At 44.3% G+C, this 144,179-nt stretch overlaps 2 protein-coding genes and 1 non-coding gene across 14 annotated transcripts; all 3 read right to left on the bottom strand.

Annotated features, from left to right (window-relative positions):
- Positions 1-2,412: 2,412 nt before the first annotated feature.
- On the bottom strand, positions 2,413-45,474 carry RHBDL3 (rhomboid like 3). Of its 3 annotated transcripts, XM_060133761.1 has the most exons (9): positions 45,355-45,474; positions 43,823-43,846; positions 29,838-29,996; positions 25,558-25,782; positions 22,229-22,377; positions 19,869-19,981; positions 14,260-14,360; positions 5,655-5,715; positions 2,413-2,684 (listed from the first exon to the last, which is right to left on the bottom strand). In XM_060133761.1, exons 1-9 carry the CDS (start codon positions 45,463-45,465, stop codon positions 2,413-2,415), a joined length of 1,215 nt encoding a protein of 404 aa, XP_059989744.1. In that variant the 5' UTR covers positions 45,466-45,474. The 3 variants fall into 3 exon arrangements, 2 of the variants coding, with proteins under 2 accessions (XP_059989744.1, XP_059989745.1); XM_060133762.1 differs by lacking the exon at positions 43,823-43,846 and having other exon boundaries at positions 45,355-45,465; XR_009537507.1 differs by lacking the exons at positions 2,413-2,684; positions 5,655-5,715; positions 14,260-14,360; ... (2 more) ...; positions 25,558-25,782; positions 29,838-29,996 and adding an exon at positions 42,251-43,441 and having other exon boundaries at positions 45,355-45,467.
- A 17,282-nt stretch (positions 45,475-62,756) lies between these two features.
- Positions 62,757-62,829, bottom strand: TRNAE-UUC (transfer RNA glutamic acid (anticodon UUC)). The gene has a single exon. It is a non-coding gene; the product is annotated as a tRNA-Glu (tRNA).
- An 11,176-nt stretch (positions 62,830-74,005) lies between these two features.
- RHOT1 (ras homolog family member T1) lies at positions 74,006-135,919 on the bottom strand. 10 transcript variants are annotated; one of them, XM_060134784.1, is made up of 22 exons: positions 135,658-135,919; positions 124,727-124,785; positions 122,265-122,346; positions 119,988-120,031; positions 119,636-119,689; positions 119,428-119,480; positions 113,552-113,660; positions 113,152-113,253; positions 102,039-102,137; positions 101,418-101,526; positions 100,717-100,837; positions 98,461-98,545; positions 97,943-98,088; positions 96,801-96,901; positions 94,991-95,121; positions 94,231-94,314; positions 92,530-92,649; positions 91,342-91,544; positions 90,190-90,285; positions 88,437-88,559; positions 79,928-80,071; positions 77,388-78,479 (listed from the first exon to the last, which is right to left on the bottom strand). In XM_060134784.1, the coding sequence occupies exons 1-22, from the start codon at positions 135,731-135,733 to the stop codon at positions 78,362-78,364; spliced, it is 2,259 nt and encodes a 752-aa protein (XP_059990767.1). In that variant the 5' UTR covers positions 135,734-135,919; the 3' UTR covers positions 77,388-78,361. The 10 variants fall into 10 exon arrangements, 9 of the variants coding, with proteins under 9 accessions (XP_059990767.1, XP_059990770.1, XP_059990769.1 ...); XM_060134787.1 differs by having other exon boundaries at positions 124,727-124,781; XM_060134789.1 differs by lacking the exon at positions 79,928-80,071 and adding an exon at positions 80,292-80,358 and having other exon boundaries at positions 78,365-78,479; positions 135,658-135,918.
- Positions 135,920-144,179: the final 8,260 nt, after the last annotated feature.

Genomic DNA, 144,179 nt, shown 5'->3' with positions numbered 1-144,179 from the left:
GGCTTCCATCTGAAACTCTGAAGGAACTGGGTACTTCTCTGAGGGCTTTCTAGACTCTTCTGGTTCACAGTCTTCTTGCCCCTCTCCAGGCCGCACCAGACAAACAAGAAGGCCCCTCTCTGCCCCCTCCACCCACATCCCAGAGCTCTCACATGCCAGGGTCTGGAGGGGAAGCCCCTGCCTTGCAGCAGGGCACCAGCAGCTTCTGTCCCTCCAGGAAAGGACAGCGCCACTCAGGGTTAGCAGTGGCGGCAGCCCAGGGCTGAGGCCCCCCCCCCATCCTCACCCGAGCCTCTTGGCCCCCATTCCAGCTCAGAGTCTCCTAAGAAGCAGACTCTTCCAGCTACACCTGTCTCTCAGGAGGGCAGAGAGTGGCTGGCAGGGCACAGACTGGCACAGCTCAACCACACCCAGGCTCATCCCCCACCCTGGGGCTGGCAGTCCTCAGCACAGCGTTGGCACAAGTGCAGCAGGACCTCGGGAGCCAGACGCGGGGACCAGAACCATCTATTGTTGGGCAAAGCCAGGGAAGGGCTTGGCATGGCTTGGGGGTGTCCCTGGCTAGGAAGACCCTGACCATTTACGTGCGATCACAGTGGCCCAAGACCCCCAAATGCTTGGCCTGGCTGACTCTGGACCTTGGTATACTTAAGGGCTCTGACAGGCATGTGGCTGCCCCATTCCTGCACGAACGCAGCCTCCTGGGCTGTCAGTGGCTCTGAGTTCCCAGAGCGGCATAAAGGGAATGGCGTAGTTTGTCAAACGCCATCCTCCCCACACCCTCCCCTCAGGGTGGGCACAAGCTTCTATCAGGGGTCGTTGCCTCAGCCTTGTTTTGCCACTTGTGTAATGGGTGGGGGGATGGATTTGATCATCTCCGTATTCCCTCCCAGCTCTGAGCATCTGAGTCTACGGGCTGCCCTCACCTCTGACACTCACCCAAGCACCCTACAGTTCTTCTCCAGGAGTAGTTTTCCATCTGAATTGAGTTCCTTTTATGTAGCCTCCTGTGCCCTCACCTCAAAAGGGCACTTGGCCTCAACATTCCTGCTCCAGCCTCTCCTGCGCCCCCAGGGCTCCTAAGGGAGATACAACAGAACCTTTTCAGATAGGGAGTCTATTCTAGATGGGAATTGGAGCAGAACTTGGCAAAGGCGAGGAAAACCTGAGCATTCTGAGGGTTCCTGGAAAGGCCCGAGGTCTCCCTCCACCACGGCAAGTCACCCACGGTCAGTGATTCTCAGAGAGGCTCCCGGGAGCCTCTCTGAGAAAGGCAAGAAAGCCCAGTAGCCTCTCTGAGGAAAGCAAGAAAGAAGGGGGCAAGCTTTTTCCCATCTCTCAGCACCCTCCTTCCTCTCATGCAAACTCCCGCCCCATCCCCCTCTGCCCCTCACAGCCTCCTCTGCTGCCTCCAACTGGCCTCACTTTGTCTTTCCCATCCCACGTGCATCCGCCCACCAGACCACACACACACACACACACACACACACACACACACACACACGCACACGCGCACACACACACACACACACACACACTCGCGCATGCACACACATATCAGAACACTGGCTCTATAAACAAAGGACAGGCACATTGGGGGGTCAGGGCAGGGGAAGGGGAGGAAAAGGCCCTGAACATAAGGGTACGGATGCTGGGACACTGGTGTGAGATGTCAGCGCCCAGGAGACACCCAAAGTTGATACCCTTCCTCGGGGGGGAACTTGGAACAAAGTTTATTCCCTCCCACTTGGGTTCCTCTCGCTGGGTACCTGCAGGGCAAAGGTGGGGCCTGGAGTTACAGAATCGGCCTCCTCTGCCCACCCCAGGCACTAGAGGCCACATCCCAGCACCCACTGACATGCATGGGAGGGCACCCTGGGCCCCCCAGACCAAAGTCGACATGTCCTCCACCACCAGCTCCCTTCCACTCTAGAGCTCCAGACCCAACAGCTATGGAGGGAACACTTCCTGGCCCACAGTGACCTCTGGGCTGGACAAGGGCCTGCCTGGCTACTACAGACTCGGGCCCTCCTTACGCGCTTAGGTGTCTCAGGGTGGCGATGAGTGAGAAGGCTGGTGCCCAGTCTATGACAAGGGAGGGGACCCCTGTACACATGGGACACGCCCAGCCCGAGGGGACGGCCACTCTCATCTCACCCCAGGCCTTCACCCTGGCCCGAGGTTTTCAGAACAATCTAGAAAAACTACAGAAGCCACATCCAAACCCTCCAACAGGTGCCTTTCAGAAAAATGCCTCCACTCTGTTCAAATCGCAACACAAATATTACAGCGGCCCAGCGTCTCTTGTCCTCGCCTCCCTGGCCTCACTGAGCTGGTGATGAGAAAAAGAACACGGCTGCTCCTTGCCCGACTGCTTCTCCCTCCCCTCCCCGACCAAGGTCCTCCAGGCCCTTAGGGGGGCGGCGGCAGCTTTAAGTCCAGCAGGGTGTAGGCAAAGATGTTCCAGAAGACAGCGAACAGCACAAAGACGGTGTACATGGCCACAAAAATCCACCACAGCGACTGGTCCTGCAGCCTCTGCTCGTAGTTCCTCAGGATCACCACGCCCAGGGTGATGCCTACAGCCACGCCACCCAGGTGCGCCACGAAGCTCGGGTGAGGGCACGGGGGATAGGCTGATGGGTGGAATCGCAGCCACACGGCCCGCCCAAACTCCATACTCACTGCAAGGGGAGGAAGCACAGAGAAGTCACAGGAGGGCCACGGGGCGGGGGCTGAGCAGGAAGCCTTGCAGTCCATCCATTCATCCAGCCGTCCACCCACTAATGCATTTACTACCCATCAGGCCCAGCACTGTTTGCTCTGTGCACTGGAAATATAATCGTGAAGATAACACACAAACCTCTGTCCTCCTAGAGCTTACAGGGTCTGGAGATGGACCAGCATATAGTTACGTATGTAAGATAATTTCAGTAAAAGAAATTCTATGGGGAAAAAAATAGGTGAGTTAAAATCAAGGCCACATTTAAGGAGGGGGATTCTTTAGTTTGGGGAATCAGGACAGATCTTCCTAAAGGACTGACATCTGAATATCAAGAGAAGACCCGAAGAAGAGCATTCCAGGCAGAGGGGACAGCTCTGTGCAGAAGCCCAAAGGCCCTTGCACCCCTGCAGGTGTGAGTCCTGCAGGTTCAGTTTCCCCATCTGTATAAAGTCTCAGCCTCTAGGTACCAGGCTGCACGGCCGGGACATTAATAACAACCTCAATACGTGCTAGCCCTTTACATTTTATAAAGTGTCTTCATGTACTAGTTCAAAACCCTTAAAGAACCCTCAGCACCAGTGCTTTTGTACTTGGAAGGAAGGGATGAAGGGAAAGAAGGGCAAAGAAGGAATGGAAATAAACAGTCCCAACAAAGTGCTGGAATTTAACCTTAACGGATTCTAAAACGCCCCCATCCCGCTCTCCTATCCATCGTTCTTGCACGAACTTCTTGGGTTGGCCAGTCCAAAGGGGATGTACTCTCTTGAAAGGATAAGTGCTGGGAAATTGTGCCATTTCATTACCTACCACCCAAAAAACACCAAGTGTGGGGATTCTTATCCCCATTTGACAGACTAAAGCCTTTGAGGGGAATTTTCTACTTATTCGTTACCCGTTAATTAACCAGGGCACCTCTCTCCACACTAACCGTCCCAGAGATGCCAGCACCTCGAGGGATGATCCTTCCCCCAGGGGAATTGCCCAGCCTCCTGGCCTGGACCCTGCAACTCCAGGGGTGGCCAATAGATGGCGGAAAAGGAGCGGCGAGGGACGCCCACAGTGCCCTCCCACACGCCTCCCCAGGCCCTGGGGCATCTTCCTCCCTTTGCTTCACAGGCCCTGCGGTCCGCAAACGAGGTTTGAATGGCATTGGTTCCAGCTCCAAAACCACATTTCAGTTTTTATGCTGCTTGGAGTTGGATTCTTCTAAACAGCAAGACATCATTCTGTTCCTTTCCTTGCAAACAGACAAACTCAGTTTGAGCAAACTGGAGGCTATGCTCCCCAACTGCTCCCAGCCCACTGCCCCCCCACGGCCCACCATGGCCCCGGCTCAAAGATTCTGTGAGTTTTAGGGCTGCAAGTTCCTCTCTGGGATTAGAGATCCTCCAACCCCATCCAGGAAACGGAGACCAGAGGGCCCTGAACGCCAGGGGTACAAGGGATGTACAAGTGGATTTAAGTGGAGCCCACCCAGGCCCCTGCTCCTTTGTTCTGGCTCAGTCTTCCTCCTCCCCACACAGCAGGTAGCTGACCCAGGCACAGACAGACAGTCCAGGAGCTCCTGCCCAGCCTGGCTAAAGTGTGGGGCATTAGAGATGACACAGGCTGGCTCTGAACACTGGCTCTACCACCTCTAGGGCGGGTGACCCCAGGCAAGGAACTGCACGCTCTGAGCCTGTAAATTAAGCCTGACAATAACCCACTCTTCATAGCCATGTTCTGGGGACTGAATGAGAGTCTGTGTGTCCCTCTTCTCTCCTCTGTTCAGACTCATCTTTTCCCATCTCACAATGAGCCTCTTGGCCTCTGGTCTCATCCCCCTCACTCAACATCCTCTTCATCCTGCAGCCTGATGAGTGACTGCAAACTCAAAACTGTCAGTATCTCTCTTGTTTAAAGGCCTCCAGTGGCCTCCCAGTACATTCAAAATGAAGCCCAATTTTTCTCTTTGCATTTAAATCCCTCCATGATCTGACTCCAATGACCTCTTACATAATCACACACAGTCCTGAACCTCCTGGGGCAGTTTTGTTAACTGACTTGCCAGCCATGACCCTTCACCCACCCGTGTCTTTGTTCCTGCTGCACCTGAAGTATCCTCTTGCATCCTGTCTATCTGGCAAACACCTGCCTGTCTTTCACACTCAAAATGCAGGTAGACTGACTTCTCCCAACTAAGGCCCCCATGGCACCTGTTCACGGGGGTTCATGGATTAGCTACAGTTCATGAACCTGCTGAACTGCGAGTTTTAGAGTGTGTGTATGTGTGTGTGTGTGTGTGTGTGTGTGTGTGTGTGTGTGTGCACGCGCGCGCGTGCATCCAGGCACTTTTCTGGAAAGGAATCCTGAGCTTCCAAGGAGATCTCAAAGGATCAGCTCCATGACCCAAAAGGTTAAGAAGTGATTTTTCTCACCAGGAAAAAATATTTTTTTCCATTTCTTTAATTCTTTATCTGTATGAGATGACGGATGTTCGCTAAACTGACGGTACTAATCATTTCATGATGCATGTAAGTCAAATCATCGTGCTGTACACCTGAAACTTACACAGCGCTGTATGTCAATTATATCTCAATAAAGCTGGAAGGAAAAACATTTTTTTAAATAAAAATACTAAAACCAGAAATTTTTTTGAAATAAAAGCCAAAAAAGGTTATTCTTCTTGATCTGACCATTGAGCTGGACACTAATCCTGCATGCCCTTTCCCGTTTGCAGATTATACATCAGTGAAAAGTTGAAGAAAGGTTAGGTAGCAGCATCGTAGGCCAGACCCTCTCGTAACATCCCCACTGTGTTGCACATTGTGGACACGTCTCCCTTTTCTTTTTGACCACAAGTCCCAGAAGGGCAGGGGCCGTGCCGTCTCTACATCCCCCAGGTCCAGTACAGGGCTCCCCTCCCCCAGCCTGCCCCGTCAGAACTTACTACAGATCAAGGCCACAGCCATCCGAAGCAGCTTGAATTGACACTTCATGCCTGACCAGTTCTAGGGAAAAAGGAGAGAGAGTTCCATTAGTTCCAGATCAGACCACTCCTCTGCAGAGGTAACCCGCTTAGGAAAATCTGACATTTAAAAAAATCATCTTCATTAAATCCTGAATGAGCCGGTTGTGGTTTTGTCCCAGATCACACCAGCATGGCTTTGAGATTTCAGGCAATGGTAAGTTTATTAGTGTCATAAAAGCTCTCAAGCTGCACGAACAGAGGAAGAGAATCTAGATCCTGGGAGATGACAGTCCTTGTTTCCCTCACACAGATGTCTTGACGGTTGCCTCAACTGCTGGGTCCCACGGTTGCAAGGGGATGCAGGACAGCAAAGCAAGCCAAGTTAAAGCAGAGCCATCAGGATGATAAAAGAACTCAAAATCCTCCATCTGAGGAACGAATGAGGAGACGACTCAGGGGTCAAGTTCATTGCCGTCAAGTATGAAGTGAGTCAATGCAGAAAAGGGCATATTCAGTGTAACCTGTAAGCGGAAGACTCAATGGATGAAAACTTCAGAGATTTTTTTTTTAAGCTCAGGATAAGCTTTCATTTCTAATAAGCTGAGCTGTCCAAACAAACATGAAGTGATCCATGGGATGGTGAGTTTCCCATCATCGAGGGGTTCAACGGGGGCTTCGCATCCCTCAGAGGGGATGCTCAAGAGAATCAGGCATTGGAAATGGGGTGGGCCAGACGGCCTTCAGACAAATCCCTCTTTCCCCTGAGAATCTCTGAAACTCTGAACCTCCAAAGCAGATAATCAGAGTACAGTTACTCACTTTACAAAAGGACTGCTCAATTTACAAAAGACTGCGCCGCAGGGCTCCTTTGAGGGGCACTCCTGCAGCACTTTCAAAGCTCGATTCCATTTACCCAGAAGCAGAAACGAGCCTGGAATCTTCCTGGAACACATCAGTCCTAGGGTAGGAGGCAAGTGGGGACAGCGAGGGCTTCTGTTCCCTCCCACCCACCTCCCCTGCTTCTGCTGCCTGGCCCAGGCCCAGCTCAGGGGCACGTCTTGAACTCCTTTGACATAGGGGGACCCATGCGTGAAACCTGACAGAGGCCCTGAACACTGGCATGTACAATAATGTCTATGGAAGCTTCACTGGACCAAGCAGGATGCCGGGAAGCCGCCAAAAGACAGAGAAATCCTGCTGCATGCGGCTTCTTGCCCTTTGCCTCCCTGTTATTCCCTATTATTCCTCAATGACCTGAACCTCACAAAAGGCGAGGTGAGTGACACACGGCCCCTCTTTAGGTGGGGGAGTCGAATCTCTGCTTGCTGACATGTTCTGTGCTAAAGAAGCAGACGGCAGGACAACGCTGTCACCTGCTGGCATCTGCCCCCAGGGGACCCTCGCTGGGAGACAGGCAACAAAACGGGAGTTGGTGCCCTCCACCGGATCTGGCCACCTAACCCAAGCTAGCTCATTTGGCCAAAGGTCGGTGGCCCCTCAGCTCCTCTCCAAGATGAAGCCCAAGGATGGGAGGTCCTTGGGAGTCACCTGATGGGCCATCTCCACCCAAAGGGACACCCCTGCCAAGAAGCTGACAAAATGGCCCTCCAGCCCCTGTGACCGGGAACTCACCACCTCCTGAAGCAGCCCCGTGAAGGGGCTCCACTCACTGAAAAGTTCTTCCTGTTATTGTCCAGGCAGGCTTTGTCTCCCTGTGAGGTCCACCCATGGGTTGTCATTCTCCCTTAAATGTGACACCCATGTTCACAGCAGTGTTATTCACAACAGCCAAAAACGTGGAAGCCAGCCAAGTGTCCATGGATGGATGAATATAGAAACAGAAGGCGGTGTATCCACACAATGGAATAGTACTCAGCCTTCAAAAGGAAGGAAATTAAGACACATGCTACAACTTGAATGAAACTTGAAGACATTACGCTAAGTGAAATAAGCCACTCACGAAAAGACAAATAGTGTTTGATTCCACTTGTACGAGGTACAGGCTACAGAGGTAGTCAAATTCATGGAGACAGAAAGTAGAATAGGGGTTTCCAGGAGCCGGGGGAGGGAGGAATGGAAGTGGTTAAATGGGTACAGAGTTTTTGTTTTGCAAAATAGAAAGAGTTCTGTGGACAGATGGCGATTCCTATGGATATGGACACTTCTAAGATCCCTTTCCTCATAAAAACCCTCTGAAGGGGCTTCCCTGGTGGCGCAGTGGTTGAGAGTCCGCCTGCCGATGCAGGGGACACGGGTTCGTGCCCCGGTCCGGGAAGATCCCACATGCCGCGGAGCGGCTGGGCCCGTGAGCCATGGCCGCTGAGCCTGCACGTCCGGAGCCTGTGCTCCGCGATGGGAGAGGCCACAACGGTGAGAGGCCCACGTACCAAAAAAAAACAAAAAAAACAAAAAAAAACTCTCTGACTTTTTTACCTGAAGTCTTTTTCACTGTGTTCTGAGTGACAGTATCGGGCAGAGTTCAGTCTAGAGTGTACTGGCCGCTCTCTCCTTCAGCTGAGGTCCAGGTCCCTCTGGGCCCTATCTGGGATCTGTCTAAAAAAGCACTGTCTGCATTTTGGGTCTGGCAAGACCACTGGTGTGGGGGCTCAGAATTCCTTCTTTCTAGTGTCCTCATTTGTAAATCTGAGATAACAACAGTACCTAACTCATTACCCACCTCATGGTTTGTTGCGAAGGTGAAATGAATTAATATGTGTAAAGAAGAACACTGTCTGGCACGTGGTAAGAGTCATCTAAGTGCCTGATAGGATCTGGACCTGGGGCAAAGATGGTGAGTTTGCCCTGCAGAGCGGCTTCAAAACTTCTGCTAAGTCAGACAGAGAAAGACAAATACTGTATGATATCACCTACATGTGGAATCTAAAAAAATTCAACAAACTAGTGAATATAACACAGAGGACAAATGAGTGGTTACCAGTGAGGGGGGAGGGGAAATATAGGGATGGGGGAGTGGAAGGTACAAACTATTAGGGGGTAAGACAGGCTCAAGGATGTATTGTGTAATATAGCCGATATTTTGTTATAACTGTAAATGGAAAGTAACCTTTAAAAATTGTATAAAAATAAAAAAAATTTTTTAAAAGAAGCTTCAGACTCTCAATGACCTTGGAGGAGGCCGGGGAGCTCCAGTTTTGCAACATGGCTCCCAGGACCAGCTTCATCTACCATACCTGCCGAGCCCTGGAAGGCTCTGAAGTTTGCCAAGCTGATCTAGTCATCCCACCTCTGATCTGCACTTGAGGGTCCAGGAGGGCAAGTGCAAGGTCACAGTGAGTTAATGTCGAGCTTGACAGGGTTCCCAGTCCAGGGCTCTGTCCGCCCACACTTCCAAGGCAGGGTCACATTCTGTCTGTCCATGCTGGCTGTCCCCAGAGCTGAGCAAACATCAGTAAATGAGCAGCCTCCCAGCAGCTGAGGGGTTAAACTAGAAAGTCACTCCTTTCCACCAGCTGCCTCATCCCCCCCCCCCCCCCCCCCCCCCGCCTCCCCATTATTCCCTCCAATAAAATAAGCACAGTGAAACAACAGGAGAGAAGGAAAAAAATCTCACACAGAGCCAGCGCTGCTGCTGCTATAAATGTTGAAAAGCCTGCAGGCCCCTGGGGAATATAAACTTTTTTCAGGTCCTTTAATTTCATTCTCTACCAGAGCCTCACAGGGTGAGACGGTAACTCACCAACGACAAACAAGGCAGTAACCAGTCCCCTAGGCATCTTGCTCACCCAGTCAGTCAAGAGCTCAGAGGCTGAAACCCAGGAGAGGTTCTGTTCCCAGACGGCTTTACATAACCCCAGTGGAAACAATTTCTTGTCAAATCACTTCAAGAAAACCCAACACAGGAAACAAGGAAAGCGTGACACAGATAAAAAAGAAAGCACGACACAGATAAAATTACATTTTATTAAGTAAAAATCCTACAGAAGGAGTTTTACTTAATAAAATGAACCTTATAACAGAAATCTTCTGTGACTTTTCGACAACAACCTTTCCTTGTGCTTTGACAGTATGGTTCCATTTGCAAAAATTTAGATCTCAAATGTTTTAGAAAAACATCTATCATATGGGGCAAAGTTAAAGAAAATATCTTGTATATTTAAAAATGAGGGCTACCCTGGTGGCGCAGTGGTTAAGAATCCGCCTGCCAATGCAGGGGACACGGGTTTGAGCCCCGGTCTGGGAAGATCCTACATGCCACAGAGCAACTAAGCCCGCGCGCTGCAACTACTGAGCCTGCACTTTAGAGTCTGCGAGCCACAACTACTGAGCCCGTATGCCACAACTACTGAAGCCCACGAGCCTAGAGCCCGTGCTCCACAACAAGAGAAGCCACCACGATGAGAAGCCTGCGCACCACAACGAAGAGTAGCCCCCGCTCGCCGCAGCTAGAGAAAGCCCACGTGCAGCAACAAAGACCCAATGCAGCCAAAAATAAATAATAAAATAAAATAAATAAATTTTTAAAAATTAAAAATAGATAAAAATGAAACTCTGTCCTATGGGCCCCAGCAAAAGGCAATTAATAAATTATTCAATTATGTGTGCCTTTATACTGCTAGAATTTAAAATAAGAAGTCTTGATTACAGGTCTTTAATGCCATCCAGATCATTTGGTGAAATATTTTTTAGATTTATTCCCTTGATGTAAACAAGCGTTTTGAAACTCAGAGTGTCTTTTATGAAAAATAAGACATACTTTAATTTAAGGCAGAATCTCTCACTTAAACAGAGTCCTGAGAACAGAAGTGTTCAACATTTTTCTGTTATGTATCTGAAGCATAAAGGACACATTTTCAGATTATTCTCTGTACAGATATCAGGTGGAATTTATAAAGATAAAGAATTATATGTATAAAAATATATAGGGCTGGGCTTCCCTCGTGGCGCAGGGGTTGAGAGTCCACCTGCCGATGCAGGGGACACGGGTTCGTGCCCCGGTCTGGGAAGATCCCACATGCCGCAGAGTGGCTGGGCCCGTGAACGATGGCCACTAAGTCTGCGCGTCTGGAGCCTGTGCTCCGCAACAGGAGAGACCACAACAGTGAGAGGCCTGCATACCGCCAAAAAAAAATATATATATATATATATAAATACACACATATACATACAGGGTCTCCCAGCTGTCTGGTGATTTGTCACATGAAAAACATTTTCACATCCAATTTTTTCATGTCTTTCTCACAACTACCTTGTGAAGAAGGGATTACAGATGACAGAACAGGGTCCCTGAGAAGTTACGGGACTCACAGCTATCAAAATGGTGATACCAGTCCTCAAATCCAGATTTCCTGGATGTCAAGTGCATGTTCTTTTTCCTTTTTGTTCTAATGAGGTGCTTTATTGGGACACACAGACAAGTCTTCATTTTGGAATTAAAAATCAATAGTCTAGGGCTTCCCTGGTGGCGCAGTGGCTGAGAGTCCGCCTGCAGATGCAGGGGACGCGGGTTCGTGCCCCAGTCTGGGAAGATCCCACATGCCGCGGAGCGGCTGGGCCTGTGAGCCATGGCCGCTGAGCCTGCGTGTCCGGAGCCTGTGCTCCATAGTGGGGGAGGCCGCGGCAGTGAGAGGCCAGCGTACCGCAAAAAAAAAAAAAAAAAAAAACAATAGTCTAAACATATACACACTACTATATATAAAACAGATAATGAACAAGGACCTACTGTATAGCACAGGGAACTCTACTCAATATTTTGTAATAACCTATATGGGAAAAGAAACTTAAAAAGAATAGATATATGTGTATGTATAACTAAGTCACTTTGCTATATACTCTTTTTTTTGTTTTGGCCGAGTGGAATGTGGGATCTTCGTTTCCCGAGCAGGGATCGAACCCCTGGCCCCTGCAGTGGAAGTGCAGAGTCTTAACCACTGGACAGCCAGGGAAGTCCCTGCTGTACTCCTGAAACTAATACAACACTGTAAATCAACTATACTCCAATATAAAATAAAAATTAAAAAAAAAAAGAACTCTCCCCCTACATTTGCTAACATTCTGGGAAAAAACAAATCGATAGTCTATCTATTAGGCTGAACCACATGAAATTGCCGATGCTTCAATGCTTCTGACCCACAGAAATGACAATTTCACATGGTGTGTCCTAATGTGTCTCTGAATTGCTGGGCACTGAGCTAGCTTGGGTAAAGGCAGCCTCTTGATGAAAGGAAACTGACCTAAGGAGGAAGTGAGTGTTTTTCACTGTCCAATAAGCACCACACAACTTTCTAAGGGAAAGGCTACCTTATGTCACACTCCAGGGGACCCCAAAGCTCCCCGTTGGTCAGGGAAAGCCACGTCCTTCTGTAAGACCGCTGGGCTCTTGGGTGGGACAGCTCATCTGCACAGCCACAGGCTACTTGCAGAAAGAAACGTAAACTGGAAGAAAACTGCTCTCACATCCCCCTCCTCAACCCCATGCCCCAGCCCTTGGTCCGGGTCCTAGAGGTGGTCTGCCCTCACCACAGGAACTTCTGGGGCATTGGGGCTGCTTCCCAGGCGGTGGGAAGGGGTGGAAAAGGTCATCGTTATGAAGTCCTGTTTGCCTCTTCTTTCTTAGTTGTGCTGGCTCATCCCCTTCATACACAGATGCACCTCGGGGGGAAGGGGAAGGGGAGGGTGGCCTTTCCTCCCCCTGCAGAAAGGAATTGGGGCAGGGGGAGGGGGGAGTGGCAGAAGCAGAATTCAGAGGAAAAGCTGTATCTGGGGAAAGCTGTGGCACTGATACAGAATGACCCATTTAAAGAGCCATGTGAGGCGTCCCTGGGCTCCCAGGTGTTTAGCGGACCAAGCCAAGCACGCCGTGTGTAAACATACTGTCACACACCCACCCGCCCCTGCTGTAGCTCTCTCTCTCTCTCAGTGTACAAAGGGGACTTTGGTGCAAAGAAAGGGGACGGTGCTGAGGAGCGGGCTAGGTGACAGTGGCCATAATAATGAAGAAATGGGGGTGGGACTTCCCTGGAGGTCCAGTGGTTAAGACTCGTGTTTCCAAGACCTCCATAAACTGCTGTCGCTGAGCATTCACACATCTGCCACGTGGGTGACGACAGTGATGGAGGAGAGAGGTGAGAGCAAGAAGACCCCAAAGAGAAGCTACTCCTTTCCTGACAGTCCCTCCTGCCCTCCCTCCGGCCCTTCTCTCCCTCCTTCCCCCCAATTTAGTGGGCACCCTCTGCCATGTGTCCAGCCCTATTCCAGGCACTGGGGAAAAGATGAGTAAGATCTGGGCTCTGCCTGGAGGCTCCTGGGCAAGTGGGGGCATCAGACAGGGTGAGCCAAGCACTGCCAGTGACTCCTCTTTCAGCTTCCAAACTTCAGACTGCTTCTAAAACAAGGAAGCCGTCTTGACCTCCTCTGAGACTACCAGGTGGCTTCCAATTGCTTGCCTTGAAGATCCTGTCTCTATTCTGAGTCTACCCCGGCCTCTTCTGTGGGGAGTCAGGAATTAAGTTCACACTTATACTGAGTGGTTACTTTCACTTTATGTCATTGATCCCATCTCATCCCATTTCACAGATGTAGACACTGAGGCACAAAGCAGTAAAGTCATTTGCCCAAGGTCACTCTTTAGGAAGTGGGTAGCTGGGATTCAGATCTAGGAGGAATAACAGCTCCTGCTCTTACCTAGTTACACTAGATTGCTTTTCGCAAAAAGGCAAGGAAGAGCATGAGAAATGGAATGACGGCGTCCAGTCGCTTTGAAGGGCTGGTGGAGGAGAGCAACACTAGAATGACTGCCAGGAGATGTGGGTTCATGTCCCCATTTTGCCACAGATTTGATTGTGGCTTTGGACAAATCACTTAACCTCTCAGAGCCTTCTTTCCTGTTTGGGACTTTTGATGAGATCATCTCTAAGATCCCTTTACTTTTTTTTAAAATTTTTGGCTGCGTTGGGTCTTTGTTGCTGCAAGCGGGCTTTCTCTAGTTGTGGTGAGTGGGGGTTACTCTTCATTGCGGTGCGCGGGCTTCTCACTGCTGTGGCTTCTCTTGTTGTGGAGCATGGGCTCTCGGTGCACGGGCTTCAGTAGTTGTGGCATGCAGGCTCAGTAGTTGTGGCTCACGGGCTCTAGAGCGCAGGCTCAGTAGTTGTGGCACACGGGCTTAGTTGCTCTGAGGCATGTGGGATCTTCCCGGACCCGGGCTCAAACCCGTGTCCCCTGCATTGGCAGGCGGATTCTTAACTACTGCACCACCAGGGAAGTCCCTAAGATCCCCTTACTTTTAACAGCCAATGACAAACAACAAGTTACAATTACAACGCATGCTAGTGGTCAAGGATTTAAACTTTTTAAAGTCACTGAGTAGCAAACAGTTAGAATAGGAAGATGGGCAAAGCCATGGCTGGAGAAAATATGAATCATATATGGAAGGGTCCCACTGGAAGTATCCCGGCAGAGGGCGAGGAGTGTCCTTAAACTCAGCTACTGGCCAAGGCCACCTGGTGCTTGCCAAGCCCGGGCTGGAGCGTGAAGGAGGATCTAAAACCCAGCTCCAACAGATTAATGCCAGGCCCAGTGACAGCAGAGGGGAGGCCAAGAGAGGGCTGCTGGGACAGGGGGTGCTCACCATCACGATGTTGGCCAGATGGGCAGAGACAAGCGCATACACCCCTCCAGAGGAGCCCACCACTGGTGCGGTCATGTCGGCCACAGACACCGCCAAGGACCCTGGTACAGAGAGAGATGGAGAACTCAAGGATGCTGGAGTCGGCTCCCCACCCCAGTCCCAGGCCCTCGGATGCTGCAGCCTCGGGGCTGAGACCCCAGAGCAAGAGGCTCGCTCTCTTCCTCCCTTGATCGCATGTCACCTCGGAGCTTCCTAGAAGATTCATTTATGGCTGAAAGAACCATTTGGTTCAAACTTCTCCTTTTACAGCTGGGAAGCAAAGTCTCAAGGAGAGAAGTGACTTGCCCAAAGTAGAACTCTGCCACCCAGATCATCTTGCCTGGCAATCCAGCCTCCCCTTGTGCTATCTCGGGGTTCTGAGCAACGACAAAAATAGTAGCAGTAGTTCTTGCAGAAACAGCCACCGCTTATGGGGCACTGTGTGTCAGACACCGGCCAAGCATTTTACAGACATCCTTCCCTTTGACCCTCAAGCCCACCCTCTGAGGCAGGCACTAGTAGCCTCACTGCAGAGATGAGGCTGAGCCCAGAGTCACCTGGTAGGAAGGGCTGGAGCCAGGATATGAGTCCAGGTCTGCCTGACACATGTGTGCTCTCAGCCTCTCTAGCAGCCACTCCCCAAAATGGGTCAGAGGTCAACCTCCACCCTCTACCCTCGCTCTCCTCAACAGCATCCAAAAACCTGCCTAGCATCACCTCCAACCAAGTGAAATGACAACAGGCCAACAGGATCTCCAGAGCGGGGCTTCTCTGGAGGAAAAACGTCCTTGAGAAGTCCCGGGGAAGAGAGAAAGATGATGTCATACCCTCTGGGGGAAAGGAATGGTAGAGACTCTTGGTCTGGGGGATGATAAACTTTCATCCTGGGAGGGAAGCTGGGCAGAGAAGAAGATGGGAAATGTGTTGTTCTGGTCTCATTTAAGTGTGATCAATGCTTTGGCTTTCAGGGAAGGACACAGGAGACTAAAAATAACTGGGAGTTAGAACCCAGGGCTCAGAGGATGAGAGGTGGCTGGCCTGGGTGAGTGTGCAGAAATCACCACTGGAAAATGCCCGCAGGCTCAGGAGCCAATTAGCTGCTGCCTGGGTGGAGAGAAGAGGGACAGGCAGAAGGCCAAATTCTGCAGGCCCTACAGGGGTGGAGGGTTCACTACTTAGCAGGAGGCAAGGCCCGGCCTGGGAACCAGAGTGCCTGACACCCTGGGCATGGAGAGGCCCCTGCAACGTCATGTGCCTTCTCCCTGGCTTGCCGTCACCCCCAGACCACTCTCAAGGCTTCTTGTCTCACTGAGATCCTTGGAGGAAGAGATCCCCACAACAGATTCTTAGTCTCAAGGGGAATGTCATCTCTCAGGAAAATACAAACCGTCATGAACTAAGGACACCCAAGTCCTTCTCCCCTCCCAGGGCAACCATAAATCTTTCTTCTCCCCTTTCATGCTTTCCCTCTGGCTTTAATTAGGTATTGATCTATTGTCAGATAACTTTCTTTTTTTTTTTAACTGCCTAGCCATGGGGTCAGCCCTATATAACAGGAAAAAGAAAAAGAAAAAAATCCCAGGGTGGCCAACGGGCAGGCAGCAGGATCTGCATGACAAAGGATTCCCACGCTCTCACCCTCCCTGGCGGCAGGGCTGGCCGCAAAGGCTGCACTGCAGGGCTGCACAGGGCTGGCTGCCCATTAATTACCGTCTGGACAGAGGAAGCCCCAGCCTCCTCGGGGCTGGCCTCTCTCCTCCACGTGAGTCCCCACAAACCGGGCCAGATTCTGCTCCCTCGGCCTCCCTGGTGGGATCCACCAGGACAGGGAGGCGGCAGGGAAGCCCCCAGGGTCCAGCTTCCGTGCAGTGACCTTTCCCTCACCCTAAGGATGGATGAGAGTCCTGACCCCAGGACCAGAGGTCAGTCTGGATTGTGGCAGGATTATGGGATGGGGGCGTGACTGGTTACTTGTGTGACCCTGGGCACAGCTCCTGAATTCTTTGGGCTTCACTCTTCACATCTGTGAAATGAGGTTAGTCTAAGGCTTTCTAACTTTTGAACAGTGAGACACTGTTTTCAAAGAAACCTGACTCACACCCCTACCCCATGGTGCAGAGAGCTGCTCTGGCTGAATGGGGATGGGACCTGGGGAGTAAAGTTTGCCACCCACTGGAGGGCATCTCAAGGGTTCCTTCCAGATCAGAAATACAATAATCCAAGTCTTGGCCTAAGATCCAGGTTCTGAGGTTCGGATCCTGGTTCTAGAATCTGGAAGGTGACAATCTGGATCCACCTGCCCTCCATTTGTGGTAGAAAGACTTTCCTTGGGCTTCCCTGGTGGTGCAGTGGTTGAGAGTCCACCTGCCGATGCAGGGGACGCAGGTTCGTGCCCCGGTCTGGGAAGATCCCACATGCCGCGGAGCGGCTGGGCCCGTGAGCCATGGCTGCTGAGCCTGCGCGTCCGGAGCCTGTGCTCCACAACGGGAGAGGCCACAACAGTGAGAGGCCCGCGTACCGCAAAAAAAAAAAAAAGAAAGACTTTCCTTAAGTGACTGCAGATTAGACCTGGACTATAGGGGCTAAGAGAGGTCAAGTATAAATGTATGTATGCATATCAATAAAGTAAGACAGGTCATCCCAGGACAGAAAGCCAGGGCCAGGCAGGATTCCCGATGAACGGAATGGATCACAGTTCAATAAAGGCCAGTGTGAACTCCTGGAGGTCATGGGGGCAGAGGACGGGGAGAGAAAGGCGAGCCAGAGTGACACGCCACACCTGTACACAGCAGCAAACCAAAGGATCAGTGCTAGTCAGGGCTATGAATTTTCCCCCAAAACCCTGGGTCCATGCCAGCACGGGGATGAATTGGTGACTTTGCCATAATGCACAGCTGCGATAATTTTAGCCTGGAAAATTTAAAGCAGGTGTTCTCCAGCATCTCCCTTAGCCGTTAAAAAAAACCCAAACAAATCCAAATAAAAATTGGCAGAACAGCTACCTTTAAGCAGTACAACTTTATTTATGTATGTACTCTTTCACTTAGCTTACAAATATTTGTTGCTTACCATGTACCAAACCCTGTGCTAGGCTCTGGGGATGCATCCATCGCTTCTGATCTATATAATCTATCATAGAGCTGGGCAGAGCAGCGAAGAGACTGGATCTTAAAGTATTTAAACTCAGCCCTGTAATCATTAGCCAGAAGTGAGATGCATGTTGGCTTCAAGCATTGGCTAGAAGCACCGGGCGGAGGAAGGGTTTCCACTCCAGTTCTAGGGCTTCTTGGCTGTGCAAATAGAGTCATTTTACCTCTTTGAACTGCCTATAAAATGGGGGTGTCAGCACCTACCTCATAGGAATGGTGTGATGAGAAGAGCAGATAACATACGTGTGAACCATTTATCACGTACCTGGACTACTAGACACGCTCAGCAGAGGTTAGTTATTATTGTTACAAAATGCGATGGCCTTGGATTTGGAATATTTTCATTGGACAGGAATTAGAGAGCAGGGGTCAATGTCTATTAAGACCTCCCTTGGTTTCTGACAAATTATGTGCATAAAGGATAAGGCCTGCCTTTTAATTCTCGTAACACTACGATAGTGTTAGAGCACAGCCTTTGAGGTCAGATAGCCTGGATTAGAGCCCAGCTCCACCACTTATGACTGTATCTTCTTAGGCAAGTCACTTAGCGTCCCTAAGTCTCGGTTTCTGTATCTGTAACAGATGGAGAGTTAACAGTTCCCGCCTCATGGAGTTGTGGGGATTAAAAACAGCCTGCACAGGACAGGCACCTGATAAGTATTGGCTATCCGGTCAGGGTCTGGCTGTCTGAACAGGACCCCTTCTCTGAGGAGGGATGCACACAGAGCAGAGAGGGAGGAAGGGGTACAGGCAGGTCAATCAACTCAGTCCTGGAGATCAGCGATTTGATATGCGGTGACCAGAATGCCCTCTGCTCTGAATCAATGACTCAGATAGAACAGCACATGTAATTTGCTTTGCAATACAGCCCCACACCCTCAGGTTTAGTTGGAAAGCCCCCGTCTGCCTTTACACCATCTCCTTCTGCACTGGCATCACTGGGAAGTGATACCTGCACTGTCTTCCCGCTGGGTGTCATCTGGTTTGGGCGAGGCCTGAGTCATCTTGAATCTATGTCTGTCTTCTAGGTTACTGGCACTCCCATCTAATTAACTACCAACTGCAAGTGTTACGAGCATCTCTCCCGTTCCTCGCCATTAACCATCCGGGTCTCTGAGTATGTCGGCACGGAAAATGTGGCTCTAAATCCCCAGATGTCGACCCTCAGGGGTGTGTCAGTGGCTAAGTAAGTCTAGCACACAGAGATGTTCATCAGACCTTTTTTCAAGGATGCAGAAGGTGCTGGATTCTGGGAGAAGCTGGTGTGAGTGCTGTCCAAGGTGGCCAAGTTTTTAACCTCAGCACAGGAGTGAAGGAGACAGCGCTGGGCCAATCTCCCAGGCTGAGGGTTCACGAACTAGCAGACCAGCCTCTCATGGGATGGGGGTGTGTGGTGGGACCCTTCCCTCTTTGATTCCTGAAGTCATTCCACTTACTTCCAGGGTCCCTGCCTGACCACTGTTTACAAAGCTGACGCTGCCCTGCTCTCCTGATGACAACTTCAATGCCACTCAGAAAGGATTAAGATCTTACTTAAACGCACACACAAAGCTCCCCTGGGTACAGCTGTCAGGGGGGAAGAGCTGAGGCGGCAAACCTTGTAAAGAGAAAAGCCAGCGATAAAGGTGGAAACATCACGAGGGAGATCCCTCTGTTCAGAAGCCCAGTTGGTGCAGACTTTTCCTGCAGAAATCTGCTCTGCTCTCCCCACCTCATCCCAGTGCACCTCCCCTGCCACTGGGGAGGGGGATAGGGGGCTGGCCACTACCCTCAAGCCCACAATGATCACTATCATCACCTGCCATGTGTGCTGAGCCAGCCAGGGCCCCAGACTCCTCCAGCCGGCACGAGTGCCCACTACCTCCTAGGCCAGACTCTCTCCGGCCAGCCGTGGGTCAATCAAGGGCCAGCCCGGGCAGAGGCAAGATCCCCCTTAGGGTACAGGTGCTGGCCTGGCCAGGGGAGGTACCTGGCTCCACCCACTCCTTGGATGTCCCCACAGGGATCTCACCTCCCTTGAACGGTTTATTTCATCCTTCACCTCACTCCGCCCTCTTCATGCCTGGCAGGCAGATCTCATCAGTTCCCTCTTAAAGCTTAACAGGGCCAAGAGAAGGTAAGGCATGTCCCCAAGTTCACACAGCTGCAACACAGGAGTGTGAAGACTGAAACTCCGGTCAGTCTGCCTGTTCCAAATCCTGTGCTCTCCCCTCCTTTGTCATCACATGCCTCCCTCTCTGGGTGGCAGTTCCCTTTCCAGTATCCCCAGGGAAGTGGGGAGATTTGCCTGGAGGCCAAGCCTAGTAGTCAGGAGCCTGGATGGTGAGGGTCCTCTGGAAGTTGGGGCTTGCTTGACCTCATGGGGTCTCCTAGCTGCCCTGGGGAGGTTCACCCCTGGGGACACGGGGCCCACCTGCCTACCTGCCACGACACCAGCCACATAGACAAGCGCAATGCGGGTTGCTCCGTGCACCATCTCCAGGGGTACCCCCACCAGGAGCTGCAGCACCACGTTGAGTCCCAGGTGTTCTATCCTGTACAGAGAGATCACATTCATTCATCCATTCATCTAGCATGCCACGATGCTGGGGATCCAGTAGTGAGCAAGACCCTATAGCTGGGAGACCTGGTGGTCTAGTGGTTAGGACTCAGTGCTTTCACTGCTGTAGCCCGGGTTCAATCCCTGGTTGGGGAACTGTGATCCCACAAGCTGCGCTGTATGGCCAAAATTAAATTAAAAAAAAAAAAAAAGACCCTATAGCTGCCTTTGAGGAGCTCACAGTCTAGGGGGTGGAGGGGAAGGAATTACAATGCAGACAGACCATTTTAGAGTGTTCCTTCCACCCTCCCTGCCAGCTGGGACAGGAACACAGGTACAGGGCTGGGGGGTGACTGGCAGTGTCTGCACTTGCCAATGAGGGGCTAACAACGGTCAAGATCCAGCAACTCTAGGGAGGGTGGGAGGGAGGGAGATGCAAGAGGGAAGAGATATGGGAACATATGTATATGTATAAGTGATTCACTTTGTTATAAAGCAGAAACTAACACACCATTGTAAAGCAATTATACTCCAATAAAGATGTAAAAAAAAAAAAAAGATCCAGCAACTCCATCAGTTGACACAAGAGAAGCTGAGGCTGTGTGACTTAAAGTCACACAGCTGGTTAGTGGTCAGGCTGGGACCACGGCCCTGGTCTCTGATGTGCGGGACCTGGTCCATTATCCAGGCTACTCAGTCGCTCTGGCTCGCTACTGTATTTGTAAGACCTACTGATATTTAAAGAGAAAGATGTTTTCCAAACAAGTGCAAGCATGAAAGATATCGTTAGAGCTTAGTATATCAAAGTTATCCTCCAGTCCCTGTGGTGTCCAGATCTTGGCTCACGAGGAGACTGAAGCATAAAGGGCCTCCCCAACCCTGCTCCTCAGCCTGTGAAGCTGAAGCTGGGACACAGCAGGCAAGGCATCCATCTGCTCAGGCTCAGAGTGGAGACATCCATCAACAACCATCTAGAAGTCTCCTCACGCCAAAGCACCCTTCCCAGCACGTGCAGCCAGTTAGGGGGTGGCTCTTGTGCCCCCTTTAGCGGCTCAGCAGGAAGGGAGGCTCACAGTGGAGCTTCCTCTTGGCCACTGTGGGTCTTTCTGCCGAGGAAAGAGCCATGGGGGCCGGGATAATCCTCTCCCCATTGGCAATCCCAGGGACAGGCACCCACAGGGCTTTTCCATCACTTCTCTAGGAGAGTCTGTAGAAGACACCGCAGAGGTCTGGTGTCTGGGGACTCTGATTTCCCAACTCCATGCTTCTACTGTGTAAAAACAGTCTCCAGCCAAGACCATGCTCTTCAAGGGACTTGGACCTGGGTGGTCGCCTGGTCCTTATCATGGGGTAGGACGTACCACTGAGAACTGATTGCACTCCAGGCCCCAAAAAAGGCCACACGGCTCTACAAACAGAAACTTTAAGTATTGCCAGAGTTCCTCAAGAAGACTCATGCCACCATATTGCGAGACCTCCTTTCAATAAATCTGTCCTTTATTTCACTTATGGGGCACTCACATACGTGGTTTATGGACAATGAACCTGGTGGCGGACCACATTTCCCTCTTTGCTTTGGCCGCTAGGAAGTTCAGAATAAATTTATAACCCACTTACAGCAAGTACATAGCATCACATGCTGTGTATATGCTAAAAAGCTCTCTGCTGGCTTTTTAGCATTTTCCTCTCTCTATTTTCCCTTTCCCATACACTTTTTTTTTAAATAAATTTATTTACTTTATTTATTTATTTTTTGGCTGCCTTGGGTCTCCGTTGCTGTGCACAAGCTTTCTCTAGTTGCAGCGAGTGGGGGCTGCTCTTCATTGCGGTGCACATGCTTCTCATTGCGGTGGCTTCTCTGGTTGAGGAGCACAGGCTCTAGGCACGCAGGATTCAGTAGTTGTGGCACACGGGCTCAGGAGTTGCAGCTCGCAGGCTCTAGAGAGCAGGCTCAGTAGTGGTGGCGCACAGGCTTAGTTGCTCCGCGGCATGTGGGATCTTCCCAGACTAGGGCTCAAACCTGTGTCCCCTGAATCGGCAGGCGGACTCCCAACCACTGCGCCACCAGGGAAGCCCCTCCCATACACTCTTAATAATTTACTCATACAGTTCGGTATTAGATAAGTTTCAAGAAGCCACCTCAAATCCTGTGTCCAGGCAGATAAAAATAAAAAATATATTTCAATCCAGGCTCTCTGGACCAGTTATTTTCCCACAGGGACTCTAGATAGAGTGTACTCACCCCGCATGCATGAAGATGTAGGTCAGGTAACGCCAAGCCTGTGCTCGGAGCTGTGGATGGTAAACCAGTGAGTTCTTCAGGTATCGTGGATGGGTCACCTGCAGCACAAATTGGTCCAGCGACACCCCATTATAGAGGAAAAAGGCAACCTGGATGAGAGCACAGAATGAAGAGAGCCTGTTACTAGGTGTGAAACTGCCCAGGAACCCCGCTTGTGCTGACCTTTGGAATCCCTACGGAAGGAGGGACATCCCTACGACCAGAGCCAAGCTAGCTCTGCACCATCTCTTACCCCACTTCTGTTCGATTATTTTGTTAAATGTTCACAAAATGGTCTCTGCCCACATTTCCTCGGTGTTAAGCAGGAAGGGTTTGTAGGATTTTAAACTTTAATTCAGATAATAACTCACGTACCCACTTGGGGGCTGAGGCAATTCCACATAAGTTGATTAAAAAAAAAAAAACCTGTGGTAAAATACACATAAGGTAAAATTTACCATCTTAACCATTTTAAGTGTACCGTTCAGTGGTATTAAATACATTCATAATGTGCAACCACCACCAACATCCATCTACAGTATTCTTTTCATCTCGTAAAACTGAAAGAAACTCTGTACCCGTTAAACATTAATTCCCATTCCCTGCCTCCCAGCCCCTGGCAATCACCATTCTGCTTTCTGTTTCTATGAATTTGACTACTCCAGGGACTGCATATAAGTGGAATCATACAGTATTTGTCTTTTGTGATTGGTTTATTTCACTCAGCATAACGTCATCAAGGTATAGCCCTGTCGTAACACATGTCAGAATCTCCTTCCTAATAATCCTCTGTATGTATCTACCACATTTTGTTTATCCATTCATCTGTCAACGGACACTTGGGTTGCTTCCACCTTTCAGCTATTGTGAACAATGCTGCTATGAACATGGGTGTACAAATATCTCTTTGAATGCCTGTTTTCAATTCTTTTGGGTATACACCCAGAAGTGGAATTGCTGGACCATGTAATTCTGTTTAATTTTTTTGAGGAACTGCCATACTGTTTCCCACAGTGGCTGTACCATTTTCCATTCCCACCAACAGTACACAAGTGTTTCAATTTCTTTGAATTCTCACCAACACCTCACATAATTGTTCTTTTTTTTTTTTGGCTGCACTGTGTGTCATACGGAACTTCCCCGTCCAGGGATTGAACCTGTGCCCCCTGCAGTGGAAGCGTGGAGTCTTAACCACTGGACCGCCGGGTAAGTCCCACATAAGTTAATTTTAAAGATGACTGATGTGTACTTGTTTAAGCCCTAAGAGAGTATTTATTTGAACTATTTTTTCCTGGAACTCTTTTTCTTTCTTTAAATATTATTTATTTATTTGGTTGCGCTGGGTCTTAGTTGCAGCAGGTGGGCTCCTTAGTTGCGGCTTGCCAGCTCCTTAGCTGTGGCATGTGAACTCTTAGTTGCGGCATGTATGTGGGATCTAGTTCCCTGACGAGGGATAAAACCCAGACCCCCTTCACTGGGAGCACGCCACCAGGGAAGTCCCCTGGAACTCTTTCTAGAATGCAAAATTCACGTCCCTTAATTTTAAGGATGTCTCAGGTATTGATCTGGGCTATAGGAGTGATGTCTTCTCCAGTAACTGATAGGGGTTTTGTTCCTATACTAAATGGTCCCAAATTCTTGTGTTTCTTTACGACTCACGTTTGCTTTTACATTTTCTTTTGTCCTCTCCCGCAATGCCTGGGTGTCAGCATGGTGTTGACCAGGTACTACAACAAGGTTCTTACTTCCTATTGTTGGTTGGTAGGGGGCCCCTTCTAGTAGCTTCCCACCATGTTCACTCTGTTATGGACTCAGAAAACCAGGTTACTAGAACTGTATGTAAAACAAAAAACTTGGGCTTTAGTATAAGGTCTGTGAAACAGTTATTTCATCATTTTCCAGTTTCTTCTGGATTGGTGGCTCGAGATTACACAGCTGAGGTTTCTGAAAATCTGAAACCAATCTGGACACAAGATCTGACTCCTCTGGATGACCTTGGGCAAATTATTTTAATTTACTGGTCCTCAGTTTCCCCATCTGGAAATGGGGATACTAATTCTTACACTTCCACGTGATCGTGAGGTTTAAAAACGATAAAGTACGTGAGGAGCAGGCATGCACTGGGGGAAGGCAGCTGTAATTAGTGTGTGGTTAAGCCCTCCTGGGCTGAGCCTGGGAATGGCTCAGGCCTCCCAGCAGCTGGACTCCCGGGGCTCTCCGGGAGCCATTCTGCCCACCTAACAACATGGGTACAGGTGGCCTGGGAGCAAATACAGCTTCCAAGTCAGCTTGTTATTATTGGTTCTCAAATAGAAGTTAATAAGTAGACCAACACAGTAAGTGCTTGGAAAACAAGTCCAAGAATATCTCAGAAAAATCACAACTTCCACATGTACTTGGATGAAGCCAGAACAACACAGGAGCTCTAGCCTGCAGTCCAAATATTATGACTTAGAAAAAAAGAAGAGGGACGCCATGAAGCTTAATGATCCTGCAGTTTGATTCAGCAGGAACTTTACAAGAACATATGCAGGGGCGGTAAGTAGGCCCCTGGTTCTGGAAGAGAAACGATGGAGATTGTTAAACGCCCAAGGGAAGCCAAGCATTGATTAGTTCAAGAGCTGGGGTTGGGAGGCCCGCTGGTTCTTGGGCTGAGGAGCAGAACGCATTCAGAGTTCCTCATACAGGAGCGCTGATGCAGAAGGCGGTACTCTGGATTCTGCTGCATAAGCATGAGACTTTTAGAATAACAATAGGTATGGATGATTTCCTAAGGGGAGAATGTTCTTGCAAAATACATGAAGCCCACATCTACCTGTTCATATAGGCTCCCTCCCATATGTATTTGTGCAATGCTTTTGTGTTCAGAAAGCACCACCTGCCGTTCTCTGGCTCTAAATAGGGGAGTCCTGTGGGAAAAGGAGGGCAGGTCTGGTTATTCCTACTTTACAGGTGTCCCAGGGGAGCACATGACTCGTCCACGTTACTCACTCCAGGAGGAACTAAAAGAAGGTGTCTTCATGAGTTAGCCTGGCTAAATCCCCCGAATCAATGAACTACTGACATTGTTTTTGCTGCTGTTGGTTTTGGTGGAGGTGGTCACGTGGGGATTTTGCTGCAGGGCATATTGCTTAAAGTAATGATCTCTGTAATCTCTCTACGGTCTGGGGGTTATAACAACACTTGCGTGCCCTGTAACAGGGCCTGACTTGCAGTGACTTGCCCTTCCCCTCGTGATCTCAGATATCCTCTTGACCCTCCGGCAGCCCCTTCCCCACCCTCGTCCTTGCCTCCAGCAGCGTTACTGTGATCATGAACCAGGGCGGTGGGCAGCAGGTGTAGCTGTCGTAGTACCACTTCCGGTCAATCTCCCGGGGCAGGGTCTCGTATGCCACGTGGCGGATCAGTCGCTGGGAGAAGTTCAGCCCCTTCTCCTCCAGCAGGGCCTTGCTGCAGAGCCTGCGGTTGCCCTGCAAGATGGCCTGGCGGAAGCTGTTGGACCGCTTGTTGCTCATCTACACAGGAAACAGGGCAGGGGAGGGGGGTCAGAACCGGAGTCTCAGGGGAGCCCCATCCCGTTTTCCCAGCCAGCACATTCCTTAGACCAACCAGGCCTGATTCTACCTTCCTCTTTCTTCTGTAATAATAGTTAACAAGAAGTTAAATGTAATAGTTAACAAGAAGCAATATTCACTGAGCTCTTATGTGTCAGGGGCTGTTCTAAGCACATCACAGCTTGGCTCATTGATGCAACTAGTCTGCCTGCTAGATAAAGACCATGAACATCCCCATTCCACCAGACAGGAGACCAAAGCATAGAGAGTTTTAGGAATCCATCAAGTTCAAACCCAGTAGGGCTCCAGAGCCTGTATTCATATCCCTTCCACCCACTTGTCCATTATCCATCACAATTTCCTGAGCAACTACTAAGCATCAGGTGTTGCCAGACATGGGGATACAGTGGTGCTCAAGACAGATAAGTAACCAGCAATAAGTAACGGTTCAGAGTGAAGGCTGCTGCGGGAGCACACAGGAAAGAGTCCAACCCGGTCCCAAGGTAGTCAGGGAGGGCTTCCTGAAGGAGGTGGCATGGGTGAGAACTGAAGGATAAGTAGGGGTCAGCATCCTTGGTCCCCGGAACCAGAACCCAAAGCTGTGCTTGTGGAAGATCATCAGCCCTGAGTGCCTCCAAGGGAACTGTGATGCTCAGGGAGCCCCAGGACTGGCCCCTCCCCAGGCAGAGTCCTGGCTGCCTCACCCAGCGGTCAGCCTGACCCCCAGAGATCAGAGGCGGTCCAACTGACTTCCAGCCTCCCAAGGCTTCTGTTATCTCCCACCCACCCTCCACGACCACACTCTAGACCCTTCCTACGGGGAGATGTCCTAAAGACACAGCTCTCCCAACCCCAGAGCTCACAGTGCCACCCAGGGGCTGCTCTGTGGTTGCTGGGTGGGGATTATCTATATATTCCTGGGACTGTGGGCCCGGCAGGGACATCAGGTTAAAACTGAAGGCAGGAGTCCAGACAGGGCTGGGGAGGTGAGCCAGCCCAACCAAGGCACATGGGTTTGAAGCCCTGTCAGGGGGCAGGGAGCTGGGGAGGATCTGGGTTCAGACCAGGCCAGGTGGAACAAGCCTCCATCTGCAGTGCCCCGTCCCCTCTCCTGGGTTCGGCACATACCTGAAAAACCTGGCTTAAGCCTCCCTCATCCAGCAGGCCTTCCTGGATGAACCCCTTCCAACGATGCCCTATTCCCATCCCCCCACGCCTGCAAAGCTTGGGTCTGGTTCTTAGTGGCTTGGCGGTTCTGTAAATGCGGATGGGACTTGGGGCTCCATGATCACTACAAGCCCAAGATAAGACCATGTCATCAAATTAGTTTGTAGCCGTCCTCTCCCCCAATCCCTGGATGTGTACATGCACATGTGCGTGTACCACACATATACTCACAAACAATACATCTGCAAGACCCGTGGTGGGAAGGAGCTCAGCATAAACACAGGAGAAGCAGTGTGTACACACATACACACTCACCATTCAGCTGTGCCCCGATGTGCCTAGAACTGTGCCGGGCACAGCAGCAGCCATGGTCTCTGGCCTCACGGAGCATACAGGAGAGACAGATGCATAAATGGCAGCAAAAGAGGATGTCATCTTCATTATTTGGTGTGTAGTATTATCCCCACGTTATAAAGACGGGGATGAGAGCTTGGAGAGCGTAAGTAATTTCCTCAGGGACCCGCAGTTATTAAATCACAGAGTCAGGATTCAAATCCAGATCTGCCTGACTCTGGAGCCCATGCCGGCTCATGTGCAGCTTTTTTTTTTTTTTTTTTTTTTTTTTTTTGCGGTACGTGGGCTTCTCACTGTTGTGGCCTCTCCCGTTGCGGAGCACAGGCTCCGGACGCGCAGGCTCAGTGGCCAGGGCTCACGGGCCCAGCCGCTCCGCGGCCTGTGGGATCTTCCCGGACCGGGGCACGAACCTGTGTCCCCTGCGTCGGCAGGCGGACTCTCAACACTGCGCCACCAGGGAAGCCCTCATGTGGAGCTTTTGTGCCAATTAGATAAGGGAGCCTCTCCTTCCAGGTGGATGCACCCATTCCAGGCCTTGCTGAACAAAGCCCAGGCCAGATTTCAGCCCCCATTCCTCTCTCTGCCCGGCATCCTTGTGCAGTCCACAACCTGCACACCCATACATGACAACCCTGGCCACTCAGCTGTAATGCAATGTGGTCTGTGCTATAAGACAGGCCTGTGCAAAGCACTGCGGGGGCTCTGGGTAAGGTTGGTTCATTCTGCCTGGGTTGGGGTGGGAAAGGGCTCACAAAGGATGCAGAGGAGTTAACCTGGTGGAAGAACATTAGAGGCAACAAAAACTTTCAAACACTTCTTCTTATTTAATCCTTGCCACAACCCTGAAGAGGGTCTCCTTTGGCTTCATTTTACAAATGGGAAAACCGGGGCTCAGTTTTGCCACTGAGTGGCAAGGGCAGAGCCTGTCGCAGGACCCAGGCCCACCTGACTCCAGCCCCTGAGCTCTCTGCCCTGCCCAGAGCTTCCCCCCTGGTGAACCCCTTCTTAGTCTTGGCCTCCAGGGCAGCCCTGCTCACAAGAATCCGGGCTATGGCTGGCTGCTCCAGCTCAGAATTCAAATAGAGAAATCTCGATGGTAACAAGTGATCTGCTGTTGCGAATTCACACGGACGAACCCCCAGCTGGAGAGAAGCAGCTCCCCTGGCCCAGCCATGCCCTCACTCTGCCCTGGGCTGAGCAGGGCATGCAGCAAACACGCTGGTGCTGGGGCTGTGGACGAGCCGATGCAGGCTCAACTCCGTGGGCTGGTCTTTGCTCGCACTGCTGGGTTCCCAGTCACGGGGCTCACCTCCACGGCCCATCCCATGAATCCCAACTGTCCCCAACTCCCCTGCTTACCTGAGCTCTGCACCCCCACCCTCTGGGAGATCTGCTCCCTGGGTCCACTCTGAACAGCAGGTTTCTTCACCACTAAAAGCCCTACAGCTGCTCCCTGCAATCACGCTAACCTCTGGGCAAAGGCAGGTCCTTAATCAAGAGGCAATTAAAACAATGCCAAAGCCCACGCATACACATCAGAGAGCAAACCTGGCACGATGGCAGGTCCTGGCTCCTCCATCACTGATGCTTTTGAATTCCAAGAGCCTGGGGACTTCACACCAGTCATTTCATGGGTGACAAGAAGAGGGGCGACTGTTTCCATTTCACCAACAGGGAAACCAAGTGGGGCCTTCCGGCCTCGTGTTCACGCTGCTAGTTCATGCAGCTTCTACCCATCCACCCCACAGAGGGATGCTTCCTGCTTAACCCCACTGAACCCCACTCCAATCCCGCCACAGTAGCCCTCGGGACAGCACAGCAGTAACCCCAGTGAGGAGGAAGTCCTGACTCCAAGACACCAGACCACTGGGCAGGACTCACGGGCCTCCCGTCTCCAGCCCCTCCGACAACCCAGGACAGCTGCCGGCAGGTCTGATGAGCTCCGGCCTTCACCCATGCGCCCCACTGCTCCCGAAAGGTCTGCCCTGATCCTCCCAACATCCACTCCCCAGCTCCTCTCCTGCCAACGATAACCTCCCACCTCCCACTCCAAATCCTTCCTTTCTGTGGAAATGACCCCACTCCCAGCTCCACGGGTGGGCACTGATTGGTTTGATTCAATCAGCACAACCCACTGGCCCAATCTAGGCCAACTGGAGGAAGGAAATCCCAGGCCTCAGTGGGAGCTACCGAGTCCCTCTCCTCCCCTGCTGGTGAGGCCTGAGGGCGTGAGGGCTGGAACAGCTGCAGCCACTTTGCTGCCATGATGGTAGCGTCTGGAATTGCCTGGGGCTTTTTTGAGTAGTGCTGACACTGCAGAAAGCAGAACTGACAGATAAAGAGAAATTGGGTCCTTGGTGATTTCCTTTCACCTGCTGAAGCCTGCACTTTTTCAGTGCTGCAGACCAACAGATCCCATTAATTATCCAAAAGGATCCTCTAAGCCACACCCCCAAACAGGCCTCTCCCGGTGGCGAGGGGCCCAGAGCGCTCACCAGGTTGACAAAATCCTGGTAGCCGATCTGCCCGTCGGCATGGCTGTCGGCGAGAGCCAGCAGCACCTCCCTCTTGTGCGGGTCCAGCTTGGAGCTTTGGCTCTCCAGGAGGCTCCGGAACTTACATGTGCTGATGTAGCCCGTGTTCCCAGGGTCAAACTGAGGGAGAAGCACACACAGCAGCGGGGTCAGAAGGGCTCCGTCTCCCTCTCCACACTGCCCCGGGTGCCCCATCACCGTCACCACTCACAGCTCCTGTCTCCAGCCCTCTGCTGACAGAGGGCTAGGCGGCATCTGGGATGTTTCCAAGGCCCCCAGGGGAAACATCCAAATAGGGCGGACAACCACTTACAACCCTAGAAGGCCCTGGAGACCTTTGAGATCGCCCAGCGCAGCCCTGTGGTGTGTGGAGAAGGGAAACGGAGGTTCAGAGAGGTTATTACTCTCTGCCCTTACTCCTGACCCTGGACAAGGGGAAAGAGGGAATGAAAAGGCGATGAGTAGAGGAACATGAGGAAATCTGGGGCCTGGGGCAGAGGGACTGAGCGGGGAAGGCACGAGGCCCCGGGCAGCGGGGAGCACAGCCTGGACAGCGCTTCCGCATCTGCCTGCCAGCCCCTCTCCCACGCCTGCACCCACGTACACCCCACAACCTGCACACGGGGCTCCCCAAAGACACTGTGCTCTGAGTGTTTGGTTGTTTTTCCTTATTTTTGGGCCATGCCACACAGTATGTGGGATCTTAGTTCCCAGACCAGGGATCGAACCCGCGTTCCCTGCATTGGAAGCGCGGAGTCTTAACCACTGGACCACCAGGGAAGTCCCTGGTTGGATTTTTGACGCTGCCCTTTTCCCTCTGCCGCTTTGCACACGTGGGCACCTCTGCCTAAGACTCCCTCTCTCCCCTTGTCTCCCTGGGAGACTCCGACTCACCCTTCCGACTCCTCAGATGTCCCGCGTCCAGGGAGCCTTCCCCCAACACATGATCTGCATCCCCTGCATGTCAGACAGCCCTCTGGCCTCCACCCTCCACTGGCCTCCATTTTCAACTCCTTGCAGGTTGGTGCACAACTTTCCCCAGGGCTTATAGCACAGAGCCGGGCAGAGTCGGCACTCAGTGAAGATTTGTTGGGTGAACAAGTGGATGTTTGGGTGAAAAGACAGGTACCCGTTTTCCAAGGAAAGGCTCACAGGTTCAGTTAGAAAAGGGGCTTATTCATCTCTCCCAGAGAAGCACGTAAGCTTTCTGTCACCCTTCCATCGCCTCTCCTTCCCTGCAGAGCCCAGTGTCCCCACTCAGTACACACTAACGAGCTGCCAGTTTGCCCAGGGAAGTCCTGTTCACAAACCTCGTCCCCACATGAATTCACTGCACACGGAGGTGCTGCTGAGATTTTAAAAGGCAGACAGACGTCCGCGTGTGCATGACAAGGGGGCCCGAAGACCGAACCCACCTTTCCCTCTTTTCTGGATAAGGTCAGTGAAGACTATTTTCGGAAGGCTGATGCTGTGTGCAGCCTGTCTAAGACAATCCAGGAGAAAGAGCCAAGAGTCACAAGTCATGACTCCTTCAATTCTCCCCAGAACTCAACGAGAGAGGACCTCTCTAATGAGGCCTATTTAAACATCTGCCTGTGTACCCAATCCTCCACCCAAAATACCAGATTTCAGGGATGACACCTCTTCGGTTCCCACCATCGAGTACTTTAGGAAACTCACCTACCCTCCGTTCCAGGAAGACCTTTACGAGTAAAAACGCCTAATATTTGCTGAGTGTTTTCATGGGGCCAAACATCACACCAAGCACTTCATGTAAATATATGATTTCTTTGATCTCCTACCGCGACCTTATGAGCGGGTCCTATGATTAGATCTCCATGTCACAGATGAGGAAGTAGAGACACGGGAAAACAAGCACAGAGAGGTTAAGTGACATGTCTGCAAGTGGCAGAGCCAGGATTCCAGACCCGGGCAGCCCGGCACCGCCTCTAACCACTGGCTGCCGCTGACCGTCAGCCTCTAGGGCCTCTGCTCTGCGGCTCAGAAGCCAAATGTCAAGGGTCAAAGAGGTGAGTGCAGGCCCGGGGGTGGAGGGGCTCCAGGAGCCTCACGGACCCACTCTACACAGATTTTTTAAGCAGGAAAGAGCTCAAACAGCAACAGTTCTGATCTCCTTATAGCTCAGACAGGAAATGACGCCTGGAGTGGCAAAGTGGAGACAGCAGCTAGGGAGGGTCTCCTTCTCTGCCTGGGACCCCTCCCATCCCCACAGCCTGGCCCCTGCCTGGGCCCACGTGGCCCTCGTACTGGGTGGGCTGACGTGGGGGATGAGAAGCAGCCCCGGGCCCTGGGAAGATCCATCCCCTCCCTAACCCTCCCCTGGTGAGCACGGCAGGGGGCAGTGGGCTGCTCACAGCAGGGAGCCTCTGCTGCCCAGCCCGGGGGGAGGAAGCCAATCCCCGCCCCGGGGGCTCATCCGCGGCTGGGGTGGGGGACAGTGGGGTGGAGGCGCTGGGATCAGGCAAGGGCCCCTCTCCCTCATTCCAGCTCCAGACAAAGGACCACCTGCTCCCCTGCTCCCCCTCCCCCTCCAGGGCTCCCTGCTGTCGTCCTAGTGACAGGGGCTGCCCTGTGGCTCCTCCCCCTACCCCCCACCAGGGCCTGCCAGGCCTGCCCCTAGCACATTACAGGCTCCAGACCGCAGAGAAGGAGCTGGAAGCCGGCCGAGCCTCCCTTCTCTGCCAAAACTCTACCTTTCGTGCCAGGGCCAGACAGCCCAGACAATGGGGGGGGGGGTCATCGCTACGCTAATAATGAGGCCTCAGGGATGAAGGAGGGGGACTGGGGGAAAGGGTGGGAGAGGGAGGGAGGGGCCAGCTGCCTGGGCTCCACAGATGTACACGGGACACCTTCCAACCACAACCCCAAACACCTGGGAAGATGAGGGCAAGAGCCCTAGCTGACAGGGGGCAGGGGGCACGGGGGCGGGGCGGGGCGGGGGGGGTAGTGCAGAGAGAGGGAGCGAGGGGGAGACAAAAAGAAACACACAGAGAGGATTCGTGCAGAGGCGGAGAGAGGTGGGTACCACTGCCCTGACGGAGCTTCTGAAGGAGGCTGCGAGCAGCAAGGCAAAATCCCACTCTGGTCTCAGCCACTTACCAGTTTGTGTAATTGAGGGTAAACATCTCGAGCCATAACTGCGTCAGCCTCATTCATCAGGCAGGGGCGAGCGTGCCCTCGGGGTGCGGTGGGTTGAAGCAAACGCAGGGCTGTGCTCTCCAGGGCCCAGGGCCGCCCGGACTCAGTGTCCGGCTCCACTTGCCTCCTTCAAAGCGAGGAGGGAGCAGCCCTGCCATGGAGGCTGGGCCGACCCTCCTGGACACCATTCCCGCCTTTGGGCCTCCTCAAGGGCAGCTCTGGGGACAGGATCATACAAGCACCGTGGTTTGGAGCTTTGGGGGTAACAAACCCTACAAATGCAATTTCCTTGTCAATAATGTACTGAAGGCCCGGAAGCTCCCCGTCCTGGGTGCTCCATGACCCAGATTCACCCACTTTGGACTGAAGGGGGGCTCTTGGAATGAGGTCTAGGCTGGGTGGGTTGGAGACAACCTGACCGGGGTTAGTCTGGGGGTGGCGGGGCAGCGGGAGGAATGGGGCTGTGAACAGCCGCAGGCAGAGGCCCCTTGGAGAGCCAGGAGCATCCTTGCAGCTGCCTCCCCAGTGCTGTGCAAGGCCAGGTGTGTGTGTGCATGTGTGTGCGTGTGTGCGTGCGTGCGTGCGTGTGTGTGTGAAGGGGGAGCCCACATTCAGCCTGCGTGGAGGCTGCGGACACAGAAGAGGAGGAAAACACAAAGTGACGAGTGACCTTTCCACAGCTCCCGCCCACCTGCCTTGGCCTTGAAAAGAGCTTCAAGACTCCAGGGGCGCTTAATCCCACCAGCACCCAGCCCTCTGGCCCCTTAATCCTCTAGGTCGCCAGTTCTCCCCACCCCCGGCGCCCCACACACGCTCTGCCATATATATCCCATCTCCCGCCCTGGGCCCCCTCCTGGCTCACTTATGACCTTGGATGCAAAAAGGACCCACCGGATTCTCTCTGTACTGTTGCCACCCAGGGCTCTTCCCCTCCTCTGGGGCAAGGAGTTGGGGGAGAGTTCTGGAAGGAACCCCGGCCCCAGCTGCTGTGCCATCTTGGGCAGATCATCAACCACACTGCCTCACTTTCCCCATCCACCATGTAGTAGGAACTCTCCCTTCCTGGGGCGATGTAAGGTGGTCCGTCCCCAGCCCTGCATACCTAAGCATATGATATGCAAATGGGGGCTGGGGAAAGAGACATCTACAGCCCACACAGCCCATGGGAGCAGCTGATCTTCAATTCTGCATCCTTGCTCGGCCAAAGGGCTGACGGGAAATTTGGAATCAGGATGAGGCAGCTCACATTTGGGGGGGGAGGGGGGGAGGTCTGTGCTGTAGGAAGGACCTGGTGACACTGGAAAGAAGGACAGCAGGTCAGGAAATTGTAAGTCATGATCCAGGAGAGCTGAACGGAACCTGTGGTTTTCAAACTGCTCTGCAGAGTTCTAGGGGCTGGGGGACTTCCGAAGCCCAGCGAGGTGGGGCGGGGGTTGCCAAGCGGCCCCGTTCTGAGTTGTTTTCTGTGTTAGCCTTCTGCATACTGCCTGGTTGAACAGCAACGACGGTGGCTGTGTATGCAGAATACCTGCCAGGTATCAGGTGCTACCTCACTGAAACCTCAGGTCACCCCCCTACGTCCTGGTTTGTCTGGGACAGTCCTGGCTTCTTACACCTACTGTCTGAGCATGACTTTTTTTTTTTTTTTTTTTTTGGCCGTGCCTGCGCAGCTTGAGGGATCTCAGATCCCTGACCACGGATCAAACCCAAGACCCCTGCAATGGAAGCACGGAGTCCTAACCACTGGACCGCCGGGGAAGTCCCTGGGCATCATTATTAACAATGTCCCTTTCACCCTCAAAATCCTCCCAATTTGGATAATAAATTATGTGGTCCCCCCATTTAAACCTCACAACAACCCTACGAGGTAGGTGCTATTTTACATGGGAGAAAAACGAGGCACCATGAGCAGAGTTGCCCAAGTTTGAAGAGCTGGTCATTGGTGCAGGTGGACTCACATCCAGGGGGACGGGCCCAGAGCCTGCACTCTCCCATCATTAGGATGCTGTGGCTAAAAAGGGTTCGAGAGACCCCAGTTCAGTCCTCCCATTCGTTCATTTAACAAATACTTGCTAAGGATCGACTACGTGTCTGGCATCACACTAGCTCTATGGACAGGGAAGCAGGTGCAGAGAGCAAAAGAAACTAGTTCAAGGTCACAGAGCAAGTTAGTGGTCAAGATGGAAATAGCTCAGGGTTCCTCCACAGTGGTTGGCTGGTCCAGCATTGCTCTTCCTTGTTTTTCTCTGTCCTGTTCCGTTGTATGAAATATACCTGGCTCAGGGTTTCCCAGTGTGTTTCGTGGAACACCTGGCCCAAGACGGTGCATGAAATAAGGGTGCTGTGGTTGCAGAAGTCTGGGAAGCCCTTTTGGAAGGGCGTGATGTATAAAACCATACTACAGGTTCTTCAAGATCTCACAGTGGAGAATCCTGTCTGATTCTGTTCAGCCCAGCATTTCCCAAACTTACTGGGTCTTCGATCATAAGATTTTTTCACAGTAACACTCCATGGGACACAATCTGGGGAAAATGCATGAATCCATAGCAGCGTTCCTTTTCCCTTTTGTGAAACCAGGCCCCTTTGTCAGTGGTTCCGAACCAGCCTTTCGCCTCCCCCTCATGAGTGGCACAGGCCCTCGAGGCAGCTGACACTTTGTCCGGAGTCCTCCAGCCAAGTTAGAAGCCTGCCGGATCCAGGCCCCAGCCAGAGGGTTGAGGAGGGTGCCAGGCCCTGGGAGTGGCCGAGGAGGAAGGGACTGGCCTAATGGGCTGAGCTGAGCTTCCAGGGAACCAAGCCCGCAGGGTCTGGGATCTGCCTGCTCAGCACCCAGGACAGCAGCGCCACTTCTCCCCTCCCTGCTGCAGGCCCAGGAGCCCAGCCAAGGCTTCAGAATCCACCCAGCGGCAGCAAAGCAGAAGAGAAAGAAGAAAGGAACACGTCTATTTTATAGCTCTTATGTTACGTGTGATCTGCACCAACTCATTTCCAGGACAATTACATGTCTGCTCCCTTCTCTCTCCCAGGGGGATCTCTCCCTCTCCTTCATCTCGAGAGGTCCATGTCCTCAGTGAGGGGTGTGGGAGCCCAGAGGTAGCACCTGGGGAGCCATCCTTGTGCAGACCTCTCACGCCCGGAAGGTGGGGACCTGGAGTCTAAGGAAGCCTCCCATCTCAGGCCCCACTGTCCCCGCTCTGTCCACTGAGACAGAATAATCCCTGGGAAAGGACCACATGGTATGCGTGCCAGGGCAGAGGAGGGTGCAGGCAACTGCCCCTCCCCACTTAGGGGGTTACCATGGCTCATCTGCTGGCTCCCTGCATCATCACCCGGCTTCTGAGCAGAGCGGAATTAACGAGGCTGCCCAGGGGTTTCCAGCTCAGCAGAGCAGTCCCCATCCAACAGCCACAGCCCACCAGGGAACTCAGGCCCATTCAGGGATATTTACAGCCCCATAAATTAGGCCCAGGCCTGCAGCTGCTGAGGTCAGGAGGCGAGGTTAGGGGAGTAGCAGCTTTCTCTAGCGCTTCTGCCTTGCAAATGAAGATGCTAATTCGCCCCACAGAGAAAACCACCTCACACCATCCCCTGACTTTCCCCCCAGACCTGAAATACTCATTGGCACAAATATTTGATTGCTCTTATTCTCGCATCAACCCTAGAGTATAAGTGTGATTCGTCCCATTTAACAGATATGGAAACTGAGGCACACAGAGACGAACGACTTGTCCAGAGGCACTTCAGTGAGTAGAACAGGGTACCATCGGGCCTGCTTTCAGCTGAAGCTAGGAGTGGATTTATAAAGACCTCAAGCCTCCCTGGGAAGAAGAGAGACCAGCTCCTAAAAGCCAGGTTCTGACCCCTCCTGCTCTCCAGTCTCCCCACATGGAGGCACGAGGGGCTCTGGTGCTCCCCTGGGACTTGGCCAGGCATCTGACAGCTGGGGAAGCTTCAGCAATTCGATGATTCCCAGTTACATTATTTCTGTTCTTCCAGCTGCCACCCCAGGGTTCTGGGGGAGGGAGCTCATCCCTCTCAAGGGGTTTCTCCCAGAAGCTCCAAGTCAGGCTCCTGAACATCCCCCCCATAAGTCAAAGAGCTGAACCCCAGGATCTGAGATTGGCAGGCTGATTAGGAAGCTAGAACACCCTCCCATCAGCAGAGAAGCGGAGGACATCCTGGCCTGAATCCAGGCTGAGCCGCTGGACAATTGGCAAATTTCCAGAAAACTACCCAGCTCTCTCTCTCTCTCTCAACACCTGGGCCGTGAGAAGAAGAGCTCTCAGACTTTCCCCGGAAGGCAGAAAGCTGGGGTCAAGTGGGGGCCGCCTCTTTCCTCCAGGCCTGCCCATCTCCACCCTGAGAGCGAGCCTCCTGGAAGACCCTGCTTCTCCCGCTTCAAACCACAGAAGGCCTTGGAGGCACACAGACTCTGAGGGGGCAGCTGGGGGTTGTGACTCAGAGGCAGGCCCCTTGGGTCCCAGGAGCAGACGTAACACCTGTGCTGCCTCGCCCAGGTCCAATCATCAAGGACAACTGGGGACTGAAGCCGAGTCATGGCCATAAAGGTAGGAGTCCCAGGGGAGCTGCAGGCAGGGAGAGGTGGGAGGGTTCGAGCAGGGAGGGGTCTTAATCTGCCCCATCCCACCCCCTTCAGCCTAAACTCATTTCCTCTTGCTGCTTCTCCTGGAATCCACCAAGGGATCCCTCTGGTTCCCCAGAAAAGAGAGAGATCCAGGGAGAAGGAGGGGAGTGGGTTGTCCACAACTCGAGATACACATCAGCTCACTTCCATAATAGAGAACAGCGCCCTGGGCCCAATCTCACAGTCTATCACCAGGAACTGCCAAATCTGAACACTGGGCAGAGCAGGCCCGCCCTGGGGTCTGGCCACGTGGTGCCCGATGCCTCATTCTCACCCTCACCCTCTGCCATGCAGGCAGCCAGTGAGCGGAGGGAAAATGCTTGGGCGTCTACATTCCCCCAGGCAGCCTCTATCCAAACACTTCTCTCCTTTCTTTGGAAAGTTCAGGGGGAACGTGGTTTTCCAGCTCCTGCCCTGAAGAAGTCAGTTTGATATGGTGGAAGGAACCCCAGACTGGGGGATCTGGACACTTTGATTCAAGACCTAGAACTATTACGTGGCCAGAGGTTATTTTGAAAACAGTGTTAATTTCTTTAAATTCCAGTAACGCGGTAACCACCTCCATATTTATCAGGGGTTCACCACACACTGTGCCACGTGCTATACACACACCATCTCATCAGGCCTCACCACAGCCCTGAGGGCAGGCAGCTTACTGATGAGAAAACCAAGGCTTGGAGAGGTCACCCGGCTTGCCCCCTGTCACATAGAGAGGAGGAAAACTGGGACCCGAGGCAGACTCCGTGTCCTCGCCCCTGCCTGAGTCACTCAGGATGCCAAGAAAGCAGACGGAAGCCTGCGAGGCCCGGGTGCAGGAACACCAGTCGGAGAGGGAAAGAAAGCAGAGCCGGGCTCTAGTTGCAGCTCCGACATTACTGCACCAAGTGACCTCAGAAGGTCTCGGACCTCTGTTTCCTCATCTGCAAAGTGAGCAGATCGGACAAGATGCTTCCACCGACCTTCTACTAATCCACAGTCCTTGAGGTGGCGGCAGCCCCAGAAGGGCTGACACAGGCGAGGTGGCCGCACAGTCAGGGCCTGCCCCTGGAGAAGACATCAGAACCCAAGACAACATGTGCAGGGACGTAGCTGGACTTGTTCACTCCAGCATGTGCGTGCCTGTTCCGTGTCAGGCAGGCAGGAAGGCAGCGAGCAACCTCAGCTCCCTTGGCCCCGCTGCTCAACCGCTATCAAATGCCTTTCTGGGAGTGGTCAGGGATAAAAGGGTTAATTCAGCGTGACTGCTGGGGTCACTGGGCCAGGAGCAGGGTAGGGAAGCTGGCTTTGCGGTAGAAGGAAGTCCACAGACTTTAGGGGCCTGGATGCCACCTGATAAGGGGTTGGAGATGCAGAGCCTGAGTAAGGGAATCCCTCTCTGCTGGTTCATCCTGTGTCCTGGGGGCTGACTCTGGGGCAGGTGCTTTCTGTGCCGCTCTTCACTAATCCATGCAGCAGTCTCATCTGAACCTCTTTCCACCTCCCAGAACCCTCTTAAGCCAGCCTGCAGGGCTGCAAATGAGGCAGGCTTCAGGGTCAGGCTAAGGGAAGACCCTCAGGCTGGAGGCAAGGAGGCTGGACAGGGGAGACACTTGGGAAAAGCAAGCAGAAAAATCCTCCGGGCGCAAGAGTCGCTCTCTCTCCAGGAGCCAGGATTGGGAAGGAGCTGGTTTAGAGGTTTCGGCTTTTCCTATAGGGGCCTGGATCTCAGAAGCAGCCCTGTGCTTCTTCCAGCAAATTCTGGTTCCTGGTCAAAAGACAGCTGTCAAATGTCCACTGGGGGTTAAGACTCTGCGCTTGCACTGCAGGAGGCACAGGTTCGATCCCTGGTCGGGGAACTAAGGTCCCACATGCCACTCGGCGTGGCCAAAAAAAAAAAGTCCACTGGGTATCAGACATCACTAAGAGAGTTTCCACTTCCATTTAACTCCCACAGTCATCCCTGGAGTTAAAGATAACCCTTCCCATTTTAGAGATGAAGAAATTGAGGCTCGGAGAGCTCATGTTGCTTGACCCCAATCACAAAATCTGTAAGGCTTGAACCCAGCACTCTCTGACCCCACTTTCAGGGTTCTCCCCAGCAGCCCACGCAAGCAGCTCTGTGTTGTGTTCGTAGCATGTTTATAATTTTGGAGGGATAGTCAAGACTTGTCTGCTTCCCTTCTGGGAGATTAGCCAAGTTAGGGTCCCTTCTTGAGGTCTGGAAAATGCATGCTCCTAGTCGGGAGGGAAAAAGGGAGACAGGATCAAGTTCCTCTCAATTCTCCCTTTTCCCTCTTGCTTGTTTGAGCTTGGAAAGCAATTGTGCTCTGTTGACTTAACAGAACTCGGCTCCAAACCCTTTTGCTCATTAAACATTTGGAGATCTTGAAGGCATTTGTAAGGGTGAACCTGGAAATGGTTTTCCAACCCTGGAAACCTTTTATGGGTTAACGGGCTCCAGCCCCATACCTGCCATGGACCTGCTATTTGACCTTGGGTCCTTGAGGGCATCTCCCTGGAGTTCAGGGAGGGACTGGGAGTGAAACTATCAGAGCATAACCTGAAAAAGAGGAGCTTGTAGGAAACCTATGGGAGCAATAACTAAAGGGGACATTACCTGGGCACAATTGTCAATATCAGGGGAGAAGATCAGAAATCAAAAATAAACCTAACCACATATACAAATTTACTAAATGATACAATTTCTCAATATATAAAGGAAGGCTTTCTTGGGACTTCCCGGGCAGTCCAGTGGTTAAGACGCTGTGCCCTCACTGCAGGGGGCATGCATTCAATCCCTGGTTGGGGAACGAAGATCCTGCATGCCTCGTGGAGCAGCCAAAAAGAAAAAAAAAATTAACTAAGTAAATAAGTAAGTAAATAAATAAATTAAGCCTTTCTTAATAAGTGATGCTGGTGTAACTGGATAGGAATAGGATCTGGATGGAATAAAGAGTCAGACAATTTTTTTTTTTTAAATCAGAGAAAAAACAGTAGGAAACAGAAGCACATATTTATGCGATCTGAAGAGGGAAGAAAAGTGTCTCGGCTCCAAAGCAACATAAGGAATCATGAAGAAAAGGCCCAACAGATTCAGCTGTAGAAAAATAAGACATTTTTACCATGACATTACACTATAATGACGGGTTAATATTTATGGTAACTTTAAAATCTAGTATTTAGGGAAACCACCCAAGGATATGAAAAGACAGTTTCCTTAAGGAGAAGTTCAAACAGGAAACAAACACCTGGAACATCTGGGGGTCAACGTGATGATCTTCAGGTTTCCTGTCTGTTGTAATTTCTGGGACCTGTGAGGAAACACTGGGGAGGGGGTGACGTTGGGTGGCGTGTTACACCCCTGCTTGAGCAGACCAGACAAATGTCCAGGATGCCGGGGGTGGGCGGCGGCCAGGTAAACATCCAAGGGACTGGGGTCACCTATTTTCTGCACCTCCAACTCCCCAAAAGGCATTCTGGCCATTGAGTTGAGGGGTGACCACATAGGACCAAAAGGTCAAGGTCATGGCTTCGAGCCCTTGGATCCAATTAGGGTCATGTTGGGTCAAAGCTACTCTACATGCTGAAGAACCAGACAGCACAGAGGCACCGGTCTAATTCCATTCCTAACACCTGGAAAAAGGTCCCAGCTGATCCTGGTTTGAAACCAGGTGACCACTGGCATCCCCCCCTTGACCCAAGATGGGAAGGAGGACTGACTGGGGCCAGCCTCCCAATCCAGTGACCTCGGGAAGGTGAATTCCAGGACCATATTAGTTTACAGGGATTCTGACGGATGTCATGTGAATCCTACCCCATTCAGCAGAGTTTGGCCCATCAGGGCTATTTCTGTAAGAAATTGTGGGAAGGCTGCCTGCAACCACCAGCCAAACATTCTTTCCTGAGTGCACCAAGTTCACCATCACCAAATCCTTCCTTTAAGTAGGCCCAGAGGAAGAGTCAGAAAGGATAAGACCCCTCAGCTTTCCAAATAACCCGGCGTCCTTCTGAAGCTGTACATCCATTTATGAAGTTTCACACCGGCTTTGCATTCAGCCCTATCAGGGGAATGGTCCAGGTGGGCTGCACAAAGGAGGGGGAACAGACGCAGAGGGACTGGATATCTGCCAGAGGTCAGGCCCCCGCTCAGGAGCAGTTCTTCTCAAACACTAAAGCACCCATAGGAAGGAAAACAACAGAAACAGGCTGCTAAAGCCCCGTGAGGGCTGGGGAGCGGACCTAAGGCAGAACTGATCGTGAGAGAAAAAACTGTCCAGAGTTAAGTTTGGGGAGTTTCTTTCTGAGAATTAATTTTGTCTGTCCAGAATGGTTTCTGAGTGGGCCTTCCCAGAAGCAGGTGGATGCTCTCTGTGACACCCAGGATCTCCCTACAGTGGGACAAATGGGATTTCATAGACCACGCGCTGATATTAGGTGCTATACATTCTCTCTGCTCCCTCAAGTTCCAGATTCTTTCTCCTAAAAGTTTTCCTCCATTCGCCCAAATAGTTCATTTTACAATGTAAACACACACACACGCAGGGATTGGCAAAGGAAATTAATCAAAATGAGAAAGACACAGACAGAGGGAAAAAAAGAATGATACACTTTGTTCTAGGTTTGGATTCTAAATCTGGCAGGAGGTGTGAAGGGCTGGCAGCTTGCTGGTCGTGGCATCTGTGGCAGCAGGCAGCTCCCTCCTGCCTCAGGGCGTCAGGCCAGAAGTGTCTGTACTCTTAAGAGCCAGAGGGAGAGATGGTGTACCCCAGAGGGACAGGAGCGGCGGGATGCTCCCCAAGCCACAGCCAGGCCTTGTGTTGAGGTGGATGACAGCCCCCAATCCCCACCCCAGGCCCACCATGCCTTTCAAGCTGAATTCCGTGTTGTCAGTCCCACTTGGCCGTCTGTCTGCATTTAGCTGACTCCTCAAACTGAACTGGTCTGAAACCAAAGTTGTCAATTTTACAAACCCCCCTGCCCCCAGCCTGACTTTTCCTTCTCCTCCTAGGTGCAGAACCTCAAAGTTATACATGTGGTTCACCTCATCTATTTGGGTCTAATAAGATCTTCCAATTCTCCCATCACCATGTCCCTCTTCCTTTCCACTCCCACTGTCATCTTCCAAGTCAAGGGCTTGTCTCCATTCATGGCAGCAGGCTCCTGGCCAGTTCCTCTCATCCCTGCAACCCATCTCACCTCTATCCCACTCTCACACAGGATCTTCCCAAAGTACTGCCTGGATCTGGTAACAAACTTGTCAAAAAAGCTTTCAAAGGCTTCCCCTGCCTCCAACAGGACGAGGTCTGGTCCGTGCTGCTTTTTCAGCTTTATCTACCTCTCCAACCCAACACGCTCCCTCTGGCCCAACCAGACTGGTCTCTTAAAGTCACACACACTTCATGGTATAGTCATTTTCACCCCAGGACCACAATGCTCACTATTCCCCCACACTGGGACAGCTCTTGCCACCTCTCCTTCTGCATCATGAAACGGGGAGGGAGAAGGAAACACATAACAACAGCACGCAACAGGAGTACCAAGCAAAGAAGAGAACCATTTCCCCGCTGAAGGTCAAATGTCCGTCTCCCGGTTCCAAAGCCAATGTGTGGCACTTCCAACTCCATCCACCACGCCTAGGCTCTAAGCATTGCGAACAATCACATACAAGTTTCCAGCTATGACTCCCCCATCCCTGCAGCAAAATTAGAGTAGAGTCAGCTTTCAGAAGTGCTCATATCGAGTCGCCCTTCAAGGATGGCAGAGATTTGACTTCAGTGGCTCTCTGATGGTGGAGGGGGAAGAGGAAAGGGGACGTTAACCTAAGCCCTTCCCCCTCCTCCCCAGCCCCAAAGGTGATCCCCTGGCATACAGAGAACGTCCCAGGCTTTCAATACATATTATCCAGTGTCTCCCTGGTATAAAACCGGTCCTGGTGAAGTGGCGTTGGGAGGAGGAGGCAGGGAGGGAGGGAGGGATCTCTCAGGGGAGCCCCCCCGCCCCCCAAACCTGGAGAGCAGGACCGTTCATTTCCAGAGCTGCCTTAAGCCACGCCCCCACATCACCGTCTCAGGAGTGCAGAGCTGGGGAAGCCCACGCAAGCAGGGAGACTGCGGGGAGGGCTGGAAGGAACGGGGTGGGGGGGGGGATTTAACTGCTCACATACCTGATCAAACAGGACTTTCCAGTGCTGGTAGAGAGGGAGGCCATGCAGGAGAGGAGGAAGAAGAGAGAAAGAAAGAAACACACTTATCACCAAGGCCTCTGTAGCCTCCCAGCGGCTGCCCAGGCTCAGGGACCCGCGCGGACAAGAGATCAGGAAAACCTGGGAGAAGCTTCCCAAACAAGTCTACACATAGCAAAGGTGGAGAACTCAGGTTGGGGAGAGACAGCGTCCCTCATTCTGGGACAGGCAGGAGGAGAGATCAGCAGAACAAGGGTATCCTCAACAATTCCTAAATAAAGTCGTCCAATTCTGTCCGAGGGCCTCTAATAACTTCTGCTGGCTAAAGCTTATCTCCGTGGGAATGCACGCCCAGGTGCAATTCCTGCAATTCCATCAGACCTGCTGCAAAGGTCTCCACCTGCTGGGGGCCAATGACCCCTGTCAGGAAAATCCACCCCTGCATAAGCATTAACATTTTGCCTGTAGTTTGGGAGTAGGGGGTTTCCGCCTGCACTGAAACCCACCCCCGGCCTCTTTCCAGACTGAGTCTAAGTGATGAGCACATGAGAGTCTGCCAGAGTGTTGGGGCCAGAAGCAAGTGAGGGGTTTAATCACAAGAGTTACAGGGGATACAACCCAATTCAGACTTTCCGGCTGAGGTCTGGCAGGTTGAGGGCCTGGCTTCACTTCCCTGTCCCCACCCTGAGAGGGAACGGGCAGGACGTCTGCCCAATATTTCACCTCTGTTAGCGGGTTAACCTCGGGAGGAAGAAGCTTAAGAAACTCCAGTTCCCAGGACTCCCCAGTGCCGGCTCTGCCCACGGCTCCCAGGACCGGAGGGAGGGAGACACAGGCAGCAGATGGCAGGGAAGCCCTCTAGGGCAGCCCCTCCCTATCCTCGCCCAGGGGACCGTCGCTGGCACCGACGCGGTCTGGGGCTCCTAAGCCCCCCTCTGGGAGCAAAAGCGCTCCCAGCACTCCTTCTCTCCCTCCTCCGGCCGGGCTCAGGGACAGGGGCCAGCTTGAATTTCAATCACTGTCGCGACAGGGCAGGTGCCGGGCGGCAGCTAATCCGGGAGCGGAGAAGGGGGTCGCCAGACCGGTCTGCGCCGCCGGGTTCCGGGGACTCTGCGGCGCCCGCTCCTTCCCCGGACTCGGAGAGCCCGCAGGTCGCGAGTGGGAGGGGAGGGGAGCCAAGCCACTGCTGTGACGCGGCCGCCTCTGCGGGAAAACGCCGTGTCCCAGGCACTGCACCAGCCGCGAGGAGGGGTCTCCGGCGGCCGACGGGTCCCCAGCACGGCGGCGGGCGCTGCGTTCCGAAGGGAAGCCCGGGGAGCCCAAGCAGGGGGTGGCGCGCGCGTTTCGGGGAGACCGGTCCCTCCGCCCTCTCTCGCCCGTGGGGACCCGGCCAATCCGGGGCTCTCCCGCGTCACCCTGAAACCTCCCAGTTGCCCCGCGGGGGGCAAGCCGGGGGCAGCTCTCCCCCTGGAGCCCCCCAGAAAGTTTGCCCGGGCGGGGGAGAGGGCACTCACGTCCTCCGGCGCCGCCGGCGGCCGCTCCTCGGCCTCGGGTTCCAGCTCCTCGATGCGCTCCGCCTCGGCGCAGGCGGCCACTGCGGGGCCCGGGCTGGGGTGCTCGCCCATGCCGAGGCGGCGTCCGGGGCCGGGCGCGGCTGCGGGGCTCGTCCCGGGGCTCCAGGCTAACTTTGCGCCGCGGCGGCCGCGCCGCTCGGAGCTCTCAGTGCGCGCCGCGCCGCCTCCGCCTCCGCGCCCGCCCCCATGGTCCCAGCCCCCGCGCCGCCGTCTTGCGACCCCGGGACGCCCGGCCCTCCGCCGCAAACTTCTCGGCTCCCGCGGCCCCGCCGGCCTCCGCCTCCACCCCGGCCCTACGCCCGGCTCCGAGGCGAGGGCGCCCTTGGGCCGGCCCCGGCCTCCCGGCTGCCCGCACTGCCTTCCCGCTCCCCGCTCCGCACCCGAGTCTCCTCCTCCCCGCGGACTCTTCGGGGGCGGCGCGCAGGCGGGGGCGGGGCTGCTCCCGGGACCACCGCCCCCTAACCCCCCCCCACCCCGGGCGCCACCACCCGGGCCAAATCGGTCAGAGCGCCGCGGCCCAGGGAGGAGGAGGGCTGCGGCGGGCTTGGCGGGGAAGTGGCTGCAAGGTCCCGGGCGGGGATGGCCCCATCCCCACCTGCCTCCACCCCGGGTTCAGGTCTGTCTCTCAGGACTGGGTCGGGGGTGGGGGTGCAGCGTCTACATGCCGGGACCCACCAGGTTAAAGATGACTTGGAGGCAGCAGACGCGTGACGGTGGCAGGGGCGAGGTTTTCACCAAGTTGGCAATGTCGGAGTTAACTGGGAGTGAATTGGGGGCCGGAGGCTGGGAAGACAGGATGCCCTGACCACCCTTCCATCTCTCTTCACTTCGGTCTCAGATCCTGGGAGGTCCAGGCAGGCTCAGTAGTTTAGGGATGAGAGAACTCAGGGGAGTCCCGGACCCCAGACCCTAAATCTTTCCCTCCCCACACCCCAGAGCTATGTGACAGTGCCCTGGCTTCATTGGACCAGGTTGACAAAGGTAAGACCAGGGAAGTGCCCCAACTGGGAGAGGGGAGGTAAGGCAACTACAGCAAGTAGGAATCAAGTTACAGCAGAGGAACAGGGGTTCTGAAGAAAACAATTGATGCCATTTCCCTGCAGGAAAGACCTCCCAGGAGAGACTGTCTCCCTTAAGCAGAGGCCTTGCCTGTAAATGGTGCCAGTGGCCGGCTGGGACAGGTGCCCAGCTCTTCCAGGGGGCTCAGGGATTCACTTCTGGTGATGTCCCACAGTCAGTCCCCAGCCCACACCTCCTTCCACCCCTCTTACCACCACCCACTCACCCACTGGCCTTTGCTCCTCTCCCTCTCAGAAACTGATGCTCTAATCCAGTAGTGAAAGTTGCAATTAATGCTCTCATCTTCGTAAAGCAAACACATGACCCCAGCCCCAGGATCCAACCTGTGACCATCTCACCTGACAATGACTGCTCCCCCTAAACACAGAGAAGGAAATTAACTCCCTTCTAATTAGTTGAGTTTGCTACAGACACCAATTTTCATCTCGGTTTCAGAAAGTGTGATCATTCCAACTATTTTTGTTTCTCACCACCCTCCCCCCAACCCTACTCTACTAAGTCAAGATCCTGCCAAGATTTCCTTGTAAATAAAACTGCATAGGGTGTGATTTTGAAAACAGCCTTCAGGGGACAGAAGAGAGGCCGACACACTTCTTCGTGGAAAGAAGCCCAGAAGGACAAGGTGTGGCTGGGGGCCGGGAGGTCAGTGTCACTGCCGTTGACACCACCCGGGTGCTGGATGTGTTACACTTGGATCTTTGGGGCTGGAGAAGTGGGCCAGGAAGTGGGTGGTTCAGCGGAGGGGGGAGGAGAAGAGCTCAGAGAGGGCTTGGTCTCTCTGAGATGCCCAGCAGCCCTGGGCAGTGTTCTGACCCCAGCTGCCCTTTGGATTCTGCCTTTTCTCCAGCCCAGGAACAGCTCTCATCAACCTATCCAACTCTTTCATCTCCTCCAGTGGAAGGGACCTCAGCAGGCTCAGTTCAGTTCCCTGAACACTTCTTGAGCTCCTACCGAGTGCCAGTGACAGAACTTTGGGAAGGGAGAGGTGGATAGCATCCAGTGACCTTCAGAAACTGTTTAATTGGGGGTGACAGCCAGGGAAGTCCAGAGGGTACAGAAACCCAAAGGAGGGGGGTTCCTGTGGGTCCAAGAGGGCTTCCCAAAGGATATGCCCCAGAACCAGGCAAAGTGGGACATTCCAGGAGGGAACAGCATGGGCAGAGGCTGGGCTTGGGAAGCAGTATGGTTTGGGAGGGGAACTACAAGCAATTTGGCAAGGCTGGAAATGAGAGCAAGGTGCTCAATGTAAAGAACCCAGCCTGGAGTGGAGGGTCTGAAGGGCTGTGAGTTTCCTGAGAAAGGGGTTTGGACTTTACCCTGAGGGCAATGGGGATCCATCGAAAGATTGTGAGCAGGAAAGTAATATTTAAAAAGATCCCTCCAGGGACTTCCCTGGCGGTCCAGTGGTTAGGACTCCAAGCTTTCACTACCGAGAGACCGGGTTAGCACCCTGGTCAGGGAACTAAAAAAAAAGATCCCCTCCAGAAGGCTGGCCTGAGCATAGGGAGATGAGAATGGGAGGTGCCGTCCAAGAGACCTGAGGGCAGCAGCGAGACTCTGGAAGTATCCAGAAGGGCATCTTCTTCTTCCTTCTGTCCTAGGAACATTTCACGCCACCTTGGCAGACTGTTCCCAAAAGTCTCCTAGGGAAGAATTCCTGACCTCTAGCCAGAATCCTCCCTTCGGGAGATGGCTTCCCGCTCCCTGGCCCCTGCTGGAAGGAGCATGGCCATCTGGACTTGGAGACGAGCTGTGACATCCATCATCCCCTGTGGACCTGAGGCCACACTCACCTTTTGCCCTCAGTGTTGCCTCAGCCTCACCAGCCAGCTCATTGCACCCCTCAGCCCCAGGGGAATGTGCAACTGGGAATAACCCACTCCCCAGCAGGCAGTGGGATGTAGAGCCTGGGTCCCGAGGCCCGGAACCTCTGAGGGGTGGGAGTGGCCAGGCGGTCTGATAGCTTTTGTCCCACTCTGACACAACCTGAGGACCAGCACATTCTGAGCCCTGCTGGGGACAGAGGAGAGAAAGGGCACGGTGACCACTCACTTTCACCGAACGGTGCATGGCCAGGCACTCAGAGATGTTCACGGGCTCTGCCCTAGGGAACCCCGGACCGACCTGGAGATGACAGCAAGCAAGGGCTGATTGGCATTTACACCCTGCTCTTCATTTTGTAAGAGCTCTACACTCATGACCTCTCTTGAAGTTCCTATCCAGATGCTAAGTCAATGCAGAACAGGATAAGAGCTTGGGAGAGAGCAGTTCAAACCCTGAAGGATCAGACTGAGCTCAGAGGGGCAGGAGCGTGCTATTGAGATGAACCTTGAAAGGGGGGCAGCTTTGTGTGGAAGGGTTTCTCTGTAAAAGGAGCCACTGCAGTAAAGGCACAGAGACAGGAAAGCCAATGACTGTCCTGGGAACAACTCAGTGGGTGAGCACAAAGTGGGGATGGCCAGGTGGGTGAGAAACTGTCACAAAAGTCTTTGAGTACCAGTCTGAGGAGGCTGGACCTTGCTTAATGGGTGATGGAGAAGCAGTGGTGGCTTCTAACTGAAGCATTTTAGGAAGATTAAGTTGGCAGAAGCCCAAGAGAGCAATTCATCTAACACATTGCGAGTGTCCATTCTTTGCCAGACCCTGGCCGAGGTGCTGAGAATACAAAGGGAATAAGACCCAGGCCCTGGCCTCCTGGGAGAAAATTAGATAATCCTCTAATTACAGCCCAGTGGGATAAGTGAGGAAGAGCTGTCTGGGGGCTGAGTGTCTAAGATGCACCCACCAAGACAGGGAGGGGGTTTGCTTTAAGGACCTGATGTTCTGACCTGGGGTGGGGGAGGGGCTGGAACAATGGGGCTGCCATGGGGAACCAGGAAAGCCAGGAGGAACCACTGGGAGAGGGAAGGCGGGCGGTGAGGGGAGCCCGGAGTTTGTTTGTGGACACGGTGAGCTAATTAGAAGCCAGGGAAGAAACATTAAGGGCTGTAATTACCGCTCAAAGCAAATGGCGGCACCGAGAAGGGGGGTAAACGGGGGTGACTTTCTCTCCAGAACCTCTCGGGCTTCAACAACAGTTTCCCACCCAACAGCCCACACCCTTCAAGGTCCTTTCTCTCCCCAAAGCAAACCTAAACTGACCCTCACAGTCCCCCCTGCCCGCGTGGAGCTCCATCTTCTGAGAAACCTGCAAACAGCCCCGAGCTGCCTGAGATGAAGACATGAGTTATTTTTGACTGAGATCCAAGCCCCGGCCCTGAATTCTTTTGTCTTCCAGGAATCCCCCAGTCACGTTTGAAGTCTGCAAGTCCGAACAGCGGGCGCAGCTCAGGGAGGAGACCGCCACTTGGAATCCAACCACCCTCCATCCCCAGCTCCAGCATTCTTCCATTATTGCCCGCTGTCGAGGAGATCAAACGGAACAGGACTGCTAAACGGACTTTTTTCCCCCCGCCTTTCGTCTCTTCCTCTCTCACGCCAGGGCCAATTTTCCAAGGAACTTAAATCATTACTGAAAGACGTCTAGGTCCACAGACACCAAGCCCTTTCAGAGACAGGCGTGGGCACCCAAAAGTGAAGCCCAGAAAAGCAGAGGAAACGTTCCTGGTTCCAAGATTTAGCCAGCCCCACATTCAGGGAAACTCTCAGCTACTTTGCTGGGTCTCCCCTTCCTTCTCTGCTGTCCCCAGGGTCCCATTTCTGGATTCTCTTTGGGCCTCCAACAGTCTGTGTGACCTCTGGTTATGCCATAGGCAGGCCCTGTGTCCTTAGCAAACAGCACGTTCATGTTCAATCGTGTGCCTCTCTGATGAATGCTCTCTCCTCCAGAAGCCTTTCCTCAACCCTCCAAGCCCAAATGGACCACTGCTTCCTCTGGGTCACTTTTTTCTTTTGACCTTGCATTAAATTATCTAAGTTTTGTCTTCCTTGTATGAAAATATATTTTCCTTGAAGGAGAGATTATGGCTTATTCAATTTTGCACCCATCACAATACACAACATTGCACACCGTAGGAGCTGAACAAATGTCTGTTTAATGAAAAACAGAGCATGTGTCTTGATCTGACATGGAGTCTAAATACATAGTTATTACTCTCAGCCCTCAACAAGAAACAAGTTTTATGTTATAGAGAAAAGATTTTTCTGCATAATAAAAATACAATTGTATCCCTGCTGCCTTTATTTCAAAGCACTTACACATTTGTCATTTCATTCCATCCTCAAAAAGCTGGCCTTTTTGAGGTAGCAGAACAGGTACAAATGGGGACAGTAAAATCCCCAGGCCCAGAGAAGGTTCGATTCTCCATTCCTCTCACCAAATTTCATATTTTAAGCGTGAAAGGCCAAAGCCCCGACCACTGCTCGCAGTGACCTTCTCCCAAGGCAAGCGGGTGGGGTTAAGTCAGGGCACCCGGGGGGGCTTGTCCAGCTGCAGGCTAGTAGGAGTCAGAACAGGGGGGGTGTCTCTGGCTGTGGAGCAAAGCCATTGGATTGTTTTTCTGCTTTGTTTCTGTTAAGCTACATGTGCAGTGCCCCCAGGAGGGGGACTGCTTTGCTGTCACTCCCCACTGCACAGAGCCAGACATGAGTCTGTGCAGAGTGAAAGGGACAGAGAGTCTGGAGGCAATTTGTCCCAAAGCCCGTGGTGAACGTCCTGCTTGAGGGGCCACTTCACGAGGACAAGGACTTGCTTCTGTCTGCTTACAGCAGAATCTCTGACTCCTAGAACGACTCCTGGCACCTAGAAGATTCACAGCAAGTATGTGCTCAGTGAATGGACCTGTCCTATGCATACTTCTCCAGGCCTGGGGAAGGCCTCCCAGATATCAGAATTCCTGGGAACTCTGCCCAGTGTTTGGCCTCAGAGGACTTCCTTGGCCTCCTTCAGGGAAGAGTGTCCATTAATCCAGCACCTCCTCTGGTGAGGCGCTATGGGGAAGAATGCCTTGGGGTCCATAGGCAGGCTTGCTTGCTTTCTTTTTTTAAAAATTTTTATTTATTTATTTATTTATTTATTTATGGCTGCATTGGGTCTTCGTTGCTGTGTGTGGGCTTTCTCTAGTTGCAGTGAGTGGGGGCTACTCTTCGTTGCGGTGCTTGGACTTCTCATTGCAGTGGCTTCTCTTGGTGTGGAACACGGGCTCTAGAGTGCAGGCTCAGTAGTTGTGGCACGTGGGCTCAGTAGTTGTGGCACGTGGGCTCAGTAGTTGCGGCGCATGGGCTTAGTTGCTCCGCGGCATGTGGGATCTTCCCGGATCAGGGATCGAACCCGTGTCCCCTGCACTGGCAGGCGGATTCTTAACCACTGCACCACCAGGGAAGCCCCACAGGGAGGCTTTCTGATGATGAGTTCACAGCAGCAGAAGCAGCAGCAAACACCAGGCAGAGGAGTGAGACAGCGGGCACTCAAATCTGTTTCCTCCATCTCTCAGCCACTCAGCCCAAGTGAGGCTGTGTGAGAACTTCTCAGTACACATTGTAAATACCATCTGTCACACTGCCTGCCCAGACGCGGCTTTCCTCCCTGGAAGGGAAGCATTCTTTATTATTTATGCAGAACGCACCCTACTTAAGTGCTGTGCCACCAGGAGAGGGAGAGAAAAGCCCAGAAGAGTCGAAGACTCCAGGGACCCGCTCCTCGGATAGCAGCTGGTCATGGGGGCTTGGTCATCCTCTTTCTGGGGTGGGGGTGGGAGGTGAGCTCTCAAGTCTCCTGGGAATTAGGAAGTCTGCATTCTCGTCCTAGTTCTGCCACCAGCTTGCTGTGCGACCTTGGGCAAAGCAGCTCAACCCCGTGGGCCTCCATTTTCTCATCTATAAATGCAGAGGTCAGATTAGATGACTTGTGACACCTCTTCCAGCAGCTCTGCAGTTCAAGTGTTCTCACTCTAATCCTTTGCTCTCCTGCTGTTTGCTCAGAAGCCTGTTCATTTTCAATCATCCCTTCCACCCAGGCTGGCCAGGGCAAATACAGATCAGGATGTGATTCCTCAGCACTTGCAAGCAGGCCCAGGAGTCAGCAGACCTGGGTTCTTGCCCAAGCTCTGCCACTATTTAGCCATGTCACCCTGGGGAAGGCACAGTTTCCTAACCTCAGTTTTGTCTTCTGTGAAACATGTGGGTGGGACTAGGAGATTTCAGTAGGAGAATCCACCTTGAAATTCCGTGATCTCTGATTTCCCCTCCCAAAACACTGCTGACAAACATCTTGACAGCCTGAGGCTCCAGACACAGAGATGAATTAGACCCTCACTGAGGTCTAAGACAGGTGGAGAAGACATGCTAAAATGCTAGAAAAAAAAAAAAACTGCAGGTACAATGTGATGGGTACAGAGTAGAGATATATACAAAGCATGTGGCGGCGGAAAGAGGGTCCAAGTAAATGATGCCAGAGCTGAATCTTAAAAGACCAAGTAGGAGTTGGCCAGGTGGATGAGGCTTGATGCGTTCAAGACAGAGGGAGGTGCGTGTACTAAGGCAGGAAGGTGTGAATCTGCATAGAAACTGCCCGCTTGTTGTTACGGTGATGGAGACATTCTGGGAGTCTTTGCATTGACTGCTTCCTCTCCCACCCCTCTGGAACAATCCAGTACTCCCTGGATGGGGGTGAAGGGGCTTATGGGTGATGGCTCAGCTTGGCCTCCCTGTCCATAAAGCATATCACCAAGGAGATGAGAGACTCATACGTCTCCGCTTCCATCTCCTGCCTTTATCAGTTCTCTGAACTAGAATCAGTAAAGCAGGCTGGAAATAGGGGGCTGGCTCCAGGGGCTCCAAGGTGACCCACAGTTCTCCAGCCTTGTACACCATCAGGCTGGGTCAGAGGAGGAACGTGGCTTTGTGCAAAATGGGGGCCAGCGGCTGGCTGGCATGGGCAGTCTAGGTTTGATGGGCAGCCTCCCACGTGCGGCCAGAGCACGTGACCTGTCCTACAGCTGTGGTGGCCTGTTGTGGCTCCTTGGGGAGCTGTCCAAGTCCTCTGCAGAGAGATGGAGTTGACCTGTCCCTTCTCCGTGAAGGACGTCCTGCAACAGAAATGTGCTTTTCCCCCCCGGCCTCTCAATCTGGCTGCTGCGGCTCCAGTCTGCAGCTTGTATGCCTGCTCTGCATACCCCCATAGACACAAGAACAGCAGAGAGGAGAAACGCACGCATCTGAGACATCCATTAGCTGTGAACAGCCTCACAGGCTGTGAGCCATGGGGTTGACCAGGCTCGGGGAAAGCCTGTGAGGTACCAGTAAGCATTCTGCTGGCTTGGCTTGCTGCAACAATTTATATCCAAGAGAAAAGGGCTGCAAATCAGGGAAATACCAGAACCGCTGAAGGAACGGGCACATTTGCCAGATGGTTCCTGGAGCACAATTGTATCTGCAGAGTGACGGTCTGCAGGGGGTGGGGTCCTTCCATTGGAGAGCAGACACCGGCTGATGGCTCATTCATTACCCTAGGGCTCGTCTGGAGGAGCTCTGATTGCCTGAGGTTGAGGTGGTGATGGGGACTGGGCCTCTCCAAGTACTCCTAGCTCTGTTTCTTTAGATGCCTGCCACCTGTATCTTCTTTCCCAGCTTAAGCCACTCAGTCCATTCTCCTAACTGCCAGCTGTCATTCTCTCTCCTTAATGTAACTGTCGGCATTTAGTCAATTATACAGCTTGGGCACCTGTGATGTGAGTTTGGTTGTGCCGCCAGGGCTGAACTGTGAGGTAATGGGGACTAACTGTCTTCCCCTGCTAACACATGTGTCTGCCTTTGTCTTCCTCCGTGAAACTAGATTGTGAGCGGTATGTGCTATGTCTGTCTTGGCTTTGCTACATATTCCAGGTAGAGTGGTCATAGCCTGAATCCCACAGATGCTCCTGAAAGCCTTGGTTGCTGGGCAGATGGGGGAGGGTGAGTGGGCAGTCAACACAAAGGCATCCCTACCACAGAGCCCGGTATTGTCCTTTTACTTGTGGTCAGTGGCCTCCCCCTGCATCAGGACAGCAGCAAAGCAGCGGCGTCTGTATGTCGTGAGGATGACCACTTATTGGGGAACCTGTAACTGTCCATTCGCTGTAACTTCCGTGCTAGATCATGACCTCCACGATGACAGGATGCCTTTGGAATCAGCTCCCTTTCTCTACCTCTTAGAACAATGCCTGTCGGCGTGGTAACTAGGGGGCTTAGTGGAAACCACATATCTTTATTCATACAGATCTCTGCCTCCAGCGGGTTACTTCACTTAGGCTCAATGAGCCTCAGTTTCCGTGGATATGAATGAGGCTAATAAGACACAGCTTGCCATAGTGTGGGTAAAAAGGATGAGACAGTGCTGACACACAGCACCTCTCAGTCAGCACCAGTGCCCCTCCCGTTTCCCCCTGGATACTCAATACGTGGTGCTGGATAAATGAATACATTATTTCAGAGATGAATATACTTTGGCATCCTTCTTGGATACATTCACATTCCAAAAAGCCCATATATTGCAGTTTTTGTTTTTGTTTTTTTCCCCAAACCAACACCAAGGCACCAAATTTGCAGTTTACAGCAGGAGGCAGCCACCTTGTGGAGGTCTAAAGCGGTTTCCAACAGATGGAGAAGTACCTAGGGTCGTTTATTTTTAAAAGAGAATACAAAGAAACTAGCTCGGGAAACAATGCCACAAGACTGTTGTTTGACCTCTTCTCACCTTGACACAGGAGGCACACAGTTGGTGCCTAATAAATGCACACCAAAGCCTTGGCCTTCTGAGAGGCATGGGAGTTGCAAGACTGGTGGGGAACCACATGAAGTCCTGGAGCCAGAGTGTCCTCTAGTGGGGAAAAATAGCCAGAGCACCCCGAGACCCAACCGAGACATACAAAGCCCAGGGCGGGTGGTTCCCTGAAGGGCTCCAGATCGGCCCCAGGGTGCAGCCTCCAGGACTTCCAGGGCTGTCTTCATGACTGGGAGACACCAAAGAAACGGACAACACATTTTCCAGGAAATGCCTTTCTGACTGTATTACTCAGAGACAGACATCGCAGCCACACTTGTTCCTTAAAATGACTAGGCATTAGTCAGTGAATGGGATCTAGGCAATGATTCTAGGCTGCCAACATCACAAAAAGAAACCAGTCATTCGCTGCCTCTGAGGGAAGTACACAGCACCACCTGTGAAATATTCTTGCCATAGAACTGAACCTGAGTCTGACCCAGTCTCTAGATTTAACCGCCAATTTACAGGAAACAAATTGGTAGTTAACAAATTTACAGAGGAATATGTTGAAAACCACCACGGAGATGCAGTCAGAAAAATTCAGACTGTGGAAAACTCTACAGGACAAATGACCTCCTTTCTTCAGCAATAAATTGCAAGGAAGAGGGAAAGAGATGAATCTTTTCTTGGATCCCGATTTAAACAAAATGGGAAAAAAACCCACAAAAACTTTAGAAATAAGACTGGCCACACTGATAATTGTTGAAGGTGGCTGATGGGTACATGAGGGTTCATTACGCTGTTTGCTTTATTTCTGTTTTTATTTGAACATTTTCATAATTAATTGTAAGAAAAATCCCTACTAGAAAACGTTTCCACCGTGATTACCCTCAGGAGAGCCCGTAGAAGACTCCTTTAAAGCTTTATTCTCTCCCTCTATGAGGAAACAGGAGCCCACTGTTGGACAACTTCTGTAGGATGGGGTGTTAGGGATTGCTTTCCCCTGAAACATCAGAAACACGCTCAGAATCAGATGAGCTGCCGTGCTTTACAGCTGTACCATTTGAATGAGCTTCTGTTCTCTTATTTACTCCTGGATAATAGGGTGGGAAGAGGCCAAGAACCAGTGGACACATCTTCTAAGAGACCACTTCCACAATGCTCTGACATGTGGGCCGGGGGGACCGTTGCTCCCATGCTCTCTGCAATCTCCAAATTATCTGCACAACCCTCTCTCCTCAGTGATAACTCTTGACCCCTAACTTCCCCCAAAAAAGGCACTGGGCATCAGAGCATCAGCAAGTGTAGAGGTGGATTCAGCATCTCCTGCCTCCTTTCTAACCCTCACACTCTCCTCTGCCGCTGGCTTACATAAACACAGCTGTATCAGCAGCCCGCCAGTTGCCAACTCTCCTAGAAGATACTCGGCTTTTTTCCTATTCTGGCTAAAAATAAGTCGCAGGCTCTCCTGGGCATCTGCAGGTGGTGTGCTCACTCTGTCATGCTGGAGTTTTCTTAGGATGCTGTAACTCAGAAATGTGGTGTTGCTTGTACGAAGTGCATGTCAGAAGCTCTGCTCCTTCTTTTGGGAAATGGTCATACGCAAAATCAAAGCTGAAAGGAGCTTAAGGTCTGTCCCATAAGGCCTTTGCTGACTGGGTACTAATCTCAATCAAGGCATCTGACAGAGGGCATTTGTTCAAGTCCCAGTCCTGCTACTTAACTGGGTCTGTGACTGGTTACCCAAATTCCTTTAGCCACAGTTCTGTTATATATATATTTTTTCTGTTATATTTTTAATGGGGATGATGATACCATACCTCTTGGTTTTGAGAATCAAATGATATGTGAAAAGGACTTTGGAAACAGCTCTATAAAATGTGTTAATTTACCCTCCTTTTTATTACACTCTCCCATCCACCCCCAGCAGGCTCTCTTTATGCATTCACTAAACAAGTATCTGAGTGTTTGCTATGTGCCAGGCACTGTGCTGGAGCTGAGAGTAAAGCAGTGAATAAAACAGACAAAAATTCTGCCCTCACAGAGCTTACAGTGTTGGGGAGACTAACAACTAACAAAATTAATTATAAAAAAAGTACAGTATGGGGGCTTCCCTGGTGGCACAGTGGTTGGGAGTCCGCCTGCCGATGTAGGGGACACAGGTTAGTGCCCCGGTCTGGGAGGATCCCACGTGCCACGGAACAGCTGGGCCCGTGAGCCATGGCCACTGAGCCTGCACGTCCGGAGCCTGTGCTCCGCAACGGGAAAGGCCACATCAGTGAGAGGCCCGCGTACCGCAAAAAAAAAAAAAAAAGTACACTATATAAAATGGTGGTAAGAGCTATAGAGAAAAACAAAGCAAGAATTCAGGCTAGGAGAGCTACTATATGATCTAGCAATCCCACCCCTGGGCACATATCCAGAAAAGATGAAAACTCTAATTCAAAAAGATACATGCACCTCAATGTTCACAGCAGCACTATTTACAAGAACCAAGACATGGAAGTAACCTAAGTGCCCATCAACAGATGACTGGCTTAAGAAGATGTGGGGTGTGTGTGTGTGTGTGTGTGTGTGTGTGTGTGTGTGTATGTGTGTGTGTGTGTGTATATATATATATATACACACACACATATACATACACACACATACAATGGAATATTACTCAGCCATAAAAAGAATGACATATTGCCATTTGCAGCAATATGGATGGACCTAGAGAAGACTATTCAATAGGAGAAGAATAGTTTTTTCAACAAATGGTTCTGGGACAACTGAATATCCACATGCAAGAGACAGTAGTTGGCTCACTAGCTCACATAATATACAAAATTAGCTCAAAATGGACCAAAGGTCTAAATGTAACAGCTAAAACTCTTAGAAGAAAACATGGGTATAAATTTCGGTCACCTTGGGTTAGGCAACAGTTTCTTCAATATGTTACTGAAGGCACAAAAAACACAATAAATAAATAAATTGGACTTCTTTAAAATGAATACTTATGTGTTTCAAAGGTCACTATCAGAAAATGAAAAGACAACTCACAGAATGAGAGAAAATAACAAACTTTTACAACCTGAAAATAAAAAGATAAATAACTCAATTTTTAAATAGGCAAAGAACTCAGAGACATTTCTCTAAAGAGGACATACTAATGACCAATAAGCACATGAAAAGATGCTCAATATCACTAGTAGTTAGAGAATGCAAATCAAAACCACAATGACATATCACTTCACACTTACCAGGACGGCTATAATAGAAAGATGGACAATAACAAGTGTAACGTCAGGAAAGGATGATGGGAATGTAAAAATATTGCAGCCACTTTGGAAAACGGTCTGGCAGTTACTCAACATGTTAAAAATGAGTTACCGTGGACTTCCCTCGTGGCGCGGTGGTCAAAAGTCCTCCTGCCGGTGCAGGGGACATGGGTTCGATCCCTGGTCCGGGAAGATCCCACATGCCGCGGAGCAACTAAGCCCTTGTGCCACAACTACTGAGCCTGCATGCCACAACTACTGAAGCCCATGCGCCTAGAGTCTGTGCTCCGCAACGAGAAGCCACCACGATGAGAAGCCTGTGTGCTGCAACGAAGAGTAGCCACTGCTCACTGCAACTAGAGAAAGCCCGCACACAGCAAAGAAGACCCAATGTAGCCAAAAATAAATAAAATTAAAAATAAATTTTAAAAAATTGTTCTGTGAATTCAGAACACCATGATAAAAAAAAAAGTTACCATATGATCTAGCAATTCCACGCTTAGGTATATACACAAGAAAACTGAAAACATATGTCCATCCAAAAACTTGCATACAAATGTTCATAGCAACATTATTCATAATAACCAAAAGTGGAAACAACTCCAAAATCCATCAATTAATGAACGGATAAACGAAATGTAGTATATCCATGCAATGGAATATTTTTTGGCCATAAAAAGAAGTGATATACATGCAATAACATGGATGAATCTTGAAAAAAAAGGAGTGATATACATGCAATAACATGGATGAATCTTGAAAACATGCTAAGTGAAAGAAGCCAGACACAAAAGGCCACATACTGCATGATCCCATCTATGTGAAAGATCCAGAATAGGCAGATTCATAGACAGAAAGTAGATTAATGTTTGCCAGGGCCTGGAGGGGAAGTGACTGCTAATGTATATGGGGGACGGTCTAATATACATTAGACTGCTAATGTATATGCTAATGGATATGGGGGGCGGTGATGAAATGTTCTTGAATTAGATAGCGGTGATAGTTATACAACTTTGTGAATATATTAAACACCACTGAATCCTACACTTTAAACAGGTGAATATTATGGTGGGTGAATTATATCTCAAGTTTTTAAGTGACAGAATAGGAGAAGACATTGGAGAAGCTTTCAAGCAATGCTACTGTAAAGGGGAACAGAAGAATGGGGACAAGATAATTTTTTCAGAAGGCAGAAATAACAATATGTTTGTATAAGAACATCCAGGAGAGGGAATTCCCTGGCAGTCCAGTGGTTAGGACTCCATGCTCTTACTGCCAAGGACCCAGGTTCAGTTCCTGGTCAGGAAACTAAGATCCCGAGAGCCGCGGAGTGCAGCCAAAAAAAAAACATCCAGCAGAAAGGAAAAAAAAAGTTGATGATGCAGGGGGTGGAGAGAGAGAGAATTGCTGGAAGGTGCAGATGAGAGGGGATGGAATCTAACGCTGAAGTAATGGGGCTGCCTTGTGGACAGTTTATCTGTAGTAACAGAAGAGAAAGGACAACAGATACATACAAATGCAGGTACAGGTATATATGGTGTGGGAGCTTGAGGAAGTTCTCTTCCAAGTGCCTTCCTTCAGAGAGCTCAGTCTATTTTCCTTGAACTTCTTGCTTATAGCCTTCTGTCTCAACACATGCCTTCAAAGAAAGCAAACTAGCTTCAAAGAAAATTAGCAAGCAAGCAAGCAAACCAATCCCCAGAAATCATCTACCCCAGTAGCTGTTTAAAATTCATTCCACCCAAACTGGTCATTCTTTTACTCTGAATTCTTGCAATGATGTTATTTATTTCTGTTATTTTAATCTATTTTTAAATTAAATTTTATTTTATTGAAGAGTAATAGTTGCACAAATAAAATTCAAAAGGTACAGAAGCAAATCTCTCTCCTACCTCGAGGCTAGTTTATTGCATATCCTCTAAGAGATAATAATCTATGTATATGAGACCATATGTGTATATATTTGCATATGTATCCCTCATTGCTTTTTTAAACTACAAATGGTATCCAAACTTACTGTTCTGCATCTTGCTGTTTTCACTGAATATATCTTGGAGATTGCCTCATATCAGTACATATAGCACTGCCTCCTTCTTTTGCATAACTACTATGATGTGATGGTTTTAAATTATGTTCACAAGTCTTTGATAGTCCTACCTTCAAGAAGTAGAGCTTGATTCCCTTCCCCTTAAGTGTGGGCTGGATTAGTGACTCACTTCTGATAGATAGAATATGGCAGAAGCAATGTGTGTCCTCTGAGACTAGGTCATGAAAGAAAATGCAGCTTCTCCTTGTTCTCTAGCTCTTCACTCACTTGCGCTGTGGTGAAGCGAGCTGCCAAGTCACTCAAGTAACCTTACAGGAAGAGGCCCATGTGGTGAGGAACTGAGGCCTCCTGCCAGCAGCCCCCTGCCAACAGCGAGCCGTCTTGGAAAGGGATCCTCAAGCCCTAGTCAAGCCTTCAGACTACGGCGACTAATTACAGACTCTCAACCAGAACCACCCAACTAAACTGCTCCTAAGTTTCTGACCCATCAAAACAGGGAGACAACAAATATACGTGTTTAAAACAAATGTGTCCTGTCTCTTGCATCATCCTATTTCAATCTGAAAATCCCTTGTCAACCATAAAGCCTGCCGTGAATATAAAGTGTAACCCTCTCTCGTCCCACTGCCTCTCGCTGCGTCTCCAACGACAATCAGCACATACATCTGAATTTGCTCAAACCACACTGCTCTGCGGTATAACAGTGCGGCGTGTGGGGCTTTGAACCATGTCTGTGCTGGCCCCTCTCATGTGTTCTCAGGTGATGATTTCCCCCAAGGAAGTCGGTATTTTCATCGGTGCTTCCACCAGCAGCTCTCTGGGTCAGTGTGAGAGCCATATAATTTTAAGTTTTTGAAATGGTTCTACTTTGTTCAGAAAGTGAAGTTAGCTAAGAAACAAGTCTGACTTTCTGGGCTTTCTGGTCTCTACCCCTGACCTGGGCAGGCCTCCCTGCAGTGTAGAGAGGAACTGTCAACTGTTCTCTGAAGATGAAGAAGGAAAAAAAAGAATCTAGTCTTTTCCCTGGAGTGGGAAAGCAGCTAATAGCATTCAGATATTTTGAGATGAAACTGTTACCATGGGAATGTTTCCATATCTCTCCCTTAACAATGATGGGTAGAAACAATGAACAGTACAGCTCTCAGAATTCTAGAAATAAAGGAAACAAGGGAAGGAAGATGAAGCTGGAAGAACAGGTTCCAAAGAAAGGACTGATGAGTTCAGTCAAAACTCTGCTCTGGGTGCATTCGAGGAGAATGGGGGGAGTTCATAGGTCAGCATTTTTTCCTCAAGGGTCAGGGTTCCCATACAGGCTACAGGTGGGTGATCTGGAGGTGGGTGGGGGTGACTGTTCAGTATTGCTGGTAGGGGGGCTAAGCTGCTCTTTCCTTCTGGGGCTTTATGTGGGAGGCAGGGAGTGGGGGAGGAAAACGAGACCCACCAATTCCTGACACTTCTGGCCACCTTTCCGTTTCTGTCCTGGCAAGAGGTCAAAGCGCTTTGAGGATCCCTCCATCCCCAGGTCCTCAGACTGGACCCTGAAGGCAGAAGCCTGCTGGTGCACAGACATTCTCATCTTGCAATCCAGAATTTCCTATGCTGTACTGCCCTGTACAAGGGCTCAGGAGTTATTTCTTAATCAAGAAGGGACCGCTACCCTTGCCGTCCATCCCAAACTACCCACTCTTGAAGCACATGTAGGGGTCCCAACTAGCTCACAGCCAGCTGAGCTCCTGTTTCTCCAGGACCTTGAAAAGTCAAAGGACAGATGAGTTATTGATGAGCAAAACAGGTTATCTTTCGTGACAGGCATTTTACCCTTGTCTGCTATAACCCCATACCCGCTTCTCAGGATTCGTTGCCTTTTTTGTTGTTTCTATTTTTTTGAGAAGAGGCACCCTAACAGAGCCATCCTACCGACAAGATGAATGGGAATCCAACCTGCTAGTGGGGAATTTAAGAACTCATATCGATGAGTGGGTAAAGATACATGCAGATTGGGTGCCCCCTTAATGTAAGCACCTTTTAAATATCACACAAAGAGGAAAGAAACGGATACCACCCCACCACGCACCCCTGCACACGTGAACTGACCTAAGGTGAGGTGGGATGACAATGAACTGTCTGCTCACCTAAATGCTTATCTGTCAACTCCCCCAGGCCTAGGTTTGCTTAGAGTATCGGAATCTATATTTTCCATTTTTGTTGTTGTTGTTTGTTTGTTTGTCTTTGGCCACGCCGCACCTCACCTCACGGCTTGAGGGATCTTAGTTTCCCCACCCAGGGATTGAACCTGGGCCCTCAGCAGTGAAAGTGCGGAGTCCTAACCACTGGACCACCAGGGAATTCCCTCCATTTTGTTCTTGAGATCTTTAGTTAAAATACAACATAAGCAGCACTTGAACTGTTGCTTGGAGGTAGCAGGTAGAAGTTAATCCTTACCAGAATGCAGCATAAAGACCAGAAATCATATTGGGCTGGCTGAACAACCAGAGGACACTGTCTTCCTTCTCTAAACGAGCACCCAGTGAAGCAACACATACAGCTGTCCCTGTTTCTCACACCTTCCAGAACCACATGTTTTCTGTTGCAGAATTTGTTTCACAAAGTGAAAATCAGCTGAAAATTTTGGTTTAGCATAAATATAAGCCGAGCAGAGAGAGTGCAGCAGGGAGCTCTAAAGACAGGTGGCTCCACTGGCACAAAGAAGCCAGCCGGGAGACGCCCTAAAGCAGGCTCCTTGCCCGACTCCCAGAATCCTTGGCTTTGGGAGCTCCATAGTCCTGGCCACATGAGGAGGGCTCTCCCTGGCAGGTGACATGCCTCTCAATTCTTTCCCACTGACTGCTGGGCAGGCAGAGCTTCTTCATTTGGGCTTTGAAGGTCATTTCTGATAAACAGTAACTCTCACTTCCAAAACATGAATCCTAAAATGTGGCAGAATCCTGACTGCAATGTAAGATGCTACATCTGCACCTGGCTTATAACCTGGTACATGTTTCAGCTGCCACTGACACCTAACAGGTGACCAAAGCTTTCCTGTTGCTTGAGATGAACACCTATTTTGTTTCAAGTGCGTTATTATTATTTTTTTCTTTTGCGGTATGCGAGCCTCTCACTATTGTGGCCTCTCCCGTTGCGGGGCACAGGCTCCGGACACGCAGGCTCAGCGGCCATGGCTCATGGGCCCAGCCGCTCCGCGGCATGTGGGATCTTCCCGGACCGGGGCACGAACCCGTGTCCCCTGCATCGGCAGGCGGACTCTCAACCACTGTGCCACCAAGGAAGTCCAAGTGCATTATTTTAAAAATATATTTATTTATTTATATAGTTTTTATTTTGGCTGCTCTGGGTCTTAGTTTCAGCATGTGGGATTTTCGTTGCGGCATGTGGGAGCTTTAGCTGTGGCATGCAGGCTCTTAGTTGCAGCATGCAGACTTCTAGTTGCAGCACGCAGATTCTTAGTTGCGGCATGCGGGAGCTTTAGCTGTGGCATGCAGGCTCTTAGTTGCAGCATGCAGACTTCTTAGTTGCAGCACGCAGACTCTTAGTTGCGGCATGCATGCAGGATCTAGTTCCCTGACTAGGGATCGAACCCGGGGCCCCTGCATTGGGAGCATAGAGTCTTACCCACTGGACCCCCCAGGGAAGTCCCTCAAGTGCATTATTATATAGTATATTTTTCAAACTCAGCAGCTACCTTGACATTTTTTAATAGAAATGTGTGTCAAAAATGTTTTTTACATACCACACTGAAGGAAATTCCTTCAAAGAGGTGATTGCTGATCTCCAGCCCCAGAAGCAGGAGGTACACAGGAACTTGAACTCCTTCAGCCTGAGTGAAACTAACTAAATACTTTTTATATATGAATTGTTCAAGGTCCAAATGGAACACGACCTCCTCCATAAAGCTTTTTGGGAGCTCCTCAACTTCAGAAAATTCCCACTTTGCTTGAATCCCCACTGCACTTGATTTTATCTCTTACAGTTCTTATTATTTTTCTACTTGTAGTAAATACTTATTTACATATTACCTCTTGGAAGATAAAAATCGATCTCACTATAGCTATCTTATCTTTAGTTCTCACAACACCCAGCCCAGCACTTTATTCACTCACGATTCTGAATGAATGAATGATGAAGCAGTATGGAATCCCTTGTGATAAAACTAAGTGCAGGGACTTCCCTGGTGGTCCAGTGGTAAAGAATCCACCTTCCAATGCAGAAGACACAGGTTCAATCCCTGTTCAGGGAACTAAGATCCCACATGCCACAGGGCAACTAAGCCCGCACGCCACAACTACTGAGCTTGCGCGTCTTAACTAACACTTGCATGCCACAACTACAGAGCCCACACGCCCTGGAACCTGCGCTCCACAACTACAGAGTCCATGCGCCCTGGAGCCTGCGCGCCACAGCTAGAGAAGAGAAAACCTGCAGGCCACAACTAGAGAGAAGCCCGCACACCACAATGAAGAGCCCATGTGCTGCAATGAAAGATCCTTCATACCTCAAACGAAGATCCTGCGTGCCTCAACTAAGACCCAATGCAGCCAAACAAACAAACAAAACAAAACAAAAAAACAACACTAAGTGCAGCAGGAGAGACATTGCTGAGCTCAGGCTAAGGAGGATAGTTGACCAGATGACTCGAAGAAAAGCTTAGACCCCAACTCTGAGGCCCATGACCACTATACCTGAGTTATCTGAGTCCCTGTCATTCTGTAGTTGATTTTGCTGAGGCCCCTCCCCACAGCGTCTCAGCTGCCAGAGCTATCTCAGCAGAAAATATTTGGGTTTCCCTTTAGTTTTACTTCCTCACTCAGTCCAATAAGCTGCACTGACTTCTATAGAGTTTTAAGGCAAGTAACCTTAAGTTCGTTTATTTGCCTGCTCATTCATTCATTCAAAAAATATTTACTGAGGGACTTCCCTGGCAGTCCAGTGGTTAAGACTCTGCATTTCCACCGCAGGGGGCACGAGTTCGATCCCTGGTGTGGTAGGGGAACTAAGATCCTGCATGCTGCACAGCATGGCCAAAAGAAAAATTTATTGAGCACCAACTATGTGCCAAGTATTGATTGTTCTAGGCTCTGAGTATACAGTGGTGATTAAGACACCCTGACATCAGTCTTGGTGATGATTTTTTGGATCTGGTTCCAAAAGCAAAACGAACAAGTGGAACTACATCAAACTAAAAAGCTTCTGCACAGCAAAGGAAATCATCAACAAAATGAAAAGGCAACCTACTGAATGGGAGAAAATATTTGCAAGTCACATATTTGATAAGGAATTAATAACCAAAATACATAAAGAACTCGTAAAACTCAACAGCAAAACAACAATTTAAAACTGATTAAAAATGGGCAGAAGATCTGGATAGACATTTTTCCAAAGAAGATATACAGGTGGTCAACAGGTACCCGGAAAGATGCTCAAAATCACTAATTAGGGAAATGAAAATCAAACCACAGTGAGATATCACTTCACACCTGTTAGAATATCAAAAACACAAGACATAAATGTTGGCAAGGATATGGAGAAAAGGGAATCCTTGGGCACTCTTGGTGGAAATATAAACTGGTGCAGCCACTATGGAAAACAGTATGAAGGTTCCTCAAAAAATTAAAAATAGAACTACCTACAATCCATCAATTCAACTTCTGGGTATCTATCTGAAGAAAACAAAAACACTAACTTGAAAAGAATATGTACCCCCATGTTCATTACATTGTTACTTGCAATAGCCAAGATATGGAAACAACCCAAGTGTCCATCAATGGATGGATAAAGAAGATGTGGTGTGTGTACACACACACACACACACACACACACACACACAAACAATGGAACATTATTCAGCAATAAACAAGAATGAAATCTTGCCATTTGTGACAAACATGCATAGAACTTGAGGGAATTACGCTAAGCAAAACAAGCCAGAGAAAGACAAATATACAATTTCACTAAAAAACACCCCCCCACCACCAAGCTCATAGACACAGAACAGATTGGTAGTTCCCAGAGTTGAGGGGTGGGGGGTTGGGGGTGGGTGAAATGAGGGAAGGGGGTCAAAAGGTACAAACTTCAAGTTGTAAAATAAATAAGTCATAGGGATGTAATGTACAGCATGGTGACAATAGTTAATAATACTGTATTGCATATTTGAAAGTTGCTAAGAGAATAGATCTTAAAAGTCCTCATCACAAGAAAAAAATTTCGTAACTATGTATATGATGGATGTTAACTAGACTTATTGTAATGATCATTTCACAATATATACAGATATTGAATCATGTCGTGCACCTGACACTAATATAATGTTATATGTCAATTATAGCTCAATTTTAAAGAAAGAAAAATCGCTACTCTCACAAAGTCTATATGCAAGCACACGGGAGACACTCAACAAATGAAGGAATACACATGAGGAAAAAAAGGGATGAAACACAGATGGTGAGATGCTAAGAATTCGGGGTGATGTTTCTGTGAGCTTTTTTTTTTAGATTAGATGGTCTAGAAAGGTTCCTCTCTGGGGAGGTGACATTTAAACTGAGATATGAGAGAAGAGCATTCCAAGCAGAAAATAGTCAGTGCACAGGCTCTGAAGCAGGTACACAATAGGTCTAGGAACAGGGTAAGGTCAGGAAGCAGGCAAGGAGCAGCTCAGGTAGACTTTATAAGGCAGGGCAAGGAGTCTAGGTTTTATTTAAGTGTGATTAGACATCAAAAGAACTTAAGCATAGTCATGGCAACATAAGAGAATGGATTTTAGAAGGAAAAGAACGGGAGTGGGAAGCCAACAGTTAGTTAGTGAACTTGCATTTAGTCCAGGTGGGAAGTCATGGCGGCCTGAACTTAGGTGGTCGTGGCAGAGATGGAGATAAGAGGACAGTTACGTCTTTTGGAAGCACAGTCAACAGGACTTGTTGACGGATTACAGGGGTGGGGAGAGCAGAAAATAACTCCCAGATTTTTGCTTTGAGAATGTACTCAGCTAAAGTGGGAAAACTGGGAAGGGGGTGGTTAGTGCTGGACACAGGGCTCTGTTTAAGGGGCCTCAGATATCCAAGAGGTAATTACAGGCAAGAAACAACAGAAGCGTGGATTTCTGGAATGAGGTCAAGGCTGGTAATACTGATTTGGGAGTCACTGGATGAATGAATGTATGCATGTATGTATGTATGTATGTATGTATGTATGTATTTATTTGGCAGCACCGTGTGGCTTGTGGGATCTTAGTTCCCCGACAAGGGACTGAACCCGGGCCATCAGCAATGAAAGCACGGAGTCCTAACCACTAGACCGCCAGGGAATTCCCTGAAGGACTGAATTTAAAGTCAAGGGGCTGCTAGTTGCAATGAGCTATACCTAGTTCCGAGATCTTGGTTTCTAATAAAATAATAAAAGGACCAGTGTTCCTTGGAGAAATGGTTGGTGTCAGCACCAGGACAGGGAAAGTACAGGATGATGCCTGGGAAGTACGTAAGTACAAAGGTTGCCTGGAACTTTTTACAAGGCCAGAAAGGAGGGCTCAGAAATAATGCGCACATGTTGAAACGGCACATGAACCAAACTGAAGGTGCTGCCACTGGCCAAACCTGAGAAAAGAACACTGAGCAACACTGAGCAACGGAATAAATGATAGTAATGGACTATGATGCAAAGAACAAAGTAACTATTCACAAGCCCATATACTGATACACATAAATCACTGAATAAATATATGGGGGAAAGGCACTGTTCTCTCTCACAGTACAATTCCAATTAATAAATGTAGAACAAATGATAGAAGTAGAAAAGTTGGCAAACATTACAGTAGTAACTGTTTGGGGCAAGATCAGCAATAGTCAAAATCACAACGAAGGTACCACTTCACACTCACTAGAATGGTTACAGTAAAAAGGACAGATAATAACAAGTGTCAGCAAGGATATGGAGAACAAGAACCCTTAGATGCTGCTGGTGAGAATGTAAAACGGTGCAGCCACTTTGGGAAACAGTTTGGCAGTTCCTCAAAATATTAAAACTGAGTTACCAAATGACCCCACAGTTCCACTCCCAGGTTATACCCAAAGGAAATGAAAACATATGTTCACATAAAAACTTGTACACTGGGAGTTCCCTGGTGGTCCAGTGGTTAGGACCTGGCACTTTCACTGCCGTGGCCCAGGTTTGATCCCTGGGCGGGTAACTAAGGTACCTCAAGCTGTGAGATGCAGCACCCCCCCCACAAAAAAAAACAAAACAAAAAAGAAACACCTTGTACACAAACATTCATAGAAGCATTATTCATAATAGTCAAAAAGTAGAAACAGGGGCTTCCCTGGTGGTACAGTGGTTAAGAATCCACCTGCTAATGCAGGGGACACGGGTTCGAGCCCTGGTTCATGAAGATCCTACATGCCATGGAGCAACTAAGCTCGCAAGCCACAACTACTGAGCCCATGTGCCACAACTACTGAAGCCCACACACCTAGAGCCCGTGCTCCGCAACAAGAGAAGCCACCTCAATGAGAAGCCCACGCACCGCAAGGAAGAGTAGCCCCCGGTGGCCGCAACTAGAGGAAGCCCACATGCAGCAATGAAGACCCAACACAGCCAAAAATAAATAAATAAATAATTTATTTATTTTTTAAGAAAGTAGAAACAATCCAAATGTCCACAAACTGATAATAAACAAAATATGGTACAGACATTTCACGGATACTGCATTTTTTTTTTTTTTTAACAAACTGAAGGTTTGTGACAACCCTGTGTTGAGCAAGTCTATCCGTGCCATTTTTCCCAATTGCATTTGCTCACTACATATCTCTGTGTCATATTTTGGTAATTCTTGCAGTATTTCAAACTTCTTCATTATTATCGTATTTGTTATAGTGATCTGTGATCAGTGATCTTCGATGTTACTATTTTAATTGTTTGGGGGCACCATGAACTGCACCAATATAAGAAAGCAAACACAATCGATAAATGTTGTGTGTTCCGGCTGCTCCACCAACCAGCTGCTCCCATCTCTCCCTCTCTTTAGGCCTCGCTACTCCCGAGACACAACAATATTGAAATTAGGCCAATTAATAACCCTACGCTGGCCTCTAAGTGTTCAAGTGAAAGGAAGAGTCACACGTCTCTCACTTTAAATCAAAAGCTAGACATGATTAAACTCAGTGAGGAAGGCATGTCAAAAGCTGAAACAGGCTTTTGCCAAACCGCCAAGTTGTGAGCGCAAAGGAAAACTTCTTGTAGGAAATTAAAAATGCTACGCCAGTGAACACATGAATGATAAGAAAGCAAAGCAGCCTATTGCTGACATGGAGAAAGTTTGAGCGGTCTGGCTAGAAGATCAAACCAGCCACCACATTCCCTTAAGCCGAAGCCTAATTCAGAGCAAGGCCCTAACTCTCTTCAATTCTGTGAAGGCTGAGAGAGGTGAGGAAGCTGCAGAAGAAAAGTGTGAAGCCAGCAGAGGTTGGTTCATGAGGTTTAAGGAAAGAAGCCGTCTCCATAACATCAAAGTGCAAGGTGAAGCAGCAAGTGCCGATGGAAAAGCTGCAACAAGTTACTCAGAAGACCTATTTAAGATCATTAATGGAGGTGGCTATACTAAACAACAGATCTTCAGTGTAGACGAAACAGTATTTTGGAAGAAGATGCCATCTAGGACTTTAATAGCTAGAGAGTCGTCAATGCCTGGCTTCAAACCATCAAAGGACAAGCTAACTCTCGTTAGGGGCTAATGCAGCTGGTGACTTACAATGAGATTAATGTTGTTTTCATGTCTGCTAATGCAATAGCCATTCTACAGATCATGGATCAAGGAGTAATTCTAACTTTCAAGTCTTATTATTTAAGAAATCTATCTTGTAAGGCTATAGCTGCCATAGCTAGTGATTCCCCTCGTGGATCTGGGCAAATAAATTGAAAACTTTCTGGAAAGGATTCTAGATGCCACTAAGAACATTCACGATTAATGGGAAAGGGTCAAAATATCAACATTAACAGAAACTTAGAAGTTTATTCCAGCCCTTATGGATGACCTTGAGAGGTTCAAGACTTCAGGGGAGGAGGTAACTGCAGATATGGTAGGAACACCAAGAGAACTAGAATTAGAAGTGGAGCCTGAAGATGTGATGAATTGCTGCAATCCCATGAAAAAACTCTCATGGGTGAGAAGCTGCTTCTCATGGATGAGCAAAGAAAGTGGTTTCTTGAGATGGAACCTACTCCTGGTGAAGATGCTGTGAAGACTGTTCAAATGACAACAAAGGATTTAGACTATTACATAAACTTAGTTGATAAAGCAATGGCAGGGTTTGAGAAGATTGATGCCAATTTTGAAAGAAGTCTTATGGTGGGTAAAATGCTATTAAACAGCATTGCCTGCTACAGAGAAATCATTTGTGAAAGGAAAAGTCAACTGATGTGGCAAACATCATTGTTGTTTTAAAAAATTGTCACAGCCCCACCCCCTCTGCCTTCAGCAGCCAACACCCTGATCAGCCAGCAGCCAGCAGCCATCAACATCAAGGCAAGACCCTCCACCAGCAAAAAGATTACGACTCACTGAAGGCTCAGATGATGGTTAGCATTTTTCAGTAATAAAGTACTTTTAAATTAAGGTACACACATTGTTTTTTTAGACATAATGCTATTACACACTTAATGGACTACAGTATAGCGTAAACATAGCTTTTATATGCACTGGGAAACCAAAAAGTTCAAGTGACTCACTTTATTGCAGTATTTACTTTGTTGTGGTGGTCTGGTACCAAACTCACAATACAGTATCATCGTGGTCTGCCTGTATAGCCATACAATGAAATATTATTCAGCCCCCTCTCCAAAAAAAAAAAAAAAAAAGGAATGAAGTACTGACACATGCTACAATGTGGATGAACCCTGAAAACATTATGCTAAAAAGAAGCCAGTCACAAAAGACCATATATTGTATGACTCCATTTATATGAAATGCCCAGAATAGACAAACCCTATTATTTTTACAACTTTTAAAATGTTTCAAATTATTCCAAAATAAAAATTTAGAAAAATAAAATCAGGGCACTCGATGAGATCACCTAGAGACAGTATAGGCAGAGAGGATAAGGAAACTCAGGACAGAACCCTGGGATATGCTAACACTTTAAAGGTTGAAGACAGGTTGAAGACTCAGCAAGAGACTGAGAAAGAGAAAGTAGCCAGGAAGATAGGCAAGTCAGCTATTTGTGCCGCCTGCCAAGACAACAGGAGCGAGGGACATTTTACTGGCCCTAATACTCAAGAGAGCTTAATCAAGACATTTGTCAGATACACGTAGAAAAAAAATCTGGCTGCCACCCAAGTGTAGGAGGGGCAGAGCCTTGCCCCTCAGTGGTGCTTGCTGTGGGGATGAAGATCTATTCTCCTGGGGAAGGAGGAAGATGAAATACCACCAGGGACGGATCTTAGTGAATGTGCACAGTGATCCTGATCTTCATTTTAGAGAGAGGAAACAGAACCAGAAAATCAAGTCGTTTGTACAATGAATGTGGCAAAGTTGGGATTCAAAATTTTAGCTCTTAAGTCCATGCTTTTCTACTCCTCCCCCAGCAACCTAGTGAATTGCCAATACCACCTAAAGATCCTTTCGTTTCCAGGGCTGCTAGTCAGTGTTTCCACAAGGGCTACAGTGACTGAGTAAAGTTGCTTCTTAAGAAAGGGTTGCAGGATTTCCCTGGTGGCACAGTTGTTAGGGATCTGCCTGCCAGTGCAGGGGACACGGGTTCGAGCCCTGGTCCGGGAAGATCCCACATGTTGCAGAGCAAGTAAGAAATTAAAAAAAAAAAAAAAAAGCAAGGGTTGGATAAATCAAGAAAATTAAGTTAGACACAAGCAGATTGACATGTATCCCCCTGGGTACTTTAAGGTTAGGTAGGCACACAATAGTGGGGGGCTGGGAGGGCTGCGGTAGAAAGATTTGGGACTCAGTTCACTGCCAATACAGCAGGACGGAGACTGGTCAGCTACCCCAGGTTCAGTTCCCAGGGACAGGGGAACAGGCAATTTGTCAAGACCTGCCTAGTACATCACTGCCCTGCTTAAACCCCTTTAACGGAATCTTTAGAGAGGGTAAAAGAGACAGTAACTGGACAAAGCACAGGTGAGGGCAGGGGTGTCAATGCCGCGAACAGGAGGATGAAGTGGACACATGTATCTTAAACACCAAGACTCAGCTCCTGGACACTGGCATCCTGGCCTTGACCCTCTGGGACCCAAAAGATGAGAAGCTGGGAGGACAGGGTTTTAGATGGAGGGAGCATCTGGCAAAGCACTCCACAGAGAGCAAGGTGCATTCTTAGAGCCGAAAGATGATCTCTTTGACTAGAGGGTAGTCACGTGGGACAGTGTACATTTGGCTGCAAAGAAGGTCTGGGGCCAGGTCTTCAGGGCTTTGTAAACTACCTTAGGATTTGAATTTTATCATAAGAGGAAAGGGAAGATGTTGTTTATTCCCTTTTTAAATTAAAATTATACTTACACATAATTAAATTGTCTTTAAAAAAATTTAACCACTGTTAACTTAGTTATCCAAACAGACTATAACCTCTTTGAGGGCAAAGCCATTGGATTGAACTACTTCTACCTCCTCAGTGTCTAGTGCAGTGGTTCTCAAACTTTAGCAGAATCATGGGATGGGGCCGTGGGTGGTTAACACAGATTTTGCTGGGCCCCAACCTTCAAGTTTCTGATTCACTAGGTCTGGGGTGGGACCTGATAACTGTATTCCTTACAAGTTCCCAGGTGTCGTGACCGCACTTTAAGAATCTGGGGGGAAAGTAAAAGAACCTACAGGGAATCAGTAGAAAGAGTAAGAGAGTATATGAAGACACACTGAGTTCCTGATGCTCTTCTAGACCATATACAGAACAAGCTGGGATAAAAGAGGCTGGAATTATAGAAATCCCAGAGGCAGACTGGAAAAGTAGAGATAAAAACAGTTAATGACAAAACTTTAGCCTAAGGAGGTTTCCCCTCCATTAAAGCCCCTGTTCCAAGATACTCTTCCATTTATAAATAAAAAGCAAAACAGTAATTTTTTCAAAATTAACAATTTTAGAACAATTAAACAAAACCCGCAAAGAATGCTTTTAAAAGAGTAGTTACACATCCTTACCTTCCCTCAATTATCTGTACCTGAAATAAACCTAACCGCCGAGCCTGCACTCCTCTAAATAGACATCATCAATTGCCTGGTGACAGCTACAAGAAGGGAAGGCAAAATGCCTCGGAGGAACTGAAAAGCATCCAGAAAATTTGCTTTGCCAACTTTAACCTTTCTTAGTAATAGAAATGTCAAACTCTTTATTGGTTTATTTTTTTTCTTTCTCTCTCTCTCCTCTTTTTCTTGCCTGCGTTTTTAAACTGAACATACAGCATATTTACTAAAGGTATAAAATCAAGGCAAGTTGTTAAGGCTGGCTCCTACAGTGGAAGGAGTGCCGAACTGGGAATCAGGACATCTAGTCCTAGCCCAGGCACACACTAATTGTATGGCTTTGTACTCAGTTTATGCTATAAATGTACAGAGTTGGACAGATGGTCTTTGTGGTCTATTTAAGCTCTGATATTTTGACTTTCAAATCTAAAGAAATAAGCAGCATTATCACACTGTCAGGCACACAAGGGGACAGTCCCCAGATAACTAGAGTTCAAACGAAACATTAAACATTCTTGTAGGATTCCTTCACCTTCCACCTATGTCAATTACGCAACCAGACAAAGGGAAAGCAAACATGGATCAAGTATCAAAAGAACAGCTCCAGATGAGTGCTCAGAGGAAGTGGAATTGACGCTCCCTTTACCTTCTGAGTGCCATGCTGCGAGGTGGGCGCCAGCTCAGCCAGAGCACCATGTTCTGGTGAACAACAGGACCATCAGTAAGAGTGAAAGAAATCAAACACTTTCTGCAGGTCCAATCTTGGTTTCCCTATAAATAAAACATGACTACAGTCGTTTTAAGTTCTTCCTAGTACTGTACCTTTTCAAATTCCGAAACAATCAGGTAAATTTTTTTAACCTGCTATGCATTTGCTACTAGTACTTTCATCAATTACACCAAGGAGTTGGTCAAATCTGGCCCACAGCCTGTTTTTCTACAGTCCAGGAGCCAAGAATAGTTTCTACATTTTTAAGTGGTTACAATAATCAAAGTAAGAATATTTTTTGACAAGTGAAAATTATGCAAAATTCAAATTTCGGTGCCTATAAATAAAGTTTTATCGGGATGCAGTCACGCTCATTTGTTTACATAATGTCTGTGGCTACTTTCTTGCTATGACATAGTTGAGCAGCTGCAAAAATCTCGAATATTTACTATCTGACCTTTTACAGAAAAAGTTTGCGACCCCTAAGTTACACCACAGCCTATATACCCATGTCATTTTAATAACAAACACTTCCAAGGGTTATTTAGATCATAAAAGACATGGGTAAAGTATGAATAGGAAAATACTGAAAGAGGAAAAGTGTTCGTACAGAACTTGAATTTTTCAACAGATGAGGATAATACTGGCAAGGCCTCCTTGTTTGTGTGTATCTGACATGCAGCTTTCAAACCCAGAAGGAATGACAATCTCTCAATTTTACTGTCTTTCTGCAGCTCTCTATGCTAAAGGAGAAGAGAAAACGACAGAGTAAAACATTATCACTGGGAAATACAGCTAGGAACCAGAATGGCACTACGAAGTTAGGAAGTTTCCTAATGATTTCAAAATCTCACCTTTTAGTAAGGTGTCTGTGTTTTCTGAACCAAAAATAACTGAGACAAATGGTATGACAAGTGTAAGCATGCCACGGGAGGCAAGGGGACATAGTTTTTGAATTGGGGATGCACTAGAGAGATCTGAGACACAGTAACTGTGATACTCACAGGTCAGAGACTTCCAAAGAGCTGAGAGCCAAACAGGTTAACAGACATTCACTGTTACTGATGGAGCCTTTTGATAAATAGAGTTTAAAAGACAAGAAGTACTTGTAAGATTAGAGGTTTTAACAAATGGGTTATTGGGACTGTGAATCTGGGGATCAAGGTTTTTGGTTCAGGCTACCTGCATGGAGCATTCTCATACTACAAACATTAAATAAATTTAGAATCTTGACATGGGGTATTTCTCAAAAAGCATCTAGTCCCGAATCAGCTTCCTAAAATCACATGGACTATTAAAAATTCGAGGATGATGCCAAATAAATGTGCTAATGAAAATTAGGTCACATATTCATTTTTAAGATTTGCACATGTATTTTAAAGACACTTTTACACTGATGTTTACTAGTACAATTGAGACAAAAGGGGCATCAAAGTTAACACCAGGTGCATTGTGAGGGTCTGTTTAGGAAAGGTTTATGCCCTATACAGAGTTTGAGCACTTACCTCTGTTTCCCCTCTGCTAGTCATTATTCAGTTGCCTTCCCTCAGGTCAGAAAAGTTCTCCTTTCAATCAGGACTGGCTCAGCAGTATACCTCCTCTTTGGTGCCTTCCTCTGACAGAGGTGATGTACAGATCTGCACAAACAGATATCCACAACCCTCCTACCTCATCTCACAGGCCATTTCAGAATGGTGATGTGCTTCCCAAACTCCTAACACCAGCCCACTCCTACTATAACACTCATAAGCTCTGCCAGTGTGGGACATGGCCCATTTTTTGGTCAAATGTGAAAGAGAAAGACAGATGAATGGCAAGAAGCAACAGACCATTGATGTGCTAATTAAGGCTAAGTTACTACATTATGCCAAGGGACTACAAACCTTCAAAGTGATGTTTCTTCACAGGACCGCCTCGAAAATTCGTTAAAATACCGTAGCAGTTTCAGAATTGTCCATTTAAAATATAATGCAGTTGGTGCAAAGTGAAAGGTTTCCTTTCAACCCTCAAAGTCCTATTTTCCTCATTTTTCCTTAGTACTCTTACAGCTTGCACCTTCGAGTAAATTGTAAAAGCCAGAAGAGGCCTATTACTGTATTGATTCACATATTTCCCCACATTAACTAGTCCCTAACGTGGATATGAAACAAGGAAAAAGATCCACATGAGCCTGTAGATTAAAGAGCAGAAAACAGTGAGCATTTCCTCTGCAAACCCACCCTGCCTGGACTGAGAGTGGAGGAAGGCTTCCTCCAGGGAGGGAGACGTGTCAAGAGCAGGTAAAGAAATAGGGCAGGTGCCTTCTTGTGAATCAGACACTTAGGCCTCAAGCGAAAAGATTAAGAGAGAAAAATCTAAATATGCAAACATACTACTTTTCACCTTTGGGCATACTCATTGAAAATAATATTTCAGTCTGAACAGGGAAGAACTTGGAAGGAAAGAATTAACTGTCATTGGAAGCTGTGTAACTGAAATTTATTTGGTAAATGAGAAACTCTCAGAAAATAATGAAAATGAGGAGCCACCAGATTTTTTGCTCAATTTTCCTTTTCCTCAAATTCAGAATGGAAATGGGAGGGGGGAGGGAGACATGGAATTATGAAGTGAACATGACACACATTAGTTTACAAGCTTATAGCTAATAAATCATGTTGTTCCTAGCTGCTCAAGGGGTGTGATCTTAGGGAGAAAACACCCCTCAGAAGAACAGAGGGAAAAAAAATCCATGTTAAAGGAGAAAATAAACATGTAAATCGTAGCAAAAACCACATTAGTTAGGTATGTGTAGGGGAAAACAATTGCCTTTTTCTGAGAATAGATTTCCCCACAACTTTAAAATAGATTTCCTCTGATACATACAAATCATACTTGTCTTCTTTCCTAATAAGTATTATCTTTTTATATAAAAAATAATTTTCAAGACAGGAAAGACAGAAACCAGAGGATTTCATTCACATCTGTACAGAAATATTTACTTTTGTTAGACAAAAAACTCAAGATCACAGTACACAGTGCTTATTTATTTAAATACTTGAAAAGGTCAATGATGGAAAAAATAGGTTCATAATGAGAGTTTTATTCATTAGATTTATTTGACCATTTAAAAAAGTGCTGCTTCTAGGTTATCCTAGCCAGATATAGAACACTTCATGACACATGCAGCTACTGTAATATACTATAATAGACACAGCCATTATAGAATGATTTACACTTTGGGAGGAAACTCAATAGTAGTAATGGTGACTATTTATTTAAACTAAAAACATTGATAATATACAAATCTTTTTTCTCATTTGATTGAAAGGGCTATAAAATTCAACATACTGACAAAGGAAACAAAATAATCACACAGGTGACGCCTTTGCTAATCGCCTTGAGCTTACTCCTTCCTTAAAGGAGAGCATCACACTCAGCTATACAATTTTCTAGACTGAACGATGGCTTCAAGGCTGGCCTACCATGAAGGATGGGACTGAAAGAAAGTCACGTTTTTAAAAACAGAGAGAAAAAGGCAAATTGTGCCTCGTGTACTTAAAGTACCCAAAGATCATTCTGAGTAAATGTGAAATAAATAAGTGATCAATGAGTAAATAAAGTCTCTGAGCTGACTTAAACCTAGGAGAGTGAGCCAACTGAGCACTAATAATACCATGTAGAAACGTCTAGAGACATCATTTCTTGAACTCAGTCTGGGAGACCATATCTTGCCTGAATATATACATTATTTACAAAATATTCCCTTTCGGCCTCTGAAAGTTAGTCATTTTAGTTTGGCTGTTAAGCTGTTTCCTTCCATATGCTAGCCAATACTGCAGTTATAACTATCATTAAAATACTCTTACGCATGAATTACAAATATTAACAAAGTAACTCTGCTTGTATAAATATCTCAATATTTCTAGCGGAATTTAAAGCATTCAGAATGTACATAAAAGTATTTGTTTTTGGTAGGGCCAGTATTTTTTTTTTTAAATCATCGCTGTTTCAATAATGCTTTGTACATAGCAAAGCCCAAAACTGCAAAAACAGTAGCACCAAAACTTGCTCGAAGCCAAAATGTGGAGCTCTTGAGGTCAGCTTGTGTCACGTGCCTGTAGTCAAAAAATATAATTAATGTTTAAAACATGATTAGTATGAAAAAAACAGTTATATGAACAATCTACTTTTAGGGAAGTATTAGCACACTTGTCAGGCTAATTGCATACAGTAATGGTCACCAAAAACATTTATCAATAAAGCCACATGTACATTGCTTAGATAATCATTATCTTAAGACATACTGTAGACATTAATAAAGAAATATCTATAATTAGTTACTATTTGGGAGTAAACAACATCCAAAATGTTATAAATTTTCTTCACATGGGAAGCGGAGAACTTAGACAAATCAACCTGCCACTTTTTAAAACCAGTATGGTCCTTCAAAATGAGAGGTAAGACTGAGACCTCACAATTTTAAGAGTCAATTTCATGGAACTTAATGTGCAATCTCCTGTCCCCAGGAACCAAAAGCTATCTTGTAAGCAGTTAAGTGACAAGTGACAATACTTTTCTAAGAGCAATGCTTAAAATCAACTTTGGAAACACTGAGTCCCATAAAAATTTACCAAAAAAATCCCAAAGGGGTGGGGGAAGATTTACAAGTTTGCATTAATTTGGTTACTGCTGATTAAAGAAAGAAGAAGAAAAAAACAAACAGACGAACCAAACCCTGGTATCAGACAGGCAGTGACATTGGTACCAACTAAAGGACATGATGTAACATGATGGACTGAAAGGTAAATGACATAAAAGAAGCCATATTATGCATGACAAGAACAGGGACAGCCTGTATCACAAACTGAGTTTGTGAGCATGCTCAGTTAATAACACTGCTAAGCACCCCCAAGGGTCTCAAGTATGACAGCTTACCATGAAGAGGATACAGCTTTAAAGCAAAGGTTGGAACATTTTATTCAGCGTCACTGAAGTTTTAGTTAAGTGAACACAATTGAGGTGATGCAGAAAACTTACAGAATTAAGAGCTCAGAGAAACTGTCTAGTTTAGGTTATTTCACAACTAAATTAAACAAACAGAGTTGAAGCAAGAGTCAGACATCATTAAAAGACCAAGACACTGACATATGCAAAAGAGTTAAGAGCCAAAAATCTATAAATTATACAAAACTACTGTCTCAGTAATAGTCAAAGAGAGAACAATCAGATTAGTTATCACAAAACGCAATCTGTACATCCCTAAGAAACAAGTTTACAATACAAGCAAAGTGCTCCATGCTTATCACTATGGTAAAACAACACAAAGCACTCCAACTTATCTTACCCAGTTTCTATTAAAAAAAAAAAAGTCACTCCTTAAATAATTATTATTTTACAAAGCAAAGTGATAACACAGGCTCATGCCATCTTGCAAGTTAGTTCTTCCAACAGGTAATGTTTCATTTTTTTAAAAAACAGTTAGGGAAGAAAATACTTAGGTGTTTAGTTTTTCCACTTGGAAAAACTCCAACAAAGGCAACCCACTGGTTGTGGGAAATGTTACCTGGCTTCAAGAAAAAGTGGACCATGAGATGACTCCACGAAGATGGAATCTTCTACAGAGCTGATGGCATGCACCTGGTGAATAACACTGCCTTCGTCGTCTGCTAACAGCACGGCACCCCACTCAGCTACCTGGGCTCTTAACCTTTTATACACATGCACACAGTTTGCAGTTCATAGCACAGCTCACAAAAGAAGGGGACTGAAAGTAATATCTCTCAATTAAACATCCCACACATAAACTGAGTTGCCACCCTACATGATGCATCTCATGCTTTCTATATTTAAAATAAAGTTATTCTATAGAAAATTGCCAAACTTAAAAAAAATCTATCTATATATACTCTTTTAAAACACTCACATACCAGGCAGGAAACCTAAGGCTGTTATATACGTTCTCTATGTATCCCCCAGAGGCTGGTCTTGGTATATCTGAAACACTAAGAGAAGCCCTTGAAACCAATACTATAAGCAGTACCTGACAATATGAGGTGACTATAAGTATTTACTCAAAATGAGGCTAACAACTATTAGTCATGAAGTTTAGAAATGCTTCTAGTTTCTGACTACTAAAAACTACAAACATACATCTGTAAAAAAAAATTGAGTAAAACATCCCAAACTCAGAAGCTGTCATGGCCCTATGATGAGAGTTTCAAAGTTTACAACTCCAAGTCAGCAGAGATGTACAGAACTTAAAGTGAGAACACAGGCTAAAAGTGCATTAGAGTTTTGCTTCAGGTTTGGTCTCTCTGTGATTTTCATGCATCTTCACTAATGGAGAATATTTTTACACTTATTTTTTAATTTAGGGGAAAAGAGGGTTAGGATTAATATTAGCTATAATGACATTAAAATCAGTCAAAATGATTTCTCATCAATATTCTTCACATATGGAAACTGTTAACACAGCTTAGCTCCCTTTGTTGAATTTTGAGAAAGTATTACCATTCATGAAATAATGTATTCTAACTGACTTTATTGCTTAGTTTTCTTTTGCATTTCAAGACAGTAATTATTACTTTCCCTAAGCTATAGTATAGTCTTCAATAGGCAAAACAGTGGTTCATATTTATAGATGAAAAACAATACAGATACATGTTCAACATACAGCTAGTTTAAAACTCAAGGCAACCATTGACTCATAAAATATATTTCAATGACTCTATCGATGTTATAGTAGTTGTTTAACATACTTTTAGACATGGAAAACTACTTTTAGACAGAAAGCTACTTAGAGAATTATTTTATGTCTTTACCGTATGCATTTAAAAGCTACATCACCAGGCTCTATTTACAAAAGAGAACGCATTTATAACAGATGGCACATTTGCAGTGCCTGCCTAACTGACAACACCTGAATGGAGAACAGTGCAATCTTTTTTTTTTTTTTTTTTTGAGAACAGTGCAATCTTAATTGTAAGTATTAAGAACTGAGCCATGTTTGTCATTTCAGATCTCAAGCAGAAGCAGAGTAACAGTTTCATAAGGCTGCTTCCTAGTTCATGCCTATAAACTCAAGCAAAAGGAATGCTTCCACAATTCAAAAGTTTAATTCTTGCCAAATGATTCACATAATACACCTCAGAATAAATTATAATATCTTACTGCATATTTTTTCTTAAGTTTTTTTTGACTATTAAAAAAGTAATACAGGGAGTTCCCTGGTGGCGCAGAGGTTAAAATCCCGCTTGCCAATGCAGGTGTGTGTGTGTGTATAAAAAGGTTATTTTTTTCCAATCTACTGATATATCAGAATCACACATTTCCCTACTGTACGCAGAATAAAATAATTTAGGTTCAGCAGTATCTCTTTTTAGAACATAAGAAAGAACGACTAAATGCTAAAATATAACCTTAAAAAATCATGTGAAGCTTGTCACAGCTTTCGAGTTCTTAGGTAGAAAATTCCTGTGGACTGGATGCTGGCTTTCTGTCTTAGAAGTGCTGAGGGCCCAGATGTCAATTAGATGACAAGCGCTTTTTTTTTTTTTTTTTTTTTTTTTTTTGCGGTACGCAGGCCTCTCACTGTTGTGGCCTCTCCCGTTGCGGAGCACAGGCTCCGGACGCGCAGGCCCAGCGGCCATGGCTCATGGGCCCAGCTGCTCCGCGGCATGTGGGATCTTTCCGGACCAGGGCACGAACCCGTGTCCCCTGCATCGGCAGCCGGACTCTCAACCACTGCGCCACCAGGGAAGCCCAACAAGCGCTTTTTGACACAAGTGTGGGAGCAAACCAACAGGTCTGGACCTGGATATTACTAAGGCTGCTACTTAACAAGGCAGAGAGAAGATAGTGTTTCAAAATTCAGGCAATAAAGAGGCACATTAAAAACTTTGTATGAAGGTCACATAGGCATATAACAACGGACAAAAATTCCTATGTACCTTTGCACAGAATGCCTTAAAGAAGGCATACAAAATGCTTTGATTAACTCTACAATTTATGGTAAATATAAGAACATGAACTAAAATCTTTATTGGTTCAGTGTATTTAACCAATAATAAAGGGAATGTTATCCTCTCCCTGCTTTATGTTTCTACCACCTGGTGAAGTATTTTTTCATATTTACCTCCAATAATAATGCCATTACTGCTAATAATAATTTTAACAATGACAATTCTCCTAATTGAACTAGTAGGCATGAAACATTTTAATAAGCTATTTCTCGAAATAGGTTAAGAAATAAAACCACAGTGTCCAACAAAGATGAACTATAACACAAATCATACGGAAGCTGTTAACTGAGCATGCCTAAACAGTAACATACTTAGGAAAAGGACACAGGTGTGCATCAATGTCAAGAAATGCTTCACCAAGCATTAGAAGAATAAAAATTCATGGATGATTGTAGATACATGGGAAACACATAATGTCTTCTACATGTTAACTACAGATACTTAAAGGTCAGAATAGGCAAACTCCATCCTGCTGTGCCCTTTAATGTACTAAACCAAATGGCAAAAATGTTTTAATTTATAAACAGCAGCAGCTTACTTGAAGAGAATCTATAACACAAGCTCTCATATAATTTTAAACGTATGACTATGTATATGTATCCAAATTCAAAGAAAAGCCTTGTAAGGACCTTTCATATGAACACAGAAGTTTCATATGAAATTAAAACAGAGGATGCACTTCCTTAAAATACAATATTTTACTGTAACATAATATCCTGAGAACTCTTACATTCCCTACAGAATCTCTATAGCATTAAGATTTCTAGGAAACTATCCTCTTCAGAAAGCAATCCTGTGAAAAGACAGTTCATTTTAGCGTGACAACAGTGAAGTCCTTTCTTCAAAAACAGGGCTCCTATATTAAGTAACATGATTTCAAACAATGTGAAGGAGTAACTTAGGTGATTATTAAAGTAATATGGGCAAATGAAGTGAGTCGTTAAAGAACAGATTAAAATAAATGTCACATATATCCAATTTTTAAAAATACATTAATAAACAGGATAAAAAATACAATGGGTATGACGACTTGTCCATCATACCTTTGCGTCTCGGTAAATACTCAGTGTGAACTACACATTTTGTTGCTAAAGTAAGATGCTGTTACCAAACTTAAGAAGTAACATGAACAAATAACCTATACGGCTAATCCAAGTACTAAAATGTGGTGAAAGAAATACTAAAACCAAGACATGCATCAGAGAAAACCACACCAAAATAATAAATCGTAAAATTAACAATTTGATTAAATTATAGGTTAGGAAAAATGGGAGGATTATACACTGAAACACAGCTGGGAAACGGCTCAAGAGGAGTTAAAAAATGACTAAGTGGCACAGGCAAACAAACGAAAATGAACACCTAAAGGAAGGGACAAATTAAAGTGCACACACACTACAGTACAGTGACATCCTCATGCAAAGCAGGAGTGTTCTAAAGTCAGAATAATAAATACTTAATAAACTAAAATCCTGGGTAGTTCAAACCAACAATCAAGCCCACTCCTACATAATCATTTTACACCTTCAGATTTAAGAGGTATTTATAATTAAAATATGATCAAAAGGTATTTTTCTCCAATAACATGATTTTCACTATTTGAAATGAAAGCATTGCCAGAGACTAAAATCACCTGGCCACAGGTTAAAAATCTTCCAAATGTATTTAAATTCAAATAATTCCAGCTATTCATAAATTATTCCAAAGAAAAACATAAACCTATCCAGATCTAAAGGCTGAGACCATAATTACCAAAGAACAAAGTCACACGTCAGCTATGTAGTTAAACACTTCTCTCACATGTTGAATATACATTCAATTAAACTGGAAAGAAAAAAATTTTTATTACTATTTTCTACTTAAAATACATAGTGTCAGTAAATAAGCTAAAAAAATAAAGACAATCTTTTCTGGTCAAAAACAGATGGGGAAAAATGGACAATTTCAGAAATGTTGGAACTGTTGAAATTGCGTAAGTATAAATTAATTAATTTGGCATAGATCCTCTCATGATCAGGTTATAGCACTTCCTTTGCTAGCATAAGGCACTAAGGTCACTGAAAATATAACCAAAAGTTTAAAAAAAAATTTAACACAATATTTAGAAAGGTATTTAAATACAGGTCTGTATCTTCTTCATCTTGATATTTTGCCCCAGCTCACAGCAAGATCCTATCTAAAGCAGGTACTTAAGTACTTGGATGAATAAATCAAAGTGGTAGGAGGATGACATAAAGGGAGAACGTGGCACCAAACATGTATTATCTCTGGAAGTAGTTTCTATTTTGGTGATCAAAATTTTTACAAGCATGCTAAAACAATGTACTAATTTGAGACCAACATGTATGTACCAATATTTGTCTATTAATTTCTTTGCAGACATTTAACAAAACTTTTTGGTTAAATAAAAAATTTTAAACTGCTCATTTATACTTCTAAATCAAACGCTAGGCACAGCAGATTTCTAAAATGAAAAGACTTAAGACTTACTGTTGAGTGAGAATCGTCCCTATTGAATTACAGTGAAAAATTCTTACATGACTTTTACTCAATTAGTGAATCCTTTTTCTGTTTATGTAACATTAAGATACACCTAGAACAGCAAACCAGTGGTGACCAACCACCAAAGGTTGCCAAAACCCAAGACACGGTAGGGAAAGTGGTTCCATTCTCACCCCACCAACCCCATTACTTTTTCAAGTTATTAAAGAGAAAGGAGTAAAACTGTATGTGGAGGTGTTTTTAAGAGACATTTTCATTCCTCAGGTATACCTTTTTCTGGCCTGCATTTTCACAACTTTAGGCTATGTCTTAAGACTGAAGTTGCAAACTGGTGGCCTGTAAACATGCTTTCTTTGTTCTGATTAGTACTTCAGATTTTTAAAATTTAATTGCCTTTACTTAAATATCAGGAAATTTTACCTAAAAAATCCTGACTTCTAGTGTCTCAGAGAATCAGAAGTCCTGGCTATACCACGCTTGCACAATAACCAACAGCCAGAGCTGAGTGGTGGCTGCCTCTTGCGGACAGGACCTGTCGTAGCTCCCACCTCTCTTATTTCTTCTCCTTGGCCACCTTCATTCATTAACATTATCCATCCAGACCCTGTAGGTACTTAAGTTTTTGGCCTCCATCCTCACCTACCTCATCTATAATCCTTTTGTGAATTAGAAGAAACTTCAATATAGAGCTCCTAAATTTCCACTGGACTTCTATAAAATAATTTATTGAAATACTACCAGGGAAGAGGAAGGAGTTCTCTGAAAAGTATGCTGGTTTTCCTCCTCATCTTTTTCATTCTTTCCCTTCTTGATTACCAGACATCAGTGATGTATGCTGACATTACCATTAAATTATTTCTAGTTTATAATTAGATATGACAAAATGTACTGATTTCTCTTCGAAGATCACCGTACAGAGTAATTTATGATGAGCAATCTCATCCATTAATGCACATCCAACCTATTTCATTGGGAAGCTGACTAAACCAACCTAAAATTAAAATTGGCACTAAAGATGCAGACAACGAATCAATCTGCAATTATGGACGATCAAGAGCTTCTAGAATAAAACTGATGGTCTGCGATCAGCAATTACTAGGAGCCAAGGTGAGTTCACCAAGAATAAGACACCAAATAGATGTCACTTTCTATTCAGATAAAATTAATACATTGGTGGATCAGAGGAATGTGGTAGAAATTATATTGATTTCAAAAGAGCCCTCCAGGAAATCTCTTATAAGACAGTAAGATACAACATGGGCTGGATAATAAAATATTTTTAATTGACAGAATAATCTTTCCCCAAGAATTCTGAATCTGTGTCACTGGGAAGAGTTCTCTAGTGGAGCACTAAAGGGCTTGCTTGCTTGAGCAATCTCGCTCTCTAATCTCTGGGTATTCAACATTATTTTTTAATCAATAACTTGAAAGATAAAGAAGACACAGCTACCAAATTTGCAAATAACACAATGCCGAGAAATATATATAATGGGACAAATGACAGAAATAATGTTTGAAATGACTGAGCTAGAACAATGGATCAAAAAGCAGAATGTGACACTCAATAGAGATATATATGTATCCGCATTTAGATACAAAGAGCCAACTAAAACTGTCAAATACACAGAGAGGAGGGGACACTGCCTTAATAGCACTTTGTATGAAAAAATCTGATTTCAACCCCAAGATTAATATGCATCAACAGTGGGCTGGGGCTGCTAAAAAGTTAATTCATGCAGTAGACAGGTGCTGTCCTAACTGTGGAATATGACCGCCCACCATTATGGACTAGTCAGATCACACCGGGAGCACTGTTCTCCATTCTCAGTGGCACTTTTTAAGAGGTACTCTGAACAACTAAGGGGCTTTCAGATGAGGAAAACCAGGAATGATGAAGTCACTAAACCATTTAAGAAAAGGCTGAAAGAAATGGGGATGTTCTACCTGGAGAAGAGAAATTTAGGGGAGACATGATGGCCGTCTTCAAATGTCTGAAGGCTATGTTGAAGAGGGAGTAGAATAGTCGTATGTTGTTCTAAAGGGCAGAACTAAAGCTAAAGGAGAGAAAGTTATAGGGAAATAATTTTAGTCCAAAAAAAAAAAAAAGGCAAAAGCAAAAACCTTCTCCAATGAGGAAAGCCATCAGCAGATAAACAGTATCTCTAAACTCTATCAGGAAGGCTCACAGGAAGGCAATCTAATGGGAGGTTAGGCCAGATGAATTCTAGAATCTCTTCCAACTCTACCATTTCCAACACCGGAGCTCCTGAATGCTGTCTGGTTTGAACTAGCCTTGCACTTTCTCAGACAGTTGTCATGAGCAAATCTGTCTGTGTTACTCTTTATAAGATGCCATTCAAAAGACAGAGGCAGACCTTCACCACCAAATGAGCGCGGTGATCCCTTCAAAGCAATCACCTATGATGGCTGCATTCTTATTCCAGAGCTACTAGTGCTCAAAACATCACTGAAACTCTTTTAGAATGTCTTCAGAGTCAGTTTCTGACTCACGTAAGATACAGCCTCACTGTTTAATAGCCATGTCTACACTGCTGGTGGACACAAACTATCCTACTCATTTGGTACAGTTGGAGCCCAGCCCTCAGTAAGAGTCCAACAGTAACCCAAATAAGATCCATTTCTAACCAAAATCTGTTTAGCTTGATCATCTGTCTTAATCAAGCCCTGGTCCCAATGACATTTGAATGATTTCAAAAACGTAATTCATTCATAGACACATAAAAATTTGACATTAGATACAAATTAATATTACATAGGCTCTTAAATGTTCACAAAATGTAAAATCGATTTGAACAAAGAAAGGTAGCATGACCAGAATAAGAACATAACCTTCCAAGTTTATTGCTCTGAGGGAATGTATACAACCTATTTTTTTGTTGTTGTTTCTTTTTTAAAAGTATATTACTTTCTAGGCATACTTTATGTTTCGGGTTCAATTGTAAAGACCTCAAAAACTAGTACTATAGATCTTTTTCTTTTCCATATTCCTTTGAATCCTTATAGTTGGTTATTATCTTCATTTCAAAAAAACATTCCAGGTACTTAAAAGTAAAAGTACATTATAACTATAAATAATTTCAATAGAGGAGTTTTTCAAACCCAAGATACCGCTCATATAAGTATGGTTTTAATAAGCTGTACTATTTGAATGCAAGCTGAGTACAGTATAACATGTGGAATCAATGTGTCTTTTCCTTATTAAAGCCCTAATCTATTTCTACAACTCTCAGCCAAAAGATTTCTAATCTCCCTACATATATTATCCCCTAATATAAAAAATACTTTAACTTCCTTAATAAAAAAAAGCTAAAATCTTACTTTATAGTCCCCTAAATATATCTATTAATTTTTAAACATTAAGGATGATTCCAGAACTAAACATTGTCACCACAGTGAGAATTTTAGTGGAAGTTAGTTGGGCATCAGTCAGCTTGTTGTCTTTGTAGTATTTGTATAATAAATAGTTAACCACTTTTTTCTTTTGTATTTTAACAGAATGCCTGGTACCCAGTAAAGAAAGTTAAGAACCTGTTAAGAACTGCAGTGAAGATTTTGTTCTTTACAGATTGCAGCAAGTCTGAGTTGAGGAAGTTCTGACAGATGCAAAATGTACACCTGTTGCAGGTGCACATACAGCGTAACCGGGCATGGCTGCGAAAACACACAGAAGGACAGGAGTTGAGTTCTTACTTACAAATATGGCACAAGTCAGAGTGTGCCAACTTAAAAAAAAAAGATTTAGGCATAAGCAACACTAAGGAAAAGGACAGTGTGGGGCATGCTAAAGTTGTGCAGAATTCCACATTTACCAAAAATATAATGAACAGCAATAGCTCCCTCCTCCCTCCCTATAGAAAATCTAAGGAAAATCAGCTAACACTTTTGCTTTTTTGGAGGGAGGATAGAATTATCAGTACAAGGGTTTTAGTGGAATAAATATGCACAGCAATAGATGGCACCCTCATCTAAATTAATAAAAGAAAAACTGGGTAAGCCACAGCACCCACCAAAAGGTCAGAGTTTGCTAGCATTTAAATAACCATCCCCTCCTCCTCCCTCAGTATATACACATGCCTGAAAACCAGGAAGGAGAAGAGTGACAAATACACAAAAGAGTCAAAAGACGAGTATGTTCAACCCTGAGGAGATATGAACAACATCGTCTTTAATTCATCAAGCACCATGGCTCCCAAAGGAAATCAAAGTGCTTCATAAATTTCTACTTGAACCCAAAATATAGGGTTAATTTCGTCTGCTAGCAAAACACACCAGCTAAGTACGATAATATGAAACTCTGGGTAAGGGTGTAAAAAATCAACAATGGATCCAATTGATATTAGATATGAAATTTAGGGAGGCTTTCTGACTCCTTTCTGGTTGAGTGAGTTGCACTAGTTGGTACAGGCACGTGGGGCAGCCCATTTCACCTCCACTCTAACAACCAAAGTAGGGGGTCTCCAATGACTGCTCAGTGGTCAGAGCCACTCAGACATACAAGGCCATCACACCACCCCTGGAGAGGTACTGGCGCAGAACCCACTCAGAAGAGCGCCACCTGAAGAATCAATTACATCACTTCCTGTAACACCTGAACATTTTTTAGAGGCTTCTCAGTCAAAGGACTGGCCCAATCTGACTTGGCTTAGCTTGTGAGATCTGATGAGACCACAGCACACCGTGGCATGGTTGTGGAGATTAGCAGCATCCCAATAATGCCTAATTCCCAACATGAAGAAAAACAAGAATTAATTTTTTAAAAGACTCTTACAGGCTCAAGACATTCCATTTTAAAATCTGACTTGTGATGATGAACATATCACTGCTACTAAGTCACTGCCAGCTGTCATACTGGAATCCATCTGTTATTTTATAAGTTGAATCTGACTCTTCAACATATACAGGCTCCACCCACCAAAAAGGAGGGATGCAAAGTATGCTTAGCAACAGGGAGATGCTTCATGAGAAGTAGTTTCGGATTAACCATAAAAACAAGTGTCCATGTATGTACATTTATCATATACACACACACACACTCACACATATTGCAGTAAAATTTTAAAGATGCAGATCTAAAAACACAGTTGCAGTTATTTACAAGATTAAGACAGTGCATTTACATATTAAAAAGAAAGACACCATAGTATACAGTTAGGCAGTAAGCCTGACCAAGCAGTGCGTTTCTGGATAATTACTAAATGTGAATTATGGAGAAAAAGATTTGGTCATCTATAAGAAAATGTCAACAAAATGCCATAGAAGCCATAAAGAAAAAGTAACTTACAAAGCAGTTTTTAGAAAGACCCAGATTTTTCTCAAATTCTCTATTCTATCAGTGTTGCCCATGTCTCGGGAGAGTCTGTCTCTGTAATGATCCTCTCTGTAGATAACATACATGAAAGTTTTAAAGCAAAGGTAAACATAAAAAGTAAGGTTTTGCTTATCTAACAGTAATAGGAAGGAATGACTTCTCTTCCAATACAAATAGAATTTCAAGGGTTTGCTGCATTTTTTTTAAAGTACTAGTTAATGGAACAGCAATAAAGTTAACTGATTTGAAAAATCCGTACAAATTAACAACCTTTTGAAAAACCTTATTAGTTTGTAGCAATTTTTGAGTATTACTCTATGTTATACTGTACTTTTCATAAGAAGAAAAATAATTTAGAGAATAACATAATAATAAATAGAATAAACTGTAAAGTCCTGAGAAACGCACTGCCTGAAAAACTATCTTATCACAAAACAGAATTTATACAAACACCGTACTTGAGGAGAATGCCATTAAGAACCATGCAATTTTAAGGCAGTTAGTAAACTACAAAGATGACCACAGTTATGTGCTTGTGCATATGCATGTAGAGATATACAATAAATGTACATAAAATTTGTGGCTCATAACACTTAACATAAAACATTTATATAGAAGGAATCCCAATTACAACTACTTTTTATAGCACTAAAAAAAGACATTATATCCTGAACTCAAACATACCCATAATTTAAACATAAATTCATAAACGATTTTAGAATCCTTCACATACTCAAGGTCAATTAATCAGCAGAAAAAATATAAAAGTTAACTTTTTGTTCATATGGAAATGCCTTATTAGCATGATGTCAATTCCATTTTATTGCAGTAAGACTATCTTTTTAATGATGGGTGAGAGGCTGAGTTTTATTGCACTATCCTATTAAGATAGTTACAGCCTGCTCAAATATAGTCAAGTATTATCAGAAGCACCAGTGATATAATTTTCTTCTGGTACCCAAACCAAACCTGCATTTACTCAAACTTGTCCCTTCTCATTACAAAGTCTCTTTCTGTTGCTGAACAACTTCTATGTGACAGAGATTCCACCCTCATGGCTAGTAAAGGCATGCAATGTTACCACAAACCATGCAAAACGAAAATCATGGCAGAGCAAGTACTTACGGGTACATGGCCATTGTTGTCAATTTAACAAAGATGTCTTTACTGGGTGCATCAGCAGTATTGCAAGTGAAGGCTTGTGGTGGAGGCATTTTGTGTTTCCTGCAGAAATCAGTAGGTGAAATGCTATATTCTTGTCTGACTTCATGCAGGTCTGACTTTGCAGCTACGATTAAGCAAGGTATTCTGCTGTCCATAAAGTGTTGCTACAGGATAAAAAGTGAAATCAAAATCTGATGACAAGTTCAAAAATTACTAAACTTAATTAAATGGGCACTAAAAATTTTCTCTAGATAGGCAAAGCATCAACAGTTTCAGGGAGAAAGTAAACTAAGAGGCAAAGACTGGCAGTTGTCTAGGTCAGTAGCATAGTAAGACCAGGGCCACTTTTCTAATGCTGGTAACAATATAACAATTCTTCAAATTCACTACAATTTGAAAAAAAAATTTTTTTTCAAAAAGAAACAATACTCTGAAATAAAAAGAAATCTACCTAAATTCTCCCTCCTAAAGCACACTATTTTCATTTTTTGATATTACCTCTAGTCCTTAAGTACATGCATATATATATGTTTACATAGTTGTAGTCATGCTGGACATAACCATTTAAAAATATAATACTGAATTTTCCATGTTTTCAGAATTCAAAACCATTATTTTTAATGGCTACATAAATTTCATAGGATCATTTTGTCTCAATTTGGTAAACTATCCTCCTATTGTTAGACATTTGGATTATTTCCAGGTTTTTGCTATTAAAAACAATGCTAGAGTAAATTCCTTCGTACATACAGTTTTTTAACTCTTATTGAATCTTGTTGATAATCTCAAAATAACTGATAACTTTTCAAGCCTCTGGTTTATCCCCTTGCTCTATTATTATTCTTGGTATAACGGGCAACATATAATCCATGTGCATTCCTAAGACCTTCCATTAATGCAGAGGTTCTTAACCAGGAACGCACATCAGAGTCACACGTGGAAAAAAGTACTTTTAAAAATGCAGATGTCTGCGACTCTACCACCTCAGAATGAAACCAGAACCTTTAGGGATAGGACACAAATGTATGTATTTTTGAAAAGCTCCACAAATAATTTTCTTGCATTTCCCTGGTTAGAAAACACCATATTACAATTCCATTAAACTCCTTATAAAGTTAAACTTGGTTTTAGACCAAAAGAGCAACAAACCTTAAAAATCCTGGCACAGTATTCAAAGGATTTAGGGTTACTGACATCATATACCAGGCATACAACATCACAAAGGATCTCAGCCTCAGTTAGAAATTCCGATTCTGAGATATCATGCAACTTGTAAAAAGAAAGAGACAGAAACATAAGTATCATAACACTGATGTAAAATTAAAGTCATGATGTTTTATTATTTGCTTAACTTGACTTCCTAATTTAAAAATACTAGTTAAGCATAAATTTTCAGACTATTTTTGGAAGTAAGACATATAGATAAACAAGTAGTTTCTGATTTTTGAAGATGAAAAATGGTGATTAAGGTCCTACAGAAACTAACATTTAGTGAGTGACTAAAGTGTGCTAGGCAGGCCCTTTACATGCATTCTCTATATACTATAGATAAGAAAACAGGCTAAAGAGATTAGGTCAACTGCCAAAGATAGCACAACTAACTAGTCATCAGACCAAAAATTGAACTCAGATATGATTCCCAAGCCTTTTTTCTTTTTACCATACCACCTTTCCTCCCCAATCAAAAACACAAAGGAAAAAAAAAAAAAAAAACAACCACAAAGCAAAGGACGGTACATTAAGGTTATTTTGTTCTACTTCACTGCCTACTCTTTTTCAATGTTTATTATAAAATCTCTAAAGAAACATCCCATCTGTGATATGATAATGATCCAACAAGCGTAAAATTCAGTACTGAGCTATATAAGATAGTGCTTCTTTGTTGAGGAGAAGAAAAGGGAAGTGTAAAGTCAGAGGTGACTCAATATATTCCAAATAAAACACTATTAGAGCATGGATATTCAGAGACATGAAAGACATCAATTTGCAATGAATGGTTGTAACAATAAAACTGGAAAGTTAACAATCAGCAAGATTTACTGAGTACCCAATATACAGAATTATACTTAGGAGAAGAATGAGAGATAAACAGGTTTAACAAGACACTGACAAAGAACTTTTATCATAAAGAGCAAAATATGCATGAAATTCAACGTGATTATCTGTCTAGCAGAATAAACTACTTCCAAAAAGAAAAAAAAAAGGGAATGAACTTTCTTTAGTACCTATTTTTTGTCAGGAGCTTCTCATATTAGTTAACTTAATAAGAGACTCAGACTCAGAGAATAAGCAATTTGCCTGAGGTCACACAGCTGATCAGTGGTGGACCAGCATTCAAACCCAAATCAGACTGGATCCAAAAAGAACATAAAACCTCTTTTTACTATTTCATATTATCTTTTCAGTCATACCATTCTTTCCATCATTTTTTAGGCTACCACACTTGTTAAATACACTCCTCCCTACTAAATAGATACAACCTGATTCAATTACAGATTAAACTACCCCACACCTGCACAAAGGTCTTCAAACTAATTTCTAGTCAACAATAGAGGACATAATTTTTAAAAATAAAAGTGGAAGAAAGAGCAAAGAGGATTTAATTTTTTTTTAACTTTCTTATGGTGGTATAACATACAATTAAGCACACAGATAGATGAATTTTTACTTATATCTACACCCATGTAATCACCACATGGATCAAGGGAATTAAAATTAATTCTAATGAATAAACCAGGTAAAAAAATAAATCACACAAAAACCATTAAATTAAATCTAATTATGTTTTCAAAGAGTCATTTAAAATGTACCCAATAATTAATAATCTTTATATGCCAGAAAATTTCTTACCAACAAGTATTTCTCTTGTCCGTATACATAAACAGTGTTAATTGCATAGTATGATTTATGGTCATCACGAATTTTCTTCTGCCTCTGAAAACAACCAAAAACATCTCAGTATTTATAGTATTACAGGAACTAGTTTCCATCAACACATGCGCTCTGCATGTATGGTGTGTTACCAAAAAAAGGACATTCTTCCCTACACTATGTATTATTTATCAATACAAAGGGGATATTGATTTTGTTTCTTAGTTCTTAAGGTCTAAAATAAAAGATGCATTTGTTCTGCATACAGGGAAAGCAGTAGCTGAAAAGGAAGTAAACAATATCACTGAAAGTGTATTCCAGAGCCACCTGCTGGCGATTCTCCTTACACTATAATTTGGCCTGCTATTTCATCTACAAATATGTCAATCTCCTTACTCAAGTCAGTAGTCAGAATTAGGTATCAGTATTCGGTTCAAAATATTCACTGTACATTTACTTCATGCCAAGCACTGTGTTTGATGCTTTCATATGTGTATTTATTTAACCCCCATCTAAAAGCTGTTTAAAAAAAAAAAGACAAATGATAGCTAACATCAATGAAGCAAAGATAAAGCTAGTTCAATGAGATTATTGTTACACTTTAGTTGTACCTTACTATTATACATAGGTCACTCAGTTCTACTAATCATCTAAAAGGGTAAATGGTTATGAAAAAATTATGTAAACTCAGTGACTATAAAAATCTGTTAGTATAGCTCTATTTCTTGAGAACTCTCACCATTAAGTTTCTTCCAAGAAGAGCCTGAAGAACTCCACTTTTCCCACAGTTTTTCATCCCAATTACATTACATCGGAACACATTTCTTTGAGTCTGTTTTTTCTGAAGGTCTATCTTTTTATCTCTTGTTACTAAAAAGAAAAAAAAGCTAATTATGTACTGCTTAGATTTACTGAGCCTTCATTTCACATTCTGCAAAATAGGGTATTGCTATTTATCATTTTTACAAAGTGTTCGATCAATAAACATACTGTACAGTAGTCAAGCGGTATGTGAAATAAAGTACAAAATATAATACAGAAGGGCCCCACTTAGTGCAAAAGATGCATTTCTGAAAGTCGGCTATAAACTTCTAGTAACCAAATGATATTCATTTCATCATAAAATAAGTAGTATGTTTACATAACAAAATGATATCTGAAAAATGAATGAAAATTACAATGAATACAGCCAATACTATATCCCATCTTTTTTTCTGTTATAAATTATTGTCATAACAAATTATAAACTAAAAGATGCTATCTCAAAACTGCACTCTCTTGGGTCTATAAATGGAAAGAGGATATGCACGCTAGGGTTAACTGGCCTTTCTAAGGTAAATCTGTAAAAGAGGCAGCCCTGAAAACAATGTTGTATCAGCAGAGCAATGAGGCATGTCTTCTTTTTTTTTTTTTTGCGGTATGCGGGCCTCTCACTGTTGTGGCCTCTCCCGTTGCGGAGCACAGGCTCCGGACGCGCAGGCTCAGCGGCCATGGCTCATGGGACCAGCCACTCCGCGGCATGTGGGATCTTCCCGGATCGGGGCACGAACCCATGTCCCCTGCAACGGCAGGCGGACTCTCAACCACTGCGCCACCAGGGAAGCCCGAGGCATCTCTTCTTGAGGTAAAGAGACCTCCTTTAACTATACCCAAAGATTCAACTACAAGAAAGCTCACCAAGAGGCACTATTTATAGCAAAAAAACCTGAAAGTGATAAAAAACAGATAATAATTATGGGGTAGTTAAGTTATAGAATATCCATATGACGATACTTTATCTAATATTAAAGATATAATATTATAAATATTACAGATATATTAGTATACTTATTGATTATAGAAATATGGCCACAATATTTTGTTGAGTGAAAGAACCTCATGCTGGCTAATTAGTTCCTTAGTCTTTGGTGCTGCATTAAATACTGTCTAACTGGTTAAGTACTTTGAAGGGTACTTGCTCTGTCAATTTCACAAAGGCTGTCTTCCTGTAATGGGGCTTCCTGTAAGATATGGCATTTTTCCCCACAAATCAGGATATAAGAACTTCTTGAAATGATCAGTTCCCTAATTTGTTATTTCATATTATATTTATGGGTTTTCTTTAAGTGGAGCACATTGCCTGGCAAGAATGTCTGGTTAACATTACAAGATATGTGAAAGATTTTTTAATGTGGAAAAAGGTTATAAAACCGAGAGATGTACAATCAGTTGAATACCAGGATCATGTGTTAATAGGCACTGTTTTTAATGTTTAAAGAAAATTAAAACACAAGATAGACTGGTAAATACTTTTCATGCCCATAGCCCTCCCTGATTTTCATCAATGAAGTACCCTCAGGGGGAGACTAGAGGTAAAACCTCTACTCTTTCCTTTTTGATAAACAATTAAATCAAGCAGCTTACCTCAAAAGTGATTACCAAATCAAGGGAAAAGAAATAGTATAGACATGGAAGACTAATGAAGATGCATTTATTTTTACTCTTTTTACATATGAAACTGGAATCCTAAAAAAAATTTTTTTCTAATTAAATAGCATTCAGATACTTACCTGTGATGGCTGAAGCTTGAGACTCTTGCTCAGTCAATATTGAATAGCCTAGATAACCCAAATACTCCAGGCATCGCTGCACATCTAAATAGGTCGTGAGCCTAGGAAAGGGAAGAGTTTAAAATGTGAAAAGTTCCTAAGTGAATATTTATTTTAAAAACAATTACAACAGCTCAAATAATTTTACCACTAGACCCAGATAATTTTTGTCAGACTGCTTTAATTTCCCATGTGCCCAACCATGGCTTTTCCTACAGTGACATCCTTAGGGCAGAAATGAAAGGGAGGAGAATGCAAGATGTGGGGTAGAAGGGGCTCCTGTATCTATTCCACCTGCCCGGAGAGAGCAAGGCCACACAGATGAGCAGTGAGCAGCTGGTAAGATCTAGAGCAGGGATATTTTATATTATTTGCTTCCCAAGTTACATATTGTACTGCAAATACTGGCTAGTTAAGGACTTAATGATAATTAAATCTGAAAAGGTTTGCAAAAAGTGAAAAAAATAACTGAAAGGCTAAAAGACACTTGAAAATAGTTAGCCTTTTGTATGATCTGAAAAAAGAACAGATCCTGGTGTTGAGAAAGTTATTTTTGCCAAGGCTAAAGTAATTATGTCATTATGCACAACCAGAGAATTTTTTTAGCACCCTAGACAATAGGTCAACAAGACTGCAGACACCCTCACTAAGTCTAAGAGTTCACTGAAAACAAACAACAACAACAAAAAAACCCTCAAAGTAAGAATTCAGTGTCAAGTAAAATATGCTCTCCCCATATTCTGAAAATACAAGATTTGTACAATAACAATGATGTTTCCCTTAATCAAAAGTATTAAAACACACTGTAAATCAACTATACTCCAATAAAAAATTTTTAAGTATTAAAATTTACTTCCATTTTTATATGACTTATTACTGTTTCCCTGTACCTCATCCAAAAGCAAACACATCCCTTCCTGATAAATTTATAGAACATCTATAGTTCATCTCAGAGGTAGCAGCAGCACTATAAATCCTGCTCACAGGCAGCTATCATTGAAGCACTTCACAAGATCTGACAAATATACAAAATGATGAATGTAATGCACCATAATTTCAAACTAGCTGTAACTCTAGAGGAAAGAAGTGAGCTCTATACTCACGTCCACTGGGAAAGGAATCCCTGGTAGGTTATCCAGCCTTTTTCATTCGTACAAACTGTGTTATTCACATCTGGCCCCCAAGGTATGTAAGGGAAAACTTTAAACAAATCTTTAAGCTCATCAGGTGACAAAGCACAGTCTCTATCCTGAAGATATACAAGAAAGTATACATAACACTTAGATATCTAAGAGGATAATTCCCAAATGCAAGAGCCCCCTAATCAAGTAAAGCTATGTTTCTAAAAACTAACAAATGAAAAGAAATTTTACATTTTATCAAGAAAACTCCTTACACATATATAAGGAAACCTATGCAAGGGTCTATCAGAAACTAGACTTTTTCATCTTGAGAAAATAATAAAGTAAATAATATGAGAAAGTATCTTTGCTAGTTTAAGAAAGTTTGGGTAATTTTTGGCTATGTGACAGGAATGCCCAATAGCTCAGGGATCAGAGTTACATCATTCACAGGAAAATATTTTATCATATATCATGGAAAACTGCAGCTAAAAGCTTACCAAATCATGCTTGTCAAAAGTACTTTGGAGAAACAAATATGCGTGATGATTTAATTCAGTAGTGCAATCAGGAGGTATTTTTAGCCTGTTGATGAAAAAAAAAAGTAAAATAAATCATTAACTAAATATTTAAATTTAACTGGAGAAATGAACACGAAATTGCAACAAGTATTTTTGTAGGATGACAGCATTTACAGAACATGTTTTCTGTAGCCATTTAGACTTGCCCAGGGAAAGTCACTGCAGTGGTATGGCAATTCTCAGAAGAGTCATAATAGTGCTCACTCCAACGTGACAGTTTTCTTAACTATCTGAAGGGCAGGTTGTATTAAAAAATTTACAGACAATACTGATTAAACTGTAATGGGTTGTTCTTCCTACAAACCAATTATAAGTCAAAATTATGAGCTTTAAACAATGTCAACATTGTAATGTATTGAAAATGATGTGAAGAGATGTTATTTCTGCCTGATTTGACATTTGACACACCCTAAATTTGAGTCAATAAACATTTATCAAATGCACAGAGGTACTGGGGACATAAAAACAAGACAGGCTCCCTACCTCTAAGGAACCACATTCAAGCTGGAGACAGACCACAAGTAGATAACCTCACTATCTCAACAGAATGAGGCAACTGTTGAGTATGGGTAAATTACAGATGCTAGGGGAACCCTTGTAAAAGGGAACACTTTGGCCTGGGGATGGGAAGGTGTCAGCACTGCTGAGAGACACTGTCACCTGTATTGAGACTTGAAGGATAACAGACATGAATTAGGTTGGGGGGAGAGGGAGGAAGAGAGTAAAAATACCATGGGCAAAAGCCTGGAGTGGGAAACAATATCTGATTGGTGGACCAGAAATAGTTTAGTATTTACTTCTAGAATGAAGGCAGGGAGTGAGCCGGAGTGAGCAGATCATGAATGACCTCCTACACCAGGTTAAGAAGCTTAGGCTTTATCCTGTCTTGAAGGGTAAGTGACATGGCAAAATCCATGTTGTATATCTATTAATCTAGCAGCAGTGTGAAGGACAGGGGCAGAGAGTTCAATAAGAAGACTCAAGTGGTGGCTTTGAAGGGGCTCTTTACAGAAAATTAAAGGTAGAGCGCAGAAAGAAACTAAAAGAGATCTTAGTGTAAGTCACAAAGCCATAAAAGATGGAGTTTCCTTATTGTCATACTTTAGAAAGCAATAAGCAACCTCCCGTAGAATCTATCTACCCACATAAATTGGCACAGAAAAGAAAACTTGATAAAGAAAAGCCCTGGGACAAATGCATTCATTCAATATATATTTATTGAAAAACCTGGGAAATTACTTGAGCCAAGATTTAATAACTTTGACAAGGGAAGTTTTAACTTAGAACTGATTAATAGACGAGGAATCCAACTAGAAATTTTGCTTCCTTAATGATGGGGAAGGAAAAACAACAACAAAGTTTTTCTGAACCCTTACATGGATAGCTAGCAGTGCTATGCTAAAATTAAAAAGGAGAACATGAAGATAATGTGCTACTGAAAAAGCGAAGAAAAAAGGCGACAGGCTCAAAGGCCAGATCTTGGCAAGTCACTTCCCTGAAAAGCCTACTTCCCTTGGGTATGGGAGAGGCATCCTACAGCAAGGCAGTCTCCTATTTCAGGGTGATGCTGGGTTCATCATTAAACATACAAAACTTAAACATATCATTATCTAAAGAAAAACAACCACAAAGAGACTGGTCGTTTAGGAAAAATACTTATTTTATCCTGAGCTGAGAACAGGCTATAAAACTTAGGGAGGAGAAGGACTAAAGAAAAGAAAAACGCTAACCAATATATTTCTGATCCCTTGACTCTAAAAACAAGTTCGTCTAGCATCTTTTATCTCCTTCCTCAATAAAATGAATTTAAAAAGGTACTTGTATTCTTCATTAGAAGAAGAGGAAGAGTTTGAGCCATGCTATAAATCAGTGGCTCTCAACTGGGGATGACTTCACTCCTAAGGGGACATTTTTGGCTGTCACGACTGGGGGAAGAGGTGCTACCGGCATCTAAGGATGTGCTAATAAACATCCTATAACTCGTAGAACAGGCTCTACAATAAAGAATTATCTAGTCCAAAATGTCAATAGTGCCGAGTTTGAGAAACCCTGCTATAAACGGCTCTATAAATCTATAAATTATTCCTGAGTAGCTCAGAGCCTACCTATCAATGTGCTAAATAAAAACTTTAAAATACTGGCAAGTGAAATCAATTAGAAGCCAAAGGTACATACAAGGGAAATAAATATTCAGGTGTCAAATCCAGATCGTCATCGTAACCAAATCGTCGAAGCACAGTCCAAGTAGTTTCATGTCTCCCTCTCTGAATAAAAAGTGTGTGTAAAAAAAGAAAACCTGAAATAAAATAAATCAGTAAATATAGCTGATGTGAAAATGGGTAGAGTCACATGGAAGAAAAGCATGTAACACATAACGGCAAGAGCTAGACTCCTGAACATATGTGTACTAGTTTTGCATATGGAAGGTCAAACCAAAACAATGCTCACAAGTGTCTCAAAGAGTTGATTTCAGAATCATTTCACAGATACACCCAGGTCAGCAAGAGATGGCACTACATGAAAGGGCCAAAAACATATCCCAAGGAATATACTGACATTCACATGGTTATATGATAAAAACAAATGAAATCATTTTAATTTTAAGATAAATTTGTTTCTGAAATCTCTTACCCTCAGATGGACCTCTGCACTCCTGAGACCCAATCAATTTCCCTGCCTCTAATTTATACTCACAGTAAAGATAATTATCCCCACCAATGTCTGCCTCTTCCAACTCTTAAACATCCAGGTTAGATTTTAGGTATATTAGTAAATATAAACATTTCCCTAAATATAGATAATACTATAGACTTTTGCCTTCTACTAAATTTTGAAAATATTAAATTCAAAAGGGGGAAAAAGCACCATTCACCCACCTTTCAGTGTCAATCCACTATCAGCCACACCATCACTTATATGTTTTCTGACTACATTTTTGACATCTTCTAGAGCTTGAGGAGCTAACGGAGTGTTGAAACAAATTCTCTAGCAAAATACATAAAAATAAAGTTAAAAACAAATCAGCATTAAACCCACAAATAGTACAAGTATTAATCCACAAAGCAACATTAAATCAAAGAGTTGCAACCAAAGGAAACATATTCTGAATTAGCAGAGTCTCTACTTTGTATTAAGTAAAACATGTCATACTTAGGACATGTTTTCCCTACTCTCCCCATCATGTTCCTAAAACACAGAGCTCTTTGTGTAGCTATGTTATACAAAACCGAGAAAGAAAAATAATTCAAAGTTCAGACTTCAAGTCATCCTTAATAAACCCACTGTACACCATGAAATGACACTCTCAGAGTCCCCTCAACTCCTAAGCATAAGAGAGTTTTATCCCCTAGGTAAAGATTAAATAGCCTGATGTGAAAGAGAGTTTTTACATGAAAGAGATGCATGTTTATCAAAATACCATTGTTCAAGCCAATAAATTTTTTCTCTTCTCAGCAAAAAAAGACCAAGATACACAAATATCTGAAATAAAAGGCTACCTGAAAGAAGTTGAGTTCAGCATCATTGAGAGTACCATCATTATCTTGATCAGATATTTTAAATATACGAGTAAGGGCTTTTATACAGGCTGGTTTCATCTATAAATCATTGAGAAAAGAAACAATCGTTTTAATGTAAATAGCTGGGATTTTAAGATATGATTTTCATAAATATGCTGAGAAGAATACTGAATGTTTTCACTGCCAAATACATAACACTGCCAAATACAATACATACAAAAAAACCAATACAACCAACATGAAAAATGAACTAAAGCAAAGCCATTTCCTTTTATACCCAAGCCACTTTAAGTAAATGAGGCAATATTTACTTGGACCGATCTGGAATGCTTAAACTCTCCCTTCATGACCACACAACCTCTGAAGATGGGCAAAAGAGAAATTCATCTTTAGGGAAGATTCATTCTTCCAGTCATATAAAGAAGAAATGCCCTCTCTCATTCCATAAAGAATTTGAGCTGACATAAAACTACAGTAAAGGCTTTTCCCCCCCAACTTCTCTGATTTTTGACCTTCTAGCAGCAAAATGGGACTAAATGTTTTGGTCTGTCACGTGTGTGTGTATATATCAAAGCTGGGATATAAAATGTACTGATTCGCAAGCAGGTGACAAAATAGCACTGGTCGATAAGTGTACAAGTCTTTTACTAACTTCCTATTATGAGATAAGAATTACATTTAAAAAATTACATTTTTGACACTACAACTTTTATAAGAAAAGCTGCTGGAAGTGTACTTTGACAACTTTTATTTTAGGATTTATAACGGATAGAACAAATATTTGACTATTTAAAAATAAGCCCCAGGGGCTTCCCTGGTGGCGCAGTCGTTAAGAGTCCGCCTGCCGATGTAGGGGACACGGGTTCGTGCCCCGGTCCGGGAAGATCCCACATGCCGCAGAGCAGCTAGGCCTGTGAGCCATGGCCGCTGAGCCTGCGCGTCCGGAGCCTATGCTCCGCAACGGGAGAGGCCACAACAGTGAGAGGCCCACGTACCGCAAAAAAAAAAAAAAAAAAAAAAAGTAATTGAAGAAAAACAGTGATGCATTTTTCATTAAAGCTTGAAATGCATCAGAAGCAAAAGTACTCTAAGGTATTAGCTCAATACAATATTTAAATATTAACCTCTTAAAATATAACACCAAAAAATGACTACTTTTTAAAAGTATTAAAAATTATACTTTAATAAAACTAAAATATTTTGGCAGTAATAAAATAAACTCATTTTGCATATAAAGTAATCTAAACCCTCACACAGATCTTTTTCATTGTTAGGTAAGCAGAGGACTCCATGGGTCATACAGAGTCCGTCATCACTGGAAACATTTCAAATTCAGGCTTTAATTTAGAATATGATCTTTTTCATGATCCTACCTCAAATCTGTGTTAAAAGCTTATTAATGTTGTCTAAATAAAAGATTCCGTTATAAGCTTAGACTCAAGGCTTGTACTTGTATAAATCAAGGCATATAGTCTCTAAAAGTTACAGATTTTACCTTAAGCAGGTCCACCTAAGAAATGACTAACAGATGGTAGTAGGTGTTTTACAGGGAAGGGAGGATTAGCAGATTAGCAGAACTAATAATAGGCCTAAGAAAAAAGTAGCAATTAGAGAATTGAGAACAAACTTAACAGTGGCGATTGAATGTACTGCTAGGCTAAGCTGAGAAGTAAATCTCTCCAGTATGAGACTGTTTCCCAAATTTTCTTGATCGTAAGATATAGCACCTGGCTGAATCAGAATAGAATCTGTATTTTTTTTTTTTTTTTTTTTTGCGGTACGCAGGCCTCTCACCAGTGCGGCCTCTCCCGTTGCGGAGCAAAGGCTCCGGACGCACAGGCCCAGCGGCCATGGCCCACGGGCCCAGTCGCTCCGCGGCATGTGGGATCCTCCCGGACCGGGGCACGAATCCACATCCCCTGCATCAGCAGGCGGACTCTCAACTACTGCGCCACCAGGGAAGCCCCTGGAATCTGTATTTTTAACAAGTACACCTAGTGACTATTATGAGGTGAATTTGGGAAATACTGAATTAAGAGCAAGTTAGAAATAAACACTCCAATTAAGGAACAGTAAACCAGGATTAAGGAAGAGTAAATCAGGGTCAGATTAAGGGATAACTCAGATTAATATTTATACCAGGGGTCAGCACTTTTTTGGTAAAGAGCTACATAGCAAATACTTTAGGCTTTGCGGGTCAACAGGCAAAATCAAGGATATCATGTAGGTACTTACATAGCAAGAGATAATCAAAGTTTTTATTAATGAAATAATAATTAATTAATGAAATTAAATAATAATTTATTAATTAAATTAAAAATATAGTAATAACTGAGTATACCTTTACTATACAGGTCTACTAATGAGAAGGATGGAATTCCTCTTAGAGGAATAACATTTGGCTTAATTAGGGTTCAAAGTTAATGTTCCCTATCTTGTAATAACCTATAATGGAATACAATCTGCAAAAAACCCCACAAAAACAAAAACAAAAAACAAATCACTATGCTATACACCCGAAACTAACACAATACTGTAAATCAACTATACTTCAATTAAAAAAAAAAGTCAGCATTCCCTATCATGAAAATCAACTGCAAGTGTTCAGCTATTAATGCTGATCTGTAATGAGATTTTACATACTTCATCTTTGAAAATGTCTTTTTGCACAGATACACACTGCCAATAGTGACACATATCTGTAAACATACAACTTTAATTGAGCACATTCATCACTTGGAAGGCATTTACAGAATCATATTTGATTTTTTTCTTGATATTGCCTGTTAACACATCATTACACTGCAGATTGATCAGTTCCAACTGAAGGCTGGGTGGAAGCTCCTCAACTGCATGGTCAAACGGATTAGGAAATTTCCTTTGTGCGTGCATTTAGGTCCAAAAAAACCAATGCTGAAATTAGAGCTCAGAATATATATCTGTTTTGCCATCTGAAAACCCACTTTTTTCTTTTCTTCTTTTGGCATGATAGGTATATACTGATAAGAAAAAAATAAAATGCCGCAGTACAGAGGTACACATGGTACATGAAATGCTGCTGCATTTGAACCATGTCAGTCCAGTTAGCAGTGCACTGAGCAGCAGTGTTATGACAGTTACCACATATAAGCTCTGTTGCAACTATGCAACTCTGCCTTTGTAACAGGAAAGTATAGACAAATATAAAGGAATGAAGGTGGTTGTGGTACAATAAAACTTATTTATCAATGGTGAAAATCTGAATGTCATATAATTTTCCCATATCTCAAAATATTATTCCTTTTGATTTTTTCCCCAATCATTAAAGAATGTAAAATGTATCTTAGCTCATAGGCTGTATACAAACAGGTGGCAGGCCAAATTTGGCCTGTGGGTCAGTTCTACAACCACTCACCTATACTATAAACTTTTCCTGAAAAAAATGCTTTCAGGAAACTTTTTTCCCCCCAGCAAACTTTCATTTCTTAAAAACTCAAATACAACAACAAAAGAAACAAATAACTCCATTAAGAAATGGGCAAAATACTCAAATAGACCTTTCTCCAAAGAAGATATACAAATGGCCAATAAGCACATGAAAAGATGTCCAACATCATTAGCCATCAAAGAAATGCAGTTCAAACAACGAGAGCTTCCCTGATGGCACAGTGGTTGAGAGTCCGCCTGCCGATGCAGGGGACACGGGTCCGTGCCCTGGTCCGGGAAGATCCTACATGCCGCGGAGTGGCTGGGCCCGTGAGCCATGGCCGCTGGGCCTGGGCGTCCGGAGCCTGTGCTCCGCAGCGGGAGAAGGCCGCAGCAGTGAGAGGCCTGCGTACCGCAAAAAAAAAAAAAAAAAACCAACAACAACAACAAAAAAAGAGATACCACTCACATCTACCAGGATAGCTATAAACAGACAAACAGAGGTGGGGGCTGGGGAATAACAAGTGTTGGCAAAGATGTGGAGAAATTGGGACTTTCATATAGTTTAGTGGTTCCTCGGTAAGTAAAACAAAATTACCATGTGACCTAGCAATTCCACTGCTAAATAGACACTCAAAACAGGGGTTCAAACTTATGTGCGAATGTTCTTAGCAGCTCTTTTACGACAGCCAAAAAGTGGAAGCAATCCAAATATCCAACAACAGATGAATGGATAAACAAAATGTGGTATATCCATAAAATGAAGTATCATTTGACCATAAAAAGGAATGAAGTACTAATAATGCTACAACGTGGATGGATGTACCTTGAAAACGTTACACTAAGTGAAAGAAGCCAGACACAGGGATTTCCCTGTTGGCACAGTGGTTAAGAATCTGCCTGCCAATGCAGGGGACATGGGTTCAAGCCCTGGCCTAGGAAGATCCCACATGCCACAGAGCAACTAAGCCCATGCATCACAGCTACTGAGCCTGTGCTCTACAGCCCACGAGCCACAACTACTGAGCCTGCGTGCCACAACTACTGAAGCCCGCATGCCTAGAGCCCGTGCTCCACAACAAGAGAAGGCACCACCATGAGAAACCCATGCACCACAACAAAGAGTAGCCCCCATTTGCCACAACTAGAGAAAGCCATGCGCAGCAACAAAAACCCAATGCAGCCAAAAATTAATTAATTAATTAATAAAAAAATAAATAGGCACAATACTCTTAGATAGCCTCATCCACCAGAGGGCAGACAGCAGAAGCAAGAAGAACTACAATTTTGCAGCCTGTGGAAGGAAAACCACATTCACAGGAAGACAGACAAAATGAAAAGGCAGAGGACTTTGTACCAGATGAAGGAACAAGATAAAACCCCAGAAAAACAACTAAATGAAGTGGAGATAGGCAACCTTCCAGAAAAAGAATTCAGAATAATGACAGTGAAGATGATCCAGGACCTCGGAAAAAGAATTGGAGGCAAAGATCGAGAAGATGCAAGAAATGTTTAACAAAGACTGGGAAGAATTAAAGAACAAACACCTAGAAGAATTAAAGAATGAACAAACAGAGATGAACAATACAATAACTGAAATGAAAAATACACTAGAAGGAATCAATAGCAGAATAACTGAGGCAGAAGAACGGATAAGTGACCTGGAAGACAGAATGGTGGAATTCACTGCTGCAGAACAGAACAAAGAAAAAAGAATGAAAAGAAATGAAAACAGCCTAAGAGACTTCTGGGACAACATGAAACACAACAACATTCGCATTATAGGGGTCCCAGAAGGAGAATAGAGAGAGAAAGGACCAGAGAAAATATTTGAAGAGATTATAGTCAAAAACTTCCCTAACATGGGAAAAGAAATAGCCACCCAAGTCCAGGAAGCGCAGAGAGTCCCAGGCAAGATAAACCCAAGGAGAAACATGCCGAGACACACAGTAATCAAATTGACAAAAATTAAAGACAAAGAAAAATTATTGAAAACAAGGGAAAAATGACAAATAACATACAAGGGAACTCCCATAAGGTTAACAGCTGATTTCTCAGCAGAAACATTACAAGCCAGAAGGGAGTGGCACGATATATTTAAAGTGATGAAAGGGAAGAACCTACAACCAAGATTACTCTACCCAGCAAGGATCTCGTTCAGATTCGATGGAGAAATCAAAAGCTTTACAGACAAGCAAAAGCTAAGAGAATTCAGCACCACCAAACCAGCTCTGCAACAAATGCTAAAGGAACTTCTCTAGGTAGGAAACACAAGAGAAGAAAAGGACCTACAAAAACAAACCCATAACAATTAAGAAAACAGTAACAGGAACATACATATTGATAATTACCTTAAACGTGAATGGATTAAATGCTCCAACCAAAACACACAGGCTCGCTGAATGAATACAAAAACAAGACCCATATATATGCTGGCTACCAGAGACCCACTTCAGACGAAGGGACACATATAGACTGAAAGTGAGGATATGGAAAAAGATATTCCATGCAAATGGAAATCAAAAGAAAGCTGGAGTAGCAATACTCATATCAGATAAAATAGACTTTAAAATAAAGAATGTTACAAGAGACAAGGAAGGACACTACATAATGATAAAGGGATCAATCCAAGAAGAAGATATAACAATTATAAATATATACGCACGCAACATAGGAGCACCTCAATACATAAGGCAACTGCTAACAGCTGTAAAAGAAGAAATCAACACTAACACAATAACAGTGGGGGACTTTAAACCTCACTTACGCCAATGGACAGATCATCCAGACAGAAAATTAATAAGGAAACACAAGCTTTAAATGACACAATAGTCCAGATAGATTTAATTGATATTTATAGGACATTCCATCCAAAAACAACAGATTACACTTTCTTTTCAAGTGCACACAGAAAATTCTCCAGGATAGATCACATCTTGGGTCACAAATCAAGCCTCAGTAAATTTAAGAAAACTGAAATCATATAAAGCATCTTTTCTGACCACAACGCTATGAGATTAGAAATCAACTGCAGGGAATAAAACGTAAAAAACACAAACACATGGAGGCTAAATAATACGTTACTAAACAACCAAGAGATCACTGAAGAAATCAAAGGGGAAATCAAAAAATACCTAGAGACAAATGACAATGAAAACACGATGATCCAAAACCTATGGGATGCAGCAAAAGCAGTTCTAAGAGAGAAGTTTATAGCAATACAAGCCTACCTCAGGAAACAAGAAAAATCTCAAATAATCAATCTAAACTTACACCTAAAGGAACTAGAGAAAGAAAAACAAACAAAACCCCAAGTTAATAGAAGGAAAGAAATGATAAAGATCAGAGCAGAAATAAATGAAATGCAAACAAAGGAAACAAAAGCAAAGATCAATAAAACTAAAAGCCGGTTCTTTGAGAAGATAAACAAAATGGTAAACCTTTAGCCAGACTCATCAAGAAAAAGAAGGAGAGGACTCAAATCAATAAAATCAGAAATGAGGACTTCCCTGGTGGCGCAGTGGTTGAGAGTCCGCCTGCCAATGCAGGGGACATGGGTTCATGCCCTGGTCCGGGAAGATCCCACATGCCGCGGAGCAGCTAGGCCTGTGAGCCATGGCTGCTGAGCCTGCGCGTCCGGAGCTTGTGCTCCGCAACGGGAGAGGCCACAACAGTGAGAGGCCAGCGTACCGCAAAAAAAAAAAAAAAAAAAAAAGAAATGAAAAAGGAGAAGTCACAATGGACACCAGAGAAATACAAAGCATCATAAGAGACTACTACAAGCAACTCTATGCCAATAAAATGGACAATCTGGAAGAAATGGACCAATTCTTAGAAAGGTATAACCTTCCAAGACTGAACCAGGAAGAAATAGAAAATATGAACAGACCAATCACAAGTAATGAAATTGAAACTGTGATTAAAAATCTTCCAACAAACAAAAGTCCAGGACCAGGTGGCTTCACAGGTGAATTCTATCAAACACGTAGAGAAGAGCTAACACCCGTCCTTCTCAAACTCTTCCAAAAAATTACAGAGGAAGGAACACTCCAAAACTCATTCTATAAGGCCACCATCACCCTGATACCAAAACCAGACAAAGATACTACAAAAAAAGAAAATTACAGACCAATACCACTGATAAATATACATGCAAAAATCCTCAGCAAAATAGTAGCAAACAGAATCCATCAACACATTAAAAGGATCATACACCACGATCAAGTGGGATCTATCCCAGGGATGCAAGGATTCTTCAATATACGCAAATCAATCAATGTGATACACCATATTAACAAACTGAAGAATAAAAACCATGTGATCATCTCAATAGATGCAGAAAAAGCTTTTGACAAAATTCAACACCCATTTATGATAAAAACTGTCCAAAAAGTGGGCACACAGGGAACCTACCTCAACATAATAAAGGCCATATACGACAAACCCACAGCAAACATCACTGTCAGTGGTGAAAAACTGAAAGCATTTCCTCTAAGATCAGGAACAAAACGAGGATGTCCACTCTCGCCACTATTATTCAACATAGTTTTGGAAGTCCTAGCCACGGCAATCAGAGAAGAAAAAGAAATACAAGGAAACAAATTGGAAAAGAAGAAGTAAAACTGTCACTGTTTGCAGATAACATGATACTATACATAGAGAGTCCTAAAGATGCCACCAGAAAACTACTAGAGCTAATCAATGAATTTGGTAAAGTTGCAGGATACAAAATTAATGCACAGAAATCTCTTGCATTCCTATACACTAACAACGAAAGATCAGAAAAAGAAATTAAGGAAACAATCCCATTCACCATTGCAACAAAAAGAATAAAATACCTAGGAATAAACCTACTTAAGGAGGTAAAAGATCTGTATGCAGAAAACTATAAGACACTGATGAAAGACATCAAAGATGACACAAACAGATGGAGAGATATATCATGTTCTTGGATTGGAAGAATCAATACTGCGAAAATGACTATACCACCCAAAGCAATCTACAGATTCAATGCAATCCCTATCAAATTACCAGTGGCATTTTGTACAGAACTAGAACAAAAAATCTTAAAATTTGTATGGAGACACAAAAGACCCCGAATAGCCAAAGTAGTCTTGAGGTAAAAAAAAAAGAGCTGGAGGAATCAGACTCCCAGACTTCAGACTACACTACAAAGCTACAGTAATCAAGACAATAGGGTACTGGCACAAAAACAGAAATATAGATCAATGTAACAGGATAGAAAGCCCAGAGATAAAGCCACGCACCTATGGTCAATTAATCTATGACAAAGGAGGCAAGGATATACAATGGAGAAGAGACAGTCTCTTCAATAAGTGGTCCTGGGAAAACTGGACAGCTACATGTAAAAGAATGAAATTAGAACACTCCCTAACACCATACACAAAAATAAACTCAAAATGGATTAGAGACCTAAATGTAAGACCAGACACTATAAACCTCTTAGAGGAAAACATAGGAAGAACACTCTTTGACATAAATCACAGCAAGATCTTTTTTGATCCACCTCCTACAGTAATGGAAATAAAAACAAAAATAAACAAGTGGGACCTAATGAAACTTAAAAGCTTTTGCACAGCAAAGGAAACTACAAACAAGACAAAAAGACAACCCTCAGAATGGGAGAAAATATTTACAAACAAATCAACTGACAAAGGATTAATCTCCAAAATATATAAACAGCTCATGCAGCTCAATATTAAAAAAACAAACAACCCAATCCAAAAATGGGCAGAAGACCTAAATAGACATTTCTCCAAAGAAGACATACAGATGGCCAAGAAGCACATGAAAAGCTGCTCAACATCACTAATTATTAGAGAAATGCAAATCAAAACTACTATGAGGTATCACCTCACACCAGTTAGAATGGGCATCATCAGAAAATCTACAAACAACAAATGCTGGAGAGGGTGTGGAGAAAAGGGAACCCTCTTGCACTGTTGGTGGGAATGTAAACTGATACAGCCACTATGGAGAACAGTATGGAGGTTCCTTAAAAAACTAAAAATAGAATCACCATATGACCCAGCAATCCCACTACTGGGCATATACCCAGAGAAAACCATAATTCAAAAAGACACATGGACCCCAATGTTCATTGCAGCAGTATTTACAATAGCCAGGTCATGGAAGCAACCTAAATGCCCATTGACAGAAGAATGGATACAGAAGATGTGGTACATATATATAATGGAATATTACTCAGCCATAAAGAGGAATGAAATTGGGTCATTTGCAGAGACGTGGATGGATCTAGAGACTGCCATATAGAATGAAGTAAGTCAGAAAGAGAAAAACAAATATCGTATATTAACGCATACATGTGGAACCTAGAAAAATGGTACAGATGAACTGGTCTGCAGGGCAGAAATAGAGACACAGATGTAGAGAACAAACGTATGGACACCAAGGGGGGAAGTGGGGGTGGGGGTGGTAGTAGGATGAATTGGGAGATTGGGATTGACATGTACATACTGATGTGTATAAAATGGATGACTAATAAGAACCTGCTGTATAAAAAATAAAATCCAAAAATAAATAAATAAATAAAAGAAGCCAGACACAGAAGACCACATATTGTATGATTCCATTTATATGAAGTGTCCAGAATATGCAAATCCATAGAGACAGAAAGAAGATTACTGGTTGCCAAAAGCTGGGGTAAGGAAGAAGGAGGGAATGGGAGTGACTGCTAGTGGGTAAAAGGTTTCTTTTGAAACGCTCTAGAGTCAGACAGTGAGGATGGACACACAATTTTGTGAATACATTAAAAATCACTGAAGAGAACACTTCAAAAGGGTGAACTTTATGGTATGTGAGTTACATCTCAATTTAAAAATTAATTTTAAAAGTCTATGGTAGGGCTTCCCTGGTGGCGCAGTGGTTGAGAGTCCGCCTGCCGATGCAGGGGACGTGAGTTCGTGCCCCGGTCCGGGAGGATCCCACATACCGCGGAGCAACTAAGCCCGTGAACCATGGCCGCTGAGCCTGCACGACGTTGGAACAGGAGAGGCCACAACAGTGAGAGGCCCGTGTACCGCAAAAAAAAAAAAAAAAAAAAGTCTACGGTAAAATATTGTTAAATTTTAAATATTTCATTAAGGAATTACTGTGTTTCTAAGCTATGGAACAAAAGGGAGTATTCAAATTGTATTACATATTGTACCCATTTCAAATAATTACACAAGTTTTTTGCTTGTATGTGTTCTTAAGTTTGTGGATTTTTTTTGATTTGAATATTATTTTATTTATTTATTTTTTATACAGCACTTTCTTATTAGTTATCTATTTTATACATATTAGTGGATATATGTCAATCCCAATCTCCCAATTCATCCCACAGATTTGTGGATTTAATTGTAGCAAAGCAAGTAGACCATTAGTTAAGTCTTTGGACTTTTTGTTGTTACAATTGCCAATTCTTCTGTTTGTTTTAATGGCACTTCCTGAAATAATATTTGATCTGGAATATTATTCTGACTATTTAACATGAATGTCTTTGAAGAAAAGTACCTAGAAAATATAACAGTATAGTAAGCAATAAATTTTAAATTTAGCAGTTTAGATGAATACTTCAGAGTTACTAAAAATCGTTTTCATAACGGAGTTACTACCTACACATTCCAGCCCCTACTAACACAGCCTGATGGGATGGAGGGTTTACCTCTTTCTCCTCTGGGCAGTACAGGGGCCCTGTAGGATGAAGAACAGCTTTCTGTGCATAATAGAAGAGCTCCGATATGTTCTTCAGATTTTTTGCTGAACACTGAAAAGGAAGTTTAAAATTTTTCACTCTGAAAGCAATTATGAGAGCTAAAAATATTTTTTAAACTATCAACATTCCTTGAAGAAACTGAAAAAAAGTGCATTTTTCTTAGTGGATAACACAATGTGACTGTTTACAAAGAGCTCAGAGGCCATCTCCAAGTTCTCTGTTTTATTTGGTTTACAAGACTTCACAAACAAATTTATTCCACCCCACATCTTCCCTCCCTCCTATTCTGAACCTCAATTTAGTGAGAACTCACCAACTATAAATTTCAAAATCCAATGATAAGGCATACCTCCACACAGGTTTCTATTTCTGTGTACTGGTTCATAATAGGAAGGATGGTCTCCATACTACTGTATTCCACCAGATCAGATTTGTTCCCAACCAATATCAAAGGCAGCCTGAAATAAACAGGGCACATTGTAATAATAAGGAAGGCAAAAGACATTAGATTTATATTTTAATGTACATTGTAACCTAGTCTAACTAATAAGATTTACTTAATCTCCTCAATATGAACCCTCTATCTTAGTCAGCCCAAGCACCCTGGAAAGCATGTTCATAATCAGCAAATATTTACTGAGTTCCTATTATAAGCCAGGGACTGTTCTAAGCATTACAGACACAAGACAGAAAAGGTCTCTGCTCACTCTCATAGTGAAAATCAGGAAATGGACAATAAGCAAATAAACAAACAAGACACTTTCCAATTCTGTTAAGTGCAATGAAGGAAATAAACAGGGGGATATGGGATAAATTAATGGGAGGGGGCTAACTCTACATGGTAATCAGGGAAAAATCTCTCTGACAAGGTGGCATTTGAGCCAAGGAGTAAAGGATGAAATGGAATCTGTTATGTGAAAATCCAAGAAAGAGCTGACTGGGAAGAATGGACAGCATGTGCAAAAGCCCCAAACTGAAAAAACATTCCCATGAGTCCAAAGAACAGAAAAATGCCAGAGTGGCTGAAGAGTACTGGTCCAAGGGGAAGAGGTATGAAATGGAGTTGGAGAGAGGAGCAAAGGCCAGACACAAAAGGAATTACAGCTGCAGTAAAGAGTGTGTGGTTTATTTTAAGTGTAAAAAGGGAAGCCACAGAAGGGTTATAAGTAGATGAATGATATGATCCAAATGATATTTTAAAATGCAGTCATTTGTTATCTTTGAGAGATACATACTGAAATATTTACAGTACAATATGATATCTGATTTGTTCAAAATGATCCCAAGGGGAGGGGTAATAAATGAAACAACACTGGCCATGAGTTGTTAATTACTGAAGCTGGATGACTGATCCAGAGGGATTCGTTATACTATTCTCTCTACTTCTGTATATGTCTGATTTTTTTTCAATAATAAAAAAGTTTTTTTATGTGATATCTTGGATTAGGGCAATGAAGGTGAAGAGGAAATATTCAGATTTGAGATATATTTTAGAAGTAGAACAAACAGGAGCAATGGGTAGATTAGATATGGAGATTGAAGGAAAACAGAAATCAAGAAAAGTAAACAGATTTTTTGTCTGGACAAAATGCGTAGAGCTTCTGAGACAGAAAAGACTTAGAAATCTGGGGGGGGGGGCGGCAGTGGGGAGTAGGCAGGGAATTAAGGATTTTGTTTTAAACAAATTAAATCTGACAGGCTTATCAGAAATCTGAATGGGGATTACCAAGGAGTACTAGCCCAGTGTAGAACAATTATTTGTACATCCCACAAGAGAGCTTAAAGGGAAAGCAAATCATCTTGCTGGAACTCCAGATTGCAAAAGAAATACTTGCAAGCATTTATTTAACCACCTAGTGTGGTTATTATGTGTAAAAGGACTGGCCCACTTCATAACCCAAATATAGATTGTTAATAGAGCCAGAAGGGTTTCCAAAAATGTGGTGCTTTACAACCAAACGTGGCTCTGAATAATTTATGGATCTTAAAAAAAAAATACACATGTCCAAGCCCTACTCCAAACCTACTGATTCTAAAACTCAAAGGGTGGAGCAAAGGCATCTATATTGTTTTAAAGTACTTCAGGCGACAGTGATGGGCACATCTGACTAAGGAGCACTGTGATAATGGTACAAGGAAGTCCTAAGTAAGAACATATGTGTAACAAATATAAACTTAAGGTATGAGGCCCACGAAAGAGGGTACTGGGAAAATGTGAAGTCCATACACTAAAGAAATAGATCACCTTGGAACAAATCAACCACAAGAGAAATAAATATGCTCACATGATTCAGGGAGGGGTAAAGGTATAGCCACCCCTGAGAAAGCGCAATTAGAGATCTCCAAATATTGAAAGCCACTTTCAGATGGCATACTAAAAGGGCCACAAGACTAGCCAGCTAGTTTCTAAAGAGCAGTTTAGGAAACTGTCATAGTAGAGCCCATTTTAAAAATTCAGTTGTTCAAGCTAGTGCTTGATAGATCCCGGCAAAACTGACTCCTCTGAAGAGTCCCTCCTGGAAACAGTTCAAGTAATCAGCAAGAAAAACAAGTGTCAGGAGCATACAGGCATCGTTTCCTCCAAGGCAGTCCTGTCCAATACAACCTTCTGTGATGACAGAAATGATCTTTATCTGTACTGTCCATTCCTGTAACCTCTAGCCACAAGTGGCTATCAAGCACTTGAAATGTGGCTGTGTCCAAGAAACTGAATTTTTCGTTTTATTTCATTTTACTTAAATTGCCACAACTGACTAGAAGCTACTGCCTCGGACAGTATAGCTCTAGAGAGCTCCTTTCAGCTTTGTCAGTAAGTCACTACAAAGTGACTTTAAAACAATGCTAATGATAAAACAATGATAAAGAGAAGCCATCAGAGATGCAAGATGTAGCACATACAATGCCATCTCAGTCACAAAGTAAATACGTGAGAGGGTGAGTCACCATGTTCATCTGTTTAGAAACAGATCTTTAGAGTTTCAAGGCATGAAAATGCCCAACTAAAAAAGAAATCTAAAAAATGAAGTAAAGGGCCAGATGTGAATAATATATAGATATTAGCCTGGTTTTCCTAACATTTAAAAAGACTCAAAGAACAAGACAAGAATGCCCACTCTCCCCACTTTTTTTCAACAAAATATTGGAAGTACTTGCCAGAAAAATTAGGCAAGAAAAAGAAATAAAAGGCACCTAAAACTGTCACTATTTGCAGAGGACATGATTTTATATATAGAAAACCCTAAAGACTTCACCAAAAAACTGTTACAACTAACAGACAAATTCAGTAAAGTGGTGGGGTACAAAATCAATACACAAAGTTTGGTTGCATTTCTATACACTAACAACAAACTATGAGAAAGAGAAATTAGGAAAACAATCCCATTTACAATTGCATCAAAAAGAATGAAATACCTAGGAATAAATTTAACCAAGGAGGTGAAAGACTTGTACACTGAAAACTGTATGTTATTGATGAAAGAAACTGAAGAAGACACAAAGAAACAGAAAAATATTCTGTGCTCATGGACTGGAAGAATTAATATTGTGAAAATGTCCATATTACCCAAAGCAATATACAGATTCAATGCAATCCTTATCAAAATTCCAATGACATTTTTCACAGAAATACATCAAGTAATCCTATTGGATGAAACTACAAAAGACCCTGAATAGCCAAAGCAATTTTGAAAAAGAACAAAAAATCTGTAGGCACCATGCACCCTGATTTCAAACTACGTAACAAAGCTATAGTAATCAAAACAGTATGGTATTCGCATTAAAACAAATACATAGATCAATGGAACCCAAACAATATGGTCAATTAATTTATGACAAAGGAGGCAGGAATATATAATAGGGAAAGGATGGTCTCTTCCACAAATGGTATTGGGAAAAGTGGACAGCCCCATGCAAAAGAATGAAACTAGACCACTATCTTACACCATACACAAAAACTAACTCAAAATGGATGTAAGACCATTTTGATCAAAGACCTGAATGTAAGACCTGAAACCATAAAACTTCAAGAAGAAAATACAGGCATAAGTTACTTGACATTGGTCTTGGTGATGAATTTTTGGATCTGGCAACAAGAGCAAAAATAAACAAGTGGGACTATATCAAACTAAAAATTTCTATTTCTACACAGCAAATGAAATCATCTACAAAATTAGAAGACAACTTACTGAATGGGGGAAAATTATTTGCAAATCATATATCAGATAAGAATTTAATATCCAAATTATACAAAGAACTCATAAAACTCAACAGCAAAAAAACCCCCAAAAATCTGATTTAAAAATGGGCAGAGGACGTGAATACAGATTTTTCCCCAAAAATATCATACAGATGGCCAAAAGGCACCTGAAAAGATGCTCAACATCACTAATCATCAGGGGAATGCAAATCAAAACTACAATGACATATCACCTCATACCTGGTAAAATGGCTATTATCAAAAAGATAAGAAATAAGAAGTGTTGGTGAGGATGTGGAGAAAACGGAACCCTCATGTACCTCTGTGCACTCTTGGTAGGAATGTAAATTGGTGCAATCACTATGGAGGTTCCTCAAAAAATTAAAAATAGAACTACCACACAATCCATCAATTCCATTTCTGGGTATTTATCTAGAGAAAACAAAAACACTAATTTGAAAAGATATATGTACCCCCATGTTCATTTACAGCACTATTTACAATAGCCAAGATAAGGAAACAACCTAGGTGTCCATCAATGGATAAACAGATAAAGAAGATGTGAATATATATACAATGGAATATTATTCAGCAATAAAAAAGAATGGAATCTTGCCGTTTTCAACAATATGGATGGACCTTGAGGGAATTAGGCTAAGCACAGTTAAGTCAGACAGAGAAAAACAAATACTGTATGATTTCACTTATATGTGGAATCTAAAAAAAAACCAAAATCATAGATACAGAGAACAGAATGGTGCTTCCCAGAGAAGTGGGTGGGAGGTGGGAGTCGGTGAAACAGGTGAAGGGGGTCAAGAGGTACAAACTTTCAGTTATAAGATGAATAAGCCACAGGGATGTAAAGCTCACCATGGTGACTATAGTCAATAATATTGTGGAGCATACTTGAAAGTAGCCAAGAGAGTAAATACTAAAAGTTAACTGTGGGAGCTTCCCTGGTGGCGCAGTGGTTGGGAGTCCGCCTGCCAATGCAGGGGACACAGGTTCGTGCCCCGGTCCGGGAGGATCCCACATGCCACGGAGTGGCTGGGCCCATGAGCCATGGCCGCTGAGCCTGTGCGTCCGGAGCCTGTGCTCCGCAACGGGAGAGGCCACAACAGTGAGAGGCCCGCGTACCACAAAAAAAAAAAAAAAAAAAATTTAAAAGTTAACTGTGTATGATGACAGATAGTAACTAGACTTATTGTGGTGACCATTTCACAACATATACAAATACTGAATCATGATGTTATACACCTGAAACCAACATAATTTTATGTCAATTATATCTCAATAAAAATTTTTTTGAAAAAGACTCAAATGCTTCACAAATAACATGTTCAATTAAACAATACCACAAGAATGTTTTGTTTCCATTTAAAGCTCAAAACATTTATACCTAGGACCACCAATCTGCTTAGAAAAAAACAGAATTTGCTTTTTCCCTATCATACATATATCTTCCAAAGAATTTCCAAGAAATCTCCCTGCATGAATTCCTAAATGAAGATCTCTATAAAGATTTTTAGAGAACTTATAAAGCACTTATACATGCATTATATTTCACTGGATTCTCAAAATAACCACATGTAGCCAAGAGAAGTATTACCCACTTACAGATGAGGAAACTAAGGCTCAATGAAGTTTTAGAGCTCATAAGAGGCCAAGCCAGATTTCCAAGGTCACTCATTTTCCTCCAAGTCCTGTGCTCTTACATATACCACATGGTGAGCAATCAATGACTTAGGGTATTGCCAATCCTCAAAAGGGCAACTCAAGAGAGAGGGCACATTATAATACCAGAGCTCTATTTTCTGCTTTGCTCTCAAATATATGCGCTGCCTCGAATAATTCCTCCCAAAAAAGGTGTGAGTGTGTAAACAGACAGACCTATAGATAAAGCACATATGGCAAACTGTTAACTAGTGGATCTAAGTGAATAGTTTACAGATGTTCATTGTACTATTTCTTGCAACTTTCCTCTAAGTTTGAAAATTTTCAATATACAAAGTTTGAGAGAAAAAAACTACCTGCTGTCTTTGTCTGTTCTTTCATTTATGAGAGGAATCCATCGACTTGTTACCTAAAATGAAAATTAACAAGAAGTAAGCCACGATGAGGATCTTCTTTGAAAAATACTCTACCTTGACCCTTAAAATTCTAAATTGAGGATCAATTTTAAAAGTGCCCCCACTGAAATTTAACAAAATATAGTGAAAAAATGTCATACATTCATACCTTATCAATAGAATGCTTGTTGTTAACAGCATAAACTATGCAGATAACGTTAGCCTACAAGAAAAATTAACAAATTGATGTCATTTTAAAATAACACAAAAGTAGCATTTAATTACCAACTAGCTAATATATTTGGGCCAAAGAAAGAACAAAATTGGAAAACTAAAACACTTAGCATGCCTCTAAGAGGAAAAGGTTCCAAAGGATTTACAGCAAAAATACATTCTCAAAGTCAGCAGTAACAATAAAGAACTGAAAAAGTCCTCTTGGTAAGTGAGAGAATGAAATGGTAGATACAGAATCATCACTGTTTTCCCACAAGAAAACCTAGAACTATTTTTTTTTAACTTACCTGTGATATTTCTTGATGAAGTTGTTCATCACTCTGTTCTGCTTCTACAAATGACAAAGTCAAAAATTTCTTTTCATATTTTAAACACTTTCATAAAAACAAATGGCCAAGCTAAAATCCATATGACACCCATCTAACATCCCACAAAACATCCCTCACCCCTCATGTCATTTACATGGTGTAGTGCCAGACAAGTGGCAAAGACAAGGGCAAGCCAGAGAAAACAGAGTTGAACTATGATAAGGAAGCTGGCTGGCACTGAGAGACAAGTCTACATGAAGATAACTCAGGCAAGGAAGAGCAGAAGGCATTGTGTGATAAATCTGGGCCGGCATCTGATCTAGAGTTGAGAAGGGACTGGGAAAAGAGATCAGAAACCCAAGTGAGAGTAAGAAGCCCAAAGAGTCTATACACACAGGGTCAAAAAGCCAGGTGAGAATCTGGGCAATATAAGCTTAAGATCTAGACAGCAGATAGAAGTAATCTTAACCAGGCCTCAGAAGCAAAACTGGACCATGATAATGAGTCAAGAATTCCCTGGGGACTTCCCTGGTGGTCCACTGAATAAGAGTCAGCACTCCCAATGCAGGGGGCCCAGGTTCGATCCCTGGATGGGGAACTAGATCCCACATGCATGCCCCAACTAAGAGTTCACGTGCCGCAACTAAGAAGCCCTCATGCCTCAACTAAAAGATCCCAAGTGCCACAACTAAGATCCCAAGTGCCACAACTAAGACCCGGAGCAGCCAAAATAAATTAAAAAAAAAAAAAAATTCCCTCACTGGCCCATATCTCTGGCTAGAACGGATCTCAATGGGTGGATATGCCTATAATCCCACAGGTGCAGGGGATAGGTGCAACATATAGCTAGAATGGAGAAGTAAACAAATGAAGACCAAAGCAATTATTGACATATTAATTTAGATCACTTTACGTTAACTGTTTCCCCCCAAAATGCATGTTATTTCTGACATACAAACTAATATCACAAATGAGTACATGGTATTTCAATTTATGCTAAAAAATTGGCCATATTTTAAATATCTTCTCAAATGTTGAGTAATCAACGTGTTAAGGCCTCAATTCTAATACTAAAGTGAATCTAAGTATGTGGCTACACATATTGAAAAAGAATAATTCTGTAAATAAAGCTAGTTATGAGACTGATTGTAGCAGAAAACATCCAACTCCCCTCAGCTTCTAGTACAGTGCTGTCCAACAGCAATATGATACAAGCCATACATGAAATTTTTAATTTTCTAGTAGTCACCTTAAACAAAGTAAAAAGGAACAGGTAAAATGACTTTTTAATTTAACCCAAAATAACAAAAATATTAAAATTTCAATATGTAATCAATAGAAAAATTATTAATGAGATATCGTACATTCCTTTTTTCATTTTCTAAATCCACTTATATTTTATACTTAGAGCACATTTCAATTTAGACCAGACACATTTTAAGTGTTCAACAGTCATATGTATCAGACTGCAAAGTATTTCACTTTTGGAATATATGGAATACCAGCTCAGCAAAACAAAGTATTACTAATGTAGTTATACCCATTTTAAAAAATAGATTTCATTTTTTAGAGCAGTTTTAGGTTCACAGCAAAACTGAGTGGAAGGTACAGAGATTTCCCATATACCTCCTGCATTCATATATAGCTTCCCCCAGTATCAACATCTCTCATCAGAGTGGTACACCTGTTACAACTTCCCTTTCTTTCCAAAAGAAGTCCCAGAACAAAGTAAAATAATTTAATGACTAAAAAGTAAAGTAGTAGTGTGTAGAAAAACTTTACATTATTAAAGGCAATATAGATGTGCTTCCATTATCATATACTGTAAGCAAGATGATAACTGTTTTAGCTTTTTTTTTTTTAAGGACAAAGTCTGACAAATTAAAAAACAAATTTAGAACTCAAAAATTTTTCAAATTAGAACGCTTTCTACATCATCAGAGCATGCCTGAATGTCTGATAACAAAATTAACACAGAACTTCTCTCTGCAAACATGCAAATTCAAGGAGGGTATCATTTGTCTGGTCATTTGCCATCCCTCCTTCTTTTTCGTTATTACAGAATCCAACTTGGTAAATTAGGGACAGAGAACTGCTTTTCGTGGGGTGTGGGGTAACACAAAAATAGTAAATGATCATTTACTGCTAGAGAAAAGGAACACCCCTCTTAAAACATTTTTTAAAGCTCATTTAAGTACCTTTTTATGGACTATTAAATTAACTCTACAGCTTCACCTACAAGAAGACATTCACTACCTGAGTAATCTACAATGTGCGTTGGAACTCTCTCAGGGGTGACGTCAGCTGGAATGGTGATTTCTTCTGCCCGGGGAGGAACCTTCATTTGCAAACAAATATAAAAAAGGAAAAACCTTTGAATATTGTCAATCAAACTTGTTAACAGATTACGTAAATTTATCCATATATTAGCCCCTTTTGCCAATACTTATCTTTACAAGTATTTATTGTACTTTTAAATGCTTATTTTTATGCTTTACCACAGATGCAAATATATATGAAAACTATATGATAAAACACGTTTTTAAAAAAAACATGCACATTTATACCTATGTGGGCACAGGACATATTAAGGATACTTCAGCTCCTAAATTAATTTGGTGTTTAAAAATTAGATTTTTTAAATGTAGTTTTCATTCTATTTTGTTGAAGGCTTAAGATACTCTGCAAATGAAGACCTATGTTAATCTAAAATAATCCTCAAATAAATTAATAAATTATCAAAATCATTTCTTCTAGAAGATAACTGGCTACACAAGCCTTATGCTTAATGACCCTATTACTTAGAAAAACTCCTTATCCACGCCCAAAAGGACTATGCTAAAATGACAATTCTGGACTTCCTTGGTGGCGCAGTGGTTAAGAATCCGCCTGCCAATGCAGGGGACACAGGTTCAAGCCTTGGTCTGGGAAGATCCCACATGCCATGGAACAACTTAGCCCGTGCACCACAACTACTGAGCCTGAGCTCTAGAACCCGTTAGCCACAACTACTGAGCCTGCGTGCCACAACTGCTGAAGCCCGCGTGCCTAGAGCCTGTGCTCCACAACAAGAGAAGCCACCACAATGAGAAACCCGCGCATCACAACAAAGAGTAGTCCCCATTGGCCGCAACTAGAGAAAAGCCTGCGCGCAGCAACAAAGACCCAACACAGCCAAAAATATAAATAAATAAATAAATAAATAAACTTATAAAAGAATTAAAGAAAAAAATAAAAACAAAATAAATAAAATAAAAAGACAATTTAAACTAAATTAAACTATCATAGAAAACTTTTAGGTATTATAACCTGAGTGATCCTAATTAACGTTACTGATTCCACACACCACATATGAAAGTACACTCCATTTTACAAATTAAGCTATGATTTATTTAACTATCTTATTTAAGAGAAAAAAAAAGCAAAAGAAACAATGAGTGGGACTTCCCTGGTGGCGCAGTGGTTAAGAATCCGCCTGCCAGTGCAGGGGACACAGGTTCAAGCCCTGATCTGGGAAGATCCCACATGCCGTGGAGCAACTAAGCCCATGTGCTGCAACTACTGAACCTACGCTCTAGAGCCCGCGAGCCACAACTACTGAGCCCGAGTTCCACAACTACTGAAGCCTGCGTGCCTAGAGCCCATGCTCTGAAACCAGAGAAGCCACCCAATGAGAAGCCCGCGAACCGCAATGAAGAGTAGCCCCCGCTCGCCACAATCAGAGAAAGCCCGCACACAGCAACAAAGACCCAAGGCAGCCAAAAATAAAAATAAATTAAAAAAAAAAAAGTAAACAATGAGTGGTCACATGGCAGTTGTAATTTTTGAAATAACTACCACGTAATACATCAAATTCCTCTCTAAACAGCAAAATTGAACAGATATTCCTAATTAAACAAGAGTAAAGAAATGATAAATGTAAACCGTGGCACTAATAATACCTACCATGTGAAGAAAGAAAATAAAAAGAAATAATTTTCATCCCTTTTGCATTGATCCCATTCCTCATAACAATATCTTAACGTTACATAAGGCCTTAGCCAACAGTCCCCCATACTGGAACTTCCAAAATGTAATAAATAAATACATTGCCAGCAATAACAAAACCACCTAACTTTTGGCGGCACTCTATTATTACTAAGCTTATCTCATTTGAGATCCATAACAATCCTTTGAGGTAGGCAAAGGTGGAATGAATTAGATTTTTTATTTGCAAAATGATGCAGGTGGATAATATTTGAGGTTTTCAAATATGTGTGTCAGAATTCTAGAGGTTCTAATGCCTCAAAGACTGGGGAGTGTCAGATGGAAGGCAAGCGGGGAGCCAGACCTTTTACCCTTACTTCAACTAAAGGAATACTCCATCTGTTCTATATTTTGGGCTTATGAAAAACATTAAGAGAGGATGATACAGCTTAGATATCTCTAACATCCCTTTCAGCTCCCATTTTACAGATGAGACAACTAAGGCACAAGATGACAAATGTCCTAGCCAAGATCAAAAGTAAGAAACACAAAGGCCTTACGTAGTGAACTCAGAACTAGTTTGACTCTTTCTCCTACACTATATTTCAAAGATGTCTTGTAAAAACTACCACAAGCCTTTCTAAAAGTCATAACTATCAGAAAGAAACCACATGCGAAAATATATTCTATTTAACTCAATTTTGATAAAATTTTAAAAATTTTAAATATAGTTAAGAAATCAAAATGTTTACCTCTTCTGGGAATTCTTCACTGACCAGAGACATAATCAGTGATGTCTTCCCAACTCTAGCTGTGAAAAGAAAGAATTACTTTAATAAAGTATTTAGATTCTACATAACCTCAAATTTAGCAACCACACGGGGAAGTCTGTTATTTGTTACCTAAAATCAGAGGCATCCAAATTAGCATGTTTTAGTACAATACTTAAATTATATCTTTTTCTTCTGCTTAGTAAAGTTACACATATTCATTGTTTAAAACAAAAAATTACCAAAATATATAAAAGTAAAAATCTCCCATAGTATCCCCCATTGTTTAACATATGTAGTCTCCCAGATTTTCCTACACTTATATTTAACATAATAATAATTTACCACAGTAGAATCAGAGTATTTATACTATTTTGCAATCTTCCTTTATCACTTAATTATGTATTTGGACAGTATTCCACATCAATATTTTTAAATCTCCTGGGACGGGGAAAGGGAAGGTTATTATTTAATAAATATAGCATTTTCGTTGAGGATGAAGAAAAAGTTTTAGATGTAGAAAGTGGTGATGGTTATACAACACTGTGAACACATTTAATGCCCCTGAACTGTACACTTACAAAAGGTTAAAATGTTTAACATTGTCTTGTATAGTTTATCACAATTTTTAAAAATAGCAATAGTGCACTTTATATTAACATTTAAAAAGCTTCCTACATTATTTTTGATAGCTGTATAAGAATCCATTGTATGATGTCATAATTTATTAACGTAATTTCCTAACAATGAACAGTATTCAGATTTTCACTTTTATAAACAATGGTGCAATGAGTATTTTTACAGGATAAATTCCTAGAAGTGGAACTCAAGTTAGCATGCATGATCTTTTTTGTTTTAATAGACATTGTTAAATTAGCTCCAAAAAAGAATAAACTAATTTACATCCTCACCAATAGAAGAGCAGAGTGCCTATTTCTTTATATTTTTATCTCATTTCTTTTTTAGGGTATCATATTTAAAGGGTTAGTAAGAGCAAAGATACTTTCCTGTTACATTTTCTAACCTAGAAATTTTTTTTAATGCACAAACTTAAATTCTTAATCTTCTTGCTAAAAATTGACTTTCATTCCCATCATTTTCTGACAATATAATTACTATTGCTAGATATTCAAATGCTTATCAACTAAATCCTCTTGTGATGCTAGAGGAAAACAGTCCACCTGCCTGTTAATCTCTGCCGTAATAGAAAATTATAGATTTCAAAAGTCAAGTCTAGAGTTTCCCTGGTGGCGCAGTGGTTGAGAGTCCGCCTGCCGATGCAGGAGACACGGGTTCGTGCCCCAGTCCGGGAAGATCCCACATGCTGCGGAGTGGCTGGGCCCATGAGCCATGGCCGCTGAGCCTGTGCGTCCGGAGCCTGTGCTCCGCAACGGGAGAGGCCACAACAGTGAGAGGCCCGCGTACCGCAAAAAAAAAAAAAAAAAAAAAAGTCAAGTCTAAATATAAAAGAACTGGAAAATGTTAAAGTTAAGGAAAGTCACATTCCTTTTCTAAATGACTAAAAGAAAGGGTGACTAAAAATACCAGTCAAAGGACTTCCCTGGTGGCGCAGTGGTTACGAATCCGCCTGCCAATGCAGGGGACACGGGTTTGAGCCCTGGTCCGGGAAGATCCCACATGCTGCGGAGCAACTAAGCCTGTGTGCCACAACTACTGAGCCTGTGCGCTAGAGCTCGCGAGCCACAACTACTGAGCCCGCATGCCACAACTACTGAAGTCCACGCACCTAGAGCCCGTGCTCTGCAACAAGAGTAGCCCCCGCTTGCCGCAACTAGAGAAAGAAAGCCTGAGCGCAGCAACGAAGACCCAACATAGCCAAAAAAAAAATAAATAAAATAAATAAATTTATTAAAAAAAAATACAAGTCAAGTCTCTGGAAAAATGATGACTGGCTAGAAAAGAGAGCACTGGTCAAAACAACTTAGAGGGTGTGCTGCAAACAAGCGGGTGCTGCAGATGGAGGGCAGATCAGATGGTTAACAGGTGTCTTCTAGCTCTGACTTCTTCAATCTTTACAATTTACATGTGTAAGAAGGCTTGGGCCTTCTTCAAGTGGCTGACAATAACATAACATCTCCATGAGTCACAGAATCAGGAGCCCATCATCACAGAACTGCTATAACCTAGTTATTGAAGGCAGCTTATCCAGCTCCCCACAAAAATTTTAGATGAAGAGCTAAGGGACCCAGCCACAGTGATTTTCTCATGGTCTCACTAAGAGAATAACCCATCTCCTGATAGCTAAGCACTATTCTTTCTCTTTCTTATGCCAGACATTAACAATTATTGTTAACACAAGTTAGTAATACAGAAAAGGAATGGTGACCACAAAAGTCAGGAAGCACCCCATACACAAATACTGTGTAAGTTAATTAAAATATTCAGATTCATTGGTGACTAATCCAGCAACTCTGGCTCAATTTTTTTTTAAACTTATATTCAGAAAATTTCAGACTTACAGAAAAATTGCAAAAATAATTCAAAGGAGTCAGGTCTATCCTTCAATCAAATTCCCCACACGTTGAACAACACAGGTGTGAACTGTGCGGGTCCACTTTGACACAGATTTTGTTTTTTCAATTGCAAATACTACACAATCTGCAGATCTTTGATGTGGAATCACAGATACAGAGGAACACAGTAAACAGTGGGCCAGCTATAAGTTATACAGAGATTTTCAACTGCACAGAAGGTCAGTACCCCTAACCCCTGCTTTGTTCAAAGGTCAAATGTAGTTACCTTAAAATGGGCCAAGCCACCGTCCTCTTATTCCAGATACTTAAAACAACAAACCTTTTAGAAGATCCAATGCCTGTACAATACCTGTGACCTTTGACCTTCTGGGCCTTTCTGGCCCTAGGAGAGATGTCTGCTTTTTCCCTGGTTATCTCCAAAATCCTACAACTATCACCAGCACAGATGTTCCCAGAAACTTTTCCATTTCTGAAGAACTCTCCTGGATATCTTATACAGCTGACCCTTGAACAATGAGGGGGTTAGGAGTGCTAACACACGCACAGTTGAAAATAGTGTTACTTATAGTCGGCCTTCTGTATCAGTGATTCATCTGTATCCTCATCCCTGGATTCAAGCAACTGCGGATTGTGTAGTACTGTAGTATTTACTATTGAAAAAGATCAGCAGATAAGTGGACCTGCAAAGTTCCAACCCATGTTGTTCAAAGGTCAACTGTACCTGTCTACAATGTTATCCTTGATCTACTAAGTTAGGAATGGGAAAAAATGAATCAGATACTCAATAATCAGATACTCAATAATCAGATACTGATAATCCCCTTTTTAGAATTACCTTTTAAAAATTTTATTTGTATCCTACCACTCAAAGGCCCTCATCAGTTTCAGAAGAAACCTACCTACCTTTGAATCCTTAACTCAAAATGTTAAACAAAATCTTCAAAATTAAATCAATCAACAATATCAAAAAGCCTATTAGTTTCCAAGACAGCAAAGGACTTGTTTCTCCTTAATCACCATCACTCAGGATCCCTTAGCAAAATGCAGGTCTTCAACAGGCGTTCTGTGTTACCTTTAAAGTTCCCCCTTACCGTAATCTTTAAAATGCATCCATTCTTCCTCATCTCTCTTCTTAAAACTCATTACGACAACCCCTTTCTTGGTCATAGTCCCTTTTCTGCTTTTCTCATGGACCCTCTGTATCCCCAGTGATATTTTCAGAAGAGAAAACCAACGTTCTGAGGAAATCTAGATTTCTCCACAGCTCAGCTCCTCACGGCAGTTCTGGCTACCTGCAGCAACTCCTGCCAAAGCACAGACCTGTCACCATGTCCATTCCAACAGGGCAGGCCTCAGAGACAGGAAAGGAAATGGCTTGGAGACGAGGCACTGTAAAGACGGCAACAATTAAAGAGTTTTACTTATGCTTGATCATACAGACTTACAAGACAGCAATACCAAAGAGTGGGGATAATTAATTTATTTGTATGATACTACCTTTCAAAGTGTGACATTTCTACTCATTCGTATCCTGCCTCATTTGTTAAAGAATCTGAGGCAATTTAGCACTCACTACAATAAAACAATCCCATGTAGTTTCTGAAGTAATTGTATAATAAAAGGTCTTTTAAAAAATCAAAGAACATGAATCTCTCCCACATAAAAATCCAAGAGTGATTTCCTTTTTTAAAACAAGTTCAAAATTAGAGCAAGAGAGAGAGATTACAGTGAATTTGGGAAAAAATGAATGAGCATGTTTTCATTAGTACCATTTTGGGTTTCCTTTTGGAAGAGCAGTGAAATGACAGCTGCTTTAACTAATAAAGGATTATACAGATGTGATTGAGTTTCAAAATGCTTTGGTGAGGAACTTCCCTGGTGGCTCAGTGGTTAAGAATCTACCTGCCAATGCAGGGGACACGGGTTCGAGCCCTGGTCCGGGAAGATCCCACATGCCGTGGAGCAACTAAGCCCGTGCGCCACAACTACTGAGCCTGCGCTCTAGAGCTCGTGAGCCACAACTACTGAGCCTACGTGCTGCAACTACTGAAGCCCACGCACCCAGAGCCCATGCTCTGCAACAAGAGAAGCCACCGCAATAAGAAGCCCGCGCACTGCAACGAAGAATAGCCCCCTGCTCACCGCAACTAGAGAAAGCCCACGCGCAGCAAGGAAGACCCAACAGATCCAAAAATAAATAAATAAATAAATAAATAAAAACATTTAACCAAAAAACAAAAAAATGCTTTGGTGAATCTAAAGTAGGGCTTTTTTGCTTCTCTTAAGGCCTACCCACCTAACCTTGAGTGAGACTATCAAAGAAATAATGAAGCAGCAAGTTTAAAATTAAAGTTAAAATAGGCCACTTTCAAGCTAATTTTAATTGAGAAAATAAGTGAATGTCTTGAAGGAAAAAATTTTAGAATATTAAAATTTTAAGACTCTTTAAATAAGCCTATAATCAAAAAGGTTCCTTATGGGAATCCCCTGGCAGTCCAGTGGTTAGGACTCCACGCTTCCACTGCCGAGGGCTCAGGTTCGATCCCTGGTCAGGGAACTAAGATCCTGAAACCCACGCAGCACAGCCAAAAAAAAATCCCTTATGACAATGGCAGATGAGTATAAACGTTGCATATTTTTAACTACTCCAGAAAATAGAAATTATTTCCATAAAGGAACATATGCCAAGCTCTTCTCTAATTATTGTACCAATTAAATTTTATATTTAATATAATATATACTATAAATATTTTATATAGTACAATTTTATGATAAATATAATTAAATATAATAATTATATATAATATAAACATTTTAATATAAATATTAATATGGAGGACAAAAAAATTATCCTTTGTTAGCCAAACATCTGATGGTCTCTATTTCCTCTATTTTGCCTGAGAAATATTAAAGTGATCTATAAAAATTAAAAGCATGGCCACAATTATCCCCAAGGACAGAAGGCCTTCTGATTCAGTTCAACACAACATGCTACAGTTCCGTCTGAAACCCCATGCTTCTAAGTAGGTCATTCATGGGAAGCATACTTCATCATTATAGAACAAATTATCTAGATTTATCCCAGCTAAAAATTTGTCTTTTCATCACATCTTTTGAACATCTACTTCTAAATGACAGCAAATTCTTAATATTCATGAAGTGGAAGTAATATTCCCTGGTTCCAATTGCCATCCTACCAGCCATATTGACTATTTTTCTTGATAACAAACACCCCATGCTTCAAGTAGCAAAGGGATCTACCTACTCCTCATTTTTATCTGCTTCTTTATTAAGAAGCCTTGCTGGCTCGTCTTAATTTATTGTAATTAGAATACACAGGGAGGAGGAGAGTAGCTATGAAGTTGTATTTTTAACTGGAAAATTTTAGCATTTGGGGAAATAGCTGAGCATTGTTCCAAAGGAAAATTTCATCAACCATATGCAGACAACGTGGGCTGCAGAAGGACAAATGCTATGGTCTATCCCTCTCCTTCAAACTACATCAACACTAGTGCCCAACTGGTGCCGGCAGAGCAGAAAAGACAGCAGAGAACAGGTCTCAGTACAGATGTAAGGATGATGTAGAAGAGACTCTCTATATGAATAGAATAGGCTATGTAGAATGGACTTTCTACGGCCAATCACCCAGGTACTATCACCCAGGTGATAGTAGGTACCATACTGCGTTGTGTTATCACCAGACACAGTATAATTGAAACTGGAGCAGTTTAATCTTCAAATATCATTCTAACAAAGACCAGAATGGAGACCAATATGGCTTTAAAAAGATCATAGAAAGTTTTTCTCCAAAATAAATGCTAGCTTATTCCTGAAGTGTCTTTGACTCTTACACCTAAAGAATCTTTCTCTAACTCCTTTAAACCTCCAAGATGGCCTCTGGTGGTTCAAGGAGAAGCTGACCTCTTTTGGCAAGGACTATAATTCCTGGCAGCCAAGACATGAACTAGACATGGCATTGCCATTATAAGTCACTGGTCTACTTCATTGCCACAACACAGGAATCTCCCCAACAAAATAAAGCTAAGAACATGGACAAGAGACTGGATGAATGCTGCCCCTTCAAATCCTAACAATAACCACATCAGACCAGACTTTAAGAAAGGAGAATGATCACATTTTTATGACTAAGAGGAGTGGTTTGGAAAACAAGGAAAGTCTAAATAAACTAAACTAGCTTGAACTCGTTCATTCTTTCAACAACTATTTGAGTGCCTACTTTGTGCCAGGCCTACTCTAGGCCTGGGGAAATGGCAATAAACAAGACCAATCCCCTACAAAGCTTACCTTCTAGCCCAAGTAACAACAGAAAAAAGAGAACAAATATGCAGGGAAGTAGGGATAATGCCTGGGTCAGGGCCCTCTTATAGAGAAAGCAAAGTAAAGGAGAGAGTAGTACAAGAACAAAGCAAGGGCCAGATTGTGAAGGACTCTGCATGACTGCATTAAAAAGTTTAATGGCCTCGGGACTTCCCTGGTGGTCCAGGGGTTAAGACTCTGCACCTCCAGTGCAGGGGGCATGGGTTCGATCCCTGGTTGGGGAACTAAGATCCCGCATGCCTCACCGTGCAGCCAAAAGTTAAAAAAAAAAAAAAAAAAAAAATTGAATGGTCTTTAAGCGAAAGTAGAAATATCAGAGAATTAAATGGGTAACACGATCTGGGATATTTTTTAAAGATGACTCTGTCTGCTACATGGAGAACGGACGAAATTAGAAGCAGGGATACCAGTTAAGGAGATATTACAAAAGCCTAGGCCAGAGCCAACCAAAGTGTGAGCTAGTTTGGCAGAAGTTTCGATGATAAACCAAGCAGTTAGACAAACTGCGTAAGAGATACCGGACTCATTTAAAAAGAGGATAACAGTTCCACTTTCTTAATTAATTTGACCAGAAAACAAATATATCTCAATTTAATTTAAAAACAAGACTTCACTAAAACTAAGACTATCTTGTGTACTTTTTTTTTTTTTTTGCAGTACGCAGGCCTGCGCCACCAGGGAAGCCCCTATCTTGTGTACTTTTAATGCAGCTACAGGATTTAGATAAAAGGTTAATAAGGCTCATTCCTCATATTATAACAAGGACATCTGTTAAGCATACTAATGCAAATCTAGTTAAATGCAAATTCTGGCCAATGAAATTGACCATGGAAAGTTATAACCTGAAGAACTAAGTTTCATGTGGTTGAATTTTTAATTTTTTGTTTTGTTTAAAGAATGGTAATTAACTTTTAATTTGGCCTGAATAGCATTCAATATGTTCAATAATTAAGGTAAGGTGAAGAAGATACTTAAAATACTTTGGCTTTCTCTGCAAATAAACACCTTAAAATTTATAGACAGCCTAACTTTTCTGATCTAAGCAGTCAACAGACATTCAGCAACCAGTTAGCATTAAAGCCTGGCTGGCTCAGAATCCAAATTCTGGATGGGTCAAGAAAAGATCCATTTCACCTCCAGAGTACAGTATAGGTTAAGCCAACAGAATGTTGAAACTGCTCACAACTGTTTGGGAGCCTCAGTGAATGAAGCTGCTGCTGTGTGGTTCAGGGACGGACACTAACAGCAATAAAATGTACTGAAGTGATTGAGAAAGAACAGGCTTTACAACAACTCCAGAGACGATGCTCCTTTTTCTTTTCGTTTCCTATTTCCCTTAGTTAACCATCTTAAAACTACAAATGAATTATTATGACTTCTTCCTTAAAAAGTGGTTTTCCTGAGCTTCCCTGGTGGCACAGTGGTTAAGAATCTGCCTGCCAATGCAAGGTAAACGGGTTCGAGACCTGGTCTGGGAAGATCCCACATGCTGCGGAGCAACTAAGCCCGTGCGCCACAACTACTGAGCCTGCACTCTAGAGCCCGTGAGCCACAACTGCTGAACCCACGTGCCACAACTTCTGAAGCCCACGTGCCTAGAGCCCATGCTCCGCAACAAGAGAAGCCACCGCAATGAGAAGCCCGCGCACCGCAAGGAAGAGTAGCTCCCGCTCACAGCAACTAGAGAATGCCCGCGCGCAGCAACGAAGACGCAATGCAGCCAAAAATAAATAAATAAAATTTTAAAAAGTGGTTTTCCTGATAAATCTGTGTATCAGACCAGTATCAAAATAGTTTTGGTCACACTTATTGTTTACCTAGCATTTAAAGTACTACAACTAGGCTAAGTAGCTGTCAGATGTTTACATTAAATCTCAAAAAGTAATGCTTCAGTCATTTCCCCCCAGAATTCAACCCTTTACTATAACTAATTAAAATTATATATTCCAAATAAGTGTAGCTCTTTCTCATATATTTTTAAAATTTATTTTATTAATTTATTTATTTTTGGCTGCGTTGTGCCTTCGCTGCTGCGCACGGGCTTTTCTCCGGTTGCGGTGAGCGGGGGCTACTCTTTGTTGAGGTGTGCAGGCTTCTCGTTGCAGTGGCTTCTCTTGTTGCGGAGCATGGGCTCTAGGCACACAGGCTTCAGTGGTTGTGGCTCGCGAGCTCTAGAGCACAGGCTCAGTAGTTGCGGCACACGGGCTCAACTGCTCCGCGGCACGTGGGATATTCCCGGACCAGGGCTCGAACCGTGTCCCCTGCATTGGCAGGCAGATTCCCAACCACTGCGCCACGAGAGAAGCCCATTTCTCATACTTTTAAATGTGGAAAAAAAAATCACGTATATAAACTTGGCCTAAAGTTTTCGGTATCATCCTCTTTAAGAAAAATGTCTTCCTCAAAAACGAAGGCTTTCTCTTGTGTCAAGTTTCTCCCCATCTAAAAACTCTCACATATACACTCTTACCAATTCTATTATTTGCTTTCAATTCATCAGAATATGGCTTGTAATTTTTCTAACAAATTTTTAAGTCTTTTATGTATTTCAAAATAAGTAATACTGTTAACCTTTTAGCTTAAATGTCCTAAGGCTGACAATATATCTCACATATGTATAGCACTTCAATTCAGATGTTTTACAGACTACTGATTATATGTAATTGCTCCCTATATTCAAAACTAAAACCAAAACAAAGAATTTTTGTTTAAAAAAATTTTTTTTATCCATCAGTTTTTTAAGTGGGACATCTACTCACTTTCCCTACCTTGCTCCAAATGCATCAACAAGAATCATATTCCTGAACTTTGTCAAGGAAGTCCATGCAAAACACAGATTGACACATGTGTTGTTATAAATTAAAACTAAAATTCACAACTGCAAACCAAAAAGTAAACTGTGTCTGGCTAAGCTTACTTCTAAATTCTGATTCTAAAGGAAGATTTCTACAATAGCAGGTGAACAGAGGTTTCTATGAACAGCAAAGAACACTACAGAAGAGGGTAAAAATGTGTTCGCTTCCTTCGTTGGGAGTGCATCACAGTGACCTGGAGGGGCTACTCTAGAATGAAACGGGGTTTAGAATAGAAAGCTTCAAAACAGCAAAGTCAGGTCATTAACTAATGTACTTTTAAAACAAACGGTCCAGTCCTCCCCAGCCCACTTTCTTATTTTAGTCCTACCACTTGAGTCATGTAACTTGAACAATATCAAGAAGTCCCTGCTGTTCTGTCCCCAAGTCAGTGAACAGAAGACATGTCTCCTTTATTACATCTTCAAAAAGTGAAATCTAAGAATCTCTGCGGGGGAGGGGGGGTCTCACGTGTGCCCGTCATTTTTAAATTAATTACCAAGTAGTTATGAAATAATGTTTTAAAAGATGGGGGAAACTAGGCTTTAGGATAACAATAATTCTCTCAACTTAAGGACACTCCCCATTTAAGTATTCATTCATTGAGCACTTGTATAACTTGAAGTTGAGAGTAAATTTTTGAGGAAACATCGAGTGTACCTGGAGTTATTCCAATGCAAAGAGCAAATACCGCTTAAAATGCTCCGTGCCTTACAGTCACTGCCTAGAGCGAGGGAACACCGCGAGCGCAAAAACATGCAGACACCTGACCTTGCCCACAAGTCGAACAGTTCTGCACCCCTCCCCCTAGCTTCCCCGGGAGCCAGTTCACGCCATCCCAATTGGTCAGTCTGCCTGTTCCAGCACCTGCCTGGCAGGAACAAGGGAATCTCCACGGAAGACGAAAGGGTCTGAGAGGAGGCGGCCTCGGAAACGCGGAGGCCCGGGAGGAGAGCATTCCAAGAGAAAAAGGAGAGGACCTTCGGAGGGATGAGGCCGGGCGGTCAGAGGCTAATGGCGACACGGCTTGAGGGTGATGACGGGGGGACAGAGGACGGGAGGGCTCAGGAGGGCCCAGGTGAGGTGAGAGATCGAGGGCCGCCTGCGGGCAGCCGAAAGGGAAGAGCGGAGGAGCTGGGAGGCCTGGGGGCGCGGAGGTTGGGCAGTGGGGCGGCAGGGGCTGCGGTGGCCGCGGCCAGTCCCGGCCAGCCCGGGCGCGCGGACTCACGTTCTCCCACCAGAAGGATCCGCACGTCTTTCTTCATGTCTGCGGCTCGCAGGGGCCGGCCTCGGCCCGCACGCATGGAGCGGACTCCTCTCGCCCGGAGCGCCCAGCCCGCGGCGCCACTCTCCCCACGCTGCCGGCGCCGCCTGCGAGCCTCTCCCACCGCCCCGCCCGAACCTCGGCCTCCCGGGCCCGCCGCACCACCTCCTCAGCAGCTACCCTGCTCAAGAGCCGGGACAGCGCCTGCTCCGCCTCCTCCGGCTCCGCGAGTCGCGGCGGCGGCGGGGCGACGGGGCGCCGCGAGGGACAAGCGCTTTCGGAACGCGAACGCTCTCTGTCCCGGACCTACGCCCCCGCCATCAGGTTCGCCGCCGAGCATCGAGCGGGAGTCTCGATGGGATACGCTTTGGGCCGGGAATTTGAGTGGCAGGGTCGCTAGTCTGACCCCATTTCTTTTACGAAATAGCGGCAGGAGAAGTTTTTCGTCCAAGGTCGTATAGCTAGACCTTGGCAGTGTGACTCAGGGCAAGAATATTCTTACCTGACTGACTATAAACTCCAGAAGAGCAGCGACCTGTCCACCTGGTTTTCAGAAGTATTCCCCACCTTATTGGACAAAGCCCTTAGAAAGCCTTAGAAAGCCTTCAGAAGTATTCCCCACCTTATTGGACAAAGCCCTTAGAAAGCGCTTGATTGAGTAAAGGATGACTACCTCCCAGAATCGAGTCCTTTCCACTACCAAAGCCCACCACCCTATCTGCTTTTTATCTGTGATGCTTATAAAATACGATTCTAAATAATGAGATTAGTTTCTACACTATCTGTGTAAACAGATTCATTTCTTTGTAACCAAACCAAGTGGTTTACTTTAGGCAGGGTCTTCTGGTACATCTCTTTACATAGGTTTGCCCAGCGCAGTGCCGGACACATAGGTGGCACTGAATAATAGCCTTGTACTAATTTTTCTAACATTGTCTTAATTTCCTCCTGACTCTCTCCATCCTGAGGAATTTGTTGCTATATCTCTCTATATATGCTTATATGTTTGAACAGTGCTTGGCGGACAGTGGGAGATAGATGGACAGATGGTTGGAGAGAGAGAGAGAATAAAGGAGGAAACACTATCTGTGCATAATGTGCCTTTTTTCTATCTTAAGTATTACAAAATGAATTTTTTGTAAGGGAATAAAAGGCACATGTGTATAATACCAATCCCCTTTTCTCCTAGGAGAAGCCTTGTGGTCTGGTGCAGCATTTAACAGCTGCTGACAAACTACATTAGTTTGAATCCAGAGCCCATCACCTGATAGTTAATGTGATCCTGAGTAAGTTCTTTTACTTCTCCAAGCCCGCCCCTTCTTCTGTAACATGGCAATAATGATAATAATACCTACCTTCTTAGGTGGTTGTGAAGAATATATAATACATGTCAAGCATTTGTCAGATGCACAGCACTTGCTCTACTGATCTCAGCTGTCATTACTGTTGTAGAGCTCACTGAAAAGTTGAAATCCACAGGTTTTGAAGCAAATTCATTGTTATGTTTATAACAGTATTTCACCATCTAAACTATATGATACCTGTAAGGAGTATAGGGGTGGAAGCCCTTCCAAAAAACACTCTCTCTGTGATATAAGGAGGAAGACAGGAAAGACACACTCCCTGCTCACTGGGAGATAATGAAGTCATATTCCAGGATGGAGACAAATAAGATGAACTTCAGAAGGCTTGATGGCCTGATCTTTCAGGGGAAAGTATTCCTCAGAATTTTAGTATTACAAAATGTTTGCGTTGGAAAGACCCTTATAGAGCACCTATTCTAATCCCACTATTCTATAGGTAAGACAAGCAACATCCAGAGAGATACCATAACTTGCCAAAAGGCATGACAGCTGAGACTGAGCCTGGGCTCTGCCATCCTGAGCATATGATGCTAGGCAAGTCACATGACCTCTCTGTGCCTCAGTTTCCTCTCAACCAAAGACTATCATCTTTTCCCAGCCTTCTACCTCACAGAGTAGTTTGGAGGATCCCATGAAACAATGTCTGTGAAAAAGGCTTTTTCTTTAAAAAAATAAATTGCATAAATATCAGATCACAAAGGACGAAGACCCTTTACAGAGGAGCAAGTTCTCTAGGGCACAGCTCCCTCCAAGCAAGACTTTGTAGAGAATCTTGACCCTGGGAGCCCTGCATCAGCATCGCCAGTGGATGCCGGTGTTAATTCTGTGGACATCAGGAGCGTGAGAAGAGACAAGGCCTTCGTGACGTTGCACATGCATGCTGGGTAAAGGCTTTGCAGGGGGAATCTCTGGAAGGCAGAGGGCTAGGAAGAAGAGTTTATTTAGGGGGAACATTGCAAAGATAATACTTCAAACTCTTTTGTAGAAAAAACTTACTTAAAAATCCAGACCCAAGGGCTGCAGAAAGGAGTCACCCAGCAAGCACTTACAGCCAGCGATGACTAAAATTTTGGTACAAAAGAAGACCAAAACTAAAGTGGGAGTGGGGAGCCGGACAAGCCAGAGTGTGCCTCACAGGCAATGTATCAATAAGTTTCTTTTTACAGCCCCTTCCCATCTCCCAATCAGCTATACTTCTGAAGCTCTGGCCTCCTGTCTTGCCTTGAGCTCTATGGCCCTCTCTTACGTTAACAGACATCCATCAGGGGTCACTCTGAAGTTCTCTTGGAGACAGCATAGCTCAGTGATTAAAAGCAGTGACTCTGGGGCCTTCCCTGGTGGTCCAGTGAGTAAGACTCCACGCTCCCAATGCAGGGGGCCTGGGATCAATCCCTGGTTGGGGAGCTGGGTCCCGCATGCCTGCTGCAACTAAGAGTCCACAATGCCTCAACTAGGACCCGGCGCAGCCTAAATAAATTAATTAATTAATTAAATAAAAGCAGGGACTCCGGAGTCTGCCTGCCTAAGTCTGAGCCTCAGCTTTACCAAGTACTAGCTGTGCATCATCAGGCAAATTTCTTACCTTCTCTAAGCCTCATCTGCCAAATGGGAATAACACCTCATGGGATTGTTATGAAGATCAAACGAGTTAATATAATAGAAAAATGCTTTGAATAGTGCCTGGTACATGGTCTGTAATATACAAACGTTGGATAAATAAAATAAACTGTGAGAGAAGTGACTTTTGTACACCTTTCTGAGCCACACGATGACACACACCGCAGCAACACAGAAGCCAGAGAATGGAGTTGTTGGCAGTGGAATTTACTGCTGGGATATTACAGATAGATGACTGTATGTATATTAAGTACATTGGATAAAGCGAAGAGGACAGATTAGTATCTAGAAAGCCCTGATGGCATTTCCCTCTAGAATGCTGGGAAGGAGCTCTACCTTCGCAAGACAAACTTCATGGCTTCTCAATTGTGAAGGGGACACTGGGGGTCTGAACAAAGTACCTTTGCCAGGATTTAAGAGGATCCATCTTTCACACCTATCAAAGAAGGAACTTGCAACACAGCCTCTCTCTGAGTCTCAGGACAGTGGAACACCCCAGGGCTGGTGGGCAGGCCTGCTGGGGAGAAGATATAGTGTGTGTTAAATGACTGACATTGGGTGGCACAAGAGGCTTGTCTCTGACTGGTGAGTTAGACACAGTCCTGGGCAGGAGTCCAAATTAGATGGGTTGGCATTGGTCCCACTCTTCAGACCCATCTATCTTTGGTCTCTCAAATTAAACCCATAGTGGCATCCATCTTCACTCTGGTCTCCCATTCCTTCCAGGAAGACTTCCTCCTTTTCCTGCCAAGCCTGATCTAGTGGAGCAGAAAAGTCCAATGCTTTGGTACAGAGTAAATCTTTATTTTATTTATTATTTTTTTTTTTTGTGGTACGTGGGCCTCTCACTGTTGTGGCCTCTCCCGTTGCAGAGCACAGGCTCCGGACGCGCAGGCTCAGCGGCCATGGCTCACGGGTCCAGCCGCTCCGTGGCATGTGGGATCTTCCCGGACCGGGGCACGAACCCATGTCCCCTGCATCGGCAGGCGGACTCTCAACCACTGCACCACCAGGGAAGCCCATAATGTAAATCTTTCTACCTCCTCTCTCCCCATCCCACCCCTAGCCAAAACCAGCCAGACTTGTGTGATTGTGTCCCACTCCTTCCAGTAATCTGCTCTCCCTGTCTGGCTGTGTTCACAGACAACCTCCCAGGCAACACAATGCCTTAACCCAGCAAAACTGAAAATATCCCCAGAAAGCTCCTAGGAAAATGACCATGATTTTAGCCTGAGTGGCCTTCCAGTACCTGCTTCTACAATTAGTGAGTCAGCTTTGATCTGATTAAAATTCATTGTGCACATGTTGCCACGTTAGACACAGTGACAGTGAAAGACTCCAGTCCTCTTGGTGGAAACCAGATCCACTCTGGGTAAACAGTTTTCAACTCTGGACAAGGGGGGTTGGGGGACACTCCAGGCAAAGCAAACCAGAATTGCAAAAGTACATAGTGTGACACAAAGCAGGGAGGCTGGGGTGGAGGGTATATGTCGGGGGATGACAGCAAATGGGGGCTAGAGGTAGGTAAGAGCAGAAACAGGAAGCAGAACTTCCTGTTGTAGGTGGGGAGCACTGGGGAGTTTTAAGCAGGGGAGTGACATGATCTGACTTCCATTTTGGAAAGTTCACATTAGCAGACTGAGAATGGATGGGAAGGGGGCTTCTGACTAGAGATAGAGGAGCTCGCATTAAAATGATCCGGGAGAGGGCTTCCCTGGTGGCACAGTGGTTAAGAATCCACCTGCCAATGCAGGGGACACGGGTTTGAGCCCTGGTCCGGGGAGATCCCACATGCCGCGGAGCAGGTGGGCCTGTGCACCACAACTACTGATCCTGCGCTTTAGAGCCACGAGCCACAACTACTGAAGCCCACGCGCCCAGAGCCCATGCTCCGCAAGAAGAGAAGCCACCGCAATGAGAAGCCCGCGCACCGCAATGAAGAATAGCCCCCACTCGCCGCAACTAGAGAAAGCCCATGCGCAGCAATGAAGATCCAACTCAGACAAAAATAAATAAATTAAAATAACCTGGGAGAGATGTGATGGGAGTCTGAACCAGAGAGCAGATGCAGAGGGAAGGGGGGGCCCAGAGTTGAAATGATTTGAGAAAGCAGAATCGAGGGTCAGAACTTGGTGACTAATTGTACAGAAGGTGGTATCAGAAAAGCTCCTATGGTAACTCCAAGACATTGTGTCCTGGAGATTGTCACTGACCAAAGCCATAAGTTTTTCTCCCCCAGGGTGTATTTATTTTGAAGAATAAAGGTGAAACAATTTCCCTTCACACGGAAGGAAGACACAGTCTTTCATATTGCACCAGACCAATCTCTTAGAATCACGTTTCGCAAAGTGGTGGAATAAGAGGTGTAAAAGTTGTGCAGGGACGTCAGAAACAGTGACTCTTGTGGACAGAAAGGTTTCCTTTTTCTATTTTCTTTCCATCCTGATTAAGTCAAGGTGAAATCCTCAGTAAATCTTAAATACCTGATAATCTTCTTTTGAGCCAGAGAGAGAGAGAGAAAGAGAGGGAGAGGGCAAGCCCACTTCAGGTTCAGAAACTTAGACAGACAACGGTACCAAGCTAGTCATTGTTTTGTTTTTCTTGAAACATACATTTAGGCTTATCCCTCTAATTAAGACACATGATTCTGGTTTTCATTTATATAAATATTTTAAAGTTTCCTTTTGAAATACATGTACCTAAAAGGGGAGATGTGAGTTGATTTAGGAAAAATATTAAGTAAAACATGGTACACGAGACAGAAATTCCCTGCTGGTCCAGTGGTTAGGACTCCGCACTTCCACTGCAGGGGGCCCGGGTTCGATCCCTTGTCCGGGAGCTAAGATCCCACAAGCCAGGCTGCACTGCCAAAAAAATAAAAAAGTACAGGGGATATGCAGATGTAACAAGAATCATGGCACATGAAAGGCTGAAGCTTAAGAAACCCTGTCCTTAAAACACCTATGGCTGTAAAAAGAAACGAAATTGAGCTATTTGTAATGAGGTGGATAGACCTAGAGTCTGTCATACAGAGTGAAGTAAGTCAGAATGAAAAAGACAAATACCGTATGCTAACACATATATATGGAATTTAAGAAAAAAAATGTCATGAAGAACCTAGGGGTAAGACAGGAATAAAGACACAGCCCTACTGGAGAATGGACTTGAGGATATGGGGACGGGGAAGGGTGAGCTGTGACAGGGCGAGAGAGAGGCATGGACATATATACACTGACAAACGTAAGGTAGATAGCTAGTGGGAAGCAGCCACATGGCACAGGGATATCGGCTCGGTGCTTTGTGACCACCTGGAGGGGTGGGATAGGGAGGGTGGGAGGGAGGGAGACGAAAGAGGGAGAGATATGGGAACATATGTATATATATAACTGATTCACTTTGTTATAAAGCAGAAACTAACACACCATTGTAAAGCAATTATACCCCAATAAAGATGTTAAAAAAAAACACACAAAAAAAACCCTATGGCTGGTTAGGAAGATAAATCCCAAATCAAAACAAATCTTCAGGGACTTCCCTGGTGGCCCAGTGGGTAGGACTCCACGTTCCCAATGCAGAGCTCCCAGGTTTGATCCCTCGTGCATGCGGCAACTAAGAAGCCCGCATGCCACAGCTGAGACCCGGCACAGTCTAAATAAATAATAAATAAAAATAAATAAATATATTTTTAAAATCTTCAGCATAACCTAAGTATGTATAATTAAAGAAGACTGCAGTTGTCTGGAAGGACCCAGTGATTAGGGTTTTGAGCAATTATGAATGAGGATGAATTTGGGGCTAAGGGCTCAGCAAGAGTAGGGGGTGATGGAGCTGAACATATACCAGGGAAGAGTCCCCTTTTCCTGTCAAAATCCCCAAGTGCCCCCCGGGGAAGGGACTTCTCCCTTGAACTGCGCAAGGCAGCCTGAGAGGTCTCCCCAGAGAGCAGCACTGTTTCACTTTGTGGTTTGTTTCTGCAATCAGCTAGGAAATAAAGCCTTCAAATTAAACTCTTCCGGAAAAAAAAAAAAATGTACTTGAGGGAGAAGCAAGGGACAGATAGGTGTAACTGTATTAGAGGTTGTTGTGAGCCTTAAGAAGGTGGTGGCTTCCTGCTTAGCAGGTGGTTCTTCCAGGAACCCAAAGCCCTAGACCCCAAAAATGGGTACAACCACTTAGATGTTTGAGAGAAACATCTCCAGATGGGGTGAGCGGCTGCCCCAGGAGCCCCTGATGGGACGTCTGGCTTGGTCCACGGTGGATGACTTCGTCCCCCACACGGTGTAGACCCCAGTGAGAGGTCCCTTCATCCACTGGCATTTCAGCTTCAGTTCTTCTCCGTGGGAGCATTTTCTGTTTTGTTTGAGTGAAGGGTGCTATTTTCCACAGTGTACTGGAAGGGATATGCTGACAGAAAACGTGAGACAAAAGCAAGGAAGCCAGAAATGATAACCTTTGTTCCCCACCTCTATGATTCTTGTGCTTTGGCTGCAGCTTGGGGAAATCACGTGGCCAGCCAATAAACCCCACGCGGACAGAGGCCCCATTATCCAAACCACCTGAAAGGATGGTATTTAATCAAAGGACCTAAGAAGCTAAAACCCTGGCCTCTAAATTCTTGGCACTTTCAAAAGGCAAACATCAAGGTGACTCTGGGTGAGAAGATAAAGGCTCCATAATGCACAAAGTGAGAACAGAGAGCCTTTTAATGGTCACCTGGCACAGAGAGGCCCTGTCCCTGCTTAGGCAACTCAAGGCCACTACACTGAGAACTGCCACCCACAACAAGAGAAAAAGAGCACCTCGTGGCTTTAGAGCTGTGTCCTATCAAAGTGGATGCCCAGGTCCTGGTCTCGACTGGGACCTTATCAGAGGGTATTAAGGTTAAGAGACTTGACAGTGGGAACACTGGGCCAGCTCCCAGCTCTGCCACGCTCGGCTGACTGGCCCTGCACAAAGCCCTCAACCGGTCCAGGACCCCCACCCTTCCCTCGTATGTTAACAGAAAGATGATAACACTCATCACGCAGGGTGGTCATGAGGCTCAGAGAGTAAATGAGTAGATCACAGGGGAAGACTTCTGCTTGCTCCTGTTTTCGAGGATTCCTGTGGAAATTAGGTGTGAATCTACAGATGTTAGAGATCAAGGTGTGTGATATGAAAATATAGTTATGTCATTTTTGCTGTGGTTATAATCACCCTGGCATTCTTCCAGTATCCTCATCTATTACATCAATTCTTTCAGCAACCCTTTGAGGAAGGTAAGGAAGGGCGAATAATAATTATTTCCATTTTACAGGGGAAAGAGAGGCAAAGAAGTGAAAGGCACCGTCAAAGATTGTCTGGCTGGTTTGTGTGGCAAGGTTTTCTGCTCAACCCCATCCAACAGAGCTGGAGTTCCACCTCTCCAACAGGTGCTAATAGAGCCTGACAGCCTACAGATGAATCGTAAGGAGAAGAAAGGGAGGGGAAGGCTGTAGATCAGGAGACTTCAGAGACATATCAACT

The sequence above is a fragment of the Lagenorhynchus albirostris genome, chromosome 20, assembly GCF_949774975.1.
Source record: "Lagenorhynchus albirostris chromosome 20, mLagAlb1.1, whole genome shotgun sequence".
Taxonomy (NCBI): Eukaryota; Metazoa; Chordata; class Mammalia; order Artiodactyla; family Delphinidae; genus Lagenorhynchus; species Lagenorhynchus albirostris.
Note: the sequence above shows the minus strand (reverse complement) of the source record. Positions and strands in the feature narration are given on the sequence as shown.

Excerpts from the sequence above, each read along its gene's own strand:
- RHBDL3 (XM_060133761.1), bottom strand. The coding sequence starts at position 45,465 with ATGGGCGAGCACCCCAGCCCGGGCCCCGCAGTGGCCGCCTGCGCCGAG. Across the intron at positions 43,847-45,354 it reads CGCCGGCGGCGCCGGAGGAC|CACTGGAAAGTCCTGTTTGA; the intron begins GTGAGTGCCCTC and ends CCTCTCTACCAG. Across the intron at positions 5,716-14,259 it reads ATCTGGCCAACATCGTGATG|AACTGGTCAGGCATGAAGTG; the intron begins GTGAGCACCCCC and ends CTTTTTCCCTAG.
- RHOT1 (XM_060134784.1), bottom strand. The coding sequence starts at position 135,733 with ATGCGTGCGGGCCGAGGCCGGCCCCTGCGAGCCGCAGACATGAAGAAA. Across the intron at positions 122,347-124,726 it reads GTGAAGAATTCCCAGAAGAG|GTTCCTCCCCGGGCAGAAGA; the intron begins GTAAACATTTTG and ends TTGCAAATGAAG. Across the intron at positions 100,838-101,417 it reads TAGTGGATTGACACTGAAAG|GTTTTCTTTTTTTACACACA; the intron begins GTGGGTGAATGG and ends ATTTTATTTCAG.